Source organism: Chenopodium quinoa, unplaced genomic scaffold (genome assembly GCF_001683475.1).
Source record: "Chenopodium quinoa cultivar QQ74 unplaced genomic scaffold, ASM168347v1, whole genome shotgun sequence".
In the NCBI taxonomy this organism is placed as follows: Eukaryota; Viridiplantae; Streptophyta; class Magnoliopsida; order Caryophyllales; family Amaranthaceae; genus Chenopodium; species Chenopodium quinoa.
The window spans coordinates 1473172-1616786 of NW_018744072.1; the positions used below are offsets into that span (position 1 = coordinate 1473172).

Sequence of the window (143615 nt, forward strand, 5' to 3'; positions counted from 1 at the left end):
TCCATTATTTGCAGCACTCTAGGAAAGGCGCATTTCTTTCCAAGGAGAGCCGGGTGCTTATTGTAATAACGCAGCCGGTGGTTTAGACGCAATGATCGGGAAGAAACCAAGTAAAACTTGCTCTTCCAGCTGCTCCACTTTGACGGCTTGTCAAGCGTCATCATGTATTCTGGATGCGTGGTTAATGTATACCACGCATTCCAGCCGCCTGGGGAACGGATGAGGTAGTTCATATGTGCAAATGCCTCCCAACTAGGCGTTATGTCCTGCATCTCGCAGGCGAAAATGTATCCTAATATATTCACCCAAGAATTGGGTGTTAACTGTCAAACGCCAAGGTCGTAGCCTCTTAGAATGGCTTTTATTGTATTGTGGAGGGGGAGCTAGAGGCCGGCTTTGAATGCTGCCTCATAACAGCCGAAATAGTCGTCGGCATGGTCAAGGTCGTCATCCTAGACAACGATTGCCTCTACAGGTGGCACCACAATTTCCCATCCTTTCCCAACCGGGCGCTTCTGTAAAAATCCGGGTAAGGTGGCGTTTAGAGTAACCACATCCCTGGCGGTCATGTGCGCCTCTGTTCGATTATTGATGGAAGGCCATTTATACGCATCCTCGTCCTCTTGGGGGGGCATCCGGTTCCAAGGTAGACTCTGAAGAGTTTGATTGTTGAACGGTCTCTTCACCGCCTATATCCTCGGACTCTTCCAAGATATCATCACTGGGCGTGCTAGGTATACCCGGATTGTCATAACGTACAATGTCAGCCGGAGCTTCGGCTGAGCCGTTTGATTGGTATTCAGGGTCTACAGCCGTCCGTCTCGTTCGAGCCACTATGTCCTGCACCTGAACAGAGACGGTCAGATTCGCAGAAGAGTAAGGGTGGTCCAAACACCCACAGACGGCATCCCCAGTCCTAGACTCAGTCGTATCCGGTGACCGACTGACAACTGTCCTAGGTCGTGCCATGTGTGTGTTGGGTGAGTCCATTATTCTTTACAAGCTATACAACCGGAAAAAACTTAAAAAGTTGCAAGGGGTAGAGACGGTACCTTGAAGATACTTTGAATATGGGGAAAGTTGGCTATCTGGATCAGCAGCCGGAAATCTTTGTGTTGCTTGCTAGATACCCAGACGGTTGCCCGGATGTACCCACTTGAAGAGCAACTTAAATTGTTGAATAACCCAAACGTTACTCTGAAGCGTTGCTTGATGATACCCCAAACGGTTGACCGGCTTTGGGTGTATTGAAAGCAAAGGGAATCAGTCAAAGGACCCCCAAGAGGTTCTAATGTGTTTTTGGTGATGAGCACTCAGACAGTGACCGGTTGAGTTAAGAAAAGGAAGACAGTTGCGCAAGACCTAGCAGCCAGTATCAGAGCGCTCTTTTTCTCTCAGAAGAATTTCTCAAAAAATGGCAACGTGTTGAAAATGAGGGAGGGGAATCTCTACTTATAGAGAACCCTAGAAGGCGAACCGTCACCTTCCCAATTCAAATTCAAATTCGAATTTAAAAAAATTAAAATATTAAAAAAAATTATAAAAAAAAAAAGAAAGAGAGAGAGAAGGAGACGAAACTTCACCTCCTCAAATCATGACACCTGTCACAGGTACCACGTGGCTGTGAGGGGAAAATGTTTAGGGTAAAACTACCCTGCCCACGTGGACCAATCGTGCGCTGACACGTGTCAGCCTCAGAGGGGTCCTAAGAGAACCAATCCTCTGGTGACACGAGGCACTCCAACCCATGAAAGGGGAACTGATCCCCTTACACTATAAAAATAGAGGAAAATCCTCATTTATACATTCATTCATATACACACAAAACCCGAGCAATATTAATTGCAGAATTCTCTCGGAATCCGAGAGAAAAACCTTTACATTCCGCACTTTTATACATCTGGATAAGTTCTAACATGATCATCGGAGGCGGAACTCCACCCAACCGGAGTTTTTCATGGTTTTGCAAGTACAGACGGTCGACGCACATTCTTAGAATTGTAACTCTTTCGAGGGACTCCAAAAACCCCGAAACAACATCGATTAGTGATTATTGATAACTAAAAAAATTCTTCTAGATTTCATATTAATTACTGAAATAAACTTTAGAATTACCATAATAGTATTATGTAATTAGGCGGAAATTTTTTTATTATAAGAGCGACATGTGTCAAGTTTTAAGTTGAGCGTCCTCTGTTTTAGTATAAATAAATATAGATAGATTGTTAGAAAACTTTGTTACACAAGCTTTTAAACTCAATTGTTTAAGAACAAAGTTTTATGATAAGGAAAATAGAAACAAATAAATCTATATTGTGCATACAAAATTAAATTTGTATATTTTATTTAAATAGTTAAATCTCCAAAAATCTAGATTTTCAATGGTTTTTATTTATACATTAGTGTTAATCTCTAATAATGCACATCATTAAACCTATTTTATTTTCTTCAGAAAATGGATAGAAAAAATTAAGTAAATGGCACATGATTATAACTAATCTTTTAAAAAAAATTATATATTTTAATAATTACCATGCATTGCACTGGACCTCAACTAGTATGATTCTCATAGAAAGTTTTAGAAATCAATTAAGCTCAGTTTTAAGCAAAGGTAATATATAGGAACTAGGTCGACTGGACTGGACTGGACTATAAGGCTTGGAATGAATTTGAAATATATGGGATCGATCTGGAAGGTTCATTAACATTGATTTAGTCTATATTCAAATTGTATGGTTTAGCTAAGTATGCTGGGTATGAAGGCTCTATTTTATTTATTAGATTTTGTCAGAAATTATATTCCCTGATTACATTATTTTGTCTAAACTTATCTTAACTTATATTATTTTGACTAAATTTATCTAAACTTATATTATTTTGTATATACTTATCTAAACTTTTTATAGTGCATTATATCATCAAGGCTTTACCATCCTATATCCAATTGAGTTACCTTTTCTTATGTATTTAGATCAATTTTAAGGATATTATTACAAATATTACTTTGACTTTCTTTTAAAAAAGATAATGTATATATTTGGAAATGAATCGGTTTTTTTTTATCCTATCAAGATAGGTAATCAAAGTTATTGTGCAAATAACAACAATTAGGAAATAAATAATATTACTTTAATTTGTAATGATATCATAAAACATTTTGTTCAAATATTTTGTATTTTCTTAAGAGCTCAAAAAAATTTTAATTCATGTAAATCATTTTAGTTATGATGTGGAGGCCATACATCACAGTTTTGTTTTCGAGATGATTATATAGAAGACTTACCTCAAATAGAATTTGTCTACATCAGTGCCATTTATGGGTTTTTATTGGAAAAAAAGTTATAAAGTCAAAATCAAATCAATTTGGACTACCTACAAAGATGAAATAAAAACTACAAAACTACTTATTGACCACAGTAATTCAGTGGGCGGTTTGAAAAAACCAGATTGGAACCAAATCATGGTGAAAACCAGATTGGAACAAAACCAGATACACAATTACCTTTTTTCAAAACATTTTTGATTCATACACGTGCTACATAGTTATTGGAATAATCTCAACCCCTTTCAATTATATAAACTTCATAATTTTCATACATAAAGTATTGAATTTCAATTTTATCTTGTCATTCATTAAATACACCATTTCTCTCTATAAAAAACCCTCAAATTAAATACTCTTCTCCATTGGGTACTCAGCTAAAACTTGTTGCCCTCATAAAATTCTTGTATTTGTGATTTCACGAAAGGCTAATGGGTCAAGAGTATAGTGATTATGGGATATCAATCCCTAATTATGCTACGGGAATTCGTATATTACTAGTTGATCCAAACACGGCTTCACTTATGCACACAACATCAATTCTTGAAGAAGCAACATACAAAGGTACGTTGAAAGAGAAAAACTTATTACTTTATACTTATCTTTGCTCCCCGTCCCATTTTTAATTTATTTAGTTATATATTATTCACTCCTTGTCATTTTCCTTTATTCTTACTTAAAGATTACCTAATTAATCTTTGAAATGACTTTTGTAAAAGCGTTTTTAGAGGTGAAAATAAAGTGTATCCCGTTTGTTCATGGGATGCTTATTACAAAATAAATAAGGTGGTAAATACTAGAGTAAGAAATCATAAGAAATTAATTACTGCTTTTGTTCATCTTCAATTTAAAGCCTGAATTTTATCCTTCATTGTACTAGACTTTTAATAATTAACAATATAACCCTCTAGTTAACTTAATGTTTATTTTTGCCTTGCTTTGGAATTCAAAAGGCAAGACTGTATTTTTTCTTGAAATTTAGTTTTAGTATCTACGTTTTTAAGGTTTATATATTTTAGTTGCTAAATTGAAAGTTTTTTTCAATTGATAAGTGACTGATTATGATAGACAAATTTGTTCTTCTGATTTGGTATGCTTCCTTTGTGATTCTTTTGATTTTCATGAATTAAATTGTGTGTAGTGATGAATTCGAAAAGTAATTATTTAATTTTAAAATAAAGACCTAACTCTAGTTAAATATTTAATTAAAAAATATCATTAATGTCATGAGTAACTTTTTTACCAAAGATAATAACTTTTTTACCAATTCACCAAAGAGAATATAAAAAGTTGGGTATTACCAAAGAAAATTTCCCAATATTAATTTAATTCAGTTGTTTCGTTTTTACATATTAGAAAAGAACTCTTTTGAAAAAAAAAATATATATATATATATATATATATATATATATATATATGTATATATAAACATATACATATATATATATACATATATATATATACATATATACACATATACATATACATATATACATATACATACATATATATATATATATATGTATATATAAACATATACATATATATATATACATATATACACATATACATATACATATATACATATACATACATATATATATATACATATACATATACATATATATATATATATATATATATATATATATATATATATATATATATTAACGTCAAGTCATATAATTTTGGCTTGATCACACAAAATTTTAATCCTCAACTAGTGTGTAGCCCGAGCGTTGCATCGGGTTGCTACTTTAATCATATGTATTTGATATTTATGCTGCAATTATATACATTTATTTTCATGTTTATATCATGATTGATGATTGGTTTATATGGTTAAATAACCATCCTTCTTATAAGAGGTTGGGTATTCAAATCTCCTTATTCTCATGATTTTATATAGAGTCACGTTGGTTGATTAGGTGACGTGACATAATGATAAAGGTTAATTGATTGGTGATGTGGCATAATGAGAGGTTGAATAAGTGACATGGTGTAATGAAAAAGGGGTCTACGTGGCACATAAACGTTTCAATAAACACCTTTTAATAGATTAGTATATATTTAATTTTAATATTTATATGAGTGAAACCCTTTTTTGTCTTGAAATCCTTTTAAAGAAAAATAGGTACCTTTTTTTTTCCTTTTTGGTAACGCTTGATACATCAAACTTGAAAATACTAGAGGGAAATCAAACTAAGATGGTTCATATATAAGACCTTAATTTTTCTATGGTTTGATACCATCCTGAAGGATTTATCTTATTTATCAGTTGGTTACATTGAATTGTAAATATTTTTAAATTTACAAATTACGCTTCCCTCACCCCCACCCCAAACCCCCCCCCCCCCCCTATTATAAGAAATAAATAACTATTAATGACAACTATTAAACTCCTTAACATATGTAACTAGTCTAGTAGGCAAAGTGTTAGGACAATTTCTTTATTTTCATTTTATTATTATATGATAGTTGAACTTTTTAGTTGGTATAGTTTTTTTCATGAATATTCAGGGAATAATTATATTGCTTTCACCCTAATTTGCTAAATTGAAATTGTTTTTTGCTCAATTGAATTATTTTTTTTCTAAAATTAATTTTGTTTGCTGAACTTAATTTATTTTTACTAATTCTTTATTATATTTTGTTAAAAAAATTTATTTTTACTTTTAAAACTTATTTTTAATTTGCTAAACTTAACTTTCTTTTACTAAACTAAAATTATTTTTTATGGAACTTAAATTATTTTTACTATACCTTATTTAAATAAGATGAAAAGAATAGGGCCCAAGTGGATATTATTGTTTTGTGACTCTTAATACACAAAAATTATTATTATTATTATTATTATTATTATTATTGTTGTTGTTGTTGTTATTATTATGAAAAAGTGATTATATTATTGAGAATTTAGAGGTACACACTACAACTAGAAAAAAAAATAAAGAAAATTTTTTAAGCTTTTACTTTAATTATTTATATATCTTTGCATATGAAAGATTTCTTTATCCAAAAAGAATCTAAATCACATAAGATTTATTCGTTCATTTTGACTGTGATAATATACAAGTACTTTCTCCGTTTTTTTTAAGTGTTACACTTTGACTTTTTCACTATTCACATAATGATTTTGACTTGATTATTTTATTAATATACAATAAACAATAATATATTGTTGGATTTGTCATAATGTATACTTTCATAATATCAATTTCTTATAGTTTTACTGACATATAATTAAATATAATAATAGTCAAAGTTGTGTCTCAACATGTGTATTTGGCAATGCATGGCGGAGCTAGAAATTCCGAATCGAGGGGACAACAAGTCAACAACTAAACATCGCGCAATTTGACAAAAATATTTAAAAAGAAAAATTAAACACATAAATAGTTTAATAGTTAAAATTTTACAATTCAAAAACCCAAAAAATATATATTTTGTCATACAATTAAAAAAAGATGAAAAAAAATAACATAAAGTTTTCTTAAGTTTCTGGTTTGGAGGATAACCTTTTATGTTCATTCTGTTTATGTTCATTCTTTTCGCTAGATCATGATGAAAAGTTTAACATCGTATGTACCCATTCTTGCTCTCCCTGTGGTACATTACTAGTACTAGAACCACCTATTTTCACATTATTTTCTTGAGTTTAGGGGGAGCTAAACATGAATTGCAAAAAATCAGGTTGTTTTGTTGTTTAGGACTTATTTGAATTAGGTGAATTATTTTACATGTCCTAACTAAACTGAAAATTATGAATCAATTAATTATAATATAATTAACATGTCATACATACAAAATTATCAAACAATTTAACTTACTTAACAAGCTAGCAAACCCAACATTGGATTTAAACAATCAAAAATAAAAAATTAAGTTTGAATACAAAAATTTGTTTTTGTTTTTTTTAATTAAAACTTGATTTTGAAAAAAAAAAAGAAAAAGAAAAAGAAAAAAGGAAAGAGGGGGAACAACTATCCTCTATTGTCCCCTTCTCTGGTATTAAGTTAAAGTATAACGCTTAAATAAGTATAATAATTTGATATTGTCGATATGTAAGTCATGCGTACATATATTAATTCTTCAAAAAGGCGGATGTACGTTAATTTAATGTAAAATAGGTTAAAGTTATCATAAAAATAAAGTTACCCTTTATGCTACAAAGTTATTATTTTTAAAATAATAAATTTCATCTTACAAAATACTTATAATGTATTAGATTAATTATATTAGCCTTTATAGTATGTAATCATGAATCTATAAGAAATTATACATTAAAATAAAATTCAAATCAACGACAAATTAAAAGTTACCCTTTAAGGGATTAAAGTTACCCTAATATTGACCGTCTTACAATAAAATTAACGTACACCCGCCTTATACAAGACTTATTATTTTTCGATAATTGTGCAAGGAAAGTGTTAATTTGTCGATATTTATCCAAGACGTGATTATCTGTCTACTTCTAAGTAAGAAATGTAATTGTGTTGTCAATTGTTTGAAGAACAGGAAAAACCTTGTGTGGACCTGGTTCACAATAATATTATTTTGAACCTATACGCGCGCAAATAACGTTGTATTTAACATAGTGCCCTAATTTTAGCATAATGACCTTTATTTAAACTCGTGTGACCTTTAATATTGTTGTGAAGATGAAGTACATATACAACAACCGATGCTATGTTAAACATAGTGACCTTAATTTTAATATAGTGACATTTATTATTCATATTGACCTAAAACACATTCATTTCAAAAAAATTAACCTCTTATGATCGTTATCTTAATATAATGACTTTTATTTTAGCATAATAACCTTTATTTTAACATCAAAACTTTTTTTTTATATAATTAATATAGCGGCCATAGTGTCCCTAATAATAGTGGTTCACAATAAATTAATGTAAACCAGGTCTATTCAAGAATTTGTATGAAGAACAATTATTTTGTCGATTCTTGTTTTATGAATGCAATATTTTGCTGATTTTATGTAAGATAAGAAATGCAATTGCTTTGCCGGTTTGTGAGTGATCATGTGGCAACTATTTTATTGACTCCTACCGACTTACCGAGTATGTAACGAATGAAGTTATGTTGTTAATTTGATATATATACTAATACACTCACACATATTTCATAAGGTTTGTAAGTTGTGTGTCATAAAAAAGAAATGTTATAGTTTTTTGTTTTACTGTTTGTTACAGATGGAAAATAAATACATTTACAAATTGGTTAATTTTGGCGGGAAATTCTGTTAGCCAAAGTTTGTTAGCTACTTTTGTCGTTTTCTATGCTTAGCTGTAAGATGCTTTTATTCTGTTTAGCTTGGTTGATTAGGAGAGCTAAATATATTGTGCGAGCAGTGTAATATTCTCATTAAGAAATACACTGAACTTTTCCCCATCTTCCTCTCTATATCTCTCTTCTTTTTCTCTTTCTATTCAGTTACATTCTTCTTCTTCCTTTTCTGTTCTTCATTTTTCTAGAAAAAATACTCAAGCTCTGTAAATTCAGAGCTTATATATGGATTTTTCCCTTAACAGTGGTATCAGAGCCACCGTGGCTCAACTCTGCTGCTTTCCATTCTGGCACCAACACTTATACCCGAGTGAACAGGATGGAAGCACAACTATTAGCATTGGAGAAGAAATTTGAAGCTCAAAATGCAGCATCGAATCAAAAATTTGAGGGACTCTTGTGGATGATGTAGGTGATGAAGGATAGTATGCCTACACCTCGAGTGGATGAGCGAGTATCTCAGCCTAAATTGGGATAATAATCCTAAACTTGAGTTCCTAAAATTTAATGGTAGTAACCCTAAGGTGTGGATTAAAAAGTGCTGCAAATATTTTGATTTGTGTAAGATACCAGATGATCAGAAGGTTGATCTGGCATCCTTGGACATGACTGGCAAGGCTGAAAACTGGATCTATAGCTATTTAGCTAATAGATCTAATGTAGATTGGAGTGATTTTGTGATTGAAGTTAGTGCTAGATTCAAGGATGAGAGAGGATTGAATGTAGTAGAAGAATTTAATAAGTTACAGCAAGTTGATAGTATTGAATCTTATGTTAATGACTTTGAAAACTTGAGATCGATTATGATGCAAAATAGCTAATGCTTACCTAAGAAATACTTCCTTGAAAGTTTTATTGGAGGCCTCAAGCCTGGCATAAGACCTTTTGTGAGGGCATTTAAGCCCCAGACTATTACTGCAGCTGTGGAGTATACTAGATTGCGTTCTGAAAAAATACTAGTCAACTCTCAAAAGATCTACAGACCACCTGCTACATACTCAAAACCTTAGCAGAGCACTTCACCTAGCTACAAACAGCCTCCCTTACTTCCTACTCCTCCAACACAACCCTTAACCCTAACCAAAACAAACACCAAACCCTTTCAAAAACCTTAATATGTTCTTGCTGATGTTCGAGTTGAGAAAATAGCTAAGGGCCTTTGTTATTACTGTGATGTCCCTTATGACAGGAATCATAAATGTCAGTTCAAAGAGCCTCAGCTGTTCACCATAGAGATTCCTAGTTTAGATGAGGTTGATGGTGTTGTAGTGCAGTTGGAAGAACAGGAAGATGTGAGTGAACTGGACCCCTGCATTCCTCTTAGTGCTCAGACAGGAAGCCAGAATTATCATACCATGAGAGTTAAGGCAATGAAACATGGAGTACCATTGCATACTCTGATTGATTCAGGGAGTACACATTCCTGGACATTAACTTGGCAGAGAAGCTAGGTTGCAAGAGTGAAGCAATCATTGGTCAGGAAATCATGGTAGCAGATGGCAATCACCTTCTATGCCAATCTATCTACAAAAACTTCACTTGGACTATTGGTGATAATGAATTTGTGACTGATGCCATGCTCATTCCCTTGGGCAGTTATGATATGGTGCTTGGTATTCAGTGGCTAAGCACCCTTGGTTCAATCTCATGGAACTTCAAGTAGTTAACTATGAAGTTTCACTTCAATAACTCTAGAGTGGAGTTGAAGGGGGTTCCATCAAAGAAGCTTAAGGTGATTCAGGATGGTCCTTCAACCAAACTGCTTGATAATGCTGCTCAGGTATGCTTTCTACAGGCGATTGATCCTCTTGCCTGGTTCAAGTTACTAGTGAAACAAGAGTGCATGAGGAGCTAGAAGCACTAAAGATTATTTTTGCTCAAGTCTTTGAGGAGCCAGCTGAATTACCTCTTGAGAGAGGAGTCTTTGACCATAAAATTAATCTGGAACCTGGTAGTGGAGCTGTAAATATCAGACCCTACGTATACCCTTGAAGCAAAAGGATATTATTAAGCAATTGGTTTAAGAGATGCTGGAGAGAGGCATCATTTAAGATAGTGCCAACCCTTTTGCTTCTCCTATAGTTTTGGTTGGTAAAAAAGATGGTACTTGGAGGTTATGTATGGATTATAAAGAAATGAATAAGAGAACTATCAAAAATAAGTTCCCTATTCCAGTTCTTGAAGAATTGGTGGATGAATTGTTTGGAGTGGAGCCAGAGTATTTAACAAGCTTGACCTCAGAGTTGGTTATCACCAACTCAGAATCCATCCCAATGATGTGTTCAAAACTGCTTTCAAGACACACATAGGCCATTATGAGTTCTTGGTCATGCCATTTGGGCTGACAAATGATCCCTCTTCTTTCCAGAGTTGGATGAATTCAGTGTTCAGGCCACTTCTAAGGAAATGTGTTTTGGTTTTCTTTGCTGACATCTTAGTCTATATTAAAAGCATATCTGAGCATTGGGATCACTTGACTGCTGTGTGTTTGAACTTATGAAGCAGCATTCTCTTTATGCCAAACTAAGTGTTCATTTGTCACTAATAGGGTGGAATACTTAGGGCATTTCATATCCATTAAAGGGGTGGAAACTGATCCTAACAAGGTCAATGCAATCAGGTCTTGGCCAAGTCCTACTTCAGTCAAAGTGTTGAAAGCTTTTTGGGACTAGCTGGATATACCATAGATTTGTGAAGGGTTATGCTAGTATAAGTAAACCCCTCACTGATTTATTGAAGAAAGGTGCATTTGAGTGGTGTGATGCTGCTCAACAGGCTTTGGAAGCATTAAAAATTGCATTGGTTACAACACCTGTCCTAGCAATACCAGATTTTTCAAAGCAGTTTGTAGATTAAAATGATGCTTCAGAATCTGGTATAGGTGTTGTATTGATGCAAGAAGGTAACCCCATTGCTTTCATCAACAGATCCTTAGGCCCTAAGTGGCAGAAACTCTCAATTCATGAGAAAGAGCTGTTGGCTATGGTGTTTGCTGTGCAGAAATAGGAGCAATATCTGAGTAGTGCTCACTTTGTGGTGAAGACTGACTAGAAAAGCTTAAAATGGCTTTTACAACAAAAAATTTCGACCCCCTTTCAGCAGTTCTGGCTATCTAAGCTTATGGGGTTTGACTATGAGATTCAGTTCAAGTCTAGGAAGCAGAATCTGGTGGCTGATGCTCTATCTAAGGTGCCAGGTTCTGATATTTTGCTTATGGCTATCTCGGTAATTGATTCTGATTTGGTACAGCTGATACAGAACAGTTATACTCTAGATGACAATATCAAAGCCATTTTGCTGAAACTGCAGAATAATAAGGCAATTCCTCACTTCAGTCTACATGATAGGCTTCTCAAAAAACATGGCAAGGTGCTGGTGGGACCAGATCCTAATCAGGGAAAAGCTAATCATGTGTCAGCATGCCTCTTTAGAAGCAGGACACTCAGGCAGAGATCAGACATTGAAAAGGCAGGGCATTTTTCATTGGAAAGGACTGACCAAAGATGTTAGTCACTTGGTCAGAAAATGTGTCATTTGTCAAGCTTCTAAATATGATACTTCAGCTAAACCAGGCATGTTGCAACCCTTGCCAGTAGCAGAGCAAATATGGACTGATATTTCAATGGATTTCATCACTGGTTTGCCTTTGTATTTTTGTGGTGGTGGACAAGTTAACTAAGTATGCTCATTTCATGGCTCTTAAACGCCCTTTTTCAGTTGTTGATGTGGCTCAGGTTTACTTAGACTATGTGTTTAAATTGCATGGGTGGCCAAGGAGCATAGTGAGTGATAGGGACTCAATATTTTTGAGTCAATTCTAGAAAGGATTATTTTCTTTGCATGGGACTGAATTCTTATTATCTTCTGCTTATCACCTTGAGACTGATGGGCAAACTGAAGTTGTAATAGGTGCTTAGAGTCCTATTTGAGGTGCATGACTAGTGACAGGCCAAAGGAATGGTGCAAATATCTGCCCATGGCAAAATGGTGGTACAATACTCATTATCATTCCTCAGCTGGTATGACCCCTTATGAGGCTGTGTACTGTCAACGCTCTCCCTTACATTTGCCTTATTTACCTGGAGAATCAAGCAATGAATTGGTGGATAGGCGTATGATGAGAAGAGAAGAGATACTCAAGCTACTTAAAGCTAATTTGATAAAGGCACAACATAGAATGAAGGCTCAAGTTGACAAGAGGAGATCAGAAAGAACTTTTCAAGTGAATGATTAGGTTTGGCTGAAATTACATCCTTATAGACAGCAAATTGTTCAGCACAAAAGTAGTTGTAAGCTTGCAGCAAAGTACTATGGTCCTTTTAAGGTAGTGGAAGTCATTGGTAAAGCTGCCTACAAGATTCAGCTGCCTATTTCTGCTAAAATACATAATGTATTTCCATGTGTCACAACTTAAGGCATTTCGAGGAACCTTGCCTCAAGTTGCTGTTATACTTGATATGGCAAGCCATACTAATGCTGATACCTTAGTTCCTGCTGCCTTATTGGACATTCGAACTGTGATGCTAGCTGGGGAGCAGGAAGAGCAAGTCTTAACACAGTGGCAGAATAGGCCTAGGCATGATGCTACTTGGATGGCTAAGCAAGACTTTGAAGCTCAGTATCCTGGCTTTATTCTCTCTGAGACTTGAGGGAGAGTATGTTACAGATGGAAAATAAATACATTTGCAAATTGGTTATTTGACGGGAAATTCTGTTAGCCAAAGTTTGTTAGCTGCTTTTGTCGTATTCTATGCTTAGCTGTAAGATGCTTTTATTCTGTTTAGCTTGGTTGATTAGGAGAGCTAAATATATAGTGCGTGCAGTGTAATATTCTCATTAAGAAATACACTGAACTTTTCCCCATCTTCCTCTCTCTATCTCTCTTCTTTCTTTCTCTATTTTGTTACATTCTTCTTCTTCCTTTTCTGCTCTTCATTTTTTTGGAAAAAATACTCAAGCTCTGTAAATTCAGAGCTCAAAAAAGGATTTCTCCCTTATCACTACTGTACAAATAAATATATTACTCCATTTGTTTCGCAATAATCGCAATGTTTTCCTTTTATATCCGTTTCATAAAAATTGCAACACTTCCTAATTTGACAAGGACTCACTATTATTTTATTTATTATTTCTCTTATTGACCCCACTTTCAGAAATATTTTATTATTTCTCTCTCCTACCAATCCCACTTACACCACTTTTTTTTTTATCATTTTTCTCTTATATAAACTATACTTTTTTTTATCTTAAAGCCTATAAACCTACTCTATATTTTCTTAAACTACGTGCTCCCTTTCGTTGCGATTAATACGAAACGGAGGGAGTAATGGTTAATAAATGGTGTTGATTGTAGACCATGTAAAATGCAAGTGAAATACACAAAGGTAGTATTAAAGATATTCCAAATTTCAAGCTAATTGTTCATGTTTTTTGGTAGTTACAAGTATTGAATTCCCAATTTTAGCACTCAAAACGATGCAAGAACGAGCAAATGAGTTTGACTTGGTCATTGCTGCAACGGACATGCTAGAAATGGACGGCTTTACATTCCTTAAAATTGCGAAAATGGTTTCAGACCTCCCTGTTGTCTGTGAGTTTAACAGACTTTCTACAGTTCTAGTTCAATCAATTGATAACATTATTAGAAATGTGTATTGCAACAATTTCATTCTAGTATTTCATTGTTTATAGTGACCACCTACAAGAAGCATGATCCATTGGCTTTTGAAGCTATGGAACGAGGAGCTTGTGAGCTTTGCACGAAACCTATAAGGCGGGAAGATGCTCAATATTTCTGGCAATATGTGTTTAGGAAAGATGGAAGTAAAACTCGTACTGATATCAGGAAAACAGGAAAAGAGTTGCCTCAGAATGAGCAACTAACAGGCATCTCTGTAGGAAAAGGCAAAGAGATCGCGACTGAAACTCCTTCGAGTAATTTAGCAATTGCAGTTGGAGCTAGCAGGCATACAGAGAACAACCACAAGAGAAAAAGAGTGCAGTACGGTAATGAGAAAACATTGAACGGTGATACAGAAACCTCGACAGGTAGAATACAGTACAAGAAAATTCTCAGGTGGAATACTGGACTTCATGCTAAGTTTATGGAAGCACTTATGAATGGCAATGAAGAAGGTGACACACCAAAATACGTGTTATCTATTGAATTTTTCTCATAAAGGCTTACATTCACATAATATATACAATATCCTAACTCTTAATTTTTTTTTAAAGCGATTATTCCAGCACAACCAGGGCCTGGAATTGCTTATTTAGCTGCTTTAGTTCAGGTAACAAGCCATCTTCTTCTGTTTTGTTTTTCGCTCATTCATTTTGTCTACTTTATTTCTTTTTAATTTAGTTATGCAGTTGAGCTCCTGCAAGTAATACATGAAGTCAAATTCAATAAGGAAAAACGACATAGTTAGTCTTTAAATTTCTGTAATCAATCATGAATGCTCCTTAATAAGGCGATTGAAATATTGTTCACATACTGAAATTTGCAGTAGTCAATCCCCGACAGTTATCTCTTTCAAGTATCCTTGAATCGGCCAATATTATAACACATGTTGAAGTTCAAACGGCATTCTCCTTGCCCGTCCCCCCTGCCCCCCATTTCTTTTTTACATGTAATTGTCAATCCTCTATGTTTCTCTTGTTTTTAAGCACTTACATAGTTGTATAGTAGTTAAGCTTTTGTTATTACCTCCCACAGAAAAACAAAGAACGGGGTGATCATCCTTCTACGAATGTAGCAACTCCAACAAGTGCCACTGATACAATACAAGTTCAGGGTCTTTCGAATTCTACCAATATAGCAACTCCAACAAGTGCTACTGATACAACACAAGCTCTCCCAGATGCAAGTTATGCTATAACCAATGCTCAAAGGTCAGGAGCTACTCCTAGGCAACAACCAAAAAATGTACTCAGCAATGCTGCTGCTATAAGACAGGGCTATCGCTTTCTTCAAAATCATGGTTTAAGTCTACCGAGTCCTAGAGTTTTAAGTGGCTCTGGATATGGACAACAACTCTATGGCACCACTAGACTTAACCTTGGGAATAATGTCAGCCAGATTGTAATACTGAATGGAACAAGCTCTATGAACAAAACTTCACATTTATTCAACACCAGTAACCAATTGGCAATTAATGAGACCACTGGCAATCAATCTCTTCTTAGAGGAAGGATTGATCAAATTCGACATGCATGCTTGACTAATACAAGCACAGGTATGTTTACATATTTAAGCATGTAAATAAGTATTTAAAATTGTAAGAGTACATAATCGATATAAATTTGGATCTGAAACAGAGAATGCAAGTTCCATACCAAATTTACAGACTAAATCAGTTGCACTTTCACCATCAAGCTACAATAGAAATGCCTCTCAGTCTGAAAATTTTAGCAATGGAGCTTTCAGGAGTACAGGCGAGTTGGTGAGCAGACAGGCTAATGTTCTGGGGAATAATGCTATTCCGAATTATAGATGTAATGGATCAAGCATTATTAATCCAGGGTCTTCTCCTTTACTAAGTTCATGCGCACCATACCTTAACCAATTTTCAAATGCATCAACGGAGAATTATGTTGAATCTTTTATGCAGAATCCTAGCAACTTGCACAACTTACAGGTCGAAACAACAGGATTACTTCAGACTCCAGATGTTCCCAATTTTAACAGTAATAACAACAGCCTTTTTCCTTCTTATGGTTTAGAAAATCAGGCTATACAACCTACAAATGATTTAGTTGGGAATGTCCTTCAAGATGCTGGAGTTACAGGTTCTACTGAAGAGATCCCGAATACTGCAGACCCAAGCCACACACATCAGCTTACTGATGAAGAAAATATCTTTGAAGTATTTTTAGCCGAGGTTAAACATCTTATTAGAACTTCTCACTGCTTAAATATGAAAAAATCTATAAAAGCTGTAACATATTTTTATGGGGGTTTATTCGTTTATAAACTTACCAGTTGCTATTGTTGGGTGCTTACAGATAAACGATGATCCAGGCAGTGATTTCACGAGCTTGGGCTTCAACACTGGCAATGATGCGTGAACTGGAAGATACTTCATCGGGGTGGAACTGATCTAAACCTTGATGATACATGCTTTAAAAAATAGTTGCCTTTTTCTTTATTTGTTTTGGTTGTTAAACTTTATTTTGTGCGTTCAGAAATGTGCACCACAATCTTGACTTGTTATTGAGACAATTAGACCAGTTTATTTACTGTATTTGGTGCTTATGAATCCTGTGCTTGTTCTCAGGCTCGACGATGCATATACTTTATTATATTTTGCTTCAAATTGTTCTACAAATTAATCATCTGTCTCCAGACCAATCCAATAAAAAATAGTCACCTAAAAATAGATTTACTGTATATCATACAAAGTAAACTTCTGCTTTCACATATAGGATGTTGAACAGTAATACAACAAATCTAATGGCCTTTCAATGAAAGATGATGGGAAAAGAAATAAGAGATATTGTAAATGAGGTAAAATCAATCTATCATAGGAAGGCATAAACCTGCTAGAAATTGAGATGTGTGTTGTCATTCATATTACAAAGAGCGAAAACAATTCATGAATCAATTACGTATATTTGTAATAGAACCTGTAAACCAATGCCTTGCTCATAAAATCCATGAAGAAACTGTGAGAATCAACAGACCACCCACAGCCACAGGTGTATGGTTAAGGTTCTCTGTGTCAATGGGATATGCAGCAGGCAAGGAGAACAAAACAGAAATGGTGATTACCCAGAGTACAGCAATCCATCCAACAAGTATCCCATATCGTCCCAGATTGAAAGGTCCCGGGATGTAAGAATTGCGAGCCAAGGTGACTCTGAAGAAGATAGGCAAGGCATAAGCTATATACAGCCCAATAGTTGCTAGTGATACCATCGCTTCAAATGCCACCAGGCTTCCAAGAGACTGCCAGAGGAGAAGACAATATGAAGAGAAAAAGACCAAATACTATAGAGCAAGTTGAATCCTTAACATAAACAATATACTTATCAACTTTGCATGAATGTACAAGCCATGCCTAATCCTACAAAAAGTGATACATTTGGAAAAGGACTAGGATGCAACATGAGCACTTTACAAGTCAGCCAAATAGTTATACAGTTTATGATCCTTGGTAAGCATGTTTAAATACAAGTTTAAGAATTTAAACTTTAGCAAAAAAATATGGAAAAATCAACTAATTTTCCTATCATGGTGTAAGATCAGAACTTCAAAACTAAAAGGGAAAAGTTCTATTCTAAAATGATGCAATACTGCAAAAGGTGTAAATGCTGACATGGATAACTTTCACAGTGGATATGAACAGCAAATTGAAAGTAGTGGCTCCAAAAGGCTGGAATGAAATAGGAATCCTAGAGGCAATGTGCAAAAATACAATGAAATTAAGAAGAAGAGAGCTGTGCCAGGTTGCTTTTTGTGAAGACGAAGACTTGAATGAGGCGGAACAGGGTTCATGAAATTGATGATGGATCTCGGTAAGCCCTAGTAGAGCCATACATCAACATGCTTTTGTGGTATCACATTTGCTAGGAATGATTATCTAATAGCTCATACAAAGTAAATAGTTTAGCACATTGATCGGAAGAAGGGTAGAAAAGGTGGGGCTGCGCTTAAAATCGACTTTAGGTATATAAGAAAATCAGTTGAAAGTTCATGGAGACAGAACAATTTTCTGTTGGATTCCATTTAATTATTGATATTGAGTTTCCCTTTCTACCTAAATGTGGGCTGCGACAGGGTGATCCCCAGATTCCCCTCTCACTGTATCTCTTTATCTTTTTTATGGAAATGTTAAACATCTACTGGTTAAAAGTGAATTTGCAGGAATATTCTCTTCTGTTAAAAGGCCTTATATTAATAATTGTGAACTAGCATATTTTTAATAGTGCTTTGTTCAGCCATTTAACTTTATGTAACCCTTCACCACCCCAGCTCTTCCCTTTAGTGAGTAAAAGAACATTTTTAACCCTATAAATAGGATGCATAAAACCCTTACCCTCCCATCATAAAGCTGTAATAAAACTCTGAATCCTTTGAAGAATATTGAGTACAGTGGCAGAAAAAAATATTGATGTAACATGTGAGTCATTGCAACCAAGATAGCAATAGCCTAAATTATTCTTCCTGCCAGTAATAAATTAATATGATTTCAATCACTAGTTTAGTTTCATTTCTACTAAACAACCAAAATGATTTTGACTTGTTTCTATACAATTTTACAGGTATTTTGACAAAACTTTATTGCGATTTGTCCAAACTCCAAAGTAATGATTTTAAACGGAAGGAAATTATGATATGCAATGAAAGATGGTTGCATAAGGCCTAGTTAAACATGAAGTCCAACAGTACCATAGAGATACTTCAAGCTCCAATAACAGCTGCAGGTTACATATGTGCTCAAACTAGACAATGAAAAGTTGAATTGGTTCTTATTCCGTTTACCACTGCAAATGCTATAATGGCATACCTAAGAGATAGGATATATAGGTTCTTATTCCGTTTGATGGGGAAATGCATTTTTCGATCTGCAGAGTTATCCTGATTAAAACTAATCCTAGGATGAGGCTATCAGAATTTGAAAAAAAAATTCAAGATGGAAATTGTTTGTTTGGAAAATTGTTAATAAAGCGATTCCAACCTTTGATGATTTGAAAAGCTGGAATTTTGTCCTTTTAGGTTCAGATGCAATCATCAATTTTGATGGTGCCCATTAGCTAGTACAAACGGTTTGGCAGCAGCTTAAGTGTGCAGAGTGACATGCCTAGCAAGCTCTTGGCTGAGGAATGAGTGACTGGCTTATTTTTTCCAGGATGGAAGGATATAGCGAGGAAGTTCATCAACATATCCTTTTGAGTGTATGAACGCATTGAAATCAGGTTCTTTTAAAGAAAACAACCTTCTGATGAATCTTTTAGACTTTTAAATAAGCACTGAATTATTTGCTAATTTCATTTCTCACAGCCTCTTTTTGGACTAAAGTGGTATTGCAAGTGTACAATCATTGTGCCATTCAAGACAGTTCCTCCCTTAATGCATAGTGCACAAACAAAGTAACATTAATATTGTTAAGATATTATCACATTGCACAAACTAACTTTTATATTATTAAGATATCACCACAAGTCCATAACATGTCAATGCATAAGTAGGAGCACATAACATGTATATTTTCTAGTCAGATATTATTAATGTGCATTCTAACTAAAAAGATTCATGGACATTTTTTAGTGCATACCGTCAATGCCATGCAGAAGGAGATGAAAGTTGACATCCACACTGCATTGACTGGAACTTCTTGTCGGTTCACTTCATGCCATACTGATGAAAAAGGCATGGCACCATCTCTTGAGAATGCATAAGCCATTCTGAGTAGAAATATTTGATTTTATGAGATCTCATAGAGAATTTCCATGATCAAGAAGAGTGTATACCTAGAATTGCTGGTGACTGAACTCATGCCACAGAAAAATATGGCCACAGCAACTATGCACAGGCAAATTATTCCTCCAATTCCAGTTCCATATCTGCTTTTGAATGCTTGGTAGAATACTTGAGCTATGGCATAACCACCAGCATCATTTTCGCTACTTAAAAGGTAAGGAATATCAGTGACTGCAAAGGTGATCCGATTATGTAAGCCCAACCAAAGATTATTGATATACCAATGGCACTAATAATTCCTTTAAGTCCATTTGTATCTGCATCCTTAGTTTCCTCTGTCTGCCATTCAAGTTAAACTAAGTTAATGTAAGCAGAGATGATGTCTCGAAAACCCCTAAAATTCACTCGAAAACAATGAAAAACCCCATACCACCGCCGGCAAATGTGGTCAGAGTGGTTTTCGAGGTGGAGGGGGAGTGAATTTTAAGGGTTTTTGAGGGGGAGGGAGAGAGGGGAGGGACGGCCGGACTTTTCCGGTGAATTCTATGGATTTTCGAGGGGGTGGGGAGGGTAGTCAACACCGGCAAATATGGTCAACGACTTTTTCCCGGTAGTGGGTGAGTTTTTACAACATTTTTTATTGTGGGTGGTTTTTCACAAAAAAAAAAAGTGTTTTTAGTGGGTGGTTTTTGACAAAATTTTCAATTTATTACTTTGGTTTTTTGTCAATGTTTTAATGAATGTATTTATATTTTCAAATTTATTACTACATATGTATATTTTTATACTTATTACTCCAAAATAAAGAATGAATGTCACCTTTATACCTTGCAGGTTCAACATTGTTAGTCAGGTAATTCTAAGAATGATGCTCTGAATCTCAAATGGCTAAAACACTCCATTTGCTATTAGAAATTCAACAGTTTATACAGTAAGGCTATACATTTGGTTATATCATCTTTCATTGGCAGTGGGCTGTCACAGCTAGTGTGGATTTCTCTCTGGCACAGCTGATTCAAGTTATCATTCTACTTAGCACTGGTGGGAAAAATGGTGGAGGTTATGAGGCATCCAAATATGTCGTAATTGGTCTCCATGGCGGAATTTTACTTTTGCATGCTATCTTGAACAGTCTTCCTATTTCATAGTTATCATTCTTGGGGCAGCTTGTAGCAGCATGGAATTTTTCTTGTTTTCCTTTTTCTTCTTTCTCTCTTCTTGTGTTCTCTTCTTTTTTCTCTTCAACTAAATTTTTTTCCTTCTTTTGCACCTTTGTACTCTTACCAGCATTCCCAGCCTTGATAACATGGTATGTTACTTCATCTAACACACATTGACCATAATTTCCATTTTCAAGGCTTATCCTTTCTTTAATTAACTCATCAGTCCAGTGCCCAATCAATGGCAATGAACTATCCTCTAGTACATTGCCTTGAATTTGAACCCTATGGAAATAACAAATCTGAAGAAAAAGTACACACCCAGCAACATATCTCACTGAATCATTGTAACATGACAACTTATCACATAGATCGTCCAAAACATACTGACACCAATTATATCTACTGGTTTTCTGAACATCTTCTAAAGTTAAAACTAGTTTTAAATCAGCTTGTCTATTTGTTGTGGGGGCAAGTAATGTAACCATGGCAAACATCACAAAACATCTTTTGAATTCATCATTACCTTTCAACATACCCTTATCACTTTTCATCTCGTTAACCAAAAGTGGAACAGTTATGTCTTTATTACCACCGGTATACTTTTTCTTCCAAGAAGCCTTCAACTCAGAATCTCGTTGTCTACCGGAAATGGGAATAGCAAAAGAACCCATGGGTATGTTAAAAACATCATGGACATCAGCTGCTGTTAGCTTATAAGTTTGTCCAGAAGGTAGCTTAAAAGAACAAGACTTTGCATCAAAGTGTTCACAAAGCCAGCGAATCATTTGCCTTGGACAAATTTCTAGCTTGATTGATGCCAAACTACCAAACCCAATAGACTCGACAGCTGTCTTTTGTTTATCAGTTGTCTTTCTCATAAATTGAACAACACCAGCTGGTCTGCATCGCACGACAACTTCATCATCCCTGAACCAAAAAACAGATACAAAACAGAAAACATAAACAAGTCAACCCTAAACCAAAACATACCCAAAAATGTACACAAAAACAAGTAATCCTTAATTTCAAGTAACTACTAATTTCAAGCAACCCATATAACCCCTAATTTCAAGTATCTCCTAATTTCAAGTAAACCATATTACCAGTAACTAACCCCTAATTTCAAGTAACCCCCAATTTCAAGTAATCCCTAAATTCAAGTAACTCATATTATTGGAAACCCCTAATTTCAATTAACTCATATATAAGTAACCCTTAATTTCAAGTAACCCATTTTATAACACGCCAAAACAGAATACAAAAACAAAGAACCCATATTGTAAGTAACCCCTAATTTCAAGTAACCCATATTATAAATCTTCCCTAATTGCAAGTAACTAATATAATAAGTAACCCCTTTGAACTAACCTCACAATGGAAAAAGTAACACATAAACAAGTAATTCAAAGCACAATTAATATAAAAGAAAACAAGAACAAGTAAACCAAAGCACGATAAATATGAAAGAAGAAATGTAAACATACCACTGTTGACCTTTCTGTTCAAAGTTTACAACTTCAACTACTTGACTAGAATCAGCAGCAACTTTACGACCTCTTTGTTTCTTCGCAACGACAGGTCTCACATCCTCAACATTAGGCTTTACATCAATTTCTTGACTAGAATCAGTAGCAGCTCTACGACCTCTTCGTTTCTTCGCATTGACAGATTTCACATTTTCAGCAGGAATATCCTCAGCAGATTTGACATCTTCAGCAGGAATATCCTCAGCAGATTTGACATCTTCGGCAGGAATATCCTCAGTAGATTGCAAATCATTCAAATCCTTAACATTTTCATTATCCTTTTCTATATTCTGCTTTTTACTAGAACGAGCAACATCCTGGGATACATCAACAGCATTATCCTCCGATCTGTTTTTTTGCTTTTTACTAGTCTTAACAACATGCTCCTTCCCTGTTGACACAACAGAATCAGATTTCAGATTTGAATCATTAGCTTCATTATATCCCACAATAGATATAGAATTAAGTAAATTTAAGTAACCCATCATATAAATTCAAGTAACCCCTGATATATATCCTCTGCAAAACCAAATAACACTAACCCTGAGTGTCTGATATACAACCAAATAAGCCTAAAAATACTAACTATATACAAAGAAAGTAACCCTTAAAACCATCAAACAAGTAAAAAAAAACCTCAATTAACTATGTTACTCTAATCAGCAACCATAACCATAAAAACAACAACATAGTTCAAACCAAAACTATGTTACTCTAAAAAGAACCAATTAACCCTAAGAAAACCATCACATAGGTAACACCTACATAAACAAGTATTGAACATCAAAAAAAAACTACAAAATAGGTAACCCCTACATAAATGAGTGCTAATAATAACATCAAAAATATGAGAAATTACATATATTTACTGAGATTGACAAGATTAAATTAGAATAACTCCCACTCAACAAATTCGAAACTTAGGTCAAAACTAGGGAAATAAAAAATTAAAATCAAGTGAACAAAGAAAGAAATTGAACAGGAAAACTAAAAAAACAACAATAATGTAAGAAATTACAATAAACAAAGAAATAGAAGCTGAAAATTCACAAAAAACAACAAAATATTGTAAAAAATTACAATAAACATCAAATACAAGGAAGAAAATCATCAAAACACCAAAAAGTAAAGATAAATTCGAGTAAAGAAAGAACGATCATAAAAAAAATTGTAAAAACGAAAAAATTAGGGTTTCAAAGTACCTGAATCATCAGCGATTGTACATGTAGACAATCCTTTCTTTCCCTTGCGACTGGTTTTCTTGATTTTAACCATTGTTGACAATTGAGATGAAAAAAGAAGCAAATTTAGAGGAGATAGAACAAAAGTTAGAGAGAGAACGGACGAAATTGCAGAGAGAAAATTAAAGAAAAGAGTGGGAAGAAAGAGAATTGCAGAGAGCAAATTAAAGGGAAATAAAGAGTCGAAGTGACAGAAGTAATGGCGGTTTTGAAAAAGAGGAAGGAAACTAGGAAAACAAGTTTGGGAAATTCAAATTAAACCGTTATTTACGGGATTAGAAATTGGGGTCCATTATTTTTTGAGCCTTAATGAAGGTTGGGCCGTGTATGTATGCTAGTCACACCATGTGATTACGAAATCAACACCCATGCATACTAACAATATAGCACTAAATCATCAATCTCGTCACATTTCGTGAGATGAGATAACATATGACCATTAGCAAACGTGTATCTTTCCTAACAATAGAGTGATAGGCGGGGTAATACATGTTTCCTCTAATTTTAGGAGTCACATAGAAGATTATGATACGTCGGCAAACCCAAATAAGAAAATTAAAAAAGATTGAGATATTTTAAGTCATGAGATTGAGATACAATAAATTAATTACAAAGGTTCTTAGAAATAAATTAACCATAAAAGAAGGTATATATGGTATATATAGTTAGGTGGAAGTAGAAAAGATGAAGAAGTTGATTAATCTGACATTAAACTATTCACCCTCCAAATCTTACTACTCTACTGACCACCTAGAACAAATGAAGCAAGGAATATATTGCTTCTTTTTAATAGTAGTAGTTGGTCATCCAAAATGATCCTTAGTCCCCAATTCACCTCTCTTATGGCAAGAAGTATGGATTGTGCTGAAACAGAATCCAAGAAACTTCACCAGTATGCAACCTTACCCTAAAATATCATTGACAACTAACAACTGCTACACCGTTCCACAGACTTTTCCCACTTCTCTTCACAAATAAAGATTCTATGATACTTCTCTTCAATCCTGGGAATATTTTCGTGTTTTCTTTCACTAGATTCGACACAATCCGAAAATTCCTTTCATTATCTGGATTTGGACTTAAGATACTAGCCAATGTCATCAAGCAGACATATTGTGCAATAGGTTCCTTGCAACCCTTCAAAGTTCCAATTATGGAACATGGCTCAAATAGCACATTATCACTATGAGACCTTCAATTTATCGTGCAACATTATTAAAGCTTAACACATGATCAATCACTAGAATCAGACACTCAACACAATCAACATCAAAATACACATAAGTTCATTTAATCATTATATATATATATATAAAGTCATTATCAGATTTATTACTATCGACATGTAAACAGCAGAACTGATTCAAAAATCCGTAACCAGAATTTTTTTTTTTTTTTTTTTTTTTTTTTGTGACAGAAATCAAAATATGCTATTAATAAGATAATTTCTGAAATTAAGTGAGCACAAAAGTGTGAAGTTTGAAATACTTACAGATGGTATAATTTGACATTTAAGCCCTTCATAGCCACTATCCAAAGCATCCATTGATTTATCATTCTCAAGATCACAGAGCCAGAGCTCTTCATCCAATCTGCTATAATCACCCAATAATTGCCCAAATTGATTAATAACACCCAAATCCAACAATTGCCCAAATGAAACATGGGTATTGGGTATTGGATCAACCCCATTTTTCTCATTCCCAGAAACTGCAACACCCTTATTTTCAGAGGCAGCCATTATTAAAAATCAAAACTTTGATAAAAGATCAGATGCAAAATGCTCACATAGAGCTTTAATGGGGTTAACGCCAAGATCAAATGAAGGTTTTGGATTGCTCCTTAAATAATTAGTTGAATAATTTATGGGTTTAGGGTATGGAAAAACAAGATTTGGGACAAATTAGGAAATGAATAATTTATTTAGACAAATTGATTTATTGGGGTAAAAGTATATTCCTAACTTGCTGCATCACAAATCTGGTCAGATGCTTCCTCTCTAAATCGAGCAAAAACAATAATAAAACTCTGGTCTGTTTTTGTTCACTCCCGGATTGTCCAGAACTAACTTTTACGGACAATGGTGAATAATGGATTCTATTCATCGTCCATTATCAATTTAAGACTTGTTCTCTTCATCCGGAGGAGATCTGGTCTGATTTGAATTTTTATTATCTAATCTGATCTGATCTGGTTTAATAATTTGATTAAAAAACTTTGACCGTACGTTAATACTAACCTATGATAAAAAAAAAATATTATTAAAATGAATCTTGTTACATTTGTTTTATTATAAACTTTTCAAATATGTAATTTTCATAATTTTTTGTAATATGCCATTAACAATATTCAGTAATAAATAAATGATAATTAAAAGGTCTGATCTGAATGTTTATAATCTGATCTGATATGATATTTAGTAATAAGAGTGCCTAAATTGAAGAGAACATGTCCAGACATATTTGTTTCTAGGAAATTTGTATTTTACCACCAAAAAAAATTGGGAAATTTTCAATGGTGAGTAGTTTTTTTTTTCATGGTAAATTGTAAAAAAAACAAATTATCTTTAATAATCGAATTTTATATAAAATGATTTATAACATTAATGATAGTTTTTTTATTAAAAGTTAACTATGGTAAAGTTTATTTTAATTTTTTAACAATTAAATAATTAAATAAAATAAATTTTAAAAAATCAGCCACCACCAACTGCCAAGCTTCCTCCCTGCCACTAACGACCGCACATATGCCAGCACCCCTAAAATATTAGTGATCACTTCAATTAACAACAAGATAAAAAGGATCCTAAACCGGTCGTCCAAATTATACTATTAGGCGTTACATTCAATTACATATTTCCTTTAAACATGCAATATGGTGATCAATAATACAATAATAAAATCATCATTAATATTGGAAGTAATTTAGCCATAATAACGTTAGTCAAATCAAATCATAATGATAACCTTAATCATGATACTAGCAATAAGGATAAAAATAAGAGTAATTATGTAAATAAATTACTCACGTTCCACACTTCTTTAAATTGCTACATCTACATCATGAATAAATTGTTAGTGACTTCAATAATATATAAATCAAATTGAAATTAAATATAATAAAAGTAGAGTTGATTTGGTCCAAACCCTCAATCAGTTCTACCTTTCACGCCTTAATTTAAGTATGGAATTTCAGGTGTTGTATGGACTCCGGAGAGTGCTTAAGGAAAGAATGGTGTAATTAGGGGAATAGATTTAAGGCTTAGAATATGAGAGAGAGAGAGAGATTAGAATGTGTGTTGGTGCCCCGAAACTGTGAAATCAGCTTCATATTTATAGAGGAAACGCAAGGGGTGAGGTCTGGAACCCTAGAAATGAGGCGCCGCAGAAGAAAAAATTGTCGTGTCATGACAAAATTGTTGTGGCACAGTAGAAATTGTTGTGGCACGGCAGAATTGTCGTGGCACCGTACGAAATTCTATCTGTTTCAAAGTCAAAACCGCGTAAAAAGATAAAACCGGGTCAAAGAAATTGTCGTGGCAGGCACGACAAAGATTGCCGTGGCGCGGCAGAAATTTCTGTGACGCAACAGAATTTGCCGTGGCGCGGCGATTTTGTTTCTGGAATTCCGTTTAAATTCATTTTTATCTTTTATATTACATTAAGTACAGGATAATTAGACGCTGTTTCAGCTATTCCGGGCTTAATTAGGTTCAGGGTTTTAATATTTATTAATCGGGCTTAATTAATAAATAAATGAAGTGGTTTAAAAATGATTTGGACTGAAATGAGAGTTGGACTATGCTTTGACTAAATACTTGGACTGATATGTGGATTGATTTGTAGACTGTGTTGGATTAAATATGGATTTTAAGCACTCTCGAGATTAAATACTCGACCCGACCAATAATGGTGGTTAAAGGTTGTTCATCATCGGGTTTGGTTTTGGGGAGACATTTTTAGTTGTCCACAATATATATTTGGAAATGAATCAATTTTATATCCTATCAAGATAGGTAATCAAAGTTATTGTGCAAATAACAACAATTAGGTAATAAATAATATTACTTTGTATCGATATCATAAAGACAATTTATTGAGATATTTTGTATTTTCTTAAGAGCTCAAAAAAAATTTAATTCATGTATATAATCTTAGTTATGATGTGGACGCCATACATCATGTTTTGTTTTCGAGATGATGATATGGAAGACCTACCTCAAATAGAATTTGTCTACATCAGTGCCATTTGTGGGTTTTTACTGGAAAAAAAGTTATAAAGTCAAAGTTAAAGCAGTTTGGACTACCTACAAAGATGAAATAAAAACTACAAAACTACTAATTGACCAGAGTAATACGGTGGGGGGTTTGGAAAAACCAGATTAGAACCAAATCATGGCAAAACCAGATTGGAACAAAATCAGATTCATAATTACCTTTTTTCAATATATTTTAGATTCATACACGTGTTACATAATTATTGGAATAATTTCAACCCCTTTCAATTATATAACCTTCATAATTAATTTTCATACACAAAATATTAAATTCCAATTTTATCTTGTCACTCATCAAACACACATTTCTCTCTAAAAAGACCCTCAAAAAATTAAATACTCTTCTCCTTTGGCTACTAATCTGAAACTTGTTTCCCTCATAAAATTCTTATATTTGTGTGGTTTCACAAAAGGATAATGAGTCAAGAGTATAGTGATTATGGGATATCTATCCCTATTTATGCTATGCGAATTCGTATCTTACTGGTTAATCCAAATATGGCTTCACTTATGCACACAACATCAATTCTTGAAGAAGCAACATACAAAGGTATGTTGAAAGAGAAAACTATTAATTACTTTAAGCTTATCTTTGCTCCCCGTGCCATTTTTAATTTTTATAGTTATATATTATTCACTCCTTGTTATTTTTCCTTTATTCGTACTTTAGTATGTATTACCTATTTAATCTTTGAAATGAATTTTGTAAAAGCATTTTTAGAGATGAAAATAAAGTGTATCCAGTTTGTTCTTGGGATGCTTAGTACAAAATAAATAATGTGGTAATAATAGAGTAAGAGAAGAAATTATTGCTTTTGTTCATCTCCAATTTGAAACCTGAATTTATTCCTTCATTGTACTAGACTTTTAATAATTAACAATATAACTCTAGTTAATAACTTAATGTTTATATTTGCCATGCTTTGGAAAAGAAAAGGCAAGACTATATTTTTTCTTGAAAATTAGTTTTTGTATTTATAATTTTAAGGTTGATATACTTTATTTGCTAAATTGAAAGCTTTTTCCAATTGATAAGTGACTGATTATGATGGACAATTTTGTTCTTTTGATTTGGTATGTTTTCTTTGTGATTCTTTTGTTTTCCATGAAATAGAATTTGAAAATTAATTACATCTTCAATATATATTTATAATTGTTTTTGGGTCTAAACATCAAGTCATATAATTTTGGCTTGATCATACATATTTTTAATCTTAATCTTAATTTTAATTTTAATATTTATACGAGTGAAACCGCTTTTTTTTTTTTTTTCTTGAAATCTTTTTTTTTTTTTTTTTTTTTTTTTGGGTAATGCTTGATTCATCAAACTTGAAAATACTAGAGGGAAATCAAACTAGTAAGATGGTTCATATATAAGATCCTAATTTTTCTATGGTTTGATACTATCGTGAAGGATTTATCTTATTTATAAGTTGATTATATCGAATTGAAATATTAATAAATTTACAAATTACCCCTCGTTCACCCCCCACCCCACCCCCTTTAATTATATGCAAAAATAACTATTAATCAAAATGATTTTACTCCATAACATATGTAACTAGTTTATTAGTAGGCAAAGTCTTGGGACAATTTTGTTATCTTCAATTTATTATTATATGATAGTTGAACTAATTAGTTGGTATAGTTTTGGTCATGATTATTCAGGTAATAGTTCTGTTTCTTTCATCCTAATTTGGCTGAATTGAAATTGTTTTTTGCTCAACTGATTTTTTTTTTTTTTTTTTTTTTTTTTTTTTTTTTTGCTGAACTTAAATTATGGTTTTTAAAACTTAAATTATTTTTATTGATTCTCTATTATATTTTTGTTAAAAGTTTTTATTTTTACTAAACTTAAATTATTTCACTGAATATTATTTAAATAAGATAAAAAGAATAGGGTGTAAGTGGATATTATTGTTTTGTGACTCTTGATACACAAAAATATAATAATAATAATAATAATAATAATTGTTACTTTTATTATTATTATTGTTGTTGTTGTTGTTCTTATTGTTGTTATTATTATTATCATCATCATCATTATCATTATCATCATTATCACTATCATCATTATCATTATCACTATCATTATTATCACTATCATTATCATCATCATCATTATCATCATCATCATTATCATTATCGTTATTATTATTATTATTGTTATTATTGTTATTATTATTATTATTATTAGATCCACCTCGGCATCTGTGGAAACCACATCGAGGAAAAAGCTTTAGCCCACAAGGCATTGAGGGCAGGGTATTATTGGCTCACCATGATCCTAGACGCTAAGCAGCTGGTCAGAAAATGCAAAAAATGTCAAAAATTCGCACCAGTTATCCATTAGCTAGCCCGAGACCTCCAGCCGATCCTGAACCCGCTTCCATTTTCTCAATGGGGGTTGGATATTTTGGAACCATTTCCCGATGCTCCGTACCAGATAAGATGGTTGATAATCGACATTGACTATTTCAGAAAATGGATCTAGGCCGCCGAAGCAGCCTCGAACATCACAGAGCAAACCGTCAGGAAATTCATTTGGCAGAATATTATCAATCGCTTCGGAATCCCGAAGGTCTCTGTCTTCGATCATGGGAGACAGTTTGATAATTTGCCGCTAAGACGGTACATTGATAAGTTCGGCATCAAGTTGGCATATTATGATGTATGTCATCTGCAAAGTAATGGTCAAGCCAAAGCTGCAAACAAGCAAATTCTCAACGCTTTCAAGAAGAGAGTTGAAGATCAAAAGTCTAAGTAGATAGAGGAACTTCCAGGAACCCTCTGGTCACTTCTGACGACTGAAAAAGAGGCTACGGGATATTCACCTTTTGAGCTGGTGTATGGATCCACAACCGTTCTTCTAGTGGAAATCGGCATAGAAAGTCTGCGGGTAAATCTCTTCTCGGCCGAAGAAAATGAGCAACTCATGATAGAAGCCCTCGATTTTCTGGGCGAGGTCAGAGATTCGGCTTGAGACAGAATGGTTGCGTACAAGCAAAGAATCAACAGATTTTACAACCGAAGAGTCAATGCAAGACCTCTTAAAATTGAGGATTTGGTTCTTCGGAATGCTGCAGCTGTGAAGGCCGCATTCATGGGAAACTCTCAGCCACTTGGGAGGGACCCTATGAAATTTATGATGAGCTTCAGCCTAGAACCTACCGACTTCGACATTTGGACGGAGCCGAGCTGTAAAACCATTGGTATGCTGACGTACTGAAAAAATATCATGTAAAAACCCTTTAGGGGAGAACAACTTATGTAAGTGATTCTCTTTGGATTAATGAAAGGCCTTCGAGCTACCATTTCTATCAATTTAGCAAGTTTCTATTTTTCTATCTTCTACATTTTTTGAAAAAAGAGGTTTCCCTTCGGCATTGTCCGAAGTATAGCCCAGCAGAGGCATAGTGTTTCGAATTGCCGTCAAACCTGCCAAATAGGGAACAATGATTTCACCACCGAAGTACAGCCATTTCACGGCATTGTACTTCGGATAAATCAGTTCCTTGGGGCGAAGAGGTCGTGGACGAATCTGAAACATAGCCTATATATTGGCATCGTGCTTCAGAGGAGTTATATCCGAGGTATTGCCAAAATGATGGTCTTGTGTTTCGGATAGTCATTCCCTCGGATGAATTTTAAGAACCGAGAGAATATTGCTCACGGAGTCTAAGACTTCTGAGCAATGAACTCATAGATTCTTCACAAAAAAAAAAAAAAAAAAAAAAAAAAAGAAGAGAAAGAAAAAGAGCAGAAACTTCAAAATTTTGCTAAGGCAAAGCTTCGTCTGCACTGAAAAGTTGATGCAAGCACTTTAGAAACCTGAAGATTAGCCCTCAGCTAATTAGTAATTCGAGGCCGAAGCTCAACACTTAGAAAATTTTTTTGCAAAAAAAAAAAAAAAAGAATAAAAAAAAAAGCACAGCAAGAAGACTAAGTAGAAAGAGCAAGGCATTAATAATTCAAATGTGCTCGGATCTCCGAGCCACATTAAAGTTGAAAGTTTCAAACCAAATACAAGGAAATTCTATATCGGTAGCCGCCCAAAAGCGGAAAAATACAGCTGCCGAACTAAGTACAACTACTCAAAGTAAAAAAAAAATTAGAGTTTGTACAAATCAAGGCAAGCTGAAGCAAAAGGTTAAGGCAAAAACAAATGCGACAAACATAACAGTTAAGCACAAGTTGATCCGCAAGATTCTGAAGACGACTGCCTGAATTCTTATGCTTCAGCACCAGCAGGATTTGGATGAGTAGCTGCGCTTGGGCTCGTAGAATCTTCAGCACTAGTTGAAGAGGAGGTAGGCTAAGCAAGAGTCTTTTCAGACTTTCTCTTCTTGGCTTCTTCTCACTTCCTCTCTTCAGCTTCGGCCTCAGCCTGACGAGCCAAGAAAGCAACCTTAGCAGGATGGGCCATAAGCATGCGGGTCGCTGGGATCCATGGACCACTCCTCAGCCGCGTCCCAGTTTATGTTGGGATCAACATGGAAGGTAAGGCGCCGAGCTGTCTGGAAGCCGTTGTCAAAACCCTCGTCATATTCATCTTGGGTATAGATTTTGACTTCTAACAGCTTCCAGGCAACCTCAAGGTCAGCTTGAGTCTTGGCAGCCCCTTCGTCCTGAGCCTTTAGCTGGCTTCGGACCTCATTCAGCTCAGCTTGGGCCTAGGAAAGCTCGACATCTTTGCCTTTCAGCTTAAACTCAGCCTTAGAGAGCTCCGCGTCCCGAGCTTCCAGCTCATTCCTTAGTCACAGAATCTCGGCCTCAAGCTCAGACTGCTTCCTCTTAGCCTCGGCCTCGGCCTGGCAGCCTTCCCTTTGAATTCCTCGACCATCAGACGCCGAGTCTCAACCTCTCGCTGCACGCTTTGCTCAATACGGGCCTTGAGGTTAGGAATGTCTGCAGTCCCGTACTCTTAGATCATCGCATGACCCTCTTATAGCCAAGGGAAGAAGGTCTGCTCCAAATCCTGGCATAAGGTACGGAAACCGGCAGTCATGGAATCCAGGTCGGCTTTGAGGACAATAGCAGCTTCTTCGGCACCTTGCCTCTTTAGCTCATCAATCTTTGCTCGGCACTCACACTAGTTAAAAAACAGAAATAGGCAACCCCCCTATGGCAACGGTTCATGAAAACCGTTGCCAACTCTACCCCTATTTTTTTTTTTTTTTAAATTGGCAAATGTTAACCGTTGCTAATTGATTAAATTATTTAAAAAAAAAAAAAAAAAAAAAAAAAAAAAAAAAAGTAGAGGTTGGCAACCGTTGCCAACCTTAAAAAAAAAAAACCCGGGTATACGTTATTACTCATCTTGCTCAGAGTCTCAATCCTCTCATCCTCTCAACTGAACTCTCAAACTCTCCTCTCATCCTCTCAACTGAACTCTCAAACTCTCAATCTTGCTGACTTGCTGTCGCCGCCACTCGCCGGCCGTCAGGGTTGCTGTTTAGGGTTGCTGTCGCGGCCTCACGGGGTTGCTGTTTAGGGTTGTTGTTTAGGGTTGCAAGCACAACCACCATTGCTAGCGCCAATTCGAACCATGCAAGCATCAATCGGCCACCGCTGCCCTCCGTCGGAAATCGGCGTCATTAGAACCAAGAACAACCACCATCGCCGCCGCCGTCAATTTGAACCAAATACAACAACAACAACAAAATTGAATCAATTATCGATTCAAAAATCACAAATACGAGGTTAGGGTTTCTGGGTTCTTTAGCTTTGCATTTTGGTCCAATTATTCATGTTAAATGCCATGATTTTTTTGGATTTAATTTATGTATTATTGTTCGAAATTGCTGCTGGTCCTGGAGGTTTATGCAGTTAGGTGTTGGCGTTGTGGGTTGCGGCAGGTTGTAGTGAAGGCTCAATTAAAATGAGGTACTCCTTGATGTTTAATTCTTGATGTGTGGTGTGATTGTGTGTTGGTGTGGAGGCTACCTTGTGGCTTAAATTGAAATTACGGGCTGCTGTGTGTGAGGAGCAGAGCAGGGGCAGTGAGGGAGTTGTGTGACTGTGTTTTGTCTATTTTAATTGACACATATGCCATGTATTTGCTTCTGCAAATATGATGAAATTATTAATTTAAAGATGGGAATTATCAGTTTAATGGCAGCCTCAATAAGAACAGCAACTATGATGAAATTATTAATTTGAAACAGTTTACTAATAATGCAAATTAATATAAGCCCTTGTAATTAGTGAAGACATGTAATTAGTTTTACTATAAGTTTTGCCAACTATGATCATAATTCATACACTGTTTTAGTCTATTTAAGTATATAAATTCTGATTATATGGAAACTTAGTTGAGCTAACTGTGCGTTCTGCCAAACTGCCTTTGTTTTTGAGTTATAACCTTATGCTTGAGAAAACGAAATGCTTGTATAGTTCAAAACGCCCGTTTATTGCTACCCCCAACAATGCAATCTCTGCAGCTTCTTAATCAGACTCCTATTGATTTGTATCTGCAATGAACTCACCAAGACGTTCTTCAATTTGTTATTTTTGTCTGGGAGTTTTTGCTTTCTTTTAAGAGAAGTCTAAATTTTTCACTAGCTTTTTACATGCTTTAAATTGTAGTAGTTTTCTTATTACTTCTTACTCATTTAATCAATCATTTTCTTCTCCTTTTTAATCTTTCACTAGTTTAATATTCTGGCAACTCTGCTGCTTCTGCACCATGCATGAATTATGCTTTCATAGTCATGGCTGCTTTACATTACATTGTTTCTTATCATTGTAGAAAACGTAAAATCAGAAGTCGCCCTTATTAACTTCTGGTTCTTCTTTAAGTTGCATGGCATTAGCTATTCTCACTTCATTTACGACATATTCTGCTTCTGCAGCAAAATCCCCTCTTGGCTTACCACATTTGCACCAGCAGATTCCCTCCTTCTGAAAGAGGAAGCCTGGAATGCATATCCCAAATGCAAATCAGGTTATCATATATTCAAAATCTTGTTTCCTTCTCACAAACTTGTTATTCTTATAATATATACTGATATGAATGTTCTGTCTATATGCAACTGGACCCTGAACACTAGTGATTAAGGTATGTGTCCTGCTGACATAATCTTGAATTTCTGAAGCGTTTCTCTTTGATGATTCATCAGCTAACTAGTTCCTTATTATATACAGTGTTCAAGCTTGAGCAAGCTGCTTCTTACTATTGATACGATTCACGTTGCAGATAATGGAAAATCAGAAAATGTAGGTGTTATTGAATTTGTTGCTATTGCAGACTTTCTATGCATTCTAGTTTCATATGGACTCGTAATTACATACTTGAGCTACTTAATGAGAAAATAACATGAACCATCAACACAAGCTTCAAAATAGGGAGAGAGGACATCTATGCTAAAAGTGATATCTGCAATGTATATCTTGTTCCAAGTCACTTGTGGACTGCACTGGCCAATGGCCACTCCTGACTAGTAGTTGTGATTTTACAGGTACACGGTCTAAACAAAGATCAGCTGGCATCGAGGCAGGTGGAAGTTATTGATATTGCATCATCTGTAAGGGACTATTGGAGCTATTTGGTTGGTAGCTGTAATGTCGATTTGTCCAAATTCAAATCAACAAGGACCAATCGTGGACCTTTGGTGGAAGGCTGGAGAGTAAGCACTTATTGGGCTTTGTTTGGTGTGTGTTTGCATTGGTGAAGTCAGGTACTGGTCTGCTGTTTCAATGGCTGGGGGCTGTGGTGCTGGTGGCCTGCTGGGTTCGTTTTGCTGCTACTGTCCCTGTTTTTTCTGCCTTGCTGTAGCTGTCCTATTGGTTTTTGCTTCTAACGGCTGAGCCTGTGTTGTGGTGCTGCTGATGGTGTCTGTTTACTGCTACTGGTTTCTGTTTGTTGTTGCTGCTACTGCATAAACAAAGACGAATAGGCAGATTTTGTTGAGAATTCTCCGTCCTTGGTAATCTTCCAGTAAACAAAATCATCTTTATATCATCGTTGTATTATATGAGTTGATGAAGACTTTGTAGTTTGTAATGTAGTCAATAAGTGCTAATCTCGTTCTCATAGTATTGGGGTTGTTCTTAGGGTAAGCTAAGGTTGTACCAATATTTAACTAAACATAAGGATGGGAAAACTTGTTCTTACAATCTATTTGAAGATTGATTGAAGTGTCAATGATAATGCAAAATTGTATGGCTATAGCATAATAATCATCCATTGAATATAATATTTATAATTATTATTATTAATATTAATATTAAAATATTAATAATATTGCCGCCAAAAAAAAAAAAAAATACAGGTCAATGGCAACGGTTAACCGTTGCCAATTATTAAAAAAAAAAAAAAAGGGCAATGGCAACGGTTAACCGTTGCCAATATTTAAAAAAAAAAAAAAGGGCAATGGCAACGGTTAACCATTGCCAATATTTAAAATAAAAAAAAAAAAAAGGCCAATGGCAACGGTTAACCGTTGCCAATATTTTTATTTTTTAAAAAAAAAAAGGGCGCCAATATAATTGGCAACGGTTAACCGTTGCCAATTACTTTGGGATTTGGCAACCCTCAAATATGCAATGGTTCAAAACCGTTGCCTTTGGGGGGGGGGGGGTTTGAACCGTTGCCAATTTGCTCTTTTCGTGTAGTGTCAGCTTCCTCGGCCTTTTTGCCTTGGTTTTCAGCTCGTCATTCATCTCCACAGCTAAGAAATGGTTATGAACGACGTGCAGAGTTGAGGAGCAATAATCAGCTGAAGTAAAAAAAATAAAAAAATAAAAAAAAATAGAGAAGAAGTTTAAACTTAAGTGAAAAAGCTTAAGTACCGAAAGGTTTACCTGCATTAGCAGCCTTTGATTTTTGGCAAAGGGGTCGGGACCCTAGCAAGTGGCTCTGATGCCCCAGCGGCTGCCCCAACTGTCCAAGCTCTGACCCTCTCCAGCTCCGACATGCTAGAAATGTTGTCGAAATATTCCACAGCCAAGCTACGCCTAGAATCGAAGATATTCCTGGCATGGTCGGGAACAGGCACCAAAGGGGTAGAAACGAACCCCATCTCTGTAGACTGAAAAGTCTTGAAGGACTCAGTAGCCGAAGTGGAAGGCATATCAGTGTTCTTGACCTCCTTAGCTTTCTCTTCTACTTCGGCCTCCTTCAGGCCATCAGCACCAAGACCCTTGGGGTCTTCACTCAAAATTGGCACTTCGTCCTCAGGGTGGACGAGCAGTGCATCAGCTTCCCTCCGAACCTCATCAATAAAAGGTTCGGCCACGTGCTGAGGAGAGGAGGTAGGAGTCTTCGTCAGGATATTTCCCTCGGCACGAACCTCATGAGGGGGAGGAGTCTTCTCTTTCCTTTCCTCCGGCTTGTCCTCCTCAAGCCGAGGTTTCTTGGTTAGAACAAGAACAGGTTGAAACACTACTACATTTTTGACCAAATGCAACGGCCTAATAAAGGCTAATGCAACGGTATTCTAATTGTCGTTGCAATAGAGTAGGCTATTGCCACGGATTTAACACTAATGTTCTTAGAGGTATAGCTATTACCACGCCTGTAAAGAACCGTTGCAATAGCCTAGCTATTTTAACATAAATGAGAGCTATTGCAACGGCATGTGTTGTATCATGAAAATATAGAATGAAGTCGCATTTCTTCCCTCTATTTTTTTCACCAAATATTTTGCAAACACGTGTAAGAATTTGCTTCCCTCTATTCTCATTTCTCACGTACAGAAGTACATACAGTACCTTTCAATACCCCTTTTTCTCCATTTTCCCCATTGTCAATTTCTCACCATTTTCCCCATCTTCTCAGATCTCATAACTTCAATTCTCCAAAAATACTTCAATTTTTGAGACGAAAATCACGAAAAAAAATACTCCAAAATTGTAAGAGGAAAATAAGCAAAGAAATCACGAAGGCGGCACTCCGGCGGTGGTGGCTGAAGGCGGTGGTGGCTGATAGCGGCACAGGCGGCCTCAATTTCATCTTGCATGTCCCTTCCTTGAGTTGATTGCTCGAAATTCTCTTCAAGGTATTCAAAGAATTATCATTTTGGGTTAATTAAATTTGAAGTTTTTGCTTTTTTGTTTGGAAATTTGTATTTGATGCCATGGAAGATGAAGTTTCTGCTCTATTAACTCTTAGAATTAAACGGCTAATGGATTTTGTTTAGCAAAATTGATTTATTTAATTTTTTTTTTTTAAAGCTAGAAGTACTGAATATTGATTGTATTGGAGTAGTCTAATGGGGTTTTTTGGGGGAATTTCATATAAGTGGATATTAAGAAGATATAATGATTTGGGGTGGCTGATTTGGTTAATGGGGTAAGACTTGTTCTTTTTTTTGGCTGATTTCGTTTTGCAATATCAAACAAGTCAACCATATTTGAAGAACTTCTATGCACCCATGAAAATGCTGAAGTGTACAATCTGTACTCCTGTACATAAGAAGTTTTACTGTATATACATTGCTAAATGAAAGTACCATACAACCTCTTCACATAACATACATTTGTACAATAAACAGAATAAAGTAAAAATGTAAAATTACACTACTAAGCTCGGTTGTAACAAGTAACAACATAATGGAGATATGTGAAAGAGCTTGTGCCAAAGCAAAGCTCTGGAGAAGGGCATGCAGACTTATGGCTTCCTATTACTAGTGCCGAACCTATAGTATAATTACGAAATACATGGCATAATAACTACATTACTCTAGAGCTCGAAGCTATGGCTATTGAAGTGGAAAACTGGATGATTTTGCTTCCTGCTTAGGCTGTGTGATCTTATTTCCTTGGCAACCGTTGATGTAAGTGTTTCAGGACCACAGACTAAGACACCAACATCAACTGCCCCCCATTGTTCTGACAATGATTCAAATATTTCTGCAATAACAATTGAGATCAAGCAGTAAATAAAAAAAAAAAAACTGCCCAAAATGTCTTTGACAGATATTTTTTGGGGGGGTGTGGCGAATTCTGGAAGCTACTAATAATTTTGATAATTTAAACAGAGTTGACAAACAAGTCAACCCTATTTGTAAGTATAATATGTTTTTATAGTAAGAATTTATTTCTAAGAGTTTTTTGGTTCATTTATGCAGCATAGTATGAAATTTTTATACGAAAGCATTCTTATCTTCGCTTAATGTGATCTAATGTGTAATATCTGCTTTGATGTTCGCTTTTCTGGGCTTTCGAATCCTGTGGAGCAAAATGATTTGTCATAACATTTATGTTATGACTATGGTAATATCCATGAGTATGCTGAGATTGAATTACATTTTTTATCCAAAGCTTGTTGCAGTAATCCTGTTGCATGTCTGCATAAAATTAGTCTCCTAGTTGGTGCTTAAGAGTGAACATTGTGGATTTAAGTTGGAGCCTTGTTCTATTTCTTGCAGGTTGATCCTTTCACCAGTGTCAGCGCTGCTCACCATACTGGTGAACATATTAGGCACCGAATCCGCGAGTCTCATCCTGAAGTGGCTGAAGTCTTCATACACCTAGGTATATACTTTTACTCAATTCCCATATGGGCACAACATAGATTATCTTTGCTGTTGCAATTTTAAGCATTAGCATTTGGTTTTATATGAAATGACTGAAAAATGAAATCAACTCATGTTTTTTCTGTGCATAGATTGGATTAAAAGCGTAATGGACCTAATGATAAACTTACCAGTTTGAAAATTGTGCTGGCATTACTGCATTACGCATGTTTGAAGAAACTTAATACTTGAAACAGCTCCACCTTTTTTTATAGCATGCCAGGGTCTGTAAAAAAGACATACAAATTACAAAGGTATGAAAGTATAAACGATTCGAGCATGTAAATTTTACAAATCCTCAAGTACTGTACAACAAAGTAAATAAGTGCTAGGAATAATGCAATCTGGTACAAATCCCTTTGGTAAGAGTCATCCTTTTGAAAGAACTGTAACATGAAAAACAAACAGTCAAGTTTCAATTAACAACTAGAAAATCATGCTTCAATCTTCTACCATAAGTTACATTATATTGTATCGTGTCATTTTCTACCTTATATGAGCAATTTATGACTGATAATGTCTAATTGTTGATAGCAAGTAAAATGCAGATAGTGAGTAGTCGAGTGTAACAACTAAGGTCTTGTTATCTTCAACTTATTAATCGATAATTTAGGAAATGAAGTTACCTTGGTGGGATCACCAGAAGGGTCAGGGTATATCTCAATGTTTTCCTTAGGGACAGAGACCTTGCTACCGAGTTTTTTAACAGAATCAACCACATCCTTCCCATCTTCTTTCTTTGCAAAGAGGCGGAGAGATGCCCAGAGGTCTATTATAATTTATAATTTAGTTTAATTATATTTCTTTAATTTTTTTCAATTTTACGTGTAGGTGAATGGGGAGTCAAATGGAGCGGAAGTATAGTGACTAGCCATCTAACAAATGGTGCATATATGTTGGCGACTCTTATTCAAGTTCCGGCTTTGTGAAGATTTGGATATTTCGGCTTATATATATGTTGACAATTTGTATTTTGGACGATCAAATTAATTATCTAACTTTTATTTATTATTAGTACGGTACGTATGTCATACCAAAAATAGGCAAGTAATATTTTGTAATGTACGTATTTTGCATTATAATTATTATATATAAATGATACTTTAATTTGTTTATGTTAGTATATTTAGATTTGTACCGACTAATTAATATTATATTACCATTCACCCAACAAAAAAAAAATAAAAAACCCAATGATCAATCCGTTGCAGTAGATACGTACTCCTACCATTATTGTATCAATTAGCTTCATCCGTTGCAGTAGGTTCAATTTCATCATAATTATTAGTCAGTACTCTATTGCCACGGATAAGTTATGTCGTTGCAATAGGTTCAATTTCATCATAATTATTAGTCAGTACTCTATTGCCACGGATAACTTATGTCGTTGCAACAGGTATTGGTCTATTGCCACGGATCAGTGGTGCCGTGGCATTAGGTGTCATAAGCCGTTGCATTAGACCTACTGCAACGCCAGCAGATGCCACGGTACATGGCCGTTGCATTAGGCCTAATGCCACGGATTTTGACGCCTAATGCAACAGATTTAGGGGTTGCAATAGATCAAAAATGTAGTAGTGAAATTGTTCAGGGTTAAAACGACCCTTCTTCTCTTTGAGCCAGACATCTCTTCGTTTGAGGATTCGTCTGAAGTGGATTCTTCTTCAGCTGGCTCTCCTCTATTTCCTTCTTCGTCAGACTGCAGCAGAAGAAATAGGGGGGCAAAGAGTAGTATGAGCACCAAGTAAAAAAAAAAAGGAGAGAGAGAGAGAAGACAGAGGCTCATCGAGACAAGTCTGGAAGTCTCACCGAAGTCTTCAGCAGGCGCTCGTCTTCAGAAGCCCCGTCTTCTTCTTCAGCTTTCTCCCCTTCCACCTGAGGATCAGCAGCAGGGGTAGAAGGTTCAGCACCGCTGCTAGAGGCCTCAGTAGCCCTTGCCGCCCTCACAGCAGCAGCAACAACAACGGCCTGTTCTGCGGGGCTCGGAAGGAAGAAGGGGGTCACGCTTCTTCCACCAGACCTTCTGCGCCTTGTATTTAGCAGCGCTGACTATCTGAACCTTAGTCTTGCGCAAAGAAAGGGGCCGGTCTGAGGACTCGGTTATATAGGGGGCGTTCTTCGTCACCCTCCTTGCAGCGTTGATTCCGAGCTGATTACAGTTAATACCGGAGCCTCGTGCAGCACTAAAAAGCCAAAATTCAAGGGTTAGTCAGTACGAAGAAAGCAAATAGAAAAAAGAAAAAAGAGGAAAGCAAAGGCCTTCGGCCCCAACCGAACTCCTTACCCCCTTGGTATTTTCGGCTGAGGCCAATAACGCCAAGCATCTTCTCCTAGAAGATATAATGGTAGCAGGGCAGCCAAGTTGTGGGCACTTGGGCCATTCGGCCCGTGCCCCTTGGGTTCCTCTTCTTGCCGAAGAGAGTCAGCAGCTCCTTCATCTGGGGATCAGGCTCGCTTAGATACCTCGACCCCCCAAAGTAGTTCGGATGGTCCTCCTCCGAGGACACCCCGAACCCAGATCCATTGGCCCCGCCAATCCTTGTCCGAAGTATCATTCGGCCAAGTGGTGAGATGCCCGCTATGGGTCTCAATTCGCCACCAGCCAGTGCCACGATGTTCGTTTGATTGTTGGTGCAGCACCAGCTTATGGAGTTTCCGGAAAGCATGGAGGCTCGGCGCAAAACCATAGAAGAGGCACACCCAAAGGAACGTCATCACCCTTCGGATGCTAGCAAGGGTTAATTCGCACAACGAGATGTTGTACCCATTCAGTACTTCAACAACAAGTAGTGCAGAGGGAACTGAAGCCTAAACTGCAGTTGCCGAGTATACACCCCGATGTATCGGGGAGGACAGTGAATCCTATCTGGGGTTGTGGGCATTCGACACCAATACCCATCTTCCTCCATTATGTCGTAAAAGATTTCAATTTGCTCAGCAAAACGATAGAGGGAACTCTCGGCCACCCACCAACCATAAGGAGTGGTGGTCATCAACCCAAAATTCTCGGGGATGTTGCCCCATTCCCTTCCTCCAGGGGGAAAATCCCAAGGTTCGGGCGCTCCTCCTTGGCCCGAGGTGCTAGCCTCCCCCGAATCTCGGGGAGGCACAAATGGCAACGGCACCGCAGGATTCGCGGCCCCGCTAGAAGAAGCTGCTGCCCCAACCCCGGGACAGGGGTTGCGGCCACTCAAAGGCGGCATCATCTCCAACGGACGATTGCGCCGTGGAATCAGCTGAGGAACTTCCTCTTCCTCGTCGACTACCATAGGTCTTTTTCCTCGGTCTCGAGCCATTTTTTTCGGTGGAAGTTTGAGAAATCGAGAAAAGGGGGGGTGCTCTAAATTAAAGAAATCTGAAGAAATTTCGAAGAAAATTACCTTTATCAGAAGTGGAATTCGCCGATTTATGAGTTCGGAGCAACGAACTTCAGTTTTAGGTTTCGGATTGCTGAGAATATGCGGAAGAAAAACGGTTTAGCAGTGGGGATTAGCGAAGAACAGAAGAGGATTAGCAAAAAAGTGAGGAGAGAGAGTGGGATGAGTGGCTTAAATAGGCTTTCCGGAAGAAGAATTCTGGGAGTCCGCACCACTAAAACTCCCACTAACTCCACTTCGATGCAACCGTTAAACACTTCCCTAATTAACTACCCACTAAACCTTCCCACTTCCTTAATTACTCTCTAAATAACTGTTATTGCCTCTATAACTACCCAAGTTCAAACTCTAAGTAAACCATTTACTTTTCTCCATTTTGGAAGTCAAAACCCAGCCCATCATGCTTCCGAACCGGGTCTGGAGGGCAAGTTGTTTGGGTCCAATTTACTCCAATTGGGCCGGTCCATAAATGATTTAATTGCAAAGCCCAAAGCAAGGTTCGACTCTCCAAACAATTGTCAAGTCAGTCAAGGCCCAGCCACGTGGCAAGCCCACTTGATTCAAGGTCCATTTATTTATTGAGCAAAGGTATAAAAGCCTTCAATCTCTTCTCTCTACATTCATTCAATTCAAGTCCCAAGCCATTAATACTCTTGCATAGCTTTCTCTCTCTAAACACTGTATTGACTTCGGCATCGGAGGGGCCTTCCTCGGCACAACCCCCGAAGCCAGTTTACGTGTGTTTGATGTGCAAGAAACCCTCGGCCTAGTTATCACTTGGACCGAGATCAAACTTCAGCTCACAGAAAAGGACCTTGCTGAAGGTCCTATTGTTTTACCCGAAATAGGAGGTAATATAATTTTTTGTTTTACTATTGTACAATTAAATATATTAATGGTTAATAAATGGTGTGCATTGTAGACCATGTAAAATGCAAGTGAAATAAACGGAGTTAGTATTAGAGATATTCCAAATTTCAAGCTAATTGTTCATGTTTCTTTTTTGTAGTTACAAGTGCTGAATTCCCAAGTGTAGCACTTAAAATGATGCAAGAACGAGCAAATAAGTTCGACTTAGTCATTGCTGCAATGGACATGCTAGAAATGGACGGCTTTACATTCCTTAAAATTGCGAAAATGGTTTCAGACCACCCTGTTGTCTGTGAGTTTCAACAGACTTTCTACAGTTTTAGTTCAATCAATTCATAACATCATTAGAAATGTGTGTTGCAATGAATTTCATTTTAATATTCCATTGTTTGTAGTGACCAGCTGACCACCTATAAAAAGCATGATCCATTGGCTTTCGAAGCTATTGAACGAGGAGCTTGCGAGCTTTGCACTAAACCTATAAAGCGGGAGGATGCTCAGTATTTCTGGCAATATGTGTTCAGAAAAGATAGAAACAAGACTCATACTGATATCAGAAAACAGGAAAAGAGTTACCTCAGAATGAGCAACTAACAGGCATCTCTGCAGGAAAAGGCAAAGAGATCGCGACTGAGTCTCCTTCGAGTAATTTAGCAGTTGTAGTTGGAGCTAGCAGGCATACAGAGAACAACCAGAACAACCAGAAGAGAAAAAGAGTGCAGTATGGTAATGAGAAAACATTGAACAGCGATACAGAAACCTCGACAGGTAGAATACAGTACAAGAAAATTATCAGGTGGAATACTGGGATTCATGCTAAGTTTATGAAAGCACTTATGAAGAGCAATGAAGAAGGTAACACACCAAAATACGTGTTATCTATTGAATTTTCCTCATAAAGCCTTACATTCACATAATATAGACAATATCCTAACTCTTAGTTTTTTTTTTAAAAGCGATTATTCCAGCACAACCAGGGCCTGAAATTGCGTATTTAGCTGCTTTAGCTCAGGTAACAAGCCAGCTTCTTTTGTTTTATTTTTTGCTCATTCATTTTATCTACTTTTCTTTTTAATTTAGTTATGCAGTTGAGCTCCTGCAAGTCATACATGAAGTCAAATACTATAAGGAAACACAACATAGTTAGTCTTTGATTTTGGAACTGTTGTATCTGCAATCAATCATGAATGCTCCTTAACTAAGGCAATTGAAATATTATTCACATACTAAAATTTGCAGTAGTCAATCCCTTAGAGTTGTCTCTTTCAAGTATCAATGAATCGGCCAATATTATAGCACATGATGAAGTGTACAGTAGTTAAGCTGTTGTTACTACCTCCCTCAGAAAAACAAAGAACGTGGTGATCATCGTTCTACCAATATGGCAGCAACTCCAACAAGTGCTTCTGATACAATACAAGCTCAGGGTCTTTCGAATTCTACCAATTTAGCAACTCCAACAAGCGCTTCTGATAAAATACAAGTTCAAGGACTTTCAAATTCTACCAATTTAGCAACTCCAACAAGTGCTTCTGACACAATACAAGCTCTCCCAGATGCAAGTTATGCTATAACCAATGCTCAAAGGTCAGGAGCTACTCCAAGGCAACAACCAAAAAATGTACTCAGCAATGCTGCTGCTATAAGACAGGGCTATCGTTTTCTTCAAAATCATGGTTTAAGTCTACCGAGTCCTAGAGTTTTAAGCGGCTCTGGAATTGGACAACAACTCTGGCACTGCTAGACTTAACCTTGGGATAATGTCAGCCAGATTGGAATACTGAATGGAACAAGCTCTATGAACAAAACTTCACATTTATTCAACACCAGTAACCAATTGGCAGTTAATGAGACCACTGGCAATCAATCGCTTCTTAGAGGAAGGATTGATCAAAATCGACAAGCATATTTGACTAATACTGGCACAGGTATGTTTACATATTTCAGCATATATATGTGTTTTAAATTGTAAGAGTACATAACAGATATAAATTTGGATCTGAAACAGAGAATACAAGTTCCATACCAAACTTACAGACTGAAACAGTTGCGCTTTCACCATCAAGCTACAATAGAAATGCCTTTCAGTCTGAAAAATTTAGCAATGGAGCTTTCACAAGTACAGGCGAGTTGGTGAGCAGACAAGCTAATGTTCAGGGAATAATGCTATTCCGAATTTTTGGATATAATGGATCAAGCATTATTAATCCGGGGTCTTCTCCTTTACTAAGTTCATGCGCACCATACCTTAACCAATTTTAAAATGCATCATCGAAGAATTATGTTGAATGTTTTGTGCAGAATCCTAGCAACTTACACAACTTACAGGTTGAAACAACAGGATTACTTCAGACTCCAGATGTTCTCAATTTTAACTGTAATAACAACAGCCTTTTGCCTTCTTATGGTTTAGAAAACCAGGCTATACAACCTACAAATGATTTAGTTGGGAATATCCTACAGGTTATACTCAAGAGATCCCGAATACTGCAGACCCAAGCCGCACACATCAGCTTACTGATGAAGACAATATCTTTGAAGCATTTTTAGCCGAGGTTAAACATCTTATTTAAACTTCTCATTGCTTATATAATAAAAAATCTATAAAAGCTGTAACATAATTTTTGGTGGTTTATTCGTTTATTTAACTTACCAGTTGCTATTGTTGGGTGTTTACAGATAAACAATGATCCAAGCAGTGATTTCACGAGCTTGGGCTTCAACACTGGCAATGATGCGTGAAGTGGAAGATACTTCATCGGGATGGAACTTATATAAACCTTGATGATACATGCTTAAAAAAATAGTTGGCCTTTTTCTTTATTTGTTTTGGTTGTTAAACTTTATTTTGCACTTTCAGAAATGTGCACCACAATCTTGACTTGTTATTGAGACAATTAGAACAGTTTATTTACTGTATTTGGTGCTTATGAATCCTGTGCTTGTTCTCAAGCTCGACGATGCATATACTTCATTATATTGTGCTGCAAATTGTTTTACAAAATAATATCCGTCTCCAGACCAATCAAATAAAAACTAGTCACCTAAAAATAGATTTACAGTATATCATACAACGTTATCTTCTGCTTTCACATATAGGATGTTGAACAGTAATATAACCAATCTAATGGCCTTTCAATGAAAGATGATGCGAAAAGACATAAGAGAAATTGTAAATGAGGTAATATCAAACTATCATAGAAAGGTATGAACCTGCTAGAAATTGATCAGACGTGTGTTGTCATTCATATTACAAAGAGGAGCATGCACAATTCATGAATTAATTACGTATATTTGTAACAGGACCTGTAAACCAATGCCTTGCTCGTAAAATCCATGAAGAAACTGTGAGGATCAACAAACCACCCACAGCCACGGGTGTATAATTGAGGTTCTCTGTATCAATGGGAAAGGCAACAGGCAAGGAGAACAAAACAGAAATGGTGATTACCCAGAGTACAGCAATCCATCCAACAAGTATCCCATATCGTCCCAAATTGAAAGGTCCAGGGATGAAAGAATTGCGAGCCAAGGTGACTCTGAAGAAGATAGGCAAGGCGTAAGCTATATACAGCCCAATAGTTGCTATTGATACCATCGCTTCAAATGCCACCAGGCTTCCAAGAGACTGCCAGAGGAGAAGACAAAACAAAAAGAAAAAGACCAAACAATTAATAAGTTAATGAATACTGGGGTGTACTGCAATAGTTAAAAGTCAAGTGCAATGGTTTCTTTTGCTATTAAAATTATTGTCTAATGCCAGAAGCAGATAAACAACAATGAGCATACCATAGAACAAGTTGAATCCTTAACATAAACACAATATACTTATCATATTTGCATGAATGTACAAGCCATGGCTAATCCTACATAAACTGATACATTTGGAAAAGGACTAGGAATCTAGGATGCAGCATAAGCACTTTACAAGTCATCCAACTAGTTAATAAGTTTATACTCCTGTAAAAGCATATTTAATTAAACTGTAGCCAAAAAAAGGAAAATTCAACTAAATCTTATATAATGATGCAATACTGCAAAAGGTGTAAGTGCTGACATGGATAACTTTCACTGTGGATATGAAGTATGAACAGCAAATTGAAAGCAGTGGCTTCAATAGGGTGAAGTGCAGTAGGAATCTTAAAGGCAATGTGCAAAAATATAGTGAAATGAGGAAGAGGAAAGCTGTGCCAGGTTGCTTTTTCTGAAGACGAAGACTTGAATGAGGCGGAATAGGGTTCATACAATTGGTGATGGATGTAGGTAAGCCCTAGTAGAGCCGTTTATCAACATGCTTTTGTGCATCACATTTTCTAGGAATGATTATCTAATAGCTCATAGATACTTCAGTGATCGGAAGGAGCTGGGTAGAGAGGGGGGGGGGGTGTGCTGCACTTAAAATCAACTTTAAGGCATATAACAGAATCAGTTGAAAATTCATGGAGATATTGAGTTTCCCTTTTGACCAAAATGCGGGTTGCAACAGGATGATCCCCAGATTCCCCTCTCTCTGTATACCAGGTAAAAGTGAAGGTGTAGGAATTTTCTCTTTTGATATGTATATTTGAACTAGCCTGTTTGGTTAAAGCTGCTTTGTTCAACCATTCCACTTTATGTAACCCTTCACCATCCCAGCCCTTCCCTTTTGGGAGTAAAAGAACTTCATTTTTAACCCTATAAATAGGGTGCATATTACCCTAACCCTCCCATCATATAGCTGTAATCAAACGCAGATTCTGTTTGAATAATATTGAGCGGCAGTAAAAAACATTGATATAACATGTGAGTCATCGCAACCACGACAGCATTAGCCTAAATTATTCTTCCTGTCAGTAATAAATTTATAATTCCAATCACCAGACCACCAGTTATATCAAACTCTCAATCTGTTTGAAGAATTTTGAGTGGCAGTAAAAAAAGCATTGATATAACATGTGATTCATCGCAACCAAGATAGCATTAACCTAAATTATTCTTCCTGCCAGTGATAAATATATACGATTCCAATTACTAGTCAACCAATCTGTTTAGTTTCATTTTCTACATAAAACTAATATGATTGTTACTTGTTTCTTCACAATCCCACAGGCAATTTGACAAGACTTTATTGCTGATTTGTCCAAAGTAATGATATTAAATGGAAGGAGATTATGATACTCAAGTAAAAGATGGCTGCATAGGGCCAAGTTAAACTTGAAGTCCAACAGTACCATAGAGAGATTTCAAGCTCCAATAATGGCTGCAGGTTACATTTGTGCTGAAACTAGACAATGAAAAGTTGAAAAGGTAACATTAATTTTACTACTGCAAATGCTATAATGGCATACCTAAGAGATAGGATATATAGGTGCTTATTCTGTAATCAGTATGATTGGGAGAATGCTTTTTTCGATCTGCAGAATTATCCTGATAAAAACTAATCCTAGGATGAGGCTATCAGAATTCGAAAAAATTCAAGTTGGAAGCTTTTTGTTTGGAAAGTTGTTAATAAAGGAATTCCTACTTTTGAAGATTTGAAAGGCTGGAATTCTGTCCTTATAGGTTCAGATGCAATCATCAATTTTGATATTGTCCATTAGCTAGTACAACAGTTTGGCAGCAGCTTAAGTGTGCAGAGTGACATGCCTAGCAAGCTCTTGGCTGAGGAATGAGTGACTGGCTTATTTATTTCCAGAAGAGAAGGATAGAGCAAGGAAGTTCATCAATATCCTTTAGAGTGTATGAATTCATTGAGATCATGTTCTTTTAAAAGGAAACAACCTTCTGGTGAATCTTTTAGACTTTTAAAATAAGCACTGAATTATTTGTTAATTTCATTTCTCACAGCCTCTTTTTGGACTGAAGTGGTATTGCAAGTGTACAATCATTGTGCCATTCAAGACAGTTCCTCCCTTAATGCATAGTGCACAAACAAAGTAACATTAAAATAGTTGAGATATTATCACAATGCACAAACTAAGTGACTTTTATATTATTAAGATATTACCTCAAGTCCATAACATGTCAATGCATAAGTAGGAGCACATAATACGCATATTTTCTAGTCAGAGAAAGTATTTCAGCATGATATTATTACTGTGCACTTTAACTGAAAAGATTCATGGACATTTTTCAGTGCATACCGTCAATGCCATGCAGAAGGAGATGAAAGTAGACATCCACACCGCATTGATAGGAACTTCTTGTTGGTTTACTTTATGCCATACTGATGAAAAAGGCATGGCACCATCTCTTGAGAATGCATAAGCCATTCTGGGTAGAAATATTAGATTTTATGAGATTTTGTACCTCTCCAGGTTAATTAAAACAGAAGAGAGAATTTTCATGATCAAGAAGAGTGTATACCTAGAATTGCTGGTAACTGAACTCATGCCACAGAAAAATATGGCCACAGCAACTATGCACAGGCAAATTATTCCTCCAATTCCATTTCCATATCTGCTTTTGAATGCTTGGTAAAATACTTGAGCTATGGCATAACCACCAGCATCGTTTTCGCTACTTAAAAGGTAAGGAATATCAGTGACTGCAAAGGTGATCCCGATGATGTAAGCCCAACCAAAGATTATTGATATACCAATGGCACTAATAATTCCTTTAGGTCCATTTGTATCTGCATCCTTAGTTTCCTCTGTCTGCCATTCAAGTTGAACTAAGTTAATGTAAGCAGAGATGATGTCTCTTTTCCATTTGGCATAAGGAGAAAATTGTTGGAAGTAGACAATACACATGATGCATGTTTATGTAATAAGTGTCCATATTGACTTCTACATCCTTTTCTAAAGTTGAAAGAAAAGGCCAGCATAGAACAAATTGTCTGGATTTCAAACTATTGTGATCTATACTGTAAGTAATCCATGTTATTGTACTTTCTTCTTGTTGCAACAAGCATAACAAAATAGAATTATCTGTCTTTGGATTATTAATTGGCAGTGAATATGGTAACTATAACAAAAGACAAAAGCAGGTTATATGATCATAAGACTATGATACTTGATTTCAGTTTCTTAGGGAAAATTATCTCTTATAATAAGGAAGGACATAATCCTTACCATATGTGCAGATGCATCATAACCTGTTAGCGTATATTGACTCATCAGGAGTCCAATAAGGAAGATATAAGGTCTACTGCTGATACCATTTCCATTATCAGTGTTGAAATGCGTAAAAACAAACTCAGCACTGGCTTTTTCCTTGGCAGCCAGGGGAATGGCAATCATAAGGACAACGACACCTAGAAGAACAACAATATTGATTATGTACATATTTGATGCTCCAATATAGGGGATTCTACATTCTAAAACATTTCGAAATAATCACTGACAATAAAGGAGAAGATTATTATACCTGCAACATTCCAGGCTGCTGCAAGCTGCCCCAAGAATGATAACAATGAAATAGGAAGGCTGTTCAAGATAGCATGCAAAAGTAAAATTCCGCCATGGAAACCAATTACAACATATTTTGATGCCTCATAACCACCGCCATTTTTCCCACCAGTGCTTAGTAGAATGATAACTTGAATCAGCTGTGCCAGAGAGAAATCCACACTAGCTGTGACAGCCCACTGCCAATGAAAGATGGTATAACCAAAGGTAAAGCCTTACTGCATAAACGTTGAATTTATAATAGCAAATGGAGTATTCTAGCTTAGCCATCTGAGATTCAGAGCATCATTCTTAGAATTACCTGACCAACAATGTTGAACCTGCAAGATATAAAGGTGACATTCATTCTTTATTTTGGAGTAATAAATATGAAAATATACATATGGAGTAATAAATTATATAAATTCGTTCGATTAAAACATTGACACAAAAAAAAAAAAAAAAAAAAAAAAAAAAAAAAAAAAAAAGCCCTAATGAGTTAACTACTACTTTCAAGGGAAACATATCCGAGTAATGAAACTGAAAGTTTAAGATAGGATCATGATAAACTTTGTAGAGTTAGGATACAAATACGGCATTGATCATACTATACTAAACTATGATTTCATTGCCTTCTAAAACTGCTTATCTAAGGCGAGTATGAAATAAGTCATGGACATTATAAAACAACTAATTCCTCTCAGACCATTGATTAGAAGGGATAACCAGGACATTATAAGTATACTGAAATTTATAATCAATGCATCCATTATTAAGATTAAAAGTGTAATTGTGGCGATTTTGTTAAACCGTACTTAGTCGTTCTTCCCTACAGACTACTACACAAGGGAGTTAAAATGATTCTTATGATCGTAGACACTGAGCATTAGAGTGATGTATATTGACATTTGAGAGTTACTGCACGTCTGCACTTGTAGGTATAATGTCCAGATGCCTTTGAGGAAAGGACTTCCTCAAAGAAATAAAGATTATGCTTAAGCTTTCTCTTTCATAACCATGCAAGTGGCAGAGACAAAGAGTTACACAACTAGTCTTTGCCAAATTTGGCAAGCATAGCTATTTGTAGAAAGTTGCTCAAGTTCTTCTATCATTCCCTATTTGAACATTGACCAAAAATAATTTTGCTAACTTTTATGCATATATAAACATATAGTACACAAAAAATTCCTCATTGAAGAAACGTGCTCTTATTGGTACTCCACATTATTTAAGGGGATATTCTCAACGGTGACCTCCAACAATTGCTACGCACCAACGGTAACCATCCTTTTTTTTGGACTATACAAAATAACCTTAGTTATCTTTTTTCTCCTAATGATGACATTAATGATGGTGTTTTAACATATAATTAAATCATGGTTAATCAAAATAGCGAAATGACAAATATGCCCCCTTTAAAAGTTTAAAAATATTAATCCCAACCCCCAATCCCCCATTGATTCCGGCCAACCCAGCCCCCTTCCCTTTCCACCTTTCCGGCCAGCCCCCTCCCCTACTCCGTCCAACCCAGCCCCCCTCCCTTTCCACCGTTCCGGCCAGCCCCCTCCCCTACTCCGTCCAACCCAGCCCCCTCCCTCTCCTCCTTAACCCCGCCGCGACCATCCCCTGCTACCATGGTAATTATAATTCAATCAATTACACTTAATTCAATCCCCTGCGACCATGGTGATATAATTCAATCCCCTGCGACCATCCCCTGCAACCATGGTGATATAATTCAATCTCCTGCGACCATCCCCTGCTACCATGGTGATATAATTCAATCGATTTTTTAATGCAAATTATTGAATCGTATTGCAACATTTTGAATCAAATTACACTTAATTTAATCGAATTACTTTATTTCATTATTAATCAAAATGATTCTAACCAAATTAATCTTACCTAGGTTGTATTCATTGATCGGCGGTTTTCGGGGTCGGGGGAATAGTGGGACTACGTTTCGGCAGGCGGGGAAGGGGAGAGGTTTTTAGGAGGGAGTGTTTCGGTCGGAATTAATGGAGGGTGAAGGGAAGAAGAAGAGGAAAAGGAAAGGAAAGGGAGGAAGGAGGAAGGATGAAGGAAAGAGAAAGGAAGGAGAGGAGGGGTTGCCGGATTATGGTGGTGGAGGGGCTGCTGGAAATTATGGAGGAGGAGCAAGGATGGAGGAAAGAGAAAGGAAGGTGGAAGGTTGGTGGTTAGGTTAATTTTTTTAATTTTTCTTTTTTTGTTTAAATATAAATCTAACCATAGTTAATATATTTAATGAAATAAGGTTATGAGTAAGATAAAAATTTTAATTAAGGTCATTTTGTATAGTTGAAAAAACGGAAGGTTACCGTTGGTACGTAGTAATTGTTGGGGGTCGCCGTTGAGAATATCCCTTATTTAAATCATTGACATTAGTATTTGACAATCTTTTTGGACAAAAAGAGTACCACAAAATCACATATAGACAATTAGGCATAACATAGCCAAAAAGGGTAATGTCTAAATGCAATCTCAAGTTTCTACCCGAAACTTAACCAATTAAGTTAATTGACATCTACAAGACCACCTCATCAGCTTTAATGACCGGATAAGAGCATGGGATGGACCATGATACAATTAATTCCAATGATTTCCATCAATTAATACTTGCCGAAATAAAATAACAACAATAAATACCAATATAACCTATAAAAATATGAGAATTTCTTTCAAAAGTTACTTTTGTTTATATTTACTCCCCTACCCACCCACCAACCATCTTTAAAAAAAAAAATACAATTACATCCGTTATGAACTCGACAACCCTACAAATAGACAACTATAAATAGCTTGCTCTAATAGTTTATTACGGAATAATACGAAGAATTACCAGCCGGTGAGCCAAGAAGCAAAGGGAGCCCAAGAAGGACCAGCAAGCTTAGCACTCCAATAATACAGCCCCCCAGAAGTAGGATAAGACGAACAAATCTCCGCCATCGATAAGCCCACAAACATCGTAAACAACCCCGCTATAAACCATCCATACACCATCACTGCCGGTCCTCCGAACTGCAACCCATTATTATACAACGTCGTAACTCCGGTTAATATCGATATTATTGAGAACGAGATTGCAAAATTCGACACCACCCTGCAAACATTTAATTACTTCAAATCAAATTAATTTGAACCCATCAAATAAAATGCAATATAATTTCATATAAAAAGTGCAATACTAATTGAAATTACGAGAGATCACGCTTGAGTTCTTGTTTGTAACCAAGCTCATTGAGTCGAGCATGGCCGGAATCAACTGGAACGACGTCGTTTGTTGTTCCTGCTACTACCATTATTGCTCTATAATTTTCTTTTATTTATTTTTTCCAAAATTTTGGGAAAAGATAGCTTATGAGTGGAGAAGTGGGCGGCGTTGACAAAATGAAATGGGTAATTTTATTTATTTTTTATTTATTTTTTTGTCACTCTAATCTTGCTACTTTGCAAGATGCAAGAAGGTGAGCAACAGAAAGAAGAGAAGAGGAGAGAGAAAAAAAAAAAAAAAAAAAGGGAAGAAATGAGTAGAGAGTCAGAGATGGAGGATGGTGGAGTAGACAACGCAACTGAAACGAGAATGTGTTGGTGATTTCGTTTTTTGTTGACAAATTTGCCTACCTCTTTTGTTGACGAATTTTGCCCACCAGTTAAAAAAATAAATTAACAAACTTTTATACAATTGAAAAATTGAAATGATTGGATCGGATGTACTCTTTCCGTTTTATTTAATGTGCCCATTACAATTTCCATATCTTTTTCATAAATTATTTCCTCCGTTTTATATTAGTATGACTCAAGTTTAAAAATTATCCCGACCAATCCGATCTCACTGAACTCGATTCGTACATCCGAATTGACATCCGTAATTTGAATGGTATATGTGTCAACTATCAAGCTACCAATACATTTACTTTAATCATTATTGTTTGCAATAATATACTGAATATTGACAAAAGGTATAACAAGTTGATATAATGATGAAATTCATTAAGACTTTCAAAAACATACAGAGTATTATATCATTACATGACAACATTTGTTTTTTTTACTGGTATTTTTTCCATTTCATAAATATTACAACCGTTATCATTTTAGGAAGTTTCACAAATATTTCCTAGTTGCATATGTTTTCTTTCTTTATCCTCATCACATAGGTCCTTATCTTTATTTCTCTATTTATCTCTCTCCTCTTCTTAAAACTTGTGTCTGAATTAGTTAATAAATAGTACAAATAGTCAAATAATTGCAATTAGTAACTGAATTAGACAATTACTAATGTGCATCGTTTTATATTTGACAAAGATAAGTTTTTTTTTTCACTTCTCAGGCCCTGTTCTTTAAAGTTGCCCTGTTTTTTAGAGCTGCTCTGCACTGCTGAGCCCTACTCTGCTCTGCTGAAATCTGCTCTACTCTACTCTGCTCTGGATTAAAAATAATAATTAATAATATATTTAAAATAAATATTTAATAATATCAAAATAATAATAATAATAATTATTATTATTATTTATAATTAATATTTAATAATAATAATAACTAATATAAAATAATAATAATAAAAATAAAATATAAAATAATAATAAAAATAATAATAATAATTAATATAAAATAATAATAATAATAATAATAATAATAATAATAATTAATATAAAATAATAATAATAATAATAATAATTAAAATAAATAATAATAATAACAATAATAAAATAATAATAATAATAATAATGCTGAAATCTGCTTTGCTTTGCTGACCCCTACTCTGCTCGATCTGCCTAGAAACTCAAAAGAACAGGGCCTCAGTATTAACAGATAAGGTTTGAATGTTTGATCTCACACTTTGTTTTAATTAACTAAAAAATATATATATTCCACAATATTCCATCACAACTACTTTTTTATTAAATTATAATTTATAATTACATAAAGGGACACAAAAGATTGGGATAAAGAAAGTACATTTTTCGTACTTTGTATATAAAATATGACAACTACGTGTATATAGTTGTAATTTTTGAGTATATAATCGCATAGTCTTAATTAGTTTAAGATTCCAATTAAAGAGCTCAACTAATCCGAGTTCATAAATGAAATAAAACTTATCAAAGGTGTAGACTCAAGTACTCAACCTAGCTAATACGGAATTACGGAGTATAATAATTGATGTGGATATATATTTGTTCAAATTACTAGCCTAGCACAAACCTCCCTAAGCTCAATCACGACTCAACTCATCATACTCCCTCAGTTAGAAGATTCAAAATCCCATCTCAATTACAATTCTAAAACCAATCAAGCAATAATTTAAGTTTGAATTGCATGCCATAAAATTTAAAAAAATCATAACAAAATATATCGTGATATTCTTTCTTCTCTCTCGTACTTAATACCATTGATTTTTAGTTTCCTTTTTATAGATGAGCTCTCTTGATGTCGACTTTCATTGACAAGATAAAGTAGATAAACCTACACTCTACTACATTGATGATTAGGGCTGGCAATGGGTCGGATCTGGACCGGATCCGATGGATTCAGATCCAGATTCGTTTTTGTACCTAGTATTCAGATCCGATCCGGATCCGTTGGGTATGAAAATGGGAGATCTATATTCATATCTGTTGGATCCTACGGAACCGAGTCCAAAACGGATCCTAAATGGATTTTGCCCATTTCATCTATTTTAAATAACAAACTAAGTGCTTTTTAAAAAAAAAAATATAACAAACTAAGTTAAATAGCAACAAACCGCAAATTATTGTAAATAATTATACTAAGATTAAGTTATTAAGTTACATATTAAAATGACAAGCTAAAAAAAAAAACAAACAAACAAACACAAAAACAAAAACAAATCATGCAAACTGTGAGTCAGTAAGATAAAAAAACATTAAGGGAAATAGTATGAACAATGATGTAACATATTGTGGAAAAAAGCTTAAGTTTTAAAATAAATTTTTTTTTTTAAAAAAAAAGAACCGAGTAAACGGATCTGGATACAAGTATTTTAGTTAGACCCGTATCCAAATCCGTTTTATAGCTCAAGATCCGGATCCGTTGATGCCAAAATTTTAAGATCCATATTCGTGAAAAACGAATATGGATTCACGGATCCAGATCGGGTACGGATCCATTGCCATTCCTATAGATGATTGAAGGAGACTTTCTCTAATCTATGACTTCTTTGAATGTGAAATGTTATGCATGGGTAGTTGTGTACCATACTAATTTTATTTTATTTTTAAAAAGTGGGTACCATACTAATTAAGTATAGGTAATTAAAATCTTTTTATGTACTATGTATTAATTGTATTGTGCTTATACTATTATAAGTCATTGACTAGAGAAAATCTTCTTAAATATTCTATAGTGCATTATATTGTTCATGTGTACAAAGGAAAAGTGAGTAGTTGAAATGAATTAAAAAATTCAAAGACAAAATTAATGGAGATACTATATCCCTAAGAATATATGAAAAAAATACAAGAGAGTTGCAGACTAATGTTGTACGAAGTATCTTATAGCTATTCCACTCTGACTCATTAATATATCGACCCTTTTGTTAATATATAGTAAAAAAAAAATAAAAAAGTATCTTTTTTCTAGATAAATTAGGACATAAATATAAGAAATATAAAGTTAGTTGTTATAAATCATAGTCTAGAGGAAATTTTCTATAATCTTGTATGGTACTCTATGATGCACGGACACGCCTGCCAAGTGGCGTGTCCGAGTCGACACGCGTGTCGGACACGGACACGCGTGGGACAAGGGGGGATACGTCTTGGACACGCGAAAATCCGTGTCCGTTTTTTTTTGAATTTCTTCTGTACGGACACGGGCCGTGTCTCACCCAGACACGGTCCGTTTTGTGATGGACACGCAATTACGGCTTTACAAGCCCAACTTCCTCCATTCTCTCTGACTCTCTCACATTCTCAATTCCTCCATTCACAATTCACAAACCTACTGCCTTACTCAAGCTCCCTGAGTCCCAGACCGTCAGCCACTCACCGTCGCGCCGATAACCGTCGTCGCTTCACCTGCTGCTGCTGGTCCAGACCGTCACTCAGTTCACCGTCGCTTCGTCGCCTACAGCCTACTCTCACAGAGACACAGACTTCACTCGCCGCTCGTTGTTCGTCCTCAGCCACCACCCCAGTGTCGCCAGCCACCAGTCCACCAGACCACCACCAGGTAACTCGCTCAACCTAGGTTTCAGGCCGTGGCTTGACTGGCTTCTGTACTTTGTTTTTTTTTAAATTCAATTAATTCAGTCGCTAACTCGCTCAACCTAGGTTTCAGGCTGTCGTTGTTCGTCCTCAGCCACCAGTCCACCACCCAGTACCGTCCGTCGCCACTCGCCAGCCACCAGTCCACCACCAGGTAAGGGTTATGTGACTTCTGTCTTCTGTACTTTGTTTTCTGAAATTCAATTGCTGAATGCTGATGTTAATTGTGAGGTGGAGCCGTGGAGGCAGTATCACTGTAATTCGCAATTGTTAATTGTTAAATGTGATGTTAATTGTTAATTGTGATGTTAATTGTGAGATGGGTTCAGCTGTCAAATTGTATTGTGCCCTGGTTGCTGAAATTGTATTGTATTGTTGACTCGCTGACTTGCTGGTTGCTGAAATTATATTGCTGACTTGCTGGTTGCTGAAATTGTATTGCTGACTTGCTGGTTGCTGAAATTGTACTGTTGTGTTGTTCACTTTGCTGTGTTGTCTTGCTGAAATGTGCTGTTGTGTTGCTGAAATTGTCAGGAATGTCTTCTAGTTCCTCTGCTTCATGCAATGTCAGTGGTAGTAGTAATTCATCTGAGTCAATGAAAGACCTCTACCCTTTGTGGAAGTTTGTTGTTAAGGGTGATAAAATATCGGGTGGTGGAGGAAATTATAATTGGAAATGTAACTTTTGCGGCGAAGTTAAAAATGGTTCATACACTAGAGTGAAAGCTCATTTGCTAGGTGAACAAGGGAAAGGGATTCAAACTTGTAATAAAGTGAAAATTGATGACCTTGCTAAACTAAGATCGCTTCATCGTGAATCCGAGGATTATAAAAAATTGGTGGGCAACTTATGGTTCCCAAGTGCCTATGCTTCAAGGTTTGGCTTATAAGCTATTAGGTTAACCTTCTTCCTCTTCTTGTAGTGAAAGGAATTGGAGCACCTATAAGTTTATTCATTCTTGCACTAGAAATAAGCTTACTCCTAAACGTGCTCAAGACTTGGTATACATTCATAACAACCTTCGATTACTTTCTAGGAGAAGTGAAGAATACACTAAGGGGAGATCTAAGTTGTGGGATGTGGGTGGAGATGAGCATGACAACCTAGGAGAGGTTGGTATTCTAGAGATGGCCGAGCTCTCACTTGATGAACCCGAGATGGAGAATATGATTTTTGATGATGTACTTGGTGATGGTGAAGAATGAAACTATTAGTACTTTTGTTTATTTTATTTATGATTTGTAAAACTATTATTAAGACATGTATTTGGTTTGATGGTTTCTTGATATGTATGAGACTACGTTCGTACACTTTGTTTATTTACTTGTTTTAACAAAATTGTGTGTTTTGAGGCTAATTATTTAGTGTTTTATTGAATAGGTTGTCAAATTCTCGTTTTTTTGATATATTATATGCCTTGTTATATGCCGTACCCGTGTCCCCTATTTCAGGATTGCCGTTTTCCCGTGTCCGTGTCAGTATCCGTGCAACATAGATGGTACTTCCTTCATTTTATATTAGATGACACATTTTAACCTTGTACACTACCCACGTAATTACTTTGACTTTTTTTCACAATTTATACTTAATTTAAAAAAACACAATTATGTGAGATCTTGATAGCTAAATAATTTTATTACTTTTTTCTTATATATAATTAACTTAATAATTGAATTCTATGCATTGAAAAACGTAAATATATAAAGAAAATATGTCAACTAAATTAAAAGGCTGTAACGTGGAGATTTTTTGTTGTTACTTACTCAACAAAATGAGGATCCTTAATATGATAAGTGTCGAATGCAAGAAAAAACAAATATGAATGTAAAATTAACAAAAAAAACACACACACATAAATTTATGTTATTCACCAACAACGTGTTGACTACGTCCATAGGTAGGCGAGAGTAATAGTTTTATTAATCTTGGAAAACAAATTACAAATTAAGAACATATTTGAGACCAATCACAAAATACAGAATGATTCTCTCTCGAATTTCTAACGTTATCTCTCTCATAACTTACAGATGAGAAATACACAAAACACTTTCAGATTTCTTATATAATACTCAATGATGACCATTGCCGCTAGAAAATAACCTATGGGTATTTATTATAACTCATAGACTAGGAAAGAATCAAAGGAATTTCTTAAATAAGTCCCCACGCGCAAAATGGAGTAATTCGGCCGAAAAACTCCCCACGTACGGACGTGTCTGCTGCTGGCACGGACATGCCTCTCCAAGCCAAGTACCTCTGAAGTTCGTTGAGGCACAGACGTGCCTTGCCAATCTTCAGCTCTTCTTCGTCAAGGCATGAACTTGTCTTGCTCTACTTCTTTCCTAATTCCTCCGACTCAAGGCTATGATTCAAGGCACATTCCTTACAAAAAGAATTAATATAAGATAATTACGATATAACAAAAGATGTCCAATACATATATGAACAAACAAGTATACACTTAGTTTGTTGTAAATCCAAAAATAAGATTTAACTTTCTGTGAATTTGGAAACAACTTTTGATTAGGGGATTTTTCCCCGCCACGTGGACCAATCATGCGTCGCCATGTGGCCTCCACGTGGACCAATCCGAGTCCGCCACGTGTCACCTCGTGAGAGGTCCAAAGTGGACCTATCAGGCCACGACACGTGGCAGACATAAAGGTCTGTCAGGAAAAGCAATCTACAGCGGCCCAATTTCCTAAGCAAGTCCAATCAGTCCTAGGTTTCCCAGAAACTTAGTATTGGGCACAGTCTTTTAGACTATAAAAAAGGTGTTTCCCCCAAGGAAATACCTATTCAGAAATATCCAAACACATTCAGAGAGCTTCATATCAACCCTGATTGACTCTCACACCTACTCTTACTCTCAAAGCAGAGAACTAGTCAGACACCTGACACCCCAAAACTGAGCAATTCACATTGCATATCCTCTCTTGGATCCCAAGAGAGACTTTACTTTCCGCACTTAAACTCCTCATACACGTTCTAACTTGATCGTCGGAGGCGGAGCTCCCACCAACAGGAGTCTCCGTTATTTTGTAGGTACAGGCGTTCAGAAGTCAGTCTTGGATTTGTAACTCTCCCGCAGGACATCAAAAAACCCCGAAATATTTGGCGCCGTCTGTGGGGAGAGTACATCTAACATGGCTTCACAAGAACCTGTACCGAGTCTAAGTGAGAAGCGGCCCATGGCCGACGTCCAGGTCACCTCAGACCAGGACACAGATGACGACTATGAAGTCATCACTCGCACGGCACCTGACGAGTCCCTAAGGACTCAGCGCGTCCGCCCCACCGAAAGGAGGGAACGGACCGTCAGCCAGGCAGGGCCTAGTGAAATAGTCGGTCCGCCGACTGTTCCCCAGGAGGCCGAGGGATCATCTCCTATTACTAGGAACGAGCTCATGAATCTCATGACAAGTTTCAAAGGGGAGATTAAGGATCTCATTGCGGGACAAACGGTTGTTCCTACCAAGGAACAATCAGCTAAAAAGCCTTCTCATTCTGGGAGGAATAAATCGGTCAAGGACTGAGAGGCTACTCCTTACCCCAAGCTAAGGGAGGGGCAGCAGCCTTTGATAAATCTGGCCAGGCTCCAATTCCCTGAGCTAGAAAAGAGGAAAGCCATCCGACATATTCAGCCGGATGGTTCCAAGAAAACATATTCCGATGCTCGGATGATAATCCAGCAAAAGAAGAATATGCAACTATCAGAGTCGGCCTCTACGTCGAACTTTAATGATAGTTTTCAAAACACCACTATGAGGTATTCTAATCTACCCTAAGGGGGTCAGACAGGCGGCATGTCCGCCCAGTCTACTCCTCAAATGTTCCAGGCGACCCTGTATGTGCCCCAGCAGCCATACGGGCCGTATGGACAATTTTACGTGCAGCCTACCCTTTTTAGGGGACAGGCGGCACCAAAAGTCCAGCCTTTAGACTAGCAGCTTCGGCTGCAGAAACTCGGGGAACAGCCGTCGGCTTTCTCCAAAGAAATAACAGAGGCCGCACAGCCGGCCAAGGTAAAAAATGTATTGGTAGGCACCTATGACGGTACCACCAATCCTGAGGACCACCTAATGGCTTACACCAACCTTATGTATCTTCAAGGGTTGGATGACGCCACATCGTCCAAGTGCTTCCCGGCCACATTAAAGGGCGTCGCCCAACAATGGTTTGGCAACTTGCCAGCCGGGTGCATTAATAATTTTAGGACGCTTGCATATTTGTTCGCGTCCAACTTCTCAATGAACATCCCTGCTAAAAAAAGAGCCTTGATCTGGGCACCATACAGCAGGGAGAGAAGGAAGGGTTGCGCTCGTATATCAGGCGCTTCAATCTGATGAGAATTCAGATTCAAGGGTTGTCTGATGAGGTAGCCTACACAGACTTTTTTAAGGGTCTGAAGGACGAATCGGCCTTCAAGTTCGATCTCGTCAAAAAGAGGGTTGCTACCCTCTAAGAGGCATTGATGGAGGCGGACGCCTATATACAGGCGACCGAGCTCTGCAATGTCGGAAAACAGTCGGACTCAAAGAGGTCCGACAAGAAAGAAAGTCGGCCTCAACAGCCGGCTAAAACAGAAGAAAAGAAAAGAAAACAAGTCTGGGTGGCTGAAACATCTGAACAGCCATCCCAGAAGAAAAAGAAAGAAGGGAAGACGTACTCCCCAAAGTACGAATTTAACAAAGGCTGCTACTCCATCCTCATGGAGATAAAGGACCGGGTCTCCATCGAGAAGCCGGCTTCTATGAAAGGTTCCGCCAAAAATCGAAACAAAAATAAATATTGCCACTTTCATGAGGATATTGGTCATGATACCAATGAATGCTATAGTCTTAAGCGTTTGTTGGATCGCTTGGCTGATAAGGGAGTGTTAAAGTCTTATGTTCTGAGGTCCAAAATTACCCTACATACAAACGCTGGTCAGCCCCCCAAGAAGAAGTCCAGCTCTGCTAATAGTTCGGATACGGATGAAACCCCGATCTATACAATAGCAGGCGGCTTTGTAGGAGGTGGCCCGACCATTCGGGGTAACAAGGACTACATCCGGGGCCTCGATATTAATTCAGTAGACAAAGGACAGGCGTCCAAGGACCCCTTCCCCGAAGTCATAATTACTGAAGAGGACCGAGGACAGGTCAAAAGACCGCATGATGACCCCGTGGTCATCGAATGCAAAGTGGCCAACCAAAGAGTCGGCCGCATTCTTATTGATACTGGGAGTTCTTCTGATCTCATCAGTCTCAAGTGCTTGACCAAGCTCAGGTACAAATGTGAAAGTATGCACCAGGTCTCTCATCCCTTAGTGGGATTTGGGGGTGGTGTAGTACATCCGGTAGGTCGGATAGACCTACCCATCCGCCTGGGCAAGAAGGGAAAGGGACGCCACATGGTGATCCGGTTCTTAGTTGTTGAAGAATTGACGGCCTATAACATGATTCTGGGGCGCCCTACCCTTAATCAATCTAAAGCTGTTATCATTCCATCTCTTATGCTTCTCAAGTTTGAGAGAGATGATGGAGCAGTCAGCTCCCTACGGGGAGACCAAAAAATGGCCAGGGAGTGCTATCTCTCTGATGTCAAGACCACTGCGGTCGCAGCCGGCCCTAGTGAAAAAGCTGCACCTGCTGCAGCGGCAGCCGGCAAAAAGAGAAAGGTCAGCCAACTGGTGGTCGAGAAAAAAGACAAATAGCAATCACTGCCCGGTCAGAGGCCGGATGAACTTCGTCCCCAGCCGGCTGGTGAACACATGGACATTGTCCTAGATGATTCTCGTCCTGACCGAACTTTCAAGGTCGGGACGGCTTCTTTTGCCAAACTTGGTGCAAGCTTGCACTAACTCTTAAAGGACTTCAAAGACATTTTTGCCTTTGAAGTGGACGAGATGCCAGGCATTAGCCCGGATCTTGCCGTACATAAACTCGCTGTGGATCCTAAAAAGAAGACGGTAAGGAAAACTAAAAGGAACCATGGCGAGGAAACAAACCAGGCGACCGCCGCCGAGGTTAACTACAAGAAATAGGCCAATTTCCGACGGAATCGTTCTGACGGAATTTTGGTCTATCTGAAATTTCCGTCGGAAAAGGTAAATTCCGACGGAAAATCCCTCGGAAATATTCCGACGGATTGTTTTCCCTCAGAATTCACAGCTTCCGACGGAAATTCTGACGGAATATTCCGTCGGATCTGTGAATTCCGAGGGAAAAAAATCCGTCGGAAAAAATAAAAGAAAAAAAATAAAAAAATTGGAATATTAGGGGTTTCCGACGGAATATTCCGTCGGAAAATAATTTATATATTAGAAAATAAACCCAACCCTACTGATTCTCTCTCCTCCTCATCCTCCTCACTTTCTTCTCATTTCACCTTTTCTTTCTCCTCCTTACGCCCCCTTCTCCTTTTCTTCCTCTCTCCTCCTTCTCTTTCCCTGCTTTCTTCTTCTTCTTTCCTCTCAACTCCGTCTGCCTCTTTCTTCTCTCCTCTTTTTTCCCCTCTTTCATCACCAACAATAACAACTACCAAGATCCATTTTTTCGAGCAACGCCAACACCGAGCAACGCCATCACCAACAACAACTACCAACCACCGAGCAACGCCGGGCCATATCCCCTCATTTTTTAGCAACACCGAATAAGCCAAATCCCCTCATTTTCGAACAACACCGAACAACACCAAGATCCGTTTTTTTTTAATTAATTTGTATTGAATACGAGTTTTTTATTCTGATTTGTATTCTAATTTGTATTTTGTTTCAATTTGTATAGATCTGTTTTTATTTCAATATTTTTTGTTCTTTTTGGTTGATTTTGTTCCGAATTCGCCCAATTTCTGTTTTTTTTATATTGGTTGAATGGTGGTGGTGGGTGGTGTGGGAAAAGGGGTTGGACGTGGTGGTGGGTTAGGGGGTGGCGGTGGGGTGGTGACCAGGGGTGTGGGGGTTGTGGTTTGGGTGGTGGGCTGTTACGGTTGGGGGTGGGGATGGGGGTGGGTTTTTTCGTTTTTTTTCGGTGGTGGGGGTGGGTGAGGGTGGTTGTGGGTGGTACGTTAGGTGGGTTTGGGTGGTATGTTGGGTGGGTTAGGGGGGGTGGGTTAGTGGTGGGTCTGGTTAGGGGGTGGTTGGGTGGGTGGGGTAGGTCTGGTCGGGGGTGGTTGGGTGGTGGGGTGGTGGGGTGGGTCTGGTTAGGGGCTTGGGTGGGTGGGGGGGAGGTTTGAACAGGGTGGATGGTGGTGGGTGGGGCAGCTTTTTTTTTTTTTTTTTAATAACATTTTCGACGAAAAATTCCGTCGGAAGAGGCAGATTCCGACGGAATTTTCCATCGAACAATTCCTGTCCCGACGGAAAATTCCGTCGGAGGTTAACTTTTCCGACGAATTATTCCGAGGAAAAATCCGTCGGAAATTTGCGACGGACTGAAGTTGAAATTCAAATCTTCCTACGACGGAAATAATTCCATCGGAAATTCCGTCGGAAAGGGGCTTTCCGACGGAATTTCCCTCGGAAAACCCCAGTTTTCCGACGAAGGGTTTTCCGACGAACCCTTTCCGACGGATTTGGCGCTGCTTCCGACGAAATAATCAGCTGTTTTCTTGTAGTGGTTAAAAAGCTTTTGGAAGCTAAGTTCATTCGGCAATGCTACTTCCCTGACTAGGTTGCCAACGTTGTTCTAGTAAAGAAGCCGAATGGAACTTGGCGCATGTGTGTGGACTACAAGACTTGAACAAGGCATGTCAAAAAGATAGCTATCCTCTCCCAAAAATTGATAGCTTGGTCGACTCTACAGCCGGCCATGCCTTGATGAGTTTTATGGACGCCTACTTAGGCTTCCACCAAATACCCCTACGGAAGAAGGATCAAGAAAAGACAGTTTTTGTCACTGATCAGGGGCTATTTTGTTATACGGTGATACCGTTTGGTCTGAAGAATGCGCCTGCTACCTTCTAGAGGATGATTAATTCTGTCTTCTTCAATCAAATTGGAAGGAATGTGGAAGCGTATATCGACAATATGATAGTTAAATCCAAACTTCAGACGGACCACCTAACAGACCTCCGAGAAACATTCACCACACTCAGGCGGCACCATGTCATGCTCAATCCTAAAAAATATGTCTTTGGTGTTGAGTCTGGGAAGTTCCTCGGATTTTTGATTGACCAAAGAGGGATAAAGGCAAATCATGAAAAAATACAGGCGGTTATAAACATGCAGTCGCCCCGCACTGTAAAAGAAGTTCAGAAATTAACGGGTTGTCTGGCGACATTGGGGAGATTCCTCAGCCGGTCAGGCGATAAATGCCTCTATTTCTTCCAAGCAATCAAAAAGAAGGCTATGTTCGAATGGGGGCCGGATGCAGAGGCGGCCTTCCAAAAGTTAAAAGAACATTTGCACTCTTTGCCAAGGCTTGTGAGTCCTCTGGCCAAGGAAGTGTTGTACATGTATTTGGCCATCTCTGATCATGCGGTCAGTGCCGTTCTCCTTGCTGAAAGGGACGGCTGTCAATTCCTGTTTATTTCATTAGCCATGTATTGAAGAATGCTGAGTTGCGGTACCCCATGGTTCAAAAGTTTCGTCTGGCCCTCTACATGACAGTCAAGAAGTTAAAACCCTACTTCTTGGCACACTCGGTCGTGGTATACACTGATCAACCAATCAAACGGCCCTTAATAACCATGGAGTCGTCCGACCGGAAGATAAAGTGGGCGATTGAAATTCAAAGCTTGGAAATCACATTTGAGCCAAGGAAAGCAGTGAAAGGGCAGGCACTTGCCGATTTCATTGTTGAAATGACCAGGCCGCTTGATCCTTGCAATTCAGATCAAGTCTGGAAGGTCTTTGTGGACGGAAGCTCCACAATGACCTGCTGTGGTGCATGTAGGGGTGTACACCGGTCCAAAACCGGACCGGACCTGGACCGGACCTGTTTGGACCGGGGACCTGAATTGGGTAATTATGAGGACCGGGGACCGGACCTGAATTAACAGGTCCGGTTCCGGGCCAGACCTGAAAAATCAGGTCCGGTCCGGGTTTGGACCTGAATGGACCTGTTTTGTGTCTTTTTCGTTTTTTTTTTAATACAAAACCTGTTGGACCTGCATATGGACTTGTTTTGTGATTTTTAGACCTGTTGCATAATTTAATAATTACATACAAACCAAAATTATCAATTACAGAACTACATAAAGTCTATAAAGTCCCGATTCTCAAACACCAAAAATACAAATGAGTCCACCGAAAATACAAATAAGTCCACGAAAACTCAGTTTCAATTTTTCAGAGTTTGGTTTTCTTCTTTTTTTTTTTTTTTTTTTTTAATTACGATTTTCCCGGGTTTCAGGTCCGGACCTAAAAACCCCGGGTTTGGACCGGGTCCGGACCGGGACTGGGAACCTGGATTTTTAAGAACCGGGACCGGACCTGAATCAACAGGTCCGGGTCAGGTCCGGTCCGGTTCAGGTCGGTTCAGGTCCGGTTTCAGGTCCGGGCCAATTTTTGTACACCCCTAGGTGCATGTGTCATATGCCAGTCTCCAGAAGGGGACAAGTACGAGTATGCACTACACTTCAAATTCCAGGCCTCAAACAATGAGGCTGAGTATGAAGCTCTATTAGCCGGCATCCGCATGTGTAAGGCGGCCGGGGCAAAGAAAGTGGATTTCTGTTCTGATTCACAACTGATTGTAAGCCAGTACCATGGTGACTATGAAGCCACCCACCCGGCTATGGTCAAGTATCTGCAGGCAGTAAAAGAAGAGGCCGGGACACTTGAAGAATTTCATCTAAGTCAAGTGCCCAGGTCTGAGAATAACCAGGCGGATGCCCTTTCTAAATTGGCATCATCCGCCTCCTGTGACGCACCAAGATCTGTTTTCTGGGAAGTAATGGAAAAGAGAAGCATCGATGAGGATCCCATTGGAGTCCTTGATCGCAGATCCACTTGGATGGAAACCATCCAAGCATACTTAACAGACGGCACCCTGCCGGATACCTACCCAGAAATGATTGTAATCAAAAAGCGTGCATCAAACTTTGAGATTCACCAAGGAGAACTCTTCAAAAAGGGATATCTACAACCTCTCTTGAAATGTGTTACCCCAAAAAAGAGCTGAGAGGTCCTAGAGGACTTGCATTCTGGGTTCTGCGCCTCCCATATAGGCGGCAGGACGCTTGCAAGGAGAGCCAGGCGGCAAGGCTACTTCTGGCCTACCCTAGTTACAGACGCTATGGAGATGGTGAAAAAATGTGACAAGTGTCAAAGGTTTGGCAAACTTATCCATCGTCCGGCTACTAACCTGACGGCTATCCATAGTCTAGTACCATTCGCCAAATGGGGCATGGACATACTTGGTCCCTATACGCCTGCTACAGGCGGGCGAAGATATATTTTGGTAGCAGTCGACTACTTCACTAAGTGGGTAGAGGCCGAGGCAGTCAAAGGCATCAAGACCAAAGATGTCATCTCCTTCATTTGGAGAAATGTCATCACTCGTTATGGGGTTCCCATGTCAATGGTCTTTGACAATGGACCTCAATTTGAGACGCCTGCTCTCACAAACTGGTTGGGAGACCAAGGAATCTCTCATTGCTTTGCATCAGTTGGTCGTCCGCAAGCAAACGGCCAGGTAGAGGCCTTCAACAAGTTGATCTCTGATGGCATAGAAAAGAAAATAGAAAAAGCAGGCAGCTTATGGGCTGACGAGCTACCGCATGTTCTGTGGGCCAACATGACAACTAAAAAAGGAGCGACTGGTGAAACTCCGTTTCTAATGATCTACGGGGCAGAGGCTGTGTTACCAATTGAGCATTATGAGCCGACTCTTCGAGTCATGCTTTATGACGAAGAGGCCAACTGGGAAGCCATGCGCCTAGCGTTGGATGAACTTCAAGAGCGCAGGGGCAATGCAGCCTTGCGTCACGAGATCTATCGTCTGAGAATAACGAGAGCCTATAACAGGAGAGTGCACAAGCGGCCCCTAAAAGTAGGGGACTTTGTACTTAGAAAGATGAAAGCAGTTGGTAGGGCCAATGAGCAGGGCAAGCTGACCCCTAACTGGGATGGCCCCTACCGAATCTGTGAAGAAATCAGAGGCGGCACCTACCGTCTGGAAACACCAGATGGCAGGCAGCTAGCTAGAACTTGGAACGTAGACAATTTGAAAAAATACTACTTCTGAAAATTGTAAATTTTGTGATTATATCAATAAGAATTTGCAACTTATTAATTTTACTGTCTCTGCAGTCGATCTGCAATACAGTCGGTCTAATAAGTCCTCTCAGTAGGACAATCCGACTGCATTACAGTCGGCCTTATTAGTCCTCCCAGTTGGACAATTCGCCTGTTTAACAGTCGTCCTAAAAGTCTCCTATGTGGGGCAAGCTGACTGTTCTCAGAACAAATTATTATTACGAACTCAAAGAGCAAAAATTGCTAAGTCTTGACAACCTAGCAACCTTTGTTCTCTGAACAACTCACCAAGGCCACGGGCCGAATGATCAACCTAAGGCCTATGGCCGGATGATCCTTTAAAAATTAAAAACTACGTCTGTCCCAAAACAAAGCAGGCGTCCAGCGACATCCATCTGGGTGAATTCGTCGTAGAGAGCAACGCCCCTCCGGGTGGAACATTGCTCTATAAACAAAACAAACGGCCCACCAAAGTGGTCCCCTGAACCTCGAGGTTGTTTGACATGAGGCAAAGACAAAACATGCCGCTGTCTTTGAAAAACATGTGGTATATACATCAAGTCTGAGTCAGAATTCGGCTGAATTTGCTTGGGACAAGAGCAGTCGGCATTTCATTTGAGTTAATAGCCGAGCAAAACTTGGCAAATCAAGGGGATCATGTGGCCTCCGCCGCCTTCTGCCTCTACTACTCAATTAGGGGCATAGATGGATCAAATCTCAAGATTGATCCAGAGCCTCTATCCTTGAAGGAAAAAGAGGCCTGAGGGCCGCCTGTCTTCTGAAAAACAGGCGGCATCAGGTCACCAATACTTTTAAGGCCAGCAAAACCGCCTGTTTTTTGGAAAACAAACGGCTCCTAACCACCAGTCGTTCTAAGTTGGGTAAATAGCCAAACAACACTTGGCAAATAAAAAGAAACTTGTGGCTTACGCCGCCTGCTTCTCATACTCAACGCAAATTTCTTACCTAAAGAGCGCGAAAGACCGAGTGTTTTTTGTCAAACAGTCGGCATTCGGCCATGATTCCACATCTAATTAGCCAGGTGACCGCCTGTAATCCTACAGGCGGCACCTCCAAATGGAATCTACAACGCCTGTTTCCACAAGAGAAACTATAAACGGCGTAACGATTGCAACAAGAGATAACATCCGGCCATGTCTGCCTACTTCTCTTGTTTACATTTCATTCTAAATTGGCGAAGACTGATTTAACCTACTAAGGTCAACTCATAGTCAATACATTGAATTAATTGGAATCTGAAAGACTCAAAAGTGGCCGCCTGGTTTCCGCAACAGGTGGCAGACGGCCACAATTCTTGTTCACTCTCGCCCTAGCATAGGTTGGTTAAAAAAATTTCCTGATTGGCGCTTGTTTTACACAAAGCCCCAAGTAGAGGGACAACCAACTGGACGACTAGGTACACCAAACTATCCGCATGGTCCTTCGCCGACTGATCTCAACATACTGCTAAGGCCGACAGCCGAGTGATAAGAGAACAAGAGGCCCCTGACTTCATTTACAAGGATCAATATCGAGTTTTGCTCGGCAGTCGTCCTATTCTAATAATGAGTCCAGTAGGCCATTAAAGCTGTGCGTATAATAAGGATGAATATCCGCTTGTTTCGTAGCCAAATGGACGACTGGTCTTGGACGAAACCAGACGCCTGGTATTTAGTCGACTGGACGCCTGGTTTGAGGCAATCACCAGTGATTGATTGACTCAGAATTAGGTATCAAAAATTCCAAGTCAATCAAACACCTTTGAAAACCAGGCGTCAGTCGCCCAGGGGCAAGAGCAGTCGGTATACTAAACAGTCGGTATGCTAAACATTCATGAAGAAAGGCTACAAACACTTAGCAAAAAATCCGTGAAAAGCGAAAATGCAAGCATGCAACAAAATTCCAAAGAAACCGACCAAAATAGTCGGATATGTGATAAAAACAGACGGCCATATGACCGACTGAAATGTTAAAAATATTAGAAATTGTTGATACACCTCGACCCCTTGGTCGGGTAATGAAACATGCGGCACGCAGGCCGAAGGAAAGTTTACAAATAAGCTTAAAATCTTAGTAGGAGGTTATGCATCAACAGCCGCTTGGTCCTGACCTTCGGACCTAGACCGGGACGGCTCCTTCTCAGCAATCACTCCCTCCTGCGCCGGCCCCTCCTCACCAGCCGCCTCTTCCTGGTCCGACTCCCTAGCAGTGGAGTCGGACTCCTCGCCCTCGGCGTCCTCATCGCCACCTGCTTCCTCCATGATTTGTTTATTGTATTCATCAGAGCAGGCGACAAATTGGCGATCCCATTTGTCATAGTCGGCATCAGGGAAGAGAGCAGCCCAGGTCATCTTCATGATAGTGGTTTTGTCCTCCATCATATCCTGGACGAGAGCCGCCTTCTCCCCCTCGGCCTTCTCAGTGAGTTGCTGGGAGAGGTCCGCCTTTTGGCTGGCCAGGCGGCCCTTGAGCTTCTCGACCCGCTCGCAGAGATCCTTGGCATCCTTTTCCGCCTGTTTAAGAGTCGTCATCTCCTCGTTAAGGTCGAAGACGGCCTTCTCAAGACCCAGGATCTTCTTCCTGGCCGCCTCTAGGTCCTTCTTGACCTGCACATTGGCTAACGCCTGAGAATACAGAATGTCAGTTGTCAAGACTTCATTCTGAGCTATTTGAAACATAGCCTTATCTGAATTAGAGGCGGCCATGGCCTTCGCAGCTTTTACCTCTTTGTTTTTATCATTGATTGGCTTGCGGAGACTATACACTCGCAGCATGGACTGCAGTCGGCCGAACAAAAAGCAGTCGTCAGTAAAACAGGCCACCGAATACATAAGCAAAGAAAAAATTGCAAAGACAAAAATTCGCCAAGTATACCTCGGCGAGGAGGACGAGGATGGCTTCGAGGTTAAGGGTGCTGACTCCCTTAACAGCCTCCCTGTCCTCAACAGGGATTGCTCTCAGCATAGCCTTCGCCATCTGGACCAAGTCAGGCTCTTCAAGGGCGCCAGCAAAATGACACTGGTTAGTTTACATCAATAAAAACAAAAGACCGCCTGGTTTCAAACAGGTGGCTACAGTATTAAAGAAACTTCAAATATACCTCTGGCCGCCTCCTTTTCTTTTTGGATCCGGCTGCTACCAGGGGTCACAGGGATCTTAGCCCCACTTGGGTGAGTCCTTCCATGCTTCTCAGACCCGGGTCGCCTGGTATTACTAGGAGTTGACACGTCGCCCGCCGCCTGTTTCCTAATTTTAGAATCAGGCTGGGACGAGGAGGATGGTTTGGGAACGTAGCCCTACAAAAATGCAACACTCAAAATAATTAGCTTGAAACAGGCGGTAAGTACTTACAAGCTAAGTGATTCACAAAGGCTCACCTTAGGCGCCTATTTTGCAGGCGACTCTTCAGCCGTCCTCTTGCCAAGAATGGCTGCTCGAAGCTGGGCGACTGCCTTTTTTGATGCCGAGATATTTTGCATAGCTATATCTGCAAAAGATGAACAAATCGGTTAGTAAGCAAGAAAAGTTCTAAGTATAGTAAGACGCTAAAAACAGGCGGTCTGCTACCTCTCGGCACCTGTTCGCTCAGGCCACAGGCGGCCAAGTACACCCCATCATATAGCCATTTGTACTTGGGGATATAGTATTTGGGAATGAACTCCCTTATCCCTGTTTCAGGGTGCGACTGTATTATCACCTGGAACAGGCCACTGTCCAGGATTTCCTCCTTCGCCTTTTGAGGAACATGCGGCAGGTCCGAGGCGCCTGCTAAGAGGGGTGGATCTCTGTTCCACCTATTATATTTTTTGTTTTGGATTTTATTGGGACTGGAGACTATGAAGAAGGTGTTGCGCCAATCTTTCCATTTATTCTCCTTCCCCATAGTCATCATAAAGCCTTTATGGATGGAAATTTGATACCAGCCGGTACCACTTGCTTTTGGGGTCCGGCTGAGGTAATTCATATGGGAAAACGCTTCAAAACTAGCGTCCACCCCATACATTTCACATGCGGCTACATAGCCGAGAATATTGAACCAGGAATTTGGGGCCAACTGCCATAGGCCAAGTTGGTAACAGTCCAAAATCCTCTCTACAGCCGGATGTAGAGGAAATCTCAAACCAGCCTAGCCGCCTCCTCTCTCTACAGCAACACTCTCTCTCGCTTTGCGAAGCCGAGAGTGCTTCTCCTCGGAGTCGGCCGAGTGCCGACTGAAAGTGCTCGTCTCTGAGTCACGAAAGCAAACAGGCACACCCGTCGCCTGTTCTGATAAGTCAATAGTGAGGGGCGCATCCTCAGCCCCCTCATCAAACTCTTAAGATTGAGTCCCTTGGGGTGTTGGGTGCACCAGGCGGTACGTCCGAAACCTCACTTAAAGGGACATAATATGAAGAGCCGTCTGAATTTGATACTCTTGCCGTTCTCTTGGTTCTAGCCATGGTGTCCTACACAGACACAGAGACAGTCGGACTCTTAGTTCGCAAAGGGTGGTCCAGCAAGGGGCAGTCGGCACTCCTAGTTCTAGATTCAGCCGTTCCCGGTGACCGGCTGATCACTAACCTAGGTCGTGCCGGGTGCTTTTGGGATACCATTTTCGAAAAATAATAAAAGAAAAGAAGAGTAAAGGGAACAGTCGGTTACCTTTAGAAAAACTCTGGAAATCGTTCAACTCTGGAAGGTTGAAAAATCAAGCGGCCAGTAAAACAGTCGGCAGTTAAAAAGTAGTCGGTCAGTTAGCAGTCGTCCAAGGGAATCAGTAGAATATCTTCTTAAGACGGAGCAGGCGTCCTGTTTTTGATTGTCTGAAAAGTTCGGTAATCATTTGAAATGATTTGGACATCCCCTATTTATAGGGGGGTGAATTCCAAGGGTCAGGGTAAAAACAAAAAAAAAAGGTGTTTCCCAGAAACCTAGTATTGGGCACAGTCTTTTAGACTATAAATAAGGTGTTTCCCCAAAGAAACACCTATTCAGAAATATCCAAACACATTCAGAGAGCTTCATATCAACCCTGATTGACTCTCACACCTACTCTTACTCTCAAAGCAGAGAACTAGTCAGACACCTGACACCCCAAAACTGAGCAATTCACATTGCAGATCCTCTCTTGGACCCCAAGAGAGACTTTAATTTCCGCACTTAAACTCCTCATACACGTTCTAACTTGATCGTCGGAGGCGGAGCTTCCACCAACAGGAGTCTCCGTTATTTTGCAGGTACAGGCATCCAGAAGTCAGTCTTGGATTTGTAACTCTCCCGCAGGACATCAAAAAACCCCGAAACAACTTTCATACAGTTATCCAAGTTAAGATAAAAAAAAAATCATCATCACAAACTTTAAATAAGACCGGTTTAAAATAAATATGTAAATCATATGTAACTCTATTCAAAAATCTCTATTTTCTTTTAAAAAGTATGAAAAAACACTTATGAATAGTGTGAGGACAATTATTATACATCAAATTATTTTAGGGTAACTTTTAGCCAATTTGGGGTAACTTTAAATATATCAGATATGATTTCAATGTATATAGACAATGGGATAAGTTTATACGGGTAATTAATATAGTTCAAAAACTTTTGTGTACACCCAATTACAATAATATTTATAGTGTGTGGGCTGGGCATTACACTGAATTGCTACTTTAAAATATAATGTTAATAAAAAAAAGAGGATTTAAACAGAACAATTCTCCATTGTCTTAGAATTGTTAAGGTTATTCCGCTCTATTCTTTTTTTTCAACCTACATATTTTTTTTTAATCCTTTTTTGTGCTTATTTAAAGATATATTTATTTATGTGTATATAGGGACATAAATTAATGCTCCCTCCGATTTGTAATAATCACAATATTTTCCTTTTACATCTGTTTCATAATAATTGCAACGTTTTCATATTTGGTTTGATAAGAACCTACTATTATTTTATTATTTCTCTCTCCTACCAACCCCACTTACACTACAGATTTTAAGTTTATTATTAAATCAATTAACCTGGATTAGTTTTTTTGCCTATTTGTTGCGTTATTTTATCCATTTTAATTGATTTTTGGTCTGATGTTTTATGTATTAGGAGACGTAATCTATATATTTCTAGTAAGAACATGTCTTTAATCAGTGATCTAGTTAAAGTATACTGTTTCTGCTACTGGATGCAGCTGTGGTATGCATATGCAAAAACATTAGGAGAAAAGGCGGCATGGGAAGTAGCTAAAGAGAGTGGTCTTGATCTAGTGGCGGTGAATCCATCATTCGTGGTTGGTCCGTTGCTAACTTCACAGCCTACAAGCACACTGGAACTCATATTGTCACTTACTAAAGGTGAAATTTCAATTCTCTCTTCACCAGAACATATTATAAAACCAAAAGCCCATAACAAAAATGTACTGATGCATTTATACTTTTTAGACATACTAGGCTACTATCTACTCATGAAAATCTATTGAACTGAAGTAATGTGCAAAAAAAGAAAAGAAAAGAAAAAAAAAAAGAAAAGAGAAAAAAGAGGAATTATCAAAATAGACTGAAATTCTCATGAATGATCTTAACAGGTTTCATCCATTACATACTGCAAGAAAGAAACTTTCCTGTTGTTCTGTATCTAGGTTCTATTTATAATATCAGCTGTGTCATGACTGTTAACTAATAAGCGAAATGCATTATTATGAGCAGCTAGTTCATTAGATATGGACTGTGATACTAATCTTTTTGGTGACCAGTATGGTGATGTTTGGAGGATAGCCTTACTAAACACCAAAGAAAAACTCCAGAATGAATTTGCAAACTGGATTGTGCTGCTTGAGAAACACCTTCTTGTCACATCGTCAATTAGAAATTGTACAAATACGATGATTTCACTGGATTAATGCAACTTATAGCCAACCTGACCTGTAAATGTTGTGGCTTTTTAATTTGAACTCGGTGCTCTAGGAGATATCCAAAACAGGTTATAGGATTTGTTCACATAGATGATGTAATCGCTGCACATATATTAGCAATGGAGGAAACCAAAGCATCAGGAAGGTTAATATGCTCGAGCGCGTTTGCTCACTGGTCAGATATCATGAAGATGCTCAAGGATAAGTATCCAATGTATCCATTTGAAAGCAAGTAAGTTTAATTGTTGCAAGGACTTTCACAAAGGACCCAAATTATATGGCATTTGCAACTCTAAGAATTTTACATATATATCTTTCATGATAACATTGTTTTAATGGTATCTTAGGCAAGGCAGTACTGAAGGAAATGATTTCCCACATAGCATGGACACTAGCAAGATTATGCAGCTAGGATTCCCTGGTTTCAAAAGTATTCCACAAATGTTCGACGATTGCATCCAGAGCTTCCAAGACAAAGGATTTTTGTAAGGTGTATTATTCTTTGTTCTTTTCCAGTCAATTTTAATAATGTCATGATGTCAACAAATTGGTTCCCCAATTCAGATTTAGTTTGCTTATTTTTCTTAGTAGAAGGATTAAATTCTTGATAATAAGATCATTGAGTTGCAAGAGAAGGCGACAGTATCATTGAGTTACATGACTTAAATCAGTTTGAGGTAGTATCTTGGACGATGATGTTTCATTCCAACTTCCAAGACGTCGATAAACTTGAATTGCTAATGACTTACAAAGAAAACAGAAAGGTAAAAGGAGCAAAAGAATATACTCCCTTCTTATAAGTTGTGTTGTGATACATTGCCAACAGCTCATCGTCTATTCCATGCATAGGACTCAAATCTATATTTCTGAGCGTAGCATAATTCACGTGTTATAACAAATGCAAGAAAGATTATCAAAAATCAACAAACAAGAACATAGATTTTACGTGATTCACTAATGATGCGTTAATTACGTCCACAAATAGGAAGAAATGCAGTTCTATTGATCTTAAGGATTGTACATAATGCCTCTATTTGACAACTCATTTTAGTCATCTTTTATTTTATTTTATTTTTTTTTTGAAACAACTCATTTTAGTAATCTGATCCTAAATGATAAGGTGCTGAAATTTTAAGGCATGTTAAATAATTATTAGTGTTTGGCAATAAGCACCTTGGGTAATTTAAGGTACTAAAATGGACTTAAATTGAGATGGTACTCGGATACGAGTATCAATTACTAATGGCAAGCACCTTATATATTTTAAGCTATCAATTAGTATTACGTAACAACTAATAAAAGTAGCATAAGACTAGAAGAGTGCCCTTTTATAGAACATTGCATTGGAAAAATTCACAGCAAAAATCCCTACTATATCCGGTCTTCTTTAAAAGGTCTCATCTTTCAAATAACTAAGGGCAGTCTCAACTATAACAATTTTTTCTCAAAACAATCCATTATAACTTGTTACCCGTTAAACCGGTAATATATTTTAATTATAATAATTTATTCTCAATCTCTCTCCTTTCACGACATAACCACCACAACTGCTCCTAGTCTCCACCCTCCACACTTCAACCACCAGTTCACCACCTCAATTGTCACCACCATCATTCTTCTTCTACCTCCATTTATCTCCTCTAATGACATCTGAGTTCACTCAGTTATAGCACGCTACAATGGTGGCGATTCTCGGACCTGATCCATCTCACCCTAATCCCTCAAGCTCTCTCACCGTGAAGCCCGAGCCGCAGCCACGATTCTCCTCCAAAGCTGCTGGTATTATCCCTGATTTTGGATGGTAAGAGCTTTTGATTTTTGCATAAGTGGCGTAGTATATTGGTGGGATTTATGGTTTTGTAGTGTGGGTGGGTTGGTAGGTGGTAATTTTGGGATGAGGATGGGCTAGACGGCACGATGGTGGCTTCATGTCTTCCCGGTGTGCGTCGATTGGTGGTTTTGTGGTGTGGCTCGTATGGGTGGCCTGACTTGGTGGATTTATGGGGGTGGCTTGGGTTGGTGCTTTTGTGATTCTGGTAGGTTAGAAGGTGGTGATTTTGTGGTGGGGTAGCTGCTGCAGGCGGTTGTTCTAGCAAGAGGTTGATTAGAAAGCTTAGAGAGGACGGAGGAGCAGCAGAGAAAAAGAAAAAAAAAAAAAAAACACCTATGAAACAACGCCACGTAGTTCATTTAACCGGTTAAGTTAAAGGTTACGGACTATTGGAAGAAAATATGTACAATAGTTGGGACTGTCCTTCGTTATTTGAAAGGTTGGACTTTTTAAAGAAGACCGGCCATAGTTGGAACTTTTGTTGTTAATTTTTCTTATTGCATGGTTATTATTAGAGAGAACCTTTAACCTTTTCCTAACGTTGAATTTATAACTCCTGTGTTGAATTGCAGCTATACCCAAGATGCCAAAACAAAATCTACTCTATATCATTTAGTTTTTGCAAAAATATAAAGCTTTCACTAAATAAGTCATTCTTGGCATAGTTTCTTATGCCTATCAAACTTTTGTGCAAAGTATAGTTTTTATTTGAGGAATTCTACCTATAATAATTTAAGTCATGAATGACTTTAATAATACGACGTTGGTATTACATTGTATTTAAATGGTATCATCTAAATAAAAACAAGGAATTATATCGATACTAAAAAACATTTTTCATTCGTTGGTACTACTAAATAAGTATTTTGATATCATGATAATATCATCTAAAATATAATTTAATATCAACGTGTTTTATTAAATTTACTTGACTCAAATTTATAGGCTGAGAACTCCTCTTTTTATTTGTGGTGTGTTTGCGAATATTTTGCATAGTTACACATGGGTCATCATCGAAATGTAAAAACAAGAATTTATATTAAACATCGGCATGAAGCTTGCCTTTTTTCTGCTGGCATATGCCTACAAAACCATTTGATGGTTTGCGTGATCACTCTTTTGGATCCTGTCATTGGTGTTTTTGTTTATGTGTTTCACTTCCACTTGCATGCATTGGATGTTCAAAAAGTATAAAAAAATTATTGTTTGGAAGTTCGATAAACCACGCCAAATCAAACAAACTCATATGCTTTATTTTAGGCTATGTTAAAATGGATTCCTTTCCAAACAAAAAAATTTCAATGTTCAGCTCAAGTAATTTAAGTTAATATTAATTCTCCCTCGAAAGAAAGGGTTTCCTCACTCGAAAAAAGTACTCTCTATATCCGTGGATAGAGCTCCACCGGTCTCCGGTGATTTTCAATTTCTTTGTTTACTTTCTTGATTTCTTGTGCAATGTGGATGAAATTGCGACTATGTGTTCTAACCTCCGGATTTATGAGGAGGAAAATACAGCAATCGATTTTGGAGAAATAAACCCTAGCGATGAGGAGAAAAATCTGTCGCTTATGCTAATCGGCAAACTCCTTACGCGATGCTTTCAAGAAAACTATAACGAATGTCTGGGCTCCTACCAATGGTGTTGCGATTAGGGTTCTTGGCCCCAATTTATATGCTTTACAATTTTTCCATTGGAAGGATATGGAGAAGGTCTTGAAAGGAAGGTCGTGGTGCTTTGATAACATGCTTGTAGTGCTGAAAGAAAGTGATGGGAATGAGCAGCCACACGAGGTAATTCTCAATCAATCCCACTTTTGGGTTCGAATAAAAAATCTCCCATTCAATAAGTAGGACCGATGCACATGTTAGGAAGGGGACCGATGCACATGTTAGGAAACTGGTGGAGGGTATAGGTGAAATTCTGGAATTGGAGCAAGATATATTGGGGGTTGGACGTTTTCGAAGAGCTAAAATCATGCTAGACATAACTCGACCTTTGAGGTGATTCCAGAAAATAAAAGATCGAAGGGGCAACGATCTTCGAGTTGACTTTACATATGAACGCTTACCATTCTTTTGCTACGCATGTGGTATCATGGGTCACTCTGAAAGTGATTGCCTTGTTGTTTCCGAGGAGGATAAATAAGAGAAACTGGGGTGGAGTACGAACTTAGAAGCAACATAAAAAGGGTATTACAAAAGAGAAAGAGGAAATTGGTTCTTTGCTTTTTGCTAAACGTTTAGTTTTTGTAACTAAGCAACCCGAAGATGTTGTCCAAGAGAACCAGGCGAGTAAAGAGTCGAATGCCCTGATGGTGCATCCCTAAACTAACTCGCCTGTGATTTTGGATAATGCTGCTACTACTCTTGTCTCTACCACTATTGCAGACCTGAATGTCGAGTCTTTGAAGAATGGTAATAGTGAACAAGTATCCTCAGTGGTGCCGAATGTTGGAATACCTGCTCATGAACATATATCCCCGGCCTGTAAAACCTTTTTCCATTGGTTGTACAACAAGTGAGGAGGGTCGTGGAGGGAGGAAAAAGGGTCGCATCCCCACTGGGAGTAAGCCGAGTTCGAACTCTCAAACATCCCACAAACGCCCTCTTGCAAAGGATGATCTGTTAAGAGAGACTTTTGAAGGGGTGGGTAAAAGGAGCAGGCAGGAGGCATGTGAGGTGATGGAGGAGAGTACTAATATGGAGACTGATTTAGCGGCGGAGGTTGGCTCGGACCTACCCCGCCTCCCCCAATGAATGTACTCTAATTGGTCCCTTGCTTGCTCCGTAGTAATGAGCTCGCTCAAATATGTACTTGATCTAATCAAAGGTTAGTATCTTTTATCCATTACTGTAGAATTCACATTATATATATAGTAGTGAGCTTATAATAGTTATACTAGTTGATAATTAATTATTTTTTTGAGCATTATATTATTAGGTGCAAAAGGCGCATATCCAAATGGTTATTGCGGATTTGTTCATGTAGAAGATTTAGCAGCAGCTCATATATTAGCTATGGAGGAAAGCAAAGCATCAGGCAGATATATCTGTTCAAGCTCGGTAGCTCATTGGTCCGACGTCTTGGCAGGGCTTAGGGCTAAGTATCCCATGTACCCGTTTGAAACCAAGTATGATATAATTTCTTAAAAACCTTGTTTATATTGTATTATGATATACTTCGTATACTTTCATTGTTATATAAACGTACTACGTAAATTTGTGCTAATTTTGTTTACATTGTGTGTTACATAGGCCTAATAACAACGAAGGGGACAGAAATCAGCATAGCATAGATGCTAGTATGCTACTAAGATTCTGCAGTTGGGGTTACAAAGTTTCAAAAGTATCCCTGAAATGTTTGATGATTGCATCAAAAGCTTCGAAGACGAAGGCATGTTGTCATCGGCCTCTTAGCTTAACTTGTTATCAAAATTTAGAAATCAGTGGTCCAAGATGATGGGATTCAAGATGCCTCTTTTATACATGTAGCCGATTGTGATCGATCATTTGATTTCTTTCGTTCGATGATGTTTGATGATAAACTGTAACTGGCTCTGCTCTTAGTACAATCCCTAATTTCGATGTTCGTGGTTCTCTATTATCCGAGTCTTTAAAGAGATAGGATACAAATTTACCATTAGCTAGCGCGCCTTTTATTTGTCTGGTTTTTTTACTTCCTGTAGGATTGATGTAATGTAGTTTATGTCATCAAGCACTAGCAATTTAGCATGGCATCAAATGCTAATATGCTATAGTGCAATGCTAAGATCGATATGATGCTCTTCCAAGTAAGGAAATAGTTTCATGGTGAATTTTGTATGAACTCAAAACATACCAAAATAAATGAGGGAGCCCCAGTTTATCTTTGTGATAAACAAATGCGTTTATCTACGGATATTTTTGTAAATAAATCAACATGAAATCCCAACCAGTATGGCATTTTCATAAATAAATCAACATCAATGAGCTACATTTAATAAAAAGTTGTTGATTTATTTAAAAAAATGTCATTAGATAAACGATTTTTGTTTATCATGGAGATAAACTTGTATTAATGAATAAATAAAATCAAGTCGTGCACAAACAGAAATAATCTGCAGTCTGCACATGCTTTATGTGTCGATTATTTTCCTAATTGTAAAGAAAATTTTATAAATGTATGTAAAATGTTACAAGTATATGTGAAAATAAATCCCACGATTCACACCCTATTACTTATTTTGTTCTTAATAATTGTCTTGTTTCTTTCAAAAAAAAAAAAAAAAAAAAAAAACAAAAAACAAAAAAAATAATTATCTTGTGTTGTCCTCAATTAATTATTCAGTCACCTTAAATGGAAAACTCATCTTATCTATGGGATGTAGGGTTTTTCACTAACACATTTATCCGAAAACAAATTTTTTCACACATACACTATCTATCAAAAAACTATTTTACCATATTCTTTACTCTTAATATATGCATGCCCAAACTTAGGAAGACATTATTTGTAAACTGTAAGGAGTGTTTTCCATTGAAGAGAAAAATCATTTCTAAAACCTATTCCCTGTCTCTAAAAAAATCCTCCTGTTTTGACTTTTATGAACCTCACTGTCAAATTAGAAAAAAACTTTATAGGCAGAGGCAATATAATGAAAATAGACAATTACACAGACACTTTTTATTTTTATTTTTTAGAACAAAAATGCTCAAATTTTGATGAAATGAATACTACCACACAACACAAAATTAATAGCAAAAACAATCAAAGAGACATATATAGTAAAGCCAACCTTTTGCACCCCGACGATTTTTGTGAACAACACATTTGAAATGGAATCAAAACCCATAATACTACTACGATTTTCAACCATTGTAATTAATTAGCCTTATCCAATTTTAATGCAAGGCATAATATATATTGATCCTTAGTTCTTATTACCTCCTTTCACGCCACAATTTATCTAATAAAGTCATCATCTTCCTATTTCATCATACTTCACCTATAAGCCAATTAAGATAAGGGAAAACAAAGGATAAGTTTTTTTTGTTTTCTCTTATCTCAAATTAAATGGGTGTTGTTGAATCCGTACCTGAAAAATCAGTACACGAATTTATAGTTAAGGTACTTTGAATTGAATCTCTTTATGATTAAAATTTTTAAATGTTTTGTCTCTTAAAATAATGTCGAGAATAAACTTTTATGTGTAACGTGTTGAATATGAAATGATATGTTTTGAATGAACAGGATTATAGGGGAAAAGATGTTGATTTGAGTATCTATAAAGGAAAGGTTCTCCTCATTGTTAATGTTGCAACAAAATGGTAATTTATCATTTGTAATTCGGTGATCTTTGTCAAATTTATTGTGTTTATAAAATCGCTGCTATTGTATTTTGTATTTGATCTTTGCCTCGATTTAAACATGTATTAATATTTGCACATATATACATTTGTAATTTACTTGTTATCATGAATTATATATCATATAGATAATAATCTTTGTTTCTGTTTTGCATTTGTTATAAACAGTGGGTTCACCAACATACAATTACCCCAATTAACAGAACTTTACCGGAAATATAAAGATCAAGGTGTGTTTTTTGTTGTGAATATACATTCACGAGCATGAACTTTGGGTTGTTTATTATCATTGACATGAACTTGACAATACAACAGAAATAGCACATTGTATCCAACAAAGTTGTCCTTTTCTACAAGTTCGTGTCAATGATTGTAAACGACCCTAATGTTATCATATGTCATCGATTGTACTTTCAAGTTTCAACTATTGAAATTGAAGGTAACAACTAGCTGATTGTTCCAGGCTTCCAAGTATTGGCATTTCCTTGCAACCAATTTCTTAAGCAATCTCCAGGAAGTAGTGAAAAAACAAGAAAGGTTGCCTGTGACAGATTCAAGGCTGAGTACCCCGTTTTTCGTAAGGTAATTTGAATTATGTGATATAATATCAATTATTCTACAATAGCACAATTGCAAGAAATAAAATATGTGTCAAGTTCCTAAGATATCTTCTACCAGGTATGCGTAAATGGTCCGAAAACACCACCTCTTTACAAATTCCTCAAAGCAAGTAAAATCAATGGAGAGACTAAATGGGCTAATCGTGTCAAATGGAACTTCACAAAATTCCTTATCGATGTGGATGGACAAGTTATTTATCGACGTGGTTTAACGACAGCCCCCTTCAAGATGGAGGTAAAATTGATACCGTTTTTTCAAACCTTAACAAATGGGGAAACATTATAAAAGTATCGATATTAGATCATACTCTTTTCATTCAATGTTACTGTATGCATTTATTTTCATGAACTTAAAAGTATGCATTAGACCATTAAATTTTTGAATCACATACATCTTTAAAAGGTTATATGTTGAAAATATACATTGATGCATTATTATGTGACGCTAGAAATATATTAATACACGCTGTTATTGCATATTGATTATATCCTTTCCTTGTTCTTAATGTGCAGCGACAAATTGTAAAAGCATTAGAAGAAAGAGCAGCACGACAACAAATTATGTACTAATGCAAAGTTTGAGTAGTATTAAGTCAAAAAAGATAAATGAACCTCCGTTCTTTTGTGGTCAATAACTTTATATGGCTATGAGGTGCTATTTTTACCGTGGTGTTAATTTGCTAATCAATTAATTCTTGGTTAGTAGATGTAATACAATCACAGAAAATTCAAAGAATAAAAATAAAAAGTGTTGTGTAGTGGTGCATTTTAATCTTAATGCTTGAGCTTTTGAAAATGAGGATGACTGTTCATAAGATGAGAATCAAAGTTGTATTGCAATCTATGGACTTCATGGTTACGCCGGTTAACCAATATAACTACTACGGATAGTACTGTCAAAAACCGAACCAAACCGGGGAAACCGAACCGATTCAAACCGATCCGAATGAGAACCGAACCGATTAAAAACCGTTTTTATGAAACCGAAAACCGACTCGAACCGCATTTTAGTAAACCCGAAACCGAACCGATCCGAGTAACGTTAAACCGTTTAAGAACCGAACCAAATCTAAACCGAACTGAAAGGAAACCGAACCGAAAATGAACCGAACCGTTTCTAACCCGAAACCGTTTGAACTGGCATAAAACCGTTTACACTGAACCGTTTATAAACCGAACCGTTTATAAACCGAACCGTTTATGAACCGAACTATTTATAAACCGAACAGTTTAAAAATCGAACTGATTATAAACCGAACCGCTTATAAACCGAACTGTTTATGAACCGAATCGCTTATAAATCGAACCATTTACAAACCACTTACTACTAGCAGTGGTTATTGGGCGGGTCGATGCAGGTCATTAGCGATCGGTTGCGGGTCAAGATGAATATTTAGCGGATCAAGGTCGAGTCAGGGTCGAGATAAAAGTGAAACGGGCCATTAACTTCTACTTTCTGCTATCAGTTTATGCAAATATATAATGATAAACGAGTCTTAATTATCAGTCTTGTTGACTAATTAAGTATCAAATACCAAATTGCAAATTTCGATGTCACAACAAATCATCAAATCATGATTATGACTCTATTAACTAAATGATCAAATAAGAAGCAGATAATAATCTGATAGTAAAACAATAATACATTAATGCACTAAACTTTTATAATCTACTTCGTAATAAACTAGTAAGATCAGTATGGCTAAACTTGTAACATAACATGATATGTATTTATAAAATTAATGAGAATTTGCATATAATATGATGCATCAATATGAAGTGATGAAGTCTCGGCTTGATATAAAACTTGTTAACTAGCAAAAAGTTATAAAGTAGTATAAAATTTCAAACCAAAACTGTTTGATTGGCTGAATCCAAACGACTCGATAAAAAATCGATTTTTTGAAATCCGAAACAAACCCGAACCGTAATTTAGTAAACCAGAAATAAAACCGATCCAAATAATGTTAAATCGTAGAAGAATCGAACCCTTTAACAAATCGAACCAGTTATAAACCGAACTAAAATTAAACCGAACCAAAAAAAACCGAACTGTTTCTAACCCGAAACTGTTTGAACCGGGATAAAAACCGTTTACACCGAACCGTTAACAAACCGCAACCCGTCTGCACCGAACCGTTAACTACCCGAACCGAATTTAAACCGGGATAAAAACCGTTTACACCGAACCGTTAACAAACCGCAACCCGTCTGCACCGAACCGTTTACTACCCGGACGGTTTACAACCCGAACCGAATTTAAACCGTTCAAGAATAAACCGAAACCGAATCGAACTGAAAATTATTTAAACCGAACTGAAACCGACCCGTAAGATATTTAAACCGATTTCAAACCGACTCGATTTCAAACCGAACCGAAACCAAACTGTCAAACCGTTTTGACAGTGCTAACTACGGAGTATCTATCAATTAAATTTTGGGAAATACGTTGAGATCTATCCACAATATATAATTGCAAAACAAATTGTCGAATTTAGTGGAAAAGTTAAAATGCAAAAATAATAGGAGAGCAAAGCAAGATATTCCCAATTTGGATTAGACGTGAGCCTTCTAGATGTCAAGTTACTGCATGCTAAAGGCCCATACAATGTGCCCAAACTACCTCAAAAATAAACAATGAATAAGACGTGAAACTACGACACATTTGGTAAGTGGTAGTGACATGACACAAATTAAAGTTGTGAGGTAATGTGACTCACAGGCACATAATTTAAACAATAACAGTCTTAAATTATGATCGAATGATGTCGTTGATCGGTTGGATCTGCTCAAGTCTGTTAGAACACTGTTTAGATAACATCAATCCTATTGATTAATTAAGCATATTGGCATCAACGAAACCGAAAAAACTGGTTTACATTAACACAATCCTAACAACGTCAATTCAATCACCAAAAGTACACACAGTTGAAGAGAGAACAAGCATTGCAGATTTGCCATAAGACTCCTAAACTCCTAATAATAATATAGGCTAATAGTATATCAGGAAATTCCTAAATATGTACAACAAGGCGAAGGTACCAAGTACCAAAACCGACATCTCTCTCCAACGGAAACAACTGTATCATCTGAACCTGCGAGGAATTCACCAAGCATTCTTTTCCCTAATGGGGGCTCCAGAACTTATTCTCGAAATTAAAATACAACAGTTCAATGGTGCAGCATGCAACTGTCGGTCCTCAAAAGTAGTATGTGGTGTCCCCAACTTCATCATCGTTGCTTAGCCACACCGGTTCATCATACTTACTGTATTCACCGAGAAGTTCTCCATATTCGTTCATAATGCCCAACCTTACTGCTTCATCAAAAGAACTGAAAGGCACAAAGGGTTGCTTCTGATTCTCAGAGCTAATGTCACTTCCCTTGCTTTCTTTAACACTGACATCCCCACAGTTGACCGACTCAACCTCAAGAACTGAAGTAGGCGAACCATGAACTATTCCATATTCAAGTTCCATTGGATCATGAACCACTTCATTCTTCACCATAACACTGACAGTTCCACTGCTCTCATCATCTTCCACATCCACGAAAACTGAAGTACGAGAGCCATTAAGAAACCTGCCTTCACTCTTCTTAGGGAAATTAATCAGTTCATCAGGTCTTACCCTCTTCCGAGACTTAAACTCCTCCTGAAACTCAGCTGTTTTCCTATGAAAAGCTTTCAATGCTTCTTCAAGGGTTCCATAAGAACGCAACCAATGTTCAGTCCCCGTCCCTGGATGAGTGACACGAACACCAAATCGACCCGATTTTGTCAACTTAACACCAGCAGGCAAATCCACATCTCCAACTTCTTCACCATCACCGGCCTTAACAAACTCAGAATTAGTAGCTCGTTGTTTCATAGCATCATCTTCACTAGGCAACATAGGAGCAGCCAATCCAACAACAATCTCCCGTCCAACACAACCAACCCCATTACTCGGGTTTTCACTTGAACTTCCAGACTCACACCCTACTCTCAGAGGCCAATCACCACTCTTATGCTTATTCGATGTAATCCTCTTCAAAGACCTATACCTCTTCTTAAACTGACCCTTCTTCATCTTAGCAGCAATTTCAGCACGATCACGACTATCATAAACACCCACAAAAACATAACTCCTCATTTTCGGGTGCCAAACTCGAGCCTCAAACCTTCCATACTCCAACTCCCTAACAACAGAACACACCTTCTTACTCTCAAACCCCTCGCCTCGACGAACCTCCTTACCCTTGAACCTCTCCTCAAACTCCACCTCTTTCATCTTATACACCCTAAAAGCTTCTTCAGCAGAATCAAAAGTTCCAAGCCAAATTTTAGCCCCAGTTTTCGGGTGCGTAATCCTAGCAGACCACTTCCCTGAACTAATCTTCTTAACATCAACAGGCAACTCAATACCAACATCAACATCAACACCCTCTTTTACCCCAATTTCACCCTTACCCTCTTTAACCCTAGAATCCACTAAATCATCAGATTTCAATTCAACAGAAATAGACTTTTCCATAGTTTTTAAAGCATCAAATTCAAGCTTCTTCATATAATAAACTTCATAAGCTTCTTTAGCAGTATCAAAAGTACCTAACCAAATTCTCACCTTGTTAATTGGGTCTCGAATTTCAGCAGCGTACCGACCCCACTTCCGCCGTCGCACTCCCCGGTACTTCACCGCCTTTCCCGGCGTCTCCTCCTCCGGAATTCCGTCAATCACGAGTTTTTCCGGCGCTTCTTCGCCGCTTCCAACGGTCACCTCTCTTACAAATCGCTTCTTTTTCGCAGGTTTTTCACCAATTTTCTCATCTTCATCGCTTGAAGATGAATCTGTTGCATCTGGGTCTGTGCAAAAGACTCTGAATTTCTTCATCGATTGTTAAAAAGATACAGAAATTAGGGTTTTTTGAAAACAGGGGTTTTGGAAATTTTGGGCAAATGGGTTGTGAATTAGGAAGGAACCTTGAAATTTGAGGAGTATTCCTAGCCTAAGTCATTGAGATTAATTAGGATTATGGAATCCATTATTTTAGGAAATTTTTACATAAAAAGAAAAGGATCAAGATAGATAATTATGGGACAGTGTTAAGGAATACGATATCATCTATCCATTTATATTTCTATTAATTTGAAGAATCTTTTTGGGACATATTTATAATATTCCATCCGTTCATTTATTTTTTTTTATTGTCCTTTTATGTTATTAAAATTAGGTTTATTAAACTAAATAATCTTTATTGAATAGGGTAAAGTTTGTTTGTTTGTTTGTTTAATATAAAAAATACAGTATATAATAAGTGGAAATTTTCCCATAAATTTGAATAATGTTTTTTTTTTTTTTATGGTTGGCAAATTTATAAAAAATGCATTTTTTAAAAGGTTTCACTTTTCACAAGGTGAGCAAAATATTTAAATGCAAAAGGTGAGCGAAAACTTCTAAATGAAAAAAAAAAAAAAAATTGCAAATAAGCTAATGATATTTCAACGTTTAAGGTTTGAAATGCCTTACCAGTAACCGATAAGTCCTTGGTGGCAGACAGTCTATGTTCAAGTTCTTGCTGACCAATGTTTTGAATTTGAGTTTATGTTGAGAGGAGACAAAATTTCAATCATAATTTCTATATTTATAAAACATAATTGCAATTTTACAACAAACAAATAATCTTTTATGTCCATGCTGACTTGTTGAGAGAGATTTTCTATTACATATACACGTGCAGATAGAAGCATAGAATTGTTATCCTAGATTCACCTTTGGTTCTACGCTTTTTTTTTAAGCCATTTTATGAAGGGATAAATTTCATAATGTCCTTGCGAAGAAATTGCGAAAAATTCCTCATCCGTTTGTACAATTTCAGAGTTTTTCGCATTCTAGGTAATCACTAATAAGTGTAAGGAATAAGAGATTGTAAAGTAAGAATGGAAACAATCTCGTCCTAATATTGCATTATAACCGGTGTCTCCATCTAAATGAAATCCTATGGTATTAAGTTTTGGATATTATATTTGCTTTTTCCAAGTCAACAATGTTACCATTAAATTCGACTATATATTGATCTAAATATCATTTAATTTCTTCACAGCGCTTCTCTCATCAATGCTAATCTTTGCCACTCAAATTTACTTCCTAAGCAATCTTAGTTACATTATATGTCTAACTAAAAAATCACATTATTCTCCAAGGAAACGATATATTCAATTATTATATATTTTTACTAACTAGTAGTCCTATCACACGCAAACGCGCGCGATAGTCCACCGTTTATGTGTTTAGCATAATTATTTGCGTAATTTGATGTATTTAAGTGAAAATCCTTTTATTGCATCAATTTGTAAGATTGCTAACCATTTAACCTGACTCACATGATAATTCAACGTTTCCTTGGTTGACTTAAATATTAGTAATTAGATGTAATTACTTGTAAATTGCTTAGGATAGATAGATATGTTATGCAATGATGTTGATCTATGTATTGGTTATTTTTAATAATGTAGTGTAACACATTTTTATCTGTAATTTAATTTGCTTATTAATTTGTTTTCTTTGTTTTTTAAAGTTAAAATCAAAGCCAAAGCCATTTCTTTTGCATGTTTTTGAAATTTTCTTTTTAATTGCATTTTTTCTTTGTTTGTGTCCATGCTCTTTGTTCTTGAAATCGAACCTTTTCTTCATCTTGGAGACCCTTGTTCCACTCCATATGTATTCATCAACCAATTTCTTAGAATCAACCAATTAGAAACTCGGACCCTAAATCATTAAAAAAAAAAAAAAAAAAAAGGTATACTATAACAACTTAGTTAAGTATAAAGATGGGGACTAAGTTTTTAGTTTTTTCACCTTTTGGGACCTCACTCTTTTTTTTTCAACCTTTTTGGACCTCCAGTTAATAATCTGACAAACTAACCATTATTTAACTCACCCGAGCAAAAAACACAAGGTCTTCATTGAATGTCTTTTAAAAAAAACATAGGTCCTTCGGGGTCGTTTGATTGGATCATTTGGAATGGAGTTAGAATCCATTCCATCTAGTTTTTTGTTTAATTGAGGTTTTTAGTAATGGAATATCATACCCAAGGGGTTCTAACTCCCCCCCCCCCTCCCCTTCCCCGCCGCCGCTGCCGCCAATTCCCATGGAATCCCTTACCCACCCCTCCCCCTAAGATTTACAATCCATTCTATTAATGAAGGATAGAATCCATTCCAACAATAAAACCAAACAACTTTGTCTAATATGGATTTTAGAATCCATACATCTCTAGTATGAGATTCCATGCCAATCCATTCCAACTTGATCAACCAAACACATACATGTAGATTCCAAAAACATAGGTCCTCCTAAAATATTTTAGGGGACTATCTTTTTTCTTGAGCTCAAACTCTCAAATTCTCATCATTACTCACAATTAAAAGTGGGCATGGGCCGTGCTGGCACGCAGGCGGTACGAGCACGGCACGGCCCGGCACGAGCCCACCGTAGGCACGGCACAGTGGCACAGCCGTGGGTCGTGCAGTGAACAAAATTTTTGGAATCGGCACGAGCACGGCACGGCGTTTGGCCCGCAGGCCGGCCCATGAGCATGGCCCGCAGGTATGACCGAGCACGGCACGTGGCCCACCACAGTTTTGCTTTCTCCAACAGCCATAAACGGCTATATTAACGGCTACTTTGCTTCCTAATTCCTATAAATACTTCACTTCTTCCTCCATTTTTTTCCACAATTCATCAACTCATATATTCTCAAATCTCTTATCCTCTAAATCTCTTATTCTCTAATTCCTACTCTCTTATAATCTCTACTTCTCAAAAAAAAAAAAAAAAAAAAAAAAAATCATATAATCATTAATTCTCTAATTCTCACAATTATAAAAAAAAAAAAAAATTATAAGTTCGGAAAATTAATTAGCGGAAAGCAATCGAAGCGTCGTTGTAAGATCTAACCCAAAGTTATTTTAATTTGTTATTGTTATTATTATTGTTGTTGTTGTTGTTATTGTTATATATTAATTTATTATTATTGTTATAATTATTGTTCTTGTCACTGTTATTATTGTTATTGACTTATTGTTATTATTATTGTTGTTATTATTATTATTGTTATTGTTATTATTATTTGTATTATTATTATTTATTATTGTTATTATTATTTGTATTATTATTATTGTTGATATTATTATTGTTGACATTATTATTAATTATGGCATCAAACCCGAACCCTTCTTCCTCCTCTAGGAAAGCCAAGTCAAAACGTACTAGTACTAGTAGGAAATCACCAAATCCAAACACTTCAATGCCCCCCTAACATGCCCAATCCGAACACTTCCATCCCCAAACCATGGGAGGATTTGAACAATTTAACAATATGCCTCCTTGGAATATGTCTAGTTCGGGATTTCAAGTAAACCAATTCTCACCTCATTTATATGGCTCACAACATGAATTTTCTTATCAAACTACCCAAGGTAGCCAAACAAGTGCCACTGGGTCAAGTGAACAACCCCCGAAATTCCAAGCACCCAAATTCCAAACATCCAAATTCCAAACAAATTAGAATGGTGTACCGAAGAGGAACTTGTCAATAGCAATCAAAAGAATAGTGTTTGGGATATTTTCAATTAAGTAGAGATGGAACCAAAGCCAAGTGTAAGACATGTAACAAAATTTACTCGGCCAAAACCAAGGGAGGGACGGGACACCTTAGTAGACATGTAAAAAAATGTGGTGGGCCATCTAGTGATCCAACTCAACCCAAAATTTCTCAATTCCATCCACATGGCTTCACTTACAATTATGAAAGAGATAGAGATGAACTTGGGAGAATGTTAGTACATGCCGAACAACCTTTTCTTTTTGCCGAAAATGATCCCTTTAACAATTACATTAACCGAGCACTACAACCCTAACACAAAAAAAAATCTCTAGAAAAATTGTTCGTTCGGCTGCCATGAAATCTTTTCTAGAGTAAAAATTGAAGTTATATGATGAATTAAGTAATCTTACTTATAGAGTTTCTCTGACTACTGATGCATGGGATAGTGGTTACGGATATCATTATTTGTGTGTGACTTGTCATTGGTTGGATACTGATTGGTTATTACAAAAACGCATTATCCATTTTAAAATGCTTGAATACCCCCACACTGGTCTTAATATTGCTCATCATTTAATGCAAGTTGTTGATGTATATAATCTTAGGCCCAAAATCATGTCTATGACTTTTGCTAATGCAACTTCTATGACATTTTGTGCAAATTTAGTTAAAGCACAATTGACCGAATTCATATTAGATGGAGATGCACTTCATATTAGATGCATTTCTCAGGTTCTTAACTTGTGTGTGAAGGATGGAACACAAGCAATTGGTCCATTTTATCACAAAATTAGAAATGCTATTATGTCTATTAACAGCTCTAACATGAGATTTTTAGAATGGAAAGCTTTTTGCAGGCAACAAAGGATAAAGGCTATTAAAATATCGACGATTGTGTAACTAGGTAGAACTCCACCTATGAAATGTTGAGTAGGGAAATCGAGTACAAGGCTCCATTAACAATTTTTTATAATAAAAATTTCCACAATTTGCTTTACTAGATGATGATTAGTCTAATTGTGAAAAATATATGCAGTTTTACAATTATTATATAGTATGACTCATTGTTTTTTTTCTTTTTATAATCCTTGTGCTCATTCTTTTCTTAGTAATGCATGTTTACTTGCACAACTTTTCGATGAACACCGATTACAACACGATTATGATGGATATCTTCCATCAATGGAGGAAAAATGGCGTATATATTACACTACTATTCCTGTGATTTATATTTTTGCTTCTATATTAGATCCTAGGCAAAAGTATGATGGCACATTTTTATTAATTGATATTTATTTTCAATGCATGAATTTTGAAGATGACGTTGAATCTTATAAAACTAATGTAACCGATCAATTTTTTCCTAATATAGAGTTTATGAATCGAAATATGAAACCGTGACTCAATTTGCTCCTTCTCAATCATCCAAAAATGTAAGTAAAAGGGCCAAAGGTTTATTTGCACAAGCTGCTAACATGATGTCTAAGTTTTTTGGTAGTGAATCATCATCTAGGAGAACACAAAGCGATGTTTCAGAGTTGCAAATGTACTTAAGTTACGACTTCACGAAAGGCATGGATGATGAGAGAAGTACGACCTCGACATCCTTGAATGGAGGAAATCACAAAACTCGAAGCATCCAATTTTGGCGGCAATGGCACGAGATATTTATGCTATCCAAGTCTCCTCTGTTGCCTTCGAACGAGCTTTTAGTGCATCAGGGAGGGTTTTAGACGATAGAAGAACAAGACTAAAACACGAAACACTTGAAATGTGTGTTTGTTTCAAGGATTGGTTGGATGTCGAAACTCGCTGCCAAGATCTTACTTATGTAGAAAATGACGACGATGAAGGAACATCGGGTTCTACTAGTTCTCAATCAATTCAATTGGCCGATGAACTTGTACAACAAGAAGAAGAAGACGAAGATGAAGAAGACAAAGACGAAGAAGACGAAGACGAAGAAGAACAAGAAGAATAATTAGATTATTACATACTATAAATTATAGCTAATTTTTGTATTATTGCACCCCGTATAATAAAATAAGCTATAAAGTTAAGTTATTCATCAATTATTGTACGATTTTATCATTATAAATTATTGTATTATCGATTTATCGTATCGGCGTATAATAAAATCACATAAGTTATTCATCAATTTTTGTATTATCGCACTCGTAAATTTTTTAATTATGTGCATTGTTACTTTTTGCTAAATAATAATAAATATGTATAATAATAAATAATAAAATAAATTATAATAGATTAATAATAAAAATAACATAAATAATAAAAAGTAAAAGAATTATAATAATAAAAAGCACATTAACAATATAATAACACAAAAACATAAACATAAATTAATAAAATTATTTAAATATAATTATTTTAAAAGTTGTTCAAAAAAATATATATCAATTTAAAATAAATAAATATATTTGGGGCAGCCCACTGCCAGGCATGGTACGCCACGCCAGGCGCGTGGGCCGTGCCGTGCCGTGGGCTGGGTGTGCCAATTGGTGGCCCGGCACGTCACGGCCCGCAAAGTGGCAGGCACGACACGAGCCCAGGCACGGCCCACGGTGGCTCGGCACGGCACGGTGCCTACCTCTACTCACAATATCCTCCAAATTCTTGAGCATTTCCGAGCAAATACTAGGCATTTATCAACATCGGGAATCTGATTGGAAGAAAGCAATGATGAAAGAAGAGTCACAAATGCATCATCGGAGCTTGATTGGAAGAAATTGATGACGAAATTAAAAAGTTTGAATTTGTGGGTTTTTTTTATTGTTTGGGTTTAGTATGCATGGGGAAAAATTTTCTGATGAATTGAAGAAAGAGATAGATAGAGGATGATGATGATTATCTTTATTTGACGGATGCTGAGTTTGTATGTTTGTTTCCCTTTAATTGACATTCCAATTCATTTCAGGTTTGAAATGCCTTGGCAATAACTGATAAGCCCTTGATGTCCTTGGTGGCGGGCAGTCTATGTTCAAGTTCTCTATGACCGATGTTTTGAATTCGAGTTTATGTTAAGAGGAGATAAAGTTTCAGTTTATGTATTCATGAAAAACAATTGCATTTTTACAAGGAAAAAAAAAAATTTGTGTGCATGCTAACTTGTTGAAGGAGAGTTTCTATTACTATACACGAGCAAATAGAATCGTTAACCTTAAATCATCTTTTTGTTCTAGGCTTTGAAGCCATTTTTATGATGGGATAAATTTCATAATGTTCTTGCGGAAATTACAATTAGCAGATTTTGTGTAAAATTCCTCATCCGCTTGTGCTATTTCATAATTTTTTTTCTCATTCTAGATAATCACTAATAAGTGTAAAGAAGAAGTGATTGTAAAGTAATAATGGAAACAATCTCATCCTAATATCGCATTATAACCGGTTTCTTTATCTGAATGAAATCCTATGGTATGAAGTTGTGGATCTTATATTTGCTTTTTCCAAATAAAATTGGCTTTGTTGAATTATTTATTGTGGCTAGCATTTGCTGGTGCAGAATAAATCAATTTAAAAATAGGATAACATGCTCGATAGGGCATGAGTTCTAATATCATAAGTGTTTCGGCGTAGGAACAATCACGTATCTGATCAACTACTCTTCGTTCTTTGTCAACAGACATGGATACATCCATACATAAGGAATTTGTGTGGTATATTCATATCATAACATATGAACAGTACAATAAGAACTAGCATTCTTATTGAAACTCGAACTCATCATAACATATGAACAGTAAGAACTAGCATTCTTATTGAAACTCCAATTCATAGGAAAGAAAATCAATTTATGGATGGAATCAAAATATGTAGTATTTACAGACAAAAGTATTAGGATCTTCAAATTCTTTCTGGAAGACTGTAAAACCTTTCTTAGGAAGAACTTGCAAAAGGATCTTCAAATTTTTTCAGGAGGACTGTAAATCCTTTCTTAGGAAGAACTTGTAATTTTGAAAAAGGATCTTCAAATTCTTCCAATAGGACTGTAAATCCTTTCTTAGGAAGAACTTGTAATTTTGAAAATGGATCTTCAAATTCTTCCAGTAGGACTGTAAATCCTTTCTTAGGAAGAACTCGTAATTTTGAAAAAGGATTTTAAAGTTCTTTCTAGAGGACATTTACTAGGAAGAACTTGTAATTTTGAAAAAGGATCCTCAAATTCTTTCTGGAGGACTACAAATCCTTTGTTAGGAAGTACTTGCAATTTTTTCTCTAGACTCGAAATGGGAGCAGGTTTGAAAACTATTACCATTAAAGCCGACTATATCATTTAATTTTCAGTGCTTTTCTCATCAATGCTAATCTATGCCACTTGGATTTTCTTGCTAAGCGATCTTAATTATATTCCATGTTCAACTATAAAATCACATTATTCTCCAAAGAAACGATATGTTCAATTGTTACATAATGTGCAACTCACGATATTTATTATCATAGTATTGCATTGACAAATGCACACTATCTAATTGAGAAGAACTTTTAAAAATAAAGGAAGTACAAAAATGTCACAGAATAAACAAGGGTGATTAACCGGATTGTTCCATTCTTTGGCTTTTAATAATTGAGTTGAAGTTTGACCCATATCCCGTAGACTCACTAGTTGAATCAATTGGGCTAGGATGACAATGGGTGACCTGATGGGATTATAAGCCCATAATGGAGATTTTGGTTGGGTGGGGGTTGTATAACTATAACCATAATTACTTTGTCAATTATGGCCCGTACATCTTGATCTTATATCTAATTTACTAATAGTAAATTATTTTCTTACTAATCTTGCACGTTTTAGATTTTGGACCCACATATTATTTTTCATGTATTTACAAGAAATCCGATAAAATCGATGCATGCTTGCAATAAGAATACATTTGCATTAATAATCTAAAAAAGGCAACTTATACAAGATTAACTCATTAATTAAAAAAAAAAAAAAGAAGAGAGTTGCATTAGCCAGAAGCTACTACTACTATGAACTTATGAAGCACAGAAGGAGTGCATGCAATAAGAGATACCCACGACGTGAACATTACGAAACATTTATTAAATAATACAAGTAAGTATAGATTAAGGTTTTAGCCAAGGTTTATAGAATAATGTTTGATGACATATCCACGAAATCTAAGTTAAATATTACTTATATTAGATGCTACTATTCCTACTAATCATAATAAATCTTAAAAGTCGCTTCCATGTGCTTTGTCTATAATCGAAGGTCACGCGACCATATCAATTTGATTATCCATTTATTTATCAGAATTATCATTTGATTAAAACCTCATCATGCTACTTTTTAACTAATGTCTCAAGGGGAATAGTAGCCATTCAAACTTTTAGAATCATAGGATGACTTGTAAAAAACATGTTCTATGACTAGATGTAGTAATAGATTTATTTTACAATTTATAAATTCTCGGCCAAGGATTTTCTCTCTTAGCTTGATGGAGTGTACATGCATGATAGCGCAGCCGCACTTTACAATTGAGAAGTGTATGTATGACACATTACTATTCATGTACATGTGATATTATATGTGCCACCTTAATTTTTCAGGATTTTTTTTGTAGAGAACCAATTGGATAAATTATGAGAATTGATCATGCGATTCTTGAAATTGAAAGAAAAGCTTTAACAAATACGGGTTACTTCGTAGTAGATGTTTCACGATTTGTTTTTGTAATACGTGTGATTCTACCATATCACATACCTTATGTGATTCTATAATTCTATCGTATCATATGCATATAGTCAGAAAACAAAATCTCAACTCGATATGAAAGAAATAAATTTTGCTTTGTTGATCGATGCCACCTAGCATCCTCTTAAGCAGTAATCGCATCATCCTAACCATAAAAATTAAAAAAAAAAAAAAGTTAAAAAAAAAAGTGTCGAATTATATTAAAAGACACACTGACACAGTCACACTATCAATATGTTGTGGGCAAGTAATGGCAATAAATAAATTGTGACAACAAAGACTTTCGTATTTAAGCAAAGCAAGATATAATTTCTAAGCCCCACTACAACAGTAGCAATCTGGCCACCTTCAAGGGGCTTCAACTACTCTTACCAAAACGTACGTGGTGTGAATTTGAATATGTAAGCACTTATTCACTCGTACGTCCTAAATTTCCATTATCAACTACTATCAATAGTACTAAGTACCAACCAAACAAAAATTTCTATCAACTCATCCAAGCTAAATGCTGCACTCTTCATGATTAATATTGTTATATTACTTCGCAATCCGTATTTGACATTAGTATCAATAATAATGATAATGATGACGATAATATAATGATAATGATAATGGTAATGGTAATGGTAATGGTAATGGTGTGACGATAAAGACACAAAGTTAGTTGTTCGACCATCCAGTTGCCTCTTGTGGTTAGTCAATCCAAGCATATAATTGTTAGATCGTCACCTTTGCAAAGTCCATCATACAACCGTTTATTCTCATTGTACATGCTTACTAAGCGCGGTATTTCATATTAAACTTTCACATCCAAGCCACAATCAACATTATTCTCCATCGGTCATCTCTTATGTAATTTTTTTTTTTAACATAATAATTAAAACTTTTAAGACTAAGATCATCTTCTTATAAGCACGTATTGATGGTGAGACTTATTAGATTTAATTTCATCAAACTATTTTACTAGTATAAAAGAATTACGACTTTACAACATATTATCCCTTCATTTAAGTCTTACTTGCAGGAACAACTCTAAGAGATACTCAAAGTACAATTGGCCTCAAACTTTCAACCTGCTAAATGTCTTATGAAATGTTTCATCCAATTTACGAAATTAGAAGGAATAGTGAATGAGATTTGAACCTGCGACCTTATTACACAGGGTGGAATGGCATGTCACAGGACCATTAGCTAATAGATAGTTGAGTTGCATGATTAGTTTTCATATTCTTTTGTAGTAAAAACCTAGAAATAGAAACATTTTTATGAAATATAATAATAGAGAATACGGAGTACTCCGTATTATTTAAATGTTCTCCCCTCGTAAGTCTAAGATAGATTTTTATGTAGTATTTCTCTATTATGTTGAGATTCCAAACATAGTTAGGAGACTTAGGACATAATCATTGTTAAATAATACTGAAACTATCTTTATAAAATTAAATGAACACATAATGATAGTGATACACATGCAATTCTTTATCGTATTATTAGTGCCTTTAAAAAGAAGGGAAATTCACTTAAACGTATTCAATTCAAAGAAAATGACATTGAATCCCATTGCGGACTTTCTTCATAGCAAGTATGTTCACTTAAACATGTGCAAGACTTCATGTCCTAGAATTATGTCGTCGTTGTCTCGTTGACATTACGTTGGGGAAACTACAAGAGTCAAGACTACAACATTTTGATTAATTAAATCTGGAGTATATTATTTCAATTAATGACCAAGGTTGTTAGCTATAATTATAAAAATAATACTCCGTAGATATATTAAGTTGTTTTGAAGATTTTATACGGAAAATTGGCTTGAATTTTAAGGTTATTTAGTTTGAAAGTACGTATTGGTTAATGAAATACTCTCCAATGAGTTTTACAATCTAATAATTCTCATAAAAGTCATGATCTGATCTAATTACCAGAAAGAGAAATATCTTTATAAAATGGGTTTTAAAACATATCAAACATCGTTATTAAGTTTGAGGGAATAACCGGATTATTAACAGCTTTTTAAAAAAATTATTTATATATGAAAGGAAATTCATTCAAGCATCTTCAAAGATGAATCCCATCATGCATGGAATTCATAGCAAGGTTTACTCAAGAGTTAAGACTAGGGATGGCAATGGATCCGGGACCTTACTCAGACCCTACCCTAAAATATGGGTATGGGTCATATTTTTTTAGACTCTATGGGTACGGTTAGGGTATGGGTCTAGGCGGCATCGGGTAGGGTAAGGGTCCGGGTATAGTGTTTTCAGACCCTACCCACAATGGCCACAGATCCTTAAGACCCATACCCTATCCAGACTCGTACATAGACCCGTACAATATATTAACTTAAAAAAAGTTTCAAAATCAATTAGAAAAAAATCTTAAGGATGTTGATTTTATAGGATATTAATGATGAAATCGAGTATGATACGAAAGTCGATTATAAATAGTTGGCTATTAAATTTCAAGTTTTGCACTTAATTTTACAAGACTTTAAATTATATGTATTAGCTTATTTGTTATTCACACAATACATACTATCGTATAATAAAAAAATAGACAATTAAATTTGGGGTAAAAAGGTTAGCGAAGGACCCATATTGGATCCTGGACCCTACCTAGACCCTGCTAGACCCATAGGGTCCGGATAAGGGTCTTAAAATTTTAGACCCTAAGGGTTCGGGTAGGATATGAATATGGATTGAAAAATCCGAGTACGGGTCTGGGTATCACTAGACCCTACCCATTGCCATCCCTAGTCAAGACTTCATGTCCTGGAACTATGTTGTAGTTGTCTCATTGACATCACGTCGGTGACAAGAAGTACATGTACAATATTTTGATCAATTTAATTATTCATTTAATTAAAGTTTGTTCACTAATATTATAGATATTATCTTAACATTATTATTAATTTGTATTAGAATTTACTCGTGCCAATTCACAAGATATATCAATTTTTTAAAGGTAAATAATATTAAAATCTTCTTTATTTTCTCTATTGAAATCTTCTAAAAATATTTTGTTTCTTAATTGATAATTATTAAAGAGTTTTTTTTTTTTTTTTGCTTGATTAATATATTACTAAAAATGTATTATAAATTTTTTTGTTAAAAGTATACAGGGAGGGCCCCCACCCTATCAATAGGGAGATGAGGAGTCGAATCCCCAAGGGAAGAGGGGGGGAGAGATGGAGGGACTAATCATCCCTCCATCTCCAACATCCTCTTGTAATGATAAACTTGGTTGTCTATTACGTGATATAATGTGGCAAGAGAGGTGACACTTTAAGAGGGAAGCATTTGGGGTTTGCTCTCCCCTCATTAAGCCCCATTTTTAATTAATATTTTTTTTTTATTAGTTGTATAATTTTAAATTAATATTCAAGTATAGATAACGACTTATACTATAAGTTTGGCTTAAAATTTTAAGACTATTTAGTTTTGGAAATAGAATAATCAATGTGTCATATATAATAGCAATCAATATGTATGGAAGAAATCTTGATTTCCTTAGCATATATTTGGTCAACAATATTTGCGTCAATCAATCTGTTAGGAAAAAATTGATTTCCTTTGCATATATGTGGTCAATAATATTTGCATTATCAATAAGTATGAAAAAAAATCTTGATTTACTTTGCATATATTGGCCAATAATAATATATGCATTAATAGGAATTTTAGGATTTGATATTTTGTACTTCAAAACCATCCTTTATAGAAAGAGAATATTCATACTCCGTATTCAACTACCTTGATTTTAAAAAAACAACAACGAATCATCCGCAAAGAACACCTACTACACGTTGTTCAGCAGTTCTGTGAGGTATCGGTCCAAATGATCAATCTTCAGAAATCCTTCGTCACATTTAGTCTTAATACTCCACCTGATTACAGGGATTACTTGGCGACGTGTTTGAGTTTGAAGCATCAACCGACTCTTGGTTCTTATTTGGGTTTGCCGGTGGATTTGGGACGTAGTAAAGTTTCGGAGTTTCGGTTTTTTATTGATATGGTATTAGATCGCCTTTCACAGTTTGATTCCTCCGCCTTTCTGCAACGGCAAAGTTAGTTATTGTTAATACGGTGTTGGTGGCTTCTTTCAATCATGTCTTGTCTGTTTTCAAGGTCCCAACCTCGATTTGTCATCATATTGATAAGATGTTAGCTCGTTTCTGGTGGAGGTCTTCGTCCTCGTCAACGGGTATGGTGTTTCGTTCGGCCTCTCTTTTACACCTTCCCAAAGGTTTGGGAGGTTTGGGCCTGCGTAGTACAACCCTGGTTAATCAGACATTGCTTGCTCGACAACGACGACGTATTTTCCAGAATCCTCAGTTGCTTCTTTCCAGGGTTTTAAGTGCGAAATATCCTTCTCTTTGTTCTCTGGATTCGGCATAGATTTCCCGTTCTTCTCGAGGTTATCGGGGCTTGATGGAGGGGCAGTCAGTTTTGAACAAGGGTTTAGCTTAGAAGGTGGGTTCGGGTTCCCGTGTCAGAATCCTTGTTGACGATTGGGTTCCCGGAGGTTTGAGTAATAAGTCTTCTATGTCTAAGTCGGAGGTGCTGACTCATGTTTCTTCTATTATTATTCCGCGCTCCGGCGCGTGGGACTCTTCTAAGATTCATCAACTCTTTGATTGTCAGTTGGCCCAGCGCATTCTAGCGCTTGAAAGGCTGCATCGGGCTATGGATGATTTTGTGTGCTGGAAGTTCTCAAGGGATGGTCGCTTTTCCACAAAATCGGCCTACTCTTTGCTGGTTCGGCAATCTGTTGTTTCAATTGTCAGTAATCCAGCTCCTGATCCGTGGTGGAAGTATTTCTGGGGTTTCTCTCTTCTTCCTCGTTTGAAGATGTTTAGCTGGAAGCTACTTCATGATGCCTTATCCTTACGGGCAACTTTGTCCTCCAAGGATCTTCCGGTTAATCCACTGTGTATTTTCTGTCGCTCCAACTTAGAGACAACCTTTCATCTTTTTTGCGATTGTCCCTTTATTCGTCCTCTTCGGACTCCAGCTCTATTGTCTCTCAATGGTAGCTTGTTGGGTTCTTCTCCATTCTCATACTGGGTTGTGTCTGCGGTTTCACTTTATAAGCGATCTAGGGATTTTGTTGTCTGGTTTCTTTCATCTCCTTTCTCTGGGCTATTTGGCTTACACGGAATAATTGTATCTTCCGGCACGCAGTTTGGTCTCCCTCTTTGATTCTTCATATTTCTCACGGCTGGACCACTCGAGCCGCTCAAGCCCAGGACTTTCAACAACATCTCTTATCATTGCAACGATGTTCTCTTATTCTGCATTGCGAGTTGCTGCAACTTTGTCTGCAAGGGGGTGTTTCGGATCGTCTAGATCATTGTTTGAATATTGACGGCGCTTGGCTTTGCTAGGATAACCGTACATGCGCCGGTTGGGTTTTCCGAGGGGTATTGTCAGATATGGTCCTTGGAGGTAGTGCGCGAGCTTGTCGGGATGCTAATGATCTTCAGGCAAAATTACAAGTTGTTGTTTGCCAGGATTACTTTCAGCTTCTCATCTAACGGACTGTGCTCTTTTGGTCTCCACGTTTCGGCATCCCGGCTCTATTGATATTTCCTATTTGTGGTTGTTTCAAGTGATTCAGGAGATCCTTCACTGTTTTTCAGCCTATCGGCTATGTAAGGTGCCTCGAACTTAGGTTGCTCCTGCGCATTGGTTGGTTGTCCGTGCTCGTGACCGCCACTTCCTTTGTTGGTCTTTTAAGTTAGAGTTTGCTGTTTTGTTAGTGGCCTTTGTCAAAAAAAAAAAAAAAAAAAAAAAAAAAAAAAAAACTACCTTGATTTTTTTCCAAGTATTAACATGATCAATCCGAGGAAAATGAATACAAAATGATTAAAGTATTTTGACAATCTTCATGATGCATAATTCCATATTCCATTCTCATAATAATGTATTTCATATGCAAACGTTAATTTTTGTTCTTTTTTCAAGATCTAAGATCTAATAATCTAATGAGATAAGCTATTATGTGATATGAATAAACATAGAGAAAAGACATACTTTGAAGTCTCTTTTCAATAAATAGTGAGGGATAGTTAGTTGGTTAGAGCTTTTCTCTCAATTTCAGAGGATCCAATGATTTAATAGGAATGTAAGAGTATATAATAATGTAGCTAGGGTAGATTTTCCCAAGCTAGTCAGCGCCTCATGCTCATTCTTAGCTTTGAAATCGAGGTTCATGCATGACATATAACTCACCGACATGTCTCTTATGTTGTGTCGAATTACGACAAACTTGTACCATGTCAAGTCAATCTTTTGCTTGGACCATGCTCGATTGTAGGAACACTAGAGATTACTCATACAAACATTTTAAACCTGTGCTTAATTACAATTGGCTACTTAAACTCTCATCATACAAATGTTAAAATTATACAAGTGTTAAAACTAAATTCAACACATTCACAGTCTAATAGACTCTGAATCATCGCCCAAAGACTCAAAAATACAAAACATAAGCAGTATTATAAAGAGGAAGTTTCAATGAAAAAAAATAAAAATAATAAAGAGGGGCACATGAAGGTTCCTCACCTAACTCTACCGAAAGGCAAGTTGACAGAAAACACGACAGGTGTGTGAAATTGAAGGGGCCGAATAAAAATGCAAATGCAAATGCCGCATGATATTTGGAATAATAGCCTTTGCTTACAAAGTACTCTATCCTCTCTAACTTCTTAAGCTCAACTCTACTGGATTTTTATTCAAGTGAATATAGCCCACCATTACCTCTTTTTGCTCCTATTATTCAAGATATGTTCCCCATTTTCTTTTTTTTTTATTCTCTTTCTTTTTCTTTTTTTTGGCTCACTATATACGAGCATACTCCTATATTATTTGCACATGTACTCAATAATTCCAAGAAATGTGGATAATTATACATCACTAAACCACTAGACCTAGCAATTCTAACCCTGACCGATACCCGATCTGAATGACCGACTCATGACCCGAAAATTTTGACCTGAAAATGACCCGAAACCCGAAATTGACCCGACCCAATCCATACCCGTCCCGAAAATGGAGTTGACCCGATCCTGACCCGACACCCAAACTGACCCGACTCGAAATTGATCCAAACAAACCCGATACCCGTAATACCCCGAACTAAAATTACCTTATAATTGAACTTAAAATGTCTTGTACCAAAAATAACTCAAATTGTTCATCTTTAACCGTAGCTAACCTCATAAACTGAATTGATAGTTTTATTTATAACAATAACAAAATATATACTCCGTATAAAATTATTGATTTGAGATTAATTCACAAATGAAACAGCCCGAACATGACCCGACTAGCTTTTAACCTGACTCGAATATGACCCGTACATACTTGACCCGAAATTGACCCGACCCGAACTCGACCCGTTACTGACCCAAAGTTGACCCGTAACCCGAATCGACCGACCTGACCCATACCGATCCGAATGTTAGCTAACTCGAAAGTGATCCGACCCGAATGACCCATTTGCCAGATCTACTAGTAAACCTCACTAAATAGTAATCAAACAAGTATCTAAATTTAGTAGAGACGATAAGAAACTCGCCTTATAATTAAAAACTTTACAATTTTAAATTCTTTGCTTTTGTATATGAAGGGTAATCAAGTGATCGGGATAAATTAAAAACTCCGTATTTATAATCATATATTTATAATTTACTACCTTATAGAGTTTATATATCTCTATTTAGGAAAAAAAAAATTAAAAAAAAAAGGTGTTACCCCTCAATTAAAAGGTACTCCGTATCAAATTATTTTAAATAAATCAAATAAGTGTTTATATCTTTATTTTAAATAAATCAAATTCAAAATTTGCCAATCTAATATTGTGGGATAAAATATAAATAATACTGTTTAAAATATATGATGACTTTTAAGAAATATTCAAATGTAAATTTTGCTGATCAATCGAATAATTAAAAACAACATTACTAATAACATTATGATGATCAATGACTTCAAAATAGCAATAAGATAATTATTAATTCAAACTCTAATATGTAATTACAAATTTACCATTCAACATAACGATTTTGGTAATCACTTCATAACCATTTCCTATTTTTAAGATCTCTGTTGATGAAAATAAAGTGGTATTTTATTTCCTTACAAAAATAGGTGAGGTTTGATTAATCATTTCCTAATTTGAGCCTTTAATTTAATTATAATTTATTTGAGGAACGCATTCTTTTTATTTTCTAGTTCTACGAATTCAAATCAAACCTAATAAAAAAAATGTATCATTGCAAAAATACATGTAATATAATAAATACAAGTAAATAAGTAATAATTAAATAAAAATACGAAGCAAATAAAAAACGCTCTTAGGAATGGTATGAAATTACAGTCACATAATAAAATACTGGTACCAGTAGCAACCAAAACAATTTTAATCTCAAATCCCGCCTACAGAATCCAACTGAAAAGACCTTTGAGAATAAAGCCATTCAATATAAAAGCTTTTGTTCCTTTAATATAGATTCTCAATTCAACAAGAATCAAATCCAAAAATATAAATTCAACGCAAATTATATACCGACTAAATTAATGAATTATCACATAAATTAATAGCATAATTATTCATTAAGATACTGAAAATGAGCATTATATGATAATAACATTTTCATGGATGATAACTTAAGCATTGTTTGTTTCCTAGAGGAAGATGAAACAATGGACTGCTCTAACAGCACAGGAAAACCCATTGAATTCATCTCCCACTTTTACATCAAAAAAGCTCATTTCTTGCTCACTTACATCTTTGATACTCACTCAATAACAAGATTTAAACTCAGAAAACTAAACAAAAAACCAGATCTTAAGAGTGTGTTTTCATTCAAGCTCTTAAGATCTGTTTATCAAAACTGCTTACTTCCCTATATAATACGAAGTAGTTCTATAGATTAGCTAGTACTCTCTACTAGTTACTATTAATTAATTACTCGCTACAAAACTTAGTGGCTGCGGCGCAGCTGCTGTTGCTGCTGCAGCAACGTTGCGGGGTTCTTCAATCCAGGCAAACTCCTCGTTACTTAAGTTGAAATCGAACTCAAACCCAGGTAGATCAGATGGCTCGAGGGAGTCGAAGCCATGAACTTCGAGACCATCGAATGCATCAAAGTCTGCAAAGATATCACCAAAATCATTAAACATAAGGGATGAATCGAGCTCCATTTGTAAGTCGAAATCACTGCGTTGAAATTCCTCTTCGATTGAGCTCATTACAGGAACAATGTCATCAGACTCCTTAACATCAATGCCAACAGACTCAACACATTTCGTCTTTGCAATTTCAATATCAACAGTACTGTCAATATTGCTGATAGATTTCATCTGCGATGCAGAGGTGTCGATTTCGAGCACTGAGGCCGGAGAGTTATGTGATACAACACTCTCCGAATCATCAGAAACAGCAGGGTTTTGCACTGCAGTAGCAGCAGAACAAGAAGCATTCTGGCTTTTCTCAGCCATCAAAATTTGAAATTCAATCCTCTTTTGTTCATAAGCCATTGCAGCTTCTTCTGCAGTATTGTAAGTTCCCAACCAGACTCGAGCCCCTCGAATCGGGTCTCGAATCTCCGCTGCCCATTTTCCCCATTTCCTCTGCCTCACACCCTTATACTTCGATGAAGCGGGTTTTCGAGTCGTAGAGGGCTTATCAGATGACTTTCTTTTCCTCTTAGGGCCATTGTTATCATCTTGGCAAGAACTCTCAGTTTCGGCAACCGGGTTATTGAAACCCGAATTTACAGGCAGGATAATCTCTTGGACTATCCGCTTTTTTGACCCAGTTGGTCTTTTACTCCTGTTTTCTCTCTCTTCATCAGATGAAGAATCAGTCATATCCGGATCAAGGCAATAAATTCGAACTTTTTTCAGTGTTTTGGGTTTGCTGTAGAACGATTTCTGAGTCAACATAGGATTCTGAAGGTCAGTCATTTCTTCTGGGTCAAGATCAAACCCCAAAAATACCCAGAAAATTTATAGATTCAAAGAATTTTAAGAAAATGAAGATTTGTGTAAAAAAGGGTAAACAAAATTAGGCGAAAATCAAGTGAGGGACACTCTTAAAAAGATGAATAAATCTATGAATCTTTTTATGTGAAAACCCCCAAAACACTCTACTCCAGAACAAGTCCTGCAAAAAAAAAATAAAAAATTAAAAACCCATCAAAACCATAAACCCTAAAAATTCATAAACCCAGAAAAAATCAAAACACAAAATACAGCAAAAATCTGAGAAATTAAAACATGGGTATTGAAATTAAAGCAAAAAGAAGAAAAACCCAGTTACCTTTTGGGCCTCAAACGCATCGAAACGGGTGAAAATCCGGGTATGGAGCTCTGCTGAGAAGAACAGCAGAGAAGTAATTGCATAAAGTGAGCAAAAAAGAGTGAGTAAAATTGATAAGAGAGCTTCAATGAAGGAGCCCCAAACACTACCAAATCTGACTTTGCAGACATAAATCTTCTCAATCTCTTCTTCCCTGAAAAACCCTCTTTTACAGAGTCTTTCTCTCTCTAAAACCTCTGCAAAAATGAAGAGAGAGAAAGTGAAGAAAAAGATTAGATAGATAGAACCAATTTGATGATATGTAGACGACTTGTTTTACTTTTATTTTTTCTACGAGATTAGGAATCTATGGCTATCAATCTCTCTCTATAATATGACAAAGATCTATCAATTTTTGAACAGTGAAAAAAGAAAGTTTTAGAGAGAGAAAGTGAGAAAAAATGGGTTTATGAAGAAGAAGACGATTGAAAGATGCAGAAAATATGCGTAGAAATTTGAGTACTAAATTTATAAAATTGTAAAAATATTAAATAAAAAAGGGATCTTTGGAAAACCCGTGAATTAATTTAAAGAATTAAGAGTAAAAAAATGAATAAAAATTGTACCTTTCAGAGTATTTCTCTCTGTAGTGGGTGGCGTTTGGTCTGTTGATTTCTGGACTTCACTCTTCCCAAGCAGTCAAAATGGCATTAAAGAGAGGTGGGCGAGTGATTAAATAGAGAGCTTTTTTATTTTTATTTTTTTACTTTTTTAATTTTTTATTTCATTTAATTAATTTTAGTTAAATATTTGAAAATGTTAAGTCGGTTATTTTAAATCAGGAAAGAGATAAGCTGATTACACTTATCCCCTATTTAATTGTTTAGAATGATTTTTTTCTTTTTTTTATTTTATTTGGTAAATTGTAATTTAAATCTTTAGTTACCATATTATTTGAGCTGTCAATCTGTCAAGTATTTACGGAATGATTCAGTTAAAAAGATTAGTATGGAGTAAAAATACTCCGTATAAATTTAGGAGTAATAATTTTTCATAATACTCCCTAAAAAAAAAAAATATTTCATAATACAACTAATGAAGACAGGAAATTAATTTTAAATACATTAAATATTAAAAAAAAATGTCATTTAATGACTTTGTACTATAGTATGGAAAAATTAAAAATAGAGTGTATGAGGTCACAAGTTATAGTGTTAGGTCGAACAAGGAAACCGAGTCCAAAAGTTGGGCTTAGTGGATAACCGACCATAAGTAGTAGGAAGGAAATGATTCTTACCCTAATTAGATAATGTGATTATATAATTAAGGAGTTGGGAAAAATAAACAAACGTTCATCTTTCATAAAAGAAACAACGTAATATTTTTCCCTACAACTGGTTAGAAGTTCTCCACAGAAGAGGAGATTAATCTCCCCCATCCAACTAGAACTGGTGAAGGTTCGATTTACACCTGTGGATCAATAATAGAGGAGCAACAATTGGAGCTCTAATATCTGCAAGAAGGTTGAAAAAAGCTTGGGAATTCACGCATCAAAGGTTAATTCTAAACTTAGAGTACCTAAAACCCTACAGTGGTATCAGTTATCCCCTTGCATATAATTTATTGGTTGTGATAATATGATTATTTGATTTTGTTCTATGCTAAGTTTAATTCGATTAAATGGAGAAATTGGATTATGGATCGAATAACCCAATTAAAAATATGATTATGGTTGATCGGAATTGATTAAATGGAGATTAATTGCTCAATTATCTTCTATGCCTTCCGAATTATTTTAAATCCAAAAGCCCTAATTAGTTTTTCGAAAATTTGATGTGTTATGAACCCTAATAATTTCAAATTTTAAGTGTTAATTTCATATAATTTTATTTAATGTTTTCATACTTAAAAGTGTTTGGTGTGATTAATTAATTTATGTAAAAGGGTTTTATATGAATTAAAGATTGAATTTTATGAAAGCCTAAATTAATTAAAATGGAGATTTTAGATTCATCTGTTAAATGAGGCATAAAAGTTATGTTTAATTTAATTAGATCACCAAATTAATTTTGCAAAAGTTGTGAAATTGATTTAACTAAAAAAAAGGGTTTGAGTGGGAGTAGCCACGGCTGGGTGGCGGAGCCACCTGCCGGTGGGCCACAGTGGCTGCTCCAGTGGTCTCAGAGGGTGGGGCAGAAGAACCGGCGGTTGGGGGGAGGGCAGTGACTGAACGTGTAACTGTTGCACGAGTTTCAGCTGCTATCCAGCAAGTTGGCGTGGCTTGGGCACTATGCCTGGCTACCAGGCTGACCGTGGCTGCAGTTGGGCTCTGGCCTGGCTGCAGCAGATGCTTCGACGTGGCTGGGTAATGTGCTCGATCACGGTAGCTGGTGCGGCAGTTTGGGGATGGGAGGTGACTGGAGCGTGCAAGAGTTGCACGACTCTGGTGGCTGGCGTGGTTGGACGTGATGCCTGGCTGCGTCGGCCTGCGCTGCTGTGGCTGGGCTTTGGCCTTGGCCGCGATAGCTGACTGCTATGGTGGCTGAGCTGTGAGCCTGGCTGCGGTTGGGCTGTGACGTGAGCTACACAATGTTTTTTCCCTAATTTTAAAAAGTTTTTTTTATGAAATTTTAGATTTTAACACCACAAAATAACTCGAAAATTGTTTTTAATACCAAAAAAAAAAAATGTAACACCAAAATTTTTTTAACAAATTTGGTTTTACCACCACTTAACTGATTTCGTCCAAGAATCCGTTAAGTGGGGCCATAAAGACACGTGTTGCTTTGTTATTGGCCAAAAAAAGAAAATAAAAAAAAATATAAAAAAAAAAAAACTAAATCTACCCAGCCACCACTGCCACACTCAACCAACGCCCAGTCGCTGGCGCATCCCCTCCCCTTCCCTTAGTCGACCCACCTGAACCCTCCCCTTTCCCGCTGCTCTAATCCGCCCTAAAAACCACCTAACCGCAACCCCTCCTTCCCCAAAACGGCCACGAATTCGGCCATTAATGACCGAAATCAGTCGGTAAAGGCCAATCAGCTTTAAAACCGGCCGATTGTGGCCGAACTCATGGCCCATTTTGGCGAAGGAGGGTTGCGGTTAGGTGGTTTTGGGGCGGATTAGGGCTGTGGGAAAGGGAGGGGGAGGGTTCAGGTGGGTCAGCTAAGGGAAGAGATGTGTCGGCGGCAACGTTGGGTGAAGGTGGCAGTAGTGGGGCGATGGTGGGGCTCGGTAGATTTAGGAATTTTATTTTTTTAAAATAATTTTTTTTAATTATTTTTTAAAATAAATAAAATGGCGATACGTGTAAACACTGTGGACCCCACTTAACGGATTTTTATAGACAGAGATCGTTAAGTGGTGGTAAAATCCAATTTTAAAAAATTTTTCTGGTGTTAAAATAATTTTTTTTTAGGAGGTGTTAAAAACCATTTTCAGATTATTTTTTGGTGTTAAAATCCAAAATTTCCTTTTTTTTATTTTAATTAATTTTGAAATTTAAAATTTAAATATGGATAAGTATTTCAAAATCAGATTTTTCGGAGATATTTGAGCAATTCCAATTATGGTTATTTGAATTAGTTTATGTGATAATTCCATAATTTGATTTTTTTTTAATTGAATTAAAATAGGACGGTTAGCTAGTGATTAGGATTGAATATTTGAAATTAGTTAATTAAGTTAATCCTTGAATATAAATATGATTTATTTTCTTAGATTATGTATTTATATAATTCTATCTCATTCCTAACTTAAAGTATAAGATATTTTAAATACGGCAAGAATTATATGAAGATATTATCTAATCATGTCTTAAAATATGTGATATTTTAGAATATATAATGCCTTAATTAAGAATATCTGATATTTTAGTTAGGGCAAAGTATGGTACATGTTTTATTATGTGACAATTCTATTAATATATGATATATAATTATTGTTAAATGACTAGTATGGCCCAAAATTTAAATTAGAAAAAATACGATCTGCGTATCGTTATGTATTTTTGTAATTTAAATATAATCTGTGCATCGTTAAGTATTTTTGTAATTTATTTTCATTATGAATTAGTTTAATTATTTAAATACTTAATTAATCCAAAGAAGAATCCAAGATGAGAAGGCTCATGACGAAGGTGGATGGAGATCCATGAAGAGTCCAGGAAGGTGTCCAATCAAACTTAGTTCTTAGGATTAGGGGTCATACTAGCTTATATTTAATTTATGCATTTTATTATTATTCTTAAAATGTTTATAAGTTTATTGAATGTTGGCTATCAAATGCGCTAGAGTTCACTAATTTATAACAACATAATAAACTTAAGTCCCACTAATATTGAGGCTCGTTTTTCCATATATGAAATACTTATTTAAACACTTGATTAATAGTAATTGGTCATGCCTCCGCAGTGTGTTATTATTAATAATGGGAGGTAAGGTGAAATTGCGAATTTTGCACACTTAATTTGGTTATCCTCAACAAAATAATCAAAAGTGTTTTGGATTTTGAAGCAAGGGGATAGTTGAACAAGTGATGTTAACAATCCAACCAAGAGTTACAAGAAGTTGTAATTAGTAAAAGAGTTTACTTACTTTGAAAATGTAACCTTAAGGAAGGGCCTCCGTTCGCTTAATGTTACATAGGGATAGGATCTTGGAATCACATTATTCATTAATGGACATGAAAATGAATATATTACAAAGTAGCTAAAATGATTTCAAAGGATGTTTGAATCATCAAGTACTTCGATAAATGTAGTTGAACTTTGTATTATTTGTAAATATTATGTCTTTAAACTTTGGTTTTATATATGTTTTCTCTTCGATTAATATAAATATTGAGAAGCATTCTCAAAACTAAAAGATTATCCGTAAACCATTATCCATGTTTTGCTAAAAGGTTTTAAAAGGCTAAAAGGAACATTATAAATCTATTTGAGAATGTCATATGTCTAATTTATTGGATTATTCATTTGAGTCACACTCAAGCTGCATTGAAGTTATTACGTATAGCCTCTGCATTTCATACATGGTTTTCATGATCGATCAAATCGTATACCCTCGAGTTCCTATCACTCCTAGCGCATGGAGATCAAACAATGGACGAGGCTTCACCCGACATCCACGGTAAACATCACTACATCAGCCTAGACAATTATATTACACCCAGTTCCTACTCTCCATTTCAACCCTTCAAGTAGAAGGGATTTAGCACCCCACATACTCCTCCGTGACTAACTAGGATCAAAACCCCTAACCAAACACAACACGTCACAATTCTTAAAATATCGTGCTTTTAAAATAGAGTGTAGGAGAGTACTCGGGTAATGATGGAGGCGCCAACATTGTTTTGCCAACAAAGCTTGATTCGTTGAAACTTCTATGGTTTCGGAAACCTATACCACCACAATTTTCGGTCAACATAAAAACTCCCACCACTGCCAATTCATTTTCCTCGTAGCTAGTATCGCAAGAACCCCACCAAAATCGAGCCAAAAGGGAGTGGATCTCATCTATGAGAGTATCCGGGATCTTGAAAATGCTCATCATATATATCAGAATTGCTTGAGCGGCTGCTTTGATAAGGATTACTTTTCACGACTTAGATAACAAATTCTTATTCCAACATTGCAATTTTTTCCATATCCTCTCCTTAAGCATTGCAAAAATAGTTTTTTTTTTTTTTTTATCTTCCAATTATGATCGGTAGACCAAGGTACTCTCATGCCTCTCAACTTCATTCACCCCAAGAGTGTCAATAATTTCCTTCCGACGATCAGAATAAACTTTTTTTTGCTAAAAGTGACATTATATTATCTGTCTTGTATAAATTGACTTTTTGACCCAATGCCCTCTCATATTTGGCTATTTTCTGATAATGTCAGCTATAATGAATCATTCTTACACATTCGCTCTAGCAAAAAGAACCCCATTTTTTCCATCACTCTTTCTAAGAACGACCATTCTACTCCGTCATATGTCATACTCATATCCAACTTGAGAGCAATATTCCCATCCTTTCCTTCACCTCTCTTCTTCACATCGTGGAAAATCTCAAAAAATACAATTGCATTGTCAGCAATATTCCCATCCTTTCTCGCACATATATATAGTCATCGAGGTACCCCTTTTCCAAGTGAAGATGTTGTTGGATTATTTAGAGTGTTGTAGTGGAGAGATCGCTCCACTTGTTAGCGCGCTTGTGAAAGACAAGCGCGGACCGCTCCAAAAGCGCGACAAAATCGCGCTGAGTTTCTGGAAAAATCTGTAAAAGTTTAGGAGGCGCGCCAGCGTCATGGTTTGGCGCGACCCGCGCCTTAACCGCGACAAAATCGCGTCAGGTTTCTGGAAAAGTTGGAATTTTAGAAGAACGAGGAGGAGCGCCCGCGCGAGCAAGTGGTGCGCCCGCGCCCCATGGTGGAGCGCCCGCGCTGCTGTGGTGGCGCGCTCGCGCCTTCTCGCCCGCGCCCGCGTCTCCTCGCTCGTTTTCGGTTTTTTACGGTTATTTCCTTTATATCAAAAAGGGGCCTTTGTTTTTAGGGGTACAGAAAAATACCTTCCTCTCTGAAATGTTCCCTCTCTACACTTTTATTGAAGAAACTTGCAATCTCTTCATTAATTCTTCATCTTTTAAGTTTTTGTTTGAGAATTTGATCATCTTTCTACACATCTAAGTGCTTAGTGTGTAGTGTTCATCTATTGTATCTCAAAGCGTGTTTCTAGTTCAACCCAAGCACCGTTGTGGGGGAAATTAACGCTTTAGGAAAGTGTTCTCACGCCTTAGACGATTATCAAGAATCGAAGACTCACGTGGTCCATGGTATTCTCATGTTCTTGGTTGTTCTTTTGGCTTGGAGTGAGGCAAGTATAGTCTTTCATACTTATAGTTTAGATTGATTCTCTGTATTTTGTGTTTTCTAAACTTGTTGGTGTTTGGTTGGTGGTGTAATTTGTATTAATCTACTTTATATTTTCTGTTTTCTCAAATTCTAGAGTTAGAATTTGTTTTAGCACTATTATTGAACTAACAATCTAAAGCGTTAATGACACAACATGTCTAGTGTGAAAGAACTTACCACAAACTTTGTCAAACTCAAGAAGTTTGACGGTGTGGAATTTCGACGATGGAAGAAGAAGATGTATTTTCTTCTTACATCGTTGAAGGTTGCCTATGTGATTAGTACTCCTAGGCCATTAGAACATGAGAATGAAACCATGGAGAATGTGCGTGAGAAATCGAAGTGGGAATGGTGACTTTATATGTCGGGGTCACATTCTCAATGGGATGGAGGATGATTTGTTCGATGTATATCAACATGTCGAGTCTGCTAAAGAACTATGGGAATCATTAGAAAGCAAGTATATGGCGGAGGATGCTTCTAGCAAGAAATTCCTAGTAAGTAATTTTAATGACTTTAAGTTTGTTGAAGGTAGATCGATTATGGACCAATTTCATGAGATACAACGTATTTATAGTAACTTGAAACAACATGGTATCAATGTTGATGAATTGTTTGTTGTTTCGAGTATTATTGATAAGTTGCCCAATAGTTGGAAAGATGTTAAGCATGACTTAAAACACAAAAAAGAGGACATATCTTTGTCCAATTTGGCTACTCATCTTCAAATTGAAGAGGGGATAAGGGCCATGGAGAAGGCTAAGGATGGAAATCCTAGCTCATCCACCATTAATGTGGTGGAGGAAGGCAAATCTAGTGCTTCAACTAGTGGTAAGAGGAAGAAGTTTAATTCCTCTAAGGGCAAGTCCAAGAAACAAAAGGACAACAACAAGAATGCTTGTTGGGAATGCGGTAAGACTGGACACCGCAAGAAGGACTGCTACATTTTCAAGAAGAAAATGGAGAAATCCAAGGATGGTCAAGCTTCTAAAAGCAAGGACTAACCCACCAAAGGTAATTTATTACATGAGGTTGAATTTAATTCCGGTATGGATTTAAATGCAACGGATCCTAACATCTTTATGGTGCAGGATGATGACTCTTGGTGGGTGGATTCGGGGGCTTCAAGGCATGTATGCAAGGTGAAGCATTGGTTCAAAACCTTTCACAAGGTTGGTGATGGAGAAGAGCTCTTTATGGGAAACAACTCTACCATCATGGTCCAAGGAAGAGGATAAGTTGAGCTGATGTTTAGTTCGGGCAATAGTATCTTCCTTAGGGATGTATTATATGCTCCTAGTATTTCTAGAAATCTTGTATCAGGCCCAACCCTGAATAGACTTGGATTTAGACTAGTTTTTGAAGCAGATAGATGTATAATAACTAAGGGTAGCACTTTTGTTGGACGTTGTTATTTGTCTCATGGATTGTTTAAACTCTCCTTAAGAGAGAGGTCTGTAATGTTGGATGATGTTTATTTTAATGTTGGTAATGACAATAGTATGAAGTTGTTTTCTTTATGGCATTCTAGATTAGGTCATGTGAATTACAATAAGTTGTCTTTCATGTCTAAACTAGAACTTATTCCTCCATGTGATATTTCTCTTGATAAATGTACTACTTGCATGCTTAATAAGATCACCAGAATTCCTTTCAAGAAAGTTGAAAGATGTTCTAAGATCTTAGAATTGGTTCATAGTGATTTGTGTGACTTTTATAGTACACCTTCTTTGGGAAATAAAAGATACATAGTTACGTTTATTGATGATTTTTCAAGATTTTGCTATATGTATCTTTTATATTCCAAAGATCAAGCCTTGGTTAAATTTGATATTTATAAGAAATAGGTAGAAGTGCAAGTAGAATCTTTTGTTAAGAGATTGAGAACAGATAAGGGAGGAGAGTATTATGATCCGGCATATTTCCAATCTTTGGGTATTATTCATGAGACTACAGCTGGTTATGCACCACAATCAAATGGTGTAGCTTAAAGGAAGAACAGAACTCTTCAAGAAATGGTTAATTCCATGCTATCTTACTCCGGTTTGAGTGAGGGATTTTGGGGTGAAGCTATGTTGACGACTTGTCACATACTTAACTGTGTTCCCACTAAGGGAAAGGATTCCACTCCTTATGAACTTTGGTACAAAAGGAAACTAAACTTGAAGTATCTCAAAGTTTGGGGTTGTAGGGCAGTTGTAAGAGTGTCCGGCAACAAAAAGAGAAAGCTCGGTGAAAGGGGCTTGGAATGCATTTTTATAGGTTATGCTGAGCATAGTAAAACCTATAGGTTCTATGTGATAGAACAAAGTGACTTTATTTTGAAACATTCGATAATTGAGTCAAGAGATGCAATATTTGATGAAAATCGATTTTCATCAATGAGTAGACCAAAGGATCTACAAGTTAGTACCAAAGGAAAGGAAATTGTTGATTATGATGATCAACATGTTTCTCATGAAGGTTCATCTAATAATGAGGATGAGACTCCTCATGTTAGAAGAAGTAAAAGAGAAAGGAAAATTAGGAATCCTCTAGATGACTTCATAATTTATTTGGTTGAAGGATCTAGGGATGTCCTTAGTTCCACTACTCCATATTGCTTCAATGTGGATAGTGACCCAAAAACTTATAGTGAAGCAATTTCTTCCCAAGATAGTGCATTTTGGAAAGAGGCTATAAATGATAAGATGGATTTTATCATGGGAAATAACACTTGGGTCTTAGAGGATTTACCTTCCAGTTGCAAACCACTTGGTTGCAAGTGGATTTTCACTAGGAAAAGGAGACCGGATGGCTCCATAGTGAAATTTAAAGCCAGATTGGTTATCCAAGGCTTTAGGAAAAAGCATGGTGTTGATTATTTTGACACCTATGCACCGGTTGCAAGAATAACCTCGATAAGGTTGTTAATTGCAATGGCTTCGGTATATGATCTAGTAATCCATCAAATGGATGTCAAAACGGCACTCCTTTATGGAGATCTAGAGGAAGAAGTGTACATGAAACAACCCGAAGGGTTTGTTTTGGAAGGACAAGAAGATAAGGTGTGTAAATTGGTTAAGTCATTGTATGGACTTAAACAAGCACCAAAACAGTGGCATCGAAAATTTGATGACACAATTTTGTCTTTTGGATTCAAGGTGAATCAAGCTGATAAGTGTATATATAGCAAATTTGATGACAAAGGTCATGGTGTCATCATTTGTCTATATGTTGATGATATGCTTATTTTTGGTACAAGTCTACAACAAGTAGAATCGACCAAGGAATTCTTATCCTCATCTTTTCAGATGAAGGATTTGGGGGAGGCGGATGTCATGTTGGGCATCAAGATAATTCAGGACAATGGAAGACTTATTTTAAGTCAATCTCACTATGTTGAGAAGATGATCAAACGGTTCAACATGTTTGATAAGTGTCCCGTGAATACCCCCATGGAACCAAATGTCAAATTGATTAAGAATTCGGGGAAAACAATTTCCCAATTGGAATATTCAAGGATAATTGGATCCTTGATGTATGCCATGACTAGTACAAGACCAGATATTGCATTGGCTGTGGGAAAACTAAGTAGATTTACTAGTAACCCGGGTACACAACATTGGTTTGCAATAAGGAGGGTCTTGAGGTACCTTAAGGGTACATTAGACTATGGTCTATCTTATAGTGGATTTCCTTCAGTTTTAGAAGGATTTTCGGATGCTAGTTGGATCACTTACAAAGAGGATGACTCTTCTGTAAGTGGTTGGGTATTCATGTTTGGAGGAGGTGCCATTTCATGGTCTTCCAAGAAACAAACTTGCATCGCTGATTCCACTATGGCAGCAGAGTTTATAGCTCTTGCCTCAGCTTGTAAGGAAGCTGAGTGGTTGAGAAATCTCATGATAGAGCTGCCGTTATTGCCTAAGCCAATCTCACCGGTGGCTATTCATTGTGATTCGAATTTGGCTTTAATAAAGGCTTATAGTCAAGTGTATAATGGTAAGTCTCGCCATATTTCATTAAGGCATAGCCTAGTGAAAGAGCTTATCAATGATGGGGTCATAAGTCTTGACTATGTTCCTACGAAAATGAATTTGGCGGATTGCTTTACTAAAGCAATGCCAAGACATTCCATCATATCACGCTAAAAGTTTAGTAAATATAAAAATTGTTATGTAATGTAAGCAAATAGCCCAATTAGTTTAGTAATTAATAGTTTAAAACTTGTTAGAATTGTTGTAGTATAATTATAAAATATATATCAATTAATCTAGTTTACTTGGGCCTCTTTTTTCACTTTGTCAAAAAAGAAAAAATCTAGTTTACTTGGCCCTTTTGGAGTAGCCACCTGAGAAATTAGTGTTAGTGAGGGTCGAACCCAGCAATATCAAGGAGTATAAAGTTGAAATCTAAAGGAATGATTCCGCTATGTCAGACGCTAAACTTTACTATGATGTTCAGATGTTTAGTTTATATTTAAAATCATGTAGGGGCTAGGAGTAAATATCAAAGTCACAAAGTTGGGCCGCGGGGGGCCTGGCCTCCACCAACCCCCTGGCTTCGCCCATGGTTACTAGGTTGGTATTATAAGAGTTACTTTGTTTATTATAAGCGGCCACATGATGTGACCAGTCGCACACAAAACACGCTAAATATTATTATTGATTATTAAATAATAAATATTAATTAAAGTTTAATACTAAGTAACATAGTGCAGAGTAAAGCTAGAAAAATAAAACTCAAAAGAACATGACCTAACTATATCCTATAAGCTATACTATAACGGTACTCCGTAATTCCGCATTATGAGAAGCATAATAACCCCAAATGAAAAAAGCGGCAACTAAAGTACGAAGTATTTGACAATTTTAGCAAATTAAAATATGACCATACCCCCTGTCACAATTAGGGGTGTACAAAAATTGGCCCGGACCTGAAACCGGACCTGAACCGACCTGAACCGGACCGGACCTGACCCGGACCTGTTGATTCAGGTCCGGTCCCGGTTCTTAAAAATCCAGGTTCCCGGTCCTGGTCCGGACCCGGTCCAAACCCGGGGTTTTCAGGTCCGGACCTGAAACCCGGGAAAATCGTAATTAAAAAAAAAAAAAAAGAAGAAAACCAAACTCTGAAAAATTGAAACTGAGTTTTCGTGGACTTATTTGTATTTTCGGTGGACTCATTTGTATTTTTGGTGTTTGAGAATCGGGACTTTATAGACTTTATGTAGTTTTGTAATTGATAATTTTGGTTTGTATGTAATTATTAAATTATGCAACAGGTCTAAAAATCACAAAACAGGTCCATATGCAGGTCCATATGCAGGTCCAACAGGTTTTGTATTAAAAAAAAAAAAACGAAAAAGACACAAAACAGGTCCATTCAGGTCCAAACCCGGACCGGACCTGATTTTTCAGGTCTGGCCCGGAACCGGACCTGTTAATTCAGGTCCGGTCCCCGGTCCTCATAATTACCCAATTCAGGTCCCCGATCCAAACAGGTCCGGTCCAGGTCCGATCCGGTTTTGGACCGGTGTACACCCCTAGTCACAATGGCAGTTCCCTAAAATCTAAGACAGACAACCTCCTTTAGTCATGCTAGATTTCTCCATTATTATCATAATTAAAAATTTATACTCTTATTTTTAAATTGCTTTCAGTGGTCGTGTGAAAACATGTAACATTGTACAGAATCTCTTCTTTGTTATTTTTTGATAATTGCAGAATAATTAATTTCAATTTATACCTGAATAATTAATCTTTTCTCTCCTTAAATTATTTGATCCCATCTATTTTCTTTCCTTTTCTTTTGTCTTTAACCAGATACAAGACATACAACCGTCTGCATGTTGCCAACTTGCCATCAAGACATGTATTTATACTTTTTTGGGAATATTAATTTATAAAGTTAACAAAATAATAAAAAGTTTTAACAAATACAGTTTAATTAAAAATCTCTGAATTAATTAACATGTTACTATAATTTAGCTTTTTGTAAACGTTTCATACTTAAATTAACTTTAAAATTAATGCAATTAGCATATGACCACTTGGTTTTCAATAAAATATACTTCCTCCAAATTTTAATATTTCCAACACTTCCTCAAAACGAAAATGTCACAATACTTGCAACACACTATAATTGAAAAGGTATTTTGAGGAAAAGTTATACTATTTCCCTTATTTAAAATACATAGCCCACTTTCGTTCAAAAAAAAAAAAAAAATCATGACCCACTAAATTATACTCTATCCGTTTCGTAATAATTGCAACAATTTCCTTTTTTTCGTTCGTTTCATAATAATTACAACACTTCTTTATTTAAAATACATAGCCCACTTTCGTTCAAAAAAAAAAAAAATCATGACCCACTAAATTATACTCTATCCGTTTCGTAATAATCGCAACAATTTCCTTTTTCGTTCGTTTCATAATAATTACAACACTTCTTTATTTGGTAAGGATCCACTACTATTTTATTATTTCTCTCTCCTACCAACTTTACTTAGACTACTTTTTTTTTTTTTTTTTTTTTTTTTTTTTTTTTTTTTATTACTACCTCCGATTATTTTTATATGCAACTTTGAAATATTTTATATCTCTTAAATAATATCATAAAGGATCAAAATGACTCCCAAAACTTACCCGAGCAATTTTCGTCACAAAAATCGAGAAAAAATGTTATATTTATTAATTAAAATAAATGGTTAAAATGAACTAATCATATCATGACACGTGTCATGATTTAATCCTAATAACTAACGGAGTTAACGACCATTAGTCATTAATGGCATTCAGTGAATTTTTTAAAAGTTTGGTGGCATTTGGTGAATTTGTGAAAATTTCATGGCATTTGGTGAATTTTTAAAAACTCAGTGGCATTTGGTGAAATCACCGTATTTTATATTATAAAAATCCTCTTCTGGGCCCCACCCATTAAATTTTCTTAATTTTTATGAATACCCTAATATTGCATTTAATATGAAACGGTGTGAGTAACAATTAAATATATCCCTACCAACTATACTATGTATCATTAAACTCTTACTTGGTCTCAACCCTATAATTTTCCGAAAACTACCTGTCATGCATGCCTATTATTGCGATTATTACACAATGGAGGGAGTAATTCTAACAACCTCTCACCCCATTTTAAAGTATATTAAATCACGTAAGTTTATCTTTTCTAAAATATCGTAAAATATATGTGTTGCAACTATTAAAAAATGGAGGAAGCATATGATAATTTTGACTTTAGAACAATCTAAAAAACCTTATCAAAATTAGAGTATGCTTTTTTAAACGTTAAAATTTGTGTAGTAATGGTTGTATACAATAAAAAGAATCTTATAAGTAAATTTATTCTTAAAGAATCATAGATACTATAATCTTGGATCCCTGAAGATAAAAAGTTGATACTATAAAATAAGTTAATACGAGTATTAAATGTAGATTCATCTTAAACTTTGTTCACTTCAATTCAACTTATTTATATACATAAACAGTTAAATTAAACAGCATAATGTGTTAAGCAAAAGTTTAATTACTGTAATATATGAAGTATGTCTAATTTAGAGAAAATAAATTTAAATTTTATTAATTTACAACTTGCTTTACAAAATTTAAATACCAAGCTAAAATTTATAAAAATTATTAATTTAAAATAATTAAAAAATAAGTAAATGGTTGGAGAAGAAATAATGTCACTTTGGGATTAAATAATACGGAGTAAAATAAAAAAAAAGGTTAATTAGTACTGTAGTTGTTGCAGATTAAATGGGAGCAGGCTTATCACGTGAGATGTCTGAGACTGTAAGCTTAGAAGTTAGAACCATTGAATTCTATATCAACGGATAACAGCTAGCCACGTCACTTCGAAAACAGAATTGTCCTTTTACTGTATTTGACCGTACGCTCTTCTTTTTATTTTTCTCTTTAAAGTAAAAGACCACTTACCCCCCATGCTGTGTCACGTGACCCTGACAATTATGTCTATTATGCCGGCAAACAGGTGGGTACACCGTAGACTAGTATTTGGGTCCGAATATACGAGTTGTATGACTTGCATCCAACTTCAGAGTACAGTAGTTCGGATTCTATCCATAAGTCAAAACCCATCGATTGGTGTAGTCGGTGAATCCACCTTGTAACTTTGAAGTTGTTAAATACGGGTCTGGGCTGCACTCGTAAATTAAGAGAGAGTCCATTATAAAAGACCAAAGGAAGTTGTACAGGATAGTGTCGACACCATTAGGGTTTGTCCACTAAAGAAAATTACGCTGTTAGTTATCCATTATTTCTCATATCGGCTTACTCTCCATAATGGCCTAAATCACGGCCACGTGGAGAGCTACTTTCGACCACGTAAGCACCTGTTGCCTATGAAGCCATCTTGCCACTTGGTTGTGTTCCTATAAATATCCAAGCATAATTCTTTATTAAGGTACGATCTTTACCTCTCTAACTCTCTCTCTCTCTCTCTCTCTTAAACACTCTCTCTTATCTCCTTTCTTATTCTTCTCATCAAATTGTTGACTTTAGCATCGGAGTGGTTATCCTTAGATAATCCCCCGGGTTAGCTAATTTGGGTTAACTGTGCAGGTACTTAATTGGCCGATAAACCTTTACGGACCTCAAGACTCAAGTTACCAAAGCACACCCGGAACAATTGGCGCTAGAAGGAGAGGACATTAATAACTTCTATCGTCCAAAGAACCTTAAGTAGTCATGGAGGGGAACAATGAAACCATAGTACCAGTTCCAAGAACCGATAATCAAAATTATGGCACTGGTATTCTCAATGCCGGTACAAGTAAAACTATTAACAACGTACCCGAAATCATGGTGGAAGATGAAACCCACCTTATTCGCAATGACCCGACAAATATGCCGATAACACCAGAATGACCTCACGCCATCATCCCGGATCCTGTGGATGAGTTCACTCCTGAGGAGTTAGAACTAATAGTAAGGGTGATGCGTGCTATGTCCAGAAAAAGGAAAGAAGTCGATGAAGCAGCAACTGGTAGGGTAGGAGGAAACAGGGCACAGTCTGTGCCCGTGTTCACTAATTTGGAGAGTCAATTTAATCAGGCTACATTCCCACCTCGGCAACCGCCGCGAGAAGGGTCACCCTCGTTAAGGCCAGGACCGTTAGAAAGGGAGCGCCAAGCTCCTTCTAGTACGCGGGTTGAAGATTCGGGATCTCACAGGCAAGAAGCTAGCAGTGGGCCATCTAGGCGCGTGACTAAAGCTGTGGTCAGGCCAAGAGTCTCTCCGTTCACTCAGGAGATCCTAGACCAGCAAATGGAAAAAAAATCAAAATGCCGTCATGTAAACATGACGGCAAGGGTGACCCCAAGAGATATGTGGCTGCATTTGAGAGCCATATGCTATTGTACACCGACACGGATGTCGTGTGGTGCAAAGTCTTTCCGACAACACTGACGGGAGCAGCCTCGGATTGGTTCTCGAATCTAGAGCCCGATTCAATTTATTGCTTTGAAACTCTGGTAAAGATGTTCACAGGCCAATACATATGCAATAGTGTACGGTAGAGAATGTCAGGGGAGTTGATGGCAATTAATCAGAAAAAGGATGAATCTCTAAGGGATTTCGTTAGACGTTTTAACAACGAAGCAAGTACAATTCCCAAGCTGCAGCAGGAAATAACTGTGATGGCCCTCATGAATGGGTTGGGTGATTGTGATTTTATGGCCCGAAAAACCTTCCTGAAGTTAGGCGCAACATTCAGCAAAGCACATGAGTATATGAAGAGTGAAGAGCTTTAAAAAGCCAGTAGCAAACTAGCGCCGACAGAGTCAAGTCGGCGACTAGTTGACAACACGTCACATGAAGTAAGCAGACCGGCACAACAAAGTTAATAAAGGGCAGGCAGGCCGGGAAAAGGGCCTGGGCCGATACAATAATTATGCGTAGCTGAACACGCCCAAGGCGGCAATCTATTCCATAAACCAGCAAAGGGAAGATTGGACCAGGCCGGCACCAATGAAAGCCAAGGGCAGAGACATGAAGAAATACTGCATGTCCCATAGAGATGCCGGCCATTATACAGAGGATTGCATTCAGTTGAAAGAAAACATTGAGGATCTGATTCAGAAAGGACACCTATCTCAGTATCGAGCTCAGCAGGGTACTAGTCGGCAACAACAACCTCCGACAGGCAGATTGAATACCAGCAATCAGACCATAGACATGCACCTGAGGTAGGTCGGCAGAATGACATGTCAAGATAGGGGCAAGTGCTGTCAGGGCGTAAAATAGTGGTGGATGTTATTACTGGCGGGCCGGTGCATGGCGGATCCGTCAGTGGCGCCAAGAAAAGCTTGTCGAAGCATAGGCATGTGGTGAACGCTTTTGGTGTAGAAGACCGTCCTCGGCCCTCCAACATTCCCTTAGTGTCTTTCTCAGAAGCTGATATTAAAGGCATTGTTTTTCCTCATGATGATCCATTGGTGCTCATACTGGCTATTAACGGCAGTTTGATCAAGCGAGTTTTGGTTTACGGAGGTAGTTTTGCAAACATATTGTTTACAAAGGCCTTTGACGCCATGATGATTGGAAGACAATAGTTAACACAGGTGCTGTACCCAGTCATTGGCTTCAATGGATCTACCGTCAAGCCCGAGGGCAGTATTTTGCTGCAGGTCCATATCGGTGAAGGAGCCGCCGCAAGAGATGTAATGACGGAATTTCTGGTAGAGGATGTGCCGCCGGCATACAACGCTATCGTCGGTAGACCGATGATCCATGGTGTGCAGGCAGTTGTATCATTATACCACATGACGACGATATACATAGCTAATACCGGTTTCCCTGAACGTGTTAGGGGAAGCCAGACCATGGCCAGAGAATGTTATGTGACGGCGCTGAAACAACCATGCTGACAGCCACCAGTAGATGGTGTAGGTCAGAAAAGGGAAGAACCCATCTACACATAACCTGTCTATGAAGCATTTTGATACACGACCAATATCGGTACCTCATCCCTTGTCGGGAGGAGAAACCGTTGAAGTGGAATTACAACCAAGAGTCCCAGGCCGAGCGGTAAGAGTTGGATCAGACATGGATGTTGACATGCGATGTCATTTAGTTGATCTCTTGCGAGAGAATGCTGATGTATTTGCCTTCTCGGCCGATGAAATGCCAGGGATACATCATGACATTGGTACACAAGTTGAATGTGGATAGAAAAGCACGGCCGGTAAGACAGAAGAAAAAAAAAATTTCGATCGAGAAAATAGAAGCTATACAAGCTGAGGTGAATAAGTTGCTAGCAGCAGGATTTATAGAACCTTGTACTTACCCTGAGTGGTTAGCAAATGTGGTGATGGTGAAGAAACCGTCAGGAAAATGGAGGATGTGTGTCGGTTTAACTACTCTAAACAAGGCTTTTCCAAAGGACTGTTATCCGTTTCCCAGGATAGACGGGCTGGTAGACTCAACTTCAGGCCATGCTTTATTGAGCTTTATGGATGCTTTATCAGGATACCACCAAGTCAGTTTATACGAGCTCGACAGGACTAAGGCCGCCTTCATAACAGACGTTGGAGTTTATTGCTACAAAGCAATGCCGTTTGGGCTGCGAAATGCAGATGCGACATATCAGAAATTGGTCGACAAAGTGTTTGCAAATCAGAAGGGTAGAAACGTAGAAGTGTATGTGGATGATTCCATTATGAAGAGCCGATTAGCTACAGATCACATTGTCGATTTGCGAGAAACGTTTGATACTCTTAGAAAGTACAGAATGAAGTTGAATCCGGAAAAAATGCGTTTTCGGTGTAAAATCGGGGAAATTTCTAGTTTTATGGTTAGTGAAAGAGGAATTGATGCAAACCCCAATAAGATTGATGCTATTCTCAGCTTGCTACAACCGAAATCAATAAAAGACATACAAAAGCTCACAGCCTGCATGGCAGCATTGACTTGATTCATAAGCAAATCAGCCGATAAAGCTCTCCTATTCTTCGTCGTGTTGCGGCAAAATAAAACATCGTATGGGGGAAAGAGCAGGAAAAGGCACTCGAGGTGGTAAAAAATCACCTTCGGTCATTACCAACAATAGCTAGGCCAGAAAAAGGAGAGAAGCTGCAGTTGTACATCTCAGCATCTCCGAAAACGGTAACGACGGTGCTACTTGTAAAGCGAGCGAAGGTACAAATTCCCATATACTTCATGAGTCATGTCTTGAATGATGTGGAACGACGATACCGGTTGATAGAAAAGATTGCGTACGCAGTAGTAATAGCGACGCGGAAGTTGAGGTCGTATTTTGATGCACATACAATTGAAATTTTGACGAATCAGCCGTTAGAAAAGTCCCTTTAGAAAGTGAAAACTTCCGGCCGTCTGCTTAAATGGGCCATAGAGCTGTCGGAATATTATATAGTTTACAAACCACGAGTGTCTATAAAGGCACAAGCTTTGTCTGACTTCATTGTTGAAGCATCTTACACAGATGAAGAGGAAGATGTCGGAACATGGAAGGTCTCGGTTGACGGCTCAGCAGCTTCAACAGGTTCAGGAGATGGTATTATAATGACTTCCCTGCATGGAGATGTATTCGAGTATGCTATAAAGTTCAAGTTCAGGGCTTCCAATAACGGAAAACCTGAATATGAAGCAGCAATCGCGGGAGTTCAGTTATGCATAACGGCGGAGGCAAAACGAATTGAATTATCAACGGACTCACAATTGGTTGCAAGCCAGTTTAGAAGAGAATATGAGGCCTGAGAGCAAACAATGATAGCTTACCTGGCCAAATTAAAAGAAATAATGGCAAAGTTAGAGAACTTTAAAATCAACCTGGTCCCACGTGCCCGGAATGCGGAATCAGATGCCTCGGAAAAATTGGCGAGTTCAAGCTTCAACGATTTGGAGGGAACGGTGATGGTAGAGATCCTAGATCGCAAAAGTATTGATGTAGCTCGTGTGGAGGTTAATTGCATTGACAGGGGCCGAGAGTGGTATGATGATATTCTGGCTTACAAGTTATATGATGCCCTCCCTGCTGATAATCTTGAAGCCCAAAAAGTGAAGAAGGATAGCATTTGGTTCGTTATGTTTTGCGGAATGTTATATAAGAGAGGTTTCTCATTACCGCTGCAAAGGTGCATAAAGACATTTGAATTTGCAAGGTTGATAGAAGAAATTCATGAAGGTGAATGCGGGAATCATGCAGGTGGTCGGTTTATGTCTTTAGAAGCTATGAAAAGAGGTTAATACTGGCCGACAATGAATGCAGACATGCTTGCCTATGCAAAAAAGTGCAATAAATACTAGAAGTTTGGGCCGGTAATAAACCAGCCGCCAAACGACTTGATACCCATCTTAAATCTGGTGCCATTTGCGCAATTGGGAATGGATATTGTTGGACCTTTTACATCGGCTACTGGGGGAAGGAAATTCTTAATTGTTGGACTGGATTACTTCACCAAATGGATAGAGGTCAAACCGATAGCAAAAATAACGACGAATAAGGTGAAGAAGTTCCTCTAGAAAAACATATTCACCCGGTTTGGTTTGTTTTAGTTCGCCAGGTTGTCTCTTGCCTGCCCATGGATTCAGCCAGGAGAATTAGTATTGTGTCAGGAGAAATTGGTACAATTGCCGATGGTAATGGTATTTGATCACGGCTCCCAATTTGATTGCAGCCCTGTCAAAAATTTCTTGAGCATATATAAGGTGAAGTTTGCCTACGCAGCAGTTTGCCATCCACAATCAAACGGTTAGGCCGAGGCCGCAAATAAACATATACTATGTGCACTGAAAAAGAAAATCGAAGACGCAAAAAGGCTATGGGCCAATTTAGTGCCTGAGATATTATGGACCAATAGAACGATAACAAGGGAATCCACTAGGGAATCACCTTTCAACCTTGTTTTCGGTGCAGAGGCGGTTATCCCAGCCGAAGTCGGCCTTCCCACGTTTCATATCCCGCATTACTGTGAGGAGCAAAACGACCTTCTGTTGCGGCAACAACTAGATTTTTTTCCAGAGGTAAGGTTGAAGGCCGCAGTCAAGTCTACAACTTATAAAAATAGAATGAGTCAGGCTTACAATAAACGTGTTAGCCATCGGCCTCTTGAAGATGGCAATCTGGTTTTACGAAGAACGACAGCTACTGGTAAGGGAAATACAGATGACAAACTTACCGCAAATTGGGAAGGTCCGTATTAGATATATGAAACCCTCAGACAGGGGTCACATCGGTTGATGACTCTGGAGGGTGTACTAACAGGTTAAAGTCGTATCACCTAATCAAAAGTTATTCCTAAAGCCACTAACTAAAATAGATAGGGAAGTAGGGTCGAATCCAAAAGAAAACAATGTTCTTTTACTCCTAATTAATTATTATAATCTAAATTATCAAGTAACAAGTATGATTTTATGTGAGTTAATCTAAGGGAACTAATTAAACTAAGCAAATAAGACTAGGAGAATATCAATGAAATAAAAGCCTAGGGCATATAATAAATTATATTCCATGATCAAAGATAACAATCAATTATCAATGCATGAATTAACCAGATTATAAAGGGCTTTCACTACGTATTACAATCACAGAATTAACTTAGCGGTATTAAATCGCATCTCTCTAATCTTGACTTAACCACTTATAAATTAACCTGCCTATTGAAACTATGCCTTAACATCAATTCTCATCTGTCGAATCTCAAATCAATATTGCATAAGTCATACAATTAAACCAACGCTAATCTAATTGTATAGCATTATATCAATCAATAGGAAATCAATTTAAAACATTAACAATCAACAATAATAAATCATCCCTTCATATTATTCATGGATCCCCACAACCCTAAAATAAAACTACTCACACATAATTAAATCTAAACTAATAAATCAATTAAAGAAAGCATGATTGATCAATAAGCTAATAGAAAAGCAATAAATAAAATTAAACTGAAAACAATAATAATAAAACATGAGAAACGTAAAAATACGAACTAAACAAATATCATCGCGAAGTATCTAACAAAAGCTAACTAATCTAAGAAACTAAAAATAAAGCTACATAAAGAAAAGCCAAACTAAAACTAATAAAAATTATTAAAAACTAACTTCCTCCTACCTACGTACTACCCCCTTATATACCCAGCAAAAGGGATTTTTACAAATCCCACTACTAATCAAACTCCCAAGGAAATCAAAGCCAACATAATTAATCAATCAGCAAACTCGCAATGCATTCGCCCAATCGGGCATGGGGCCGCCCGATCGGGCCCGCTATTTTCACATGCCTAGCAATTGACTTCTTTTGGTATTGGGCTCAAAATCCTTAACTTGCTTGCTCATTACTTGGTCCGAATTATTATTTTGGACCTTTTTTTTTCATAAATTGAGCCCTTAATCACCGAACCAATTTCCTTTAACTCGATCTTGGGCAAATAAATATACGACCATAAAATACGATCTGACTCTAATATTTTCGTAGTGGCTCAATAAGCTTGGGAATTGTTTGGGGGTTTTTATGTGTCCTACAGGAGAGTTACAATTTCCTAGAATGTTCCTTCCTTCGCCTGTACCTGCACAAATAACGGAATACTCCGGCTGGGGCTGGGGTGTTCCGCCTCCGAAGATTAAGTTAGTCTCTTTCTAAATGTGGAAATAAGACAATAAATGCTTCTCGATTTGAGAGCGTTTTTGCAAGGGGATTTGTGTTTTGTTGGTTTTTGGGAAAAGGATTCGATCCCCATAAATGAGGTCTGCCCTTACTATTTATAGTAGGGGAGAGCAGTACCTCAATTAGGGTACAAAGACACGTGTCGCAAAGGGATTGGGCCTTTGCTGACCGTTGCAAACTTGACACGTGGCAGGCTTTTATTGGGCCACGTGTCTTAGGGTATTTTTACCCTAAACATCTGCCCCTCACAGGTGTGACATGGAATGTCCACGTGTCACATGTGACAAGTGTCAGACGCATGGGAGGAGACGGTTCGTCTTCTTCCCCCCTTTTTTCAAATTTCAAGTTTTTAGGGCAGAAGGCTTCGTTTCGCCTTCTGCTCCTTCTATAAATACATGACATTCTCTCTCTCCTCCACACTTTACGTATTTCTTCAAAAATTCTGAGAGCGCTCTGATACTGGCTGCATTATTTTCTAAGTTTTCTTGCATCCGACAGTTTCAAGTCAATCACATCCGGCGACCGGTTAGGCTCTTTTTCTCCAATCTCCAAGGTACCGGCTGCCCCTTTTTTTTTTTTGTTTTTTTGTTTTTTTTTTCTTTTGATGATTTTCACCCCATCCGGGTTGCATGCCGCCTGGGGGGCCTTTAACCCATATCCCATTGTTGGATCTTCTTCCCTAGCCGGCATAGCCCCGTCTAGGAGTCTTCAATATTTAAGCATTATGCATTTTAACACCCCCATCCGGTTTAACACTGTCCAGGATGTTTCTTACGAGCTTTAATCAAGTGATTTCAAAAAACCCCAACCGGTTTTGAAGCCGGTTGGGTCATCATCCTTGCCTCTTTGCATTTTTCAAAGAAATTTTTTAAAATGCATTCAGTATACCCCCATCCGGCATCCAACCGGATGGGGGTTTCTTGAGCAATCTAGATTTCTTCAAACATCATTCACATAGCCCCCATCCGGTATTTAACCGTATGGGGGTTGTTTGAGCAGCCTTTAGCTTTTTCTCAAACATCATTTAAATAGCCCCATCCGGTATTTAACCGTTTGGGGGTCGTTTGAGCAGCCTTTGGCTTTTTCTTAAAATATCCGAATGCCCCATCCGGTATTTAACCGTATGGGGGTCGTTTGAGCAGCCTTTAGCTTTTTCTCAAATGTCACACGTAGCCCCCATCCGGTATCTAACCGTATGGGGGTTGTTTGAGCAGCCTTTAGCTTTTTCTCAAACAACATTTAAATAGCCCCCATCCGGTATCTAACCGTATGGGGGTAGTTTGAGCAGCCTTTAACTTTTCCTCAAATGTTCAAATGAAACCCATCCGGAATCCACCGCTTGCAGAGCCTTTGAATGGGTCCGTTAAATATATCTGATTTATTTCTTTATTTCAGCTTCCAAATCATTCGAAGAATTCCGCCTGGGGAGATTTCAAACCATCATCCTAATCAAACCTTAATATTCAAAGGTACCACCTGCGTCCTATACTTTGTCACTTTCTTTTAATTCCGGTTAAATATCATTAGGATATGGACTCCACCAATGCACACACGGCACAACCTACGACTGTGGTCAGCCGGTCACTAGGGACGGCTGAGTCTAGGACTGGGATTGCCGTCTGGGGGTGCTTGGATCAACCTTCACCTACATCGAATCCGACCGTGTCTGTTCATGTGCAGGACAGAATGGCTCGGATCAGTGTGACGACAATCGACCCGGACTACCAGTCTGATGATGCAGTCGCTGACCCGGCTGCCCCTATAGATCAAGAACAAGCCGAGGAACCGGCTGAGGTTGGTCCTAATGAGGAGTTTCCACCAAATTTTCCAAGTACACCTAGCACCCCGGGTGACAGTATCTTAGATAGCTCCGGTACTGCGAAGGAGCCGGCGACTCCGGCTGGCCAGACTCAGACGGGTACTGGCTCCAATGTGGCTGGGGGTGATTCTGCCCCACAGTCCGAGAGAGGTATGACTTTAGCCTTTGATCCCCCCTGGCCGCTTGGGCCTATGCGCGTAAAGACCCAAGCCTGCCAATCCGGGGATTCTTCTGGCAGTCGTCAGAATATTGGCGAGGCGTATGCTCGACACCTGACTGATAAATCTCTAATTGCAGATGCTTCATCCAGCCGGCCCAACTATCAGCAGTACGCCAAAAGGATGATCCGGACACTTACCCGGTCTGAAAAAGAGGCAGTGCCGGCTGTTCATTCAGTCAACCTTGACCGGATCACATCTCTCATGGCTGAGGTAAGTTATAACGAATGCATTACTTTCTTATAATTTATTTGTTTACCGTTCCAGTTGTTTGAAAATAGATTCTAACTTTCCTCTACCGGCTGATATCACAGGTGATGCTGAGAGTTGACGGGCTTCATGTTCCCTTGCGCAAGAAGCAAGAGGAGGTAAGGGATGCTCAGAGACGGGCATCTGAGCTCATTGATGTTTCCCAATACAATGCCATTAGATATGACATGGAAACTAAACGGCGAGAGTTGGAACAGGAGGAATTGCTGAAGCAAACTATTGCGGCTGCTGAGGCGGAGAAAGCGAGGGCAGATGCGCTGGATCTAAAGGTCAAAACTCTCCAAGCCGATCTCAAGGCTTTAGAGGGAGCTGACACTGAAAACACCGACCTTCGCACTGATGTCAACCGGCTCAAGAACGAACTTGCTTCTTCTCAAACGGCTCATAAAGAAGAGCTAAAAAAGGAACAAAGCCGCCTGATTGCTGAGAACAAGGCTGACAATGAGGAGCGTATGAAGATCTCCTGGAGGCTCACACACCCAAACTGTGAGTATGAGTTCTTCGACCTCCGGTACAAGTACGCCTCAAAGGTGTATGATGCCCAAGTCCTTGGACTGGCTCCGCCTTCCTCCTTCGAGGAATGGGCAGGTGTGGCTGAAGAACAAGAGGGGGGAGAAGAAGCGCAGACTCAAACGCCGGCTGAAGAGCAGGGGCAAGAACAAGAGCCGGAGCAGCAGCAGCAGCAGTGACTTCTTTTTACTTCTTTTACCGGCCTGCGTGCCGTGTATTCTATATGTTTCCCTTCCGGACGGGGTCCGGTTTAACATTACCTTTGATATTCTATAATTTTAATCTACTGACCGACACAGTCGGCCTTGATATTCTACTATTTTTGCATTTGAATATATATATATATATATATATATATATATATATATATATATATATTTTACTCATCCGGTTAGCATAATTATCCATTTTATATAAGCCGGATGAGGTAACGATATGTTATGTCCTTGAAATGGCCATCTGTTTACTCCAACGGTAGACAGGCAGCCGTTTCTCGGCAGCCGGATGGGTGATCAGTGACTGATCTAACCTTGCTCCGGCTGGTACAATAACATGCCCCTGAAATGGCCAACTGTTTACTCCAACGGTAGACAGGCAGCCGTTTCATGTCAGCCGGATGGGTGCTCAGTGACTGATCTAACCTTGCCCCGACTGGCATGCCCGGATGGACCTCTTTTGGGTCCTTGCCGGGTGAAACCTGGATACGATGGATCATTTCTAACGGCTGTACATTTTTATGAAAATGCCGTTTTGAGTTATTGGATCGCTAGAACAACGTACCACCCGAAAGGGAGCTGTTCTCTTTCAACGATATCACCCGGATGGGTGTCGCCGGATGACTGCTCTTTTTGGAGCAGTGGTTGTAATAAGTGTTCTTCCGTCTGTGATCTTTCACTAGACAGGTGCAAATACATTTGTATGAATGGAAATTATATGCTTTCTCATTTCAATACTATACAAAAAATTACAAAATCCTTAGAAGTAGTACTTTTTCAAGTTATCTACATTCCAGGTACAAGGCAGCCGCATTCCGTCTGGGGTTTCCAGGCGGTATGTGCCGTTTCTAACCTCATCAAAAATCCTGTAAGGTCCTTCCCAGTTTGGTGTCAATTTCCCTTGCTCGTTGGCCCTACCGGTTGCTTCAAGCTTTCGTAAAACAAAATCTCCAACCTTGAGGGGGCGTTTACGCACCCTTCTGTTGTAGGCCCTCGTCATTCGCAGATGGTAGATTTCATGACGCAAGGAGGCGTTGCCCCTTCTCTCAGGAAGAGTATCTAAAGCAAGGCGCATAGCTTCCCAATTCGCCTCTTCATCATATAACATGATTCGGAGTGTCGGCTCATATAATTCAATGGGAAGTACCGCCTCGGTGCCATATGCCATAAGAAACGGAGTTTCCCGGGTTGACCCCTTCTCAGTAGTTCGGATAGAGCAAAGAACATGAGTCAACTCTTCTGCCCAAAGACCACTTGCCTTTTCAATCTTTTTCTTTATGCCGCCTGAGATGAGCTTGTTAAAAGCTTCAACTTGGCCGTTTGCTTGCGGCCGGCCTACAGATGCAAAGTAATGGGAAATTCCTTGATCTTGCAACCAAGTCTTTAAGACAAACATTTCAAACTGGGGGCCGTTGTCAAAGACCATTGACATTGGTACACCGAACCGGGTGATGACATTTCTCCAGATAAAGGAGATGACATCCTTAGTTTTGATGCCCTTAACCACCTCGGCCTCAACCCACTTGGTGAAGTAATCGACAGCCACCAAGATGTATCTTTTGCTGCCTGGGGCAGGAGTGTATGGCCCCAAAATATCCAGGCCCCATTTTGCAAAGGGAATTGGGCTGCAAATAGTTGTTAAGTCGGTTGCCGGCTGCCTGATCAGCCGGCCGAACCTCTGGCACTTGTCACATCTTTTTACCATATCTAGAGCATCCGCCTCAAGGGTAGGCCAAAAGTATCCTTGCCTCCTGACTCTTTTGGCTAGGGTCTTTCCGCCAATATGCGATCCACAGAAGCCGGCGTGCAGTACTTCTAGTATTTCCTTTCCCCTTTCTGGGGTAACACATTTGAATAGCGGCTGCAAGTAACCCTTCCGGAAAAGTTCACCTTTGTGCATTACGAAGCTTAATGCTCGTCTTTTAAGAGCAGCCGCCTCTGATGAGACACCCGATAGAGTGCCGTCTACCAGGTAATCCCGGATGGGGTCCATCCAAGTGGAGCTTTGATCTAGAACTCCAATGGGGTCGCAGTCAATGCTTTTCTTTTCCATGACTTCCCAGAATACTGACCTAGGCGTATCACATGTAGCGGATGATGCGAGTTTTGATAGTGCATCCGCCTGATTATTTTCGGACCTGGGTACTTGACTTAGATTGAATTCATCAAATGCCCCAGCCTCCTCCTTGACCGCCTGAAGATACTTAATCATCATCGGATGGGTGGCCTCATAGTCACCGTTGTACTGGCTAACGATGAGTTGAGAATCTGAACAGGCGTCAACTTTCCTTGCCCCGGCTGCCTTACACATGCGGATACCCGGCTAGCAGGGCCTCGTATTCAGCTTCATTATTCGAAGCTTGGAACTTGAATCGTAGAGCATACTCGTATTTGTCCCCCTCTGGAGAATGACAAATTACGCCTGCCCCACAGCCATTCAGCGTAGAGCTCCCGTCTACATAAACTTTCCAAACTTGATCTGTTTTATCCGGCTGTATCGGCCTTGTCATTTCAACAATGAAGTCGGAAAACGCCTGACCCTTCACCGCCCGCCTGGGTTCAAAAGTGATTTCTAAACTTTGAATTTCCACAGCCCATTTAATCATTCTTCCGGATGACTCCAAAGTGGTCATAGGCCTTTTGAGCGGCTGGTCAGTGAAAACAGTAACCGGATGGGCCAGGAAATACGGTTTCAGTCGCTTGACTGCTTTGAACAATGCCAGACCGAATTTTTCAATCATGGGATATCGAAGTTCAGCATTCCGGAGGACATGGCTTATAAAGTAGACCGGGAGCTGGTTGCCGTCTCTCTCAGCAAGGAGGACAGCACTCAAGGAATGATCTGAGACGGCCAGGTACATGTAGAGAGCCTCCTAGGGTAGGGGACTCACTAATCTTGGCAAAGAATGTAAGTGTTGCTTCAGCCTTTGGAATGCCGCCTCAGCCTCTTCACCCCATTCAAACCTCGACCTCTTTTTTATTGCTTGAAAGAAATACAGGCACTTGTCACCTGACCGGCTGAGGAATCTCCCCAATGCCGCCAGGCAACCGGTAAGCTTTTGAGCCTCTCTGACAGTACGAGGCGATTGCATGTCAATTACCGCCTGCACTTTGTCCGGATTAGCCTCTATGCCTCTCTGATCAATCAAAAATCCGAGGAACTTTCCAGACTCAACTCCAAAGACGCATTTTTTCGGGTTTAACATGACTCTATGCCGCCTGAGGGTGGTGAATGTTTCTCGGAGGTCGGCTAGATGATCCGCCTGAAGCTTTGACTTGACTATCATGTCATCGATGTATGCCTCCACATTCCTTCCAATCTGGTCATAAAAAACCGAGTTCATCATTCGTTGGAAAGTGGCAGGCGCATTCTTCAACCCAAATGGCATCAGCGTGTAGCAGTAGAGCCCCTGATCTGTGACAAAAGCCGTTTTCTCTTGGTCTTTCTTCCACAAAGGTATCTGATGGAAGCCGGAGTAGGCATCCATGAAACTCATCAGGGCATGACCGGCTGTAGAGTCTACCAAATGATCTATCTTTGGAAGCGGGTAGCTGTCTTTGGAACAAGCCCTGTTCAGATCCGTGTAATCTACACACATCTGCTAGGTTCCATTCGGATTTTTCACAAGGACGACATTGGCTACCCAATCCGGGTAGTAACATTGCCGGATGAACCCAGCATCTAAGAGCTTCTTGACCTCGGCTGCTGCCGCCTGGGACCTTTCCTCGCCATGGTTCCTTTTCTTTTGCCTGACCGGCTTCATTTTAGGATCCACAGCCAGTTTATGAACAGCAAGATCCGGACTCACACCCGACATCTCTTCTACTTCAAAGGCAAACACGTCTTTGAACTCCTTTAGCAAAAGGAGCAAATCTGATCCCAAACTGTCAAACACAACCGTCCCAACCTTGACGGTTCTGTCTGGCCGGCTGTCTTCAAGCACAATGTCTATTATTTTTCCAGCCGGCTGGGGGCGTAGGACGTCTGGCCTCTCCCCGGGCAGTGATTGCTATTGTTTCTCCTTTACAGGCGCCAGTTGGTCCGCCTTCCTCTTTTTACCGGCTGGCTTAGCAGCAGGCAAGCTTTGATCACAGTCGTCAAGTTCGACTATGTCTGTGTCAAGCGTGGGTTTGATGTCCGAGAGGTAACACTCTCTCGCCATCTTTTGGTCCCCTCTCAAGGAACCGACTGTGCCATCATCCCTTTCAAACTTGATCAACATTAGAGATGGGATGATGACCGCCTTAGAGATGTTAAGGGCTGGGCGGCCAATAATCAGGTTGTAGGAAGTCAGCTCTCCTACAACAAGAAACTTGACAACCATGTGCCGGCCCTTTCCCTTTTCTCCGAACCGGATGGGTAGATCAATCATGCCCACCGGATGCACTACTCCTCCCCCAAAACCTACAAGAGGATGTGGGGCCGATACATGCTACTGGGCTTATACTTGAGTTTCTCCAAGCACCGGTAGCTGATAATTTCGGATGAGCTCCCGGTATCAATCAGGATCCGCCCAACTCTTTGATTGGCGATTTTGCATTCGATGACTATTGGGTCATCATGAGGCCGCCTAACCTCTCCTCTATCTTTCTCGGAGATGTTAACTTCCGGAAATGAATATTCAGACGACTGGCCCTCATCCACTGAGTTGACCAGTCTCCGAATGTTACCTTTTGTGCCCCGGATGGTAGGCCCGCCTCCCGCAAATCCACCGGCTATGGTTAGGATGGTTTCCTCATCCGTATCCGATAGAGCAGCCGACATCTTTGGGGGTGGTCCTTTTACTTGTTTGGGAGCACCCTTTGACTTGGATAGGTATGATTTGAGAGCGCCTTCGTCAGCCAGCCGATCAAAGAGCCGCCTGAGGCTATAGCAACCCTCCGTGTCATGGCCAATTTCCTAATGGAAAAGGCAATATTTGCTCTTATCCCGGGCGCCTAAGGGACTCTTCATGGGAGCCGGCTTTTCAAGACTCAACCGGTCCTTTACCTCGTTGAGAATGGAGGCATAGTCCTTGTTGAACTCGTACTTGGGCACATACGGATCCGACCTCTTTCTTTTCTGGAAAGGTTGTCCGGATGTGTCTGCCGCACATACCCCTTTTCTCTTGTCTTCCTTTTTGGACGACTGGGTAGGCCGATTATCTTTTTTATCGGATCTTTTGTAATCCGTTGGAAGTTTCACAGCACACAATTCCATTGCCTGAATGTAGGCCTCCGCCTCCATAAGCGCCTCGTGAAGAGTAGAGACCCTCTTCCTAAGCAAGTCAAACTTGAAGGTTGATCCGTCTTTTAAACCTTTAAAGAAATCAGTATAGGCAACGTCATCAGACAGCCCCTGGATTTGGATCCTCATCAGGTTAAACCGCCTGACATATGATCGGAGCCCCTCTTTATCTCCCTGCTGGATTGTCCTTAGATCAAGGCTTGTTTTCTTGGTCGGGATGTTCATAGAAAAGTTGGACGTAAACCAGTAGGCCAAGGTCCTGAAATTATTGATGCATCCGGCTGGGAGGTTACCAAACCAACGTTGAGCAATCCCTTTCAACGTTTTCGGGAAGCACCTACACCATGAGGCATCATCCAAACCCTGCAAATACATCAGGTTGGTGTATGCCATGAGGTGATCTTCCGGGTTGGTGGTACCGTCATAGGCACCTACTAATACGTTCTTGATCTTAGCCGGCTGGTTCATCTCGGTGATTTCTCTGGAAAACGCCGTTGGCTGTTCCCCAAGGTTGAGCAGCCGGAGCTGCCAGTCTGTAGGCTAGAGAGGCGGCTGCTGATGCCCCTCGAAAAGACCCGGTTGGGCATACGGAGATCCAAAAGGCGTGTGCGGAGTTCCATGCAATGCCGGTTGGATCATATGAGGGCCGGATCGAGCGGAAACCTCGTTCGCCCGGCTGTCATAGTTTGTTCTCGACTGCCTCCCTGAGGTGGCATTGAAACTGTCTCGAAAGGTTGATGTAGAAGCTGTCTCGGAACGCTGCTGAGTCTTTTTATCTTGAATTAGCGTCCGGGCATCAGAATAGACTTTCTTGGTTCCATCCAGATGAATGTGCCGGACGGGTTTTCTGACTCCGTCTACAGGAGTGTGTATCTTTGAGAAATCAAAGGGCCTTGTCGGCATTTTTGACTTCGGATGCGGGGTAGGTGCTCTACCCTTGACTGTTTTGGCTGTCTGTTTTGCCAGACGCCTTTCTTCCGCTTGACCCTTACAGGGGCCGGTTGCGTTGTCTAGAAGGCCTCTGATCTCTCCTTTGAAGCTCATCATCATGTTTACGAGTTCATCTCTGGAGACTGGGGTGGCTCCCTCTGGAGCGGGAGTCAACCCAAGCGGTCCCCTGGTGGGATGACTTGGGCCTGCCGGCTGCTCTGCTCGTTTCCTCTTGTCTTTGGAACGAGTGTGCTTGGTTCTGAAGGAACCATCGGCAGCCGTGTAGGCTTCAATCTCATGATTGTCGGATGTGTCTTGGTCCGAGTGGACCTCAACCTCACCAGCAGGTTGACTACTGTTACCCGGCTGTACCGGTTCTGAAGTCATCTAGAAAGTACTCTCTCCACAGACGGCGCCAGATGTTTGGGGGTTTTTTATGTGTCCTACGGGAGAGTTACAATTTCCTAGAATGCTCTTTCCTTCGCTTGTACCTGCACAAATAACGGAATACTCCGGTTGGGGCTGGGGTGTTCCGCCTCCGAAGATTAAGTTAGTCTCTTTCTAAATGTGGAAATAAGACAATAAATGCTTCTCGATTTGAGAGCGTTTTTGCAAGGGGATTTGTGTTTTGTTGGTTTTTGGGAAAAGGATTCGATCCCCATAAATGAGGTCTGCCCTTACTATTTATAGTAGGGGAGAGCAGTACCTCAATTAGGGTACAAAGACACGTGTCGCAAAGGGATTAGGCCTTTGCTGACCGTTGCAAACTTGACACGTGGCAGGATTTTATTGGGCCACGTGTCTTAGGGTATTTTTACCCTAAACAAGAATTATCATAATTCTGCAAGTTCTTAAAATAATACCAACTCTACAAAAACACTAGAAAACGTATTTTAGTATTAAAAATAGCTCTGTAGAGCCTAAATAAGCACAAATATGACCGTAGGATGGGGAATAAACATATATATAAAATAGACTCATCATGTACCCCTTAAGAACGTCTGAAATGCAAGCATCCTTAAGAAATATTATGTTTAATATATGTTTTTGTATTAATTCATTAGTACGTATTATTGGTATGACTAAGGGTCATCGTATTTCGTAAATGTTTTATATTTGGCTGAAGCCGTTAATGAAAATAAAGTTAACCGCCCGATATCAAGTGTGAACCCCCCCCCCCCACTTTCGATATGGATGTGCGAACAACCTAGTTAGTTGTCTCACCCATTTAGGTGAGGAGGGAGGTTAGATAACAAATACATCTAATAGGCGAGTTAAAATGATGGTCTGATCCACTATCTTTGCTCGGACTGAAAAGAGTTACAAGTATCCTACCGGTGAAATCGTGCTATAACTTTGACCCATAATCTGGTCATGTTATAGTGGCCGATAACTGTTTTTGCGAAAGGTATTCGAGCAAGTTTTAATTAAAACTACTCGAAGGACCGAAGTGCACACCAACACGAAGAACCTGGCTTCAGGAGTATTATAACCGATAAATATCAATGAAACATTCTTTTTGAATAAGAGTTTTTCAAAGATATACATCCACGAAAGCCGGTACCAAACCTTCAGTTTTTCAAAGATAGATATCAATAAAACATTCTTTTTTTAGAACTTTTTAGAGAGCACTATATAATCCATATGCAGATAACAATGATGAGTAGGTTAAGGCAGATAACATTCATATATACATGACGGTTAAAATTAAACAAGCTATCAAAGTACTTTGAAATAAACATAAAAAACTACAGCCATCACCCAAAAAACATAAGGATCAAACTGGCTAAATCTAAACCATTAATCTGTTTATACAGACAAAAACTTAGTCTAAAAACAACAAATACAATTTCATTAAAGTTTCGTGGCGGTTACATGAAAACGAAGATCCACATGACGAATTTGGTGATGACTGCCCGCCCCATTAATCTTTCTTCTTTTCGGACTCTGTCTCTGGTCCTTTCTCGATTGGGGGCTAGCAAGAAGGGCATCATCAAACTCCTCGTCAGGCATATCACAGGGATCCATATTCGTCATTACCTCGAATGATGGAAGGTCAACAAAGTAATCTTTTTCATAGCTGGTAAGAGAATAATGCTTGTCATCGCCGTAGGCACTTTCAGCAACTTGCCATTTCTCTTGATCCCAGTTCTCGGCTTTGCAAACACAACGATGCACCGCTACCCATCCGCCGGTATAACGATAAACAAGCTTGTCTCGGTATAAGTCCGATTTCAGAAAGCGGTTGATGGCTCGGCGTCTGATACTGGGCTTCTCACGGTGGGCTTCCTCCAAGCTTTTAGCCAGCCTCGCTCTCTCCCTTTCCTCAGCTTTTAGACTCTTTTCCAGCTTGATAATTTTGGTTGTCAGCTTGTTCTGATCCAAAAGTTTTTTCTTCAGCTCTGCATGATAAAAAACATGCTTTTCCAAAAGTTTCATTTGGACCTTGAATAATGTTTGTATGACTCATTATTATGCACATTGATGAGGACGAAGGCATTTGTTCTCTTAGGTAGCCTTCAGACGATTTTAGATACATTTGTTCCCTTCTTGCTACCCATGTTGTTGCTTGTGCCCTTTTATTGTTTATTTAGCCACATTACAAGCCTATTTTTGCCCTATTGGTTACTAGTCCCAAGCTTGGCTTGAGGAGCTAATAGTGAGTGAGGTGAGGTAGTTGTAGTGTGCACATAATTTCCACAATTTTGGGTAGATTTGAGAAGTTTTTATTTGTTCTTATTTCTGTGGATTGGAAAAAA

General features: G+C 37.7%; 12 protein-coding genes and 2 long non-coding RNA genes across 15 annotated transcripts; 9 read left to right on the forward strand and 5 right to left on the reverse strand.

Annotated features, from left to right (window-relative positions):
- Window positions 1–10298: 10298 nt before the first annotated feature.
- Window positions 10299–11635, forward strand: LOC110691295. The gene is made up of 3 exons (XM_021868217.1): window positions 10299–10409; window positions 11327–11472; window positions 11557–11635. Exons 1-3 carry the CDS (start codon window positions 10299–10301, stop codon window positions 11633–11635), a joined length of 336 nt encoding a protein of 111 aa, XP_021723909.1.
- Window positions 11636–14104: 2469 nt separating this feature from the next.
- Window positions 14105–16696, forward strand: LOC110691297 (two-component response regulator ORR25-like). Its single transcript, XM_021868218.1, has 6 exons — window positions 14105–14219; window positions 14321–14764; window positions 14864–14919; window positions 15345–15864; window positions 15947–16494; window positions 16634–16696. Exons 1-6 carry the CDS (start codon window positions 14105–14107, stop codon window positions 16694–16696), a joined length of 1746 nt encoding a protein of 581 aa, XP_021723910.1.
- A 435-nt stretch (window positions 16697–17131) lies between these two features.
- On the reverse strand, window positions 17132–20714 carry LOC110691315 (amino-acid permease BAT1-like). Its single transcript, XM_021868237.1, has 2 exons — window positions 19906–20714; window positions 17132–17576 (listed from the first exon to the last, which is right to left on the reverse strand). The coding sequence occupies exons 1-2, from the start codon at window positions 20032–20034 to the stop codon at window positions 17274–17276; spliced, it is 432 nt and encodes a 143-aa protein (XP_021723929.1). The 5' UTR covers window positions 20035–20714; the 3' UTR covers window positions 17132–17273.
- A 217-nt stretch (window positions 20715–20931) lies between these two features.
- On the reverse strand, window positions 20932–26136 carry LOC110691217. Its single transcript, XM_021868127.1, has 4 exons — window positions 25474–26136; window positions 23943–24000; window positions 22699–23131; window positions 20932–22141 (listed from the first exon to the last, which is right to left on the reverse strand). Exons 1-4 carry the CDS (start codon window positions 25720–25722, stop codon window positions 21112–21114), a joined length of 1770 nt encoding a protein of 589 aa, XP_021723819.1. The 5' UTR covers window positions 25723–26136; the 3' UTR covers window positions 20932–21111.
- A 2538-nt stretch (window positions 26137–28674) lies between these two features.
- LOC110691298 (two-component response regulator ORR26-like) lies at window positions 28675–46765 on the forward strand. The gene is made up of 10 exons (XM_021868219.1): window positions 28675–28807; window positions 44163–44319; window positions 44419–44594; window positions 44681–44878; window positions 44980–45035; window positions 45369–45699; window positions 45781–45951; window positions 46032–46156; window positions 46325–46486; window positions 46703–46765. Exons 1-10 carry the CDS (start codon window positions 28675–28677, stop codon window positions 46763–46765), a joined length of 1572 nt encoding a protein of 523 aa, XP_021723911.1.
- On the forward strand, window positions 33496–36441 carry LOC110691218 (phosphatidylinositol transfer protein 1-like). Of its 2 annotated transcripts, XM_021868129.1 has the most exons (6): window positions 33496–33959; window positions 34077–34143; window positions 35112–35203; window positions 35310–35317; window positions 35404–35475; window positions 35718–36441. In XM_021868129.1, the coding sequence occupies exons 2-6, from the start codon at window positions 34139–34141 to the stop codon at window positions 35928–35930; spliced, it is 390 nt and encodes a 129-aa protein (XP_021723821.1). In that variant the 5' UTR covers window positions 33496–33959; window positions 34077–34138; the 3' UTR covers window positions 35931–36441. The 2 variants fall into 2 exon arrangements, with proteins under 2 accessions (XP_021723821.1, XP_021723820.1); XM_021868128.1 differs by having other exon boundaries at window positions 33496–34143.
- On the forward strand, window positions 37932–40899 carry LOC110691219. Its single transcript, XR_002505260.1, has 3 exons — window positions 37932–38258; window positions 39630–39735; window positions 40608–40899. It is a non-coding gene; the product is annotated as an uncharacterized LOC110691219 (long non-coding RNA).
- Window positions 46766–47053: 288 nt separating the features above from the next.
- On the reverse strand, window positions 47054–55182 carry LOC110691220 (amino-acid permease BAT1-like). Its single transcript, XM_021868130.1, has 8 exons — window positions 54610–55182; window positions 54251–54511; window positions 51713–51731; window positions 51371–51590; window positions 51076–51257; window positions 50369–50658; window positions 50146–50275; window positions 47054–47651 (listed from the first exon to the last, which is right to left on the reverse strand). Exons 1-8 carry the CDS (start codon window positions 54708–54710, stop codon window positions 47304–47306), a joined length of 1551 nt encoding a protein of 516 aa, XP_021723822.1. The 5' UTR covers window positions 54711–55182; the 3' UTR covers window positions 47054–47303.
- Window positions 55183–58186: 3004 nt separating this feature from the next.
- LOC110691316 lies at window positions 58187–58977 on the forward strand. The gene is made up of 2 exons (XR_002505282.1): window positions 58187–58605; window positions 58707–58977. It is a non-coding gene; the product is annotated as an uncharacterized LOC110691316 (long non-coding RNA).
- A 16953-nt stretch (window positions 58978–75930) lies between these two features.
- On the forward strand, window positions 75931–77193 carry LOC110691299 (tetraketide alpha-pyrone reductase 2-like). The gene is made up of 3 exons (XM_021868220.1): window positions 75931–76157; window positions 76757–76936; window positions 77052–77193. The coding sequence occupies exons 1-3, from the start codon at window positions 75931–75933 to the stop codon at window positions 77191–77193; spliced, it is 549 nt and encodes a 182-aa protein (XP_021723912.1).
- Window positions 77194–83460: 6267 nt separating this feature from the next.
- Window positions 83461–85296, forward strand: LOC110691317 (probable glutathione peroxidase 4). The gene is made up of 6 exons (XM_021868239.1): window positions 83461–83642; window positions 83766–83842; window positions 84050–84111; window positions 84345–84463; window positions 84560–84736; window positions 85015–85296. The coding sequence occupies exons 1-6, from the start codon at window positions 83589–83591 to the stop codon at window positions 85069–85071; spliced, it is 546 nt and encodes a 181-aa protein (XP_021723931.1). The 5' UTR covers window positions 83461–83588; the 3' UTR covers window positions 85072–85296.
- A 2014-nt stretch (window positions 85297–87310) lies between these two features.
- LOC110691221 lies at window positions 87311–89701 on the reverse strand. Its single transcript, XM_021868131.1, has one exon. It carries the CDS (start codon window positions 89370–89372, stop codon window positions 87702–87704), a length of 1671 nt encoding a protein of 556 aa, XP_021723823.1. The 5' UTR covers window positions 89373–89701; the 3' UTR covers window positions 87311–87701.
- Window positions 89702–107391: 17690 nt separating this feature from the next.
- On the reverse strand, window positions 107392–109830 carry LOC110691222 (ethylene-responsive transcription factor ERF118-like). Its single transcript, XM_021868132.1, has 3 exons — window positions 109736–109830; window positions 109131–109366; window positions 107392–108974 (listed from the first exon to the last, which is right to left on the reverse strand). Exon 3 carries the CDS (start codon window positions 108773–108775, stop codon window positions 107771–107773), a length of 1005 nt encoding a protein of 334 aa, XP_021723824.1. The 5' UTR covers window positions 108776–108974; window positions 109131–109366; window positions 109736–109830; the 3' UTR covers window positions 107392–107770.
- Window positions 109831–126005: 16175 nt separating this feature from the next.
- Window positions 126006–126904, forward strand: LOC110691300. Its single transcript, XM_021868222.1, has 3 exons — window positions 126006–126223; window positions 126328–126527; window positions 126612–126904. Exons 1-3 carry the CDS (start codon window positions 126006–126008, stop codon window positions 126902–126904), a joined length of 711 nt encoding a protein of 236 aa, XP_021723914.1.
- The last annotated feature ends 16711 nt before the right edge of the window (window positions 126905–143615 follow it).

Excerpts from the sequence above, each read along its gene's own strand:
- LOC110691218 (XM_021868128.1), top strand. Across the intron at positions 35,476-35,717 it reads ATAATGGAAAATCAGAAAAT|GTACACGGTCTAAACAAAGA; the intron begins GTAGGTGTTATT and ends GTGATTTTACAG.
- LOC110691222 (XM_021868132.1), bottom strand. The coding sequence starts at position 108,775 with ATGACTGACCTTCAGAATCCTATGTTGACTCAGAAATCGTTCTACAGC.
- LOC110691221 (XM_021868131.1), bottom strand. The coding sequence starts at position 89,372 with ATGAAGAAATTCAGAGTCTTTTGCACAGACCCAGATGCAACAGATTCA.
- LOC110691297 (XM_021868218.1), top strand. The coding sequence starts at position 14,105 with ATGCAAGAACGAGCAAATGAGTTTGACTTGGTCATTGCTGCAACGGAC. Across the intron at positions 14,220-14,320 it reads TTCAGACCTCCCTGTTGTCT|TGACCACCTACAAGAAGCAT; the intron begins GTGAGTTTAACA and ends CATTGTTTATAG. Across the intron at positions 15,865-15,946 it reads CTTGACTAATACAAGCACAG|AGAATGCAAGTTCCATACCA; the intron begins GTATGTTTACAT and ends GATCTGAAACAG.
- LOC110691300 (XM_021868222.1), top strand. The coding sequence starts at position 126,006 with ATGAAAGCCAAGGGCAGAGACATGAAGAAATACTGCATGTCCCATAGA. Across the intron at positions 126,224-126,327 it reads ACCATAGACATGCACCTGAG|TGGCGCCAAGAAAAGCTTGT; the intron begins GTAGGTCGGCAG and ends CGGATCCGTCAG. Across the intron at positions 126,528-126,611 it reads GCGAGTTTTGGTTTACGGAG|TCATTGGCTTCAATGGATCT; the intron begins GTAGTTTTGCAA and ends TGCTGTACCCAG.
- LOC110691298 (XM_021868219.1), top strand. The coding sequence starts at position 28,675 with ATGAGTCAAGAGTATAGTGATTATGGGATATCTATCCCTATTTATGCT. Across the intron at positions 44,320-44,418 it reads GACCACCCTGTTGTCTGTGA|TGACCAGCTGACCACCTATA; the intron begins GTTTCAACAGAC and ends CATTGTTTGTAG. Across the intron at positions 44,879-44,979 it reads TATGAAGAGCAATGAAGAAG|CGATTATTCCAGCACAACCA; the intron begins GTAACACACCAA and ends TTTTTTTAAAAG.
- LOC110691220 (XM_021868130.1), bottom strand. The coding sequence starts at position 54,710 with ATGGTAGTAGCAGGAACAACAAACGACGTCGTTCCAGTTGATTCCGGC. Across the intron at positions 51,258-51,370 it reads AGCAGCCTGGAATGTTGCAG|GTGTCGTTGTCCTTATGATT; the intron begins GTATAATAATCT and ends TTGTTCTTCTAG. Across the intron at positions 50,276-50,368 it reads TCAGTTACCAGCAATTCTAG|AATGGCTTATGCATTCTCAA; the intron begins GTATACACTCTT and ends ATTTCTACCCAG.
- LOC110691317 (XM_021868239.1), top strand. The coding sequence starts at position 83,589 with ATGGGTGTTGTTGAATCCGTACCTGAAAAATCAGTACACGAATTTATA. Across the intron at positions 84,112-84,344 it reads CCGGAAATATAAAGATCAAG|GCTTCCAAGTATTGGCATTT; the intron begins GTGTGTTTTTTG and ends TGATTGTTCCAG. Across the intron at positions 84,737-85,014 it reads CAGCCCCCTTCAAGATGGAG|CGACAAATTGTAAAAGCATT; the intron begins GTAAAATTGATA and ends CTTAATGTGCAG.
- LOC110691315 (XM_021868237.1), bottom strand. The coding sequence starts at position 20,034 with ATGGCTTATGCATTCTCAAGAGATGGTGCCATGCCTTTTTCATCAGTA. Across the intron at positions 17,577-19,905 it reads CCTTCTGCATGGCATTGACG|TCTCTTGGAAGCCTGGTGGC; the intron begins GTATGCACTAAA and ends CTCCTCTGGCAG.
- LOC110691295 (XM_021868217.1), top strand. The coding sequence starts at position 10,299 with ATGAAGTTTCACTTCAATAACTCTAGAGTGGAGTTGAAGGGGGTTCCA. Across the intron at positions 10,410-11,326 it reads TGCTTGATAATGCTGCTCAG|GGTTATGCTAGTATAAGTAA; the intron begins GTATGCTTTCTA and ends AGATTTGTGAAG. Across the intron at positions 11,473-11,556 it reads ATACCAGATTTTTCAAAGCA|ATCCTTAGGCCCTAAGTGGC; the intron begins GTTTGTAGATTA and ends TTTCATCAACAG.
- LOC110691217 (XM_021868127.1), bottom strand. The coding sequence starts at position 25,722 with ATGGCTGCCTCTGAAAATAAGGGTGTTGCAGTTTCTGGGAATGAGAAA. Across the intron at positions 24,001-25,473 it reads AATGTCAAATTATACCATCT|AAAACCAGTCGCAAGGGAAA; the intron begins GTAAGTATTTCA and ends GTTAAAATCAAG. Across the intron at positions 22,142-22,698 it reads GAACAGAAAGGTCAACAGTG|GGATGATGAAGTTGTCGTGC; the intron begins GTATGTTTACAT and ends TTTTTGGTTCAG.
- LOC110691299 (XM_021868220.1), top strand. The coding sequence starts at position 75,931 with ATGTCTTTAATCAGTGATCTAGTTAAAGTATACTGTTTCTGCTACTGG. Across the intron at positions 76,158-76,756 it reads CTTACTAAAGGTGAAATTTC|GAGATATCCAAAACAGGTTA; the intron begins AATTCTCTCTTC and ends TCGGTGCTCTAG. Across the intron at positions 76,937-77,051 it reads ATGTATCCATTTGAAAGCAA|GCAAGGCAGTACTGAAGGAA; the intron begins GTAAGTTTAATT and ends ATGGTATCTTAG.